Source organism: Ictidomys tridecemlineatus, chromosome 3 (genome assembly GCF_052094955.1).
Source record: "Ictidomys tridecemlineatus isolate mIctTri1 chromosome 3, mIctTri1.hap1, whole genome shotgun sequence".
NCBI classification, from domain to species: domain Eukaryota; kingdom Metazoa; phylum Chordata; class Mammalia; order Rodentia; family Sciuridae; genus Ictidomys; species Ictidomys tridecemlineatus.
This window is the reverse complement of record NC_135479.1, coordinates 74,418,933-74,529,163: the sequence shown is the minus strand read 5'-3', so window position 1 is coordinate 74,529,163 and position 110,231 is coordinate 74,418,933. Positions and strand designations below refer to the sequence as shown.

Genomic DNA, 110,231 nt, shown 5'->3' with positions numbered 1-110,231 from the left:
AGAACCAGAAATTGTGAAAGTTAAGAGTCAGTTGTTGCTGGGAAATGGTGAAAGTCCAGAGCTCATTGTTTTCCTTCTCTCCCTGGGACCCATTGTCTTCCTTTTCTTCCTGGGGGGTTGTTTTTCCGATATCCTTCAGTCATGAGATATCACTTCATAATCATATTAAAAACAAAAAGAGAACTGGGTGTTGTGGTCCAGCCTCAGAAATCTAAGGATGTAATGCCAGATTCGTGGGACCCCAATACACCTCCAGGAACCGAATCCCATGCAATCACACAAGAGTCTTTATTGCAAGCTCGAGCCTGGACTCACAACCATTTCCGACACAGCGGTCCCAGGGAGTGAGTCCTGGTCCTTTGTCCAGTGAGATTTTATAGGTTTGGGGGGGATACTCTTTGAGTCACAACATCACACAGCAAATCAATCCATACTGCGGGAAAGTCAAACAACAACTCTTAAAATTGATTAGCAAATTCACTGGCGGGAACAAGTTGGGTAGGAGTGATTAGTTAGTACAAGAGGGGGATTCCTTTGATCTGATTGGTTTAGGCCACGAGGGGTGTACGTGCTAAACTACATGGTTTCCCAACATGTTATCAACCACCATAAACTACAGGGAAGTCATCTGATATCTCAGGTATTTTCCTTGTCTCATGCTGAATGGAGGTTGCTAGGGGGTTGCTATGGGTCCTCACCTAGCCTAACTGAGTCAGGGACACCTGGCACCACAGATCTCTCCTGTTATTTACAAACAACTCAGCAGGGTAGGTATGTGCTTACTGAATGCTCTGTGGGTTTTTCCAAGGACAAGGGTCACGCCTTGAGGTAGAAGCTGGTTTAGTCACATCAGTTTCTCAAGGAAGCCCTAAGCAACTTCGTAAGACCCTGTCTCATAAAATATAAAACAAGGGCTGAGGATGTGGCTCAGTGCTTAAGCACCTCTGGGTTCGATCCCTGGTACCAAAAAATAAAATAAAATTGCTGGGTGTGGTGGTACATGCCTATAATCCCACAAGCTCCAAGGCAGAGGCAGGAGGATCACAAATTCAAAGCCAGCCTCAGCAACTTAAGGAAGCCCTACACAACTTAGTGAGACCCTGTCTCACAATTTAAAAAAAAAGGGGGGGGGGGCTAAAGATGTGGCCCAGTGGTTAAGCACCTCTCTTTACAATTCCTGGTACCATAAATAAATAAATAAGAGCAAAAACAAAATAGAAAATAAAAAATATTGATGAGGATGTGGAGAAACTGGAATCTTTGTGCACTGCTGGTAGGAATGTAAAATGTTGCAGCCACTATGGAATACAGTTTTAAAAAATTAATTAGGAATATATGACAGCAGAATGCATTTTGATTCATTGTACACATTGCAGTACAACTTTTCATTTCGCTGGTTGTAAACAACGTAGTATCACACCGTATGTACAGTCACATATGTACCTAGGGTAATGATGTCCATCTCATTTCACCATCTTTCCTACTCCCACACCCTGCCTGACCCCTCCCTCTCCTTTGCGCAATCAAAGTTCCTCCATTTTCCCCATGCCTCCCACCCCTGTTATGGATCAGCATCCACTTGGAATACAGTTTTATAGTTTCTCAAAAATCTAAACACACAAGCCTGGTGCTGTGATGCACACCTGTATTCACAGTGGCTTGGGAGGCTGAGACCAGAGGATAGAGAATTCAAAGCCATCCTCAGCAATTGTGAGGCCCTAAGCAACTCAGTGAGCCCCTGTCTCTAAATGAAATACAAAATAGGACTGGGGATGTGGCTCAGTGGTAGAGTGCCCTGAGTTCAATTCCTGGTACCCTGCTCTCCCATAAAAAAGCTGAACATAAAATTATCATATGATCTAGCAATTCCATTTCTAGTTATATACCAAAAAAATTGAAATTAGGGGGCTGGGGTTGTGGCTCAGTGGTACAGTGCTTGCCTACCATGCACCATATAAATAAATAAAATAAAAGTCCATTGACAACGTAAAAAAAAAAAAAAAGAATCATTAGAAAAAAAAAAGAATTGAAATTAGGGATTAAACAGATACTTGTAAAGCAATGTTCATTGCAGCATTATTTACAATAGTCAAAGATATAAACACCCCCAAATGTCCATCAACAGGACAAATGTGGTATGTTATACAATGGAATGTTTTATTCAGCCGTAAAAGTAGTGAATTTCTGATATATACTACAACATGGGTGAAACTTAAAGACATACTAAATTAAATTAGTCATACACAAAAAGACAAAAACTGTATAATTCCATTTATTTGAGGTATCTGGAATAGGGAAATTTGTAGAGACAGAAAGTAGAGTTTACCATGGACGGTGGAGAAAAGAAAATGAGGAATTATTGCTTAATGGTTTCACAGTTTCTGTTTGGGGAAACGAAAAATTTGTAAGTAGTCTGGGGTGATGGTTTCACAACATTGCAAAAGTAATTTATGTGTTATGGTTTGGATGTGAGGTGTCCCCACAAAAGCTTACATGTGAGACAATGCAAGAAAGTTTGGAGTAGAAAGGTTGTGAGAGCCTTAACTCAACCAGTGGATTAATCCCCTGATGGGATTAACTGAATGGTAACTGGAGGAGTTGGGACACTTGGAGCATGGCTTTGGGGTATATATTTGTATCTGGTGAGTGGAGTCTCTCTTTGCTTCTGATCATTATGTGAGTTGCTTCCCTCTGTCACACTCTACAACAATGTTGTAGAGGCCTGAGAAATAGTGTTGGACTTCTATGGACTGAGATCTCTGAAATCGTGAGCCCTCAAATAAACTTTTCCTCTCTACAGTTATTCTGGCTGGGTCCTCTTAGTCACAACAGTGAAAAAACTGACTAAAATAAAATGCCACTGGGCTGGGGATGTGGCTCAAGCGGTAGCGCGCTCGCCTGGCATGCGTGCAGCCCAGGTTCGATCCTCAGCACCACATACAAACAAAGATGTTGTGTCTGACAACAAAAAAAAAATGTTAAAAAATTAAAAAATAAAAATAAAAAAATGCCACTGAATTGTACACTTAAAATTAGTATGATGGTTAATTTTTGTTATATATGTTTTACCACAATAAAAAATTTTTAAATTTCCAAAGGAATGAAAGTCTTATACATGCTAAAATATGAATAAATCTTGAAGCCACTATGATAAGTGAAATAAGCCAGACATAAACCAAGAAATATTGAGCCAGTTATGGTGGTGCATGTTTGTAATTCTAGAGATTGCAAGTTAAAGGCCATTTAGCCAAGCCCTAAGCGATGTATGGAGATCCTGTCTCAAAATAAAAAATAAGGCTGGTGCAGTGTTACACACCTGTCATCCCTGCAGTTCTGGAGGCCAAGACAGGAGGACTGCAAGTTCAAAGCCAGCCTCAGCAAATTAGTGATGCTCTAAGCAACTCAGTGAGATCCTGTCTCTAAGTAAAATTAAAAAATGGGCTGGGGATATGGCTTAGTGGTAAAATTTGTCTCTAAGTAAAATTAAAAAATGGGCTGGGGATATGGCTTAGTGGTTACGCACCCCTGGGTTCAATCCCTGGTACCAAAATCAAACAAATAAATAAATAGATAAATAGGGCTGGGGGTGTAGTTCAGTGGTAAAGCACCCCTGTTTCAATCCTTCAAACTCAAGTACAAAAAAAAAAAGACAAATATTGTATGATTCCACTTACATGAAGTACCCACAATAAGCAGTTAAAAAGATGAAGTAGTAAAGAGGTTATCAGTGGCTGAGGGAAGGAGGAAATGGTGAGTGATTGCTTAATGGGTATTGAGTTTCTGTTTGTGATGATGAAAAACTTCTGGAAATAGATAGTGGTGATTATGCAACACTATAGATGAATTAACGCCACTGAACTATGCACTTAATAATGGTTCAAGTGCTACATTTTTGTATTTATTATATTACATTAAAATAAAATAGAAAATAAAAGAAAAAGAAAAATCTAGGAGATAAACAGATGAATGTGTTACATAAATATTGAGCAAGAAGAGTAAGGTGAGTGCACAGAGCACAGCTTGCAGTACATGGTCACAAGTTTGAGAATCTTTGGGGGGAAACACAGGGGTTCTCAGTGATGAATGGAGAAAGGAAGTCTAGTCAAGAAATGGGTTACAAAATTTAGTTGCAAATTGTGGGGGGAGGGTATTTTGACCTTACCTCATTCCATACATCAGGTAAATTCCAAATAAATAAGCCTCTAAAGTCTTGCCAAATTGCTGCAATGGCCACTTGACCTTTGGCCACTTCTACTTGATCCTTTAGTAATATTTCCTTCTTGGGCCAACCCCTTGAAACACATCCTTTCCTGGGTATCTACAGTATCACACGTCTTGGATATCTCCCTAAGTCACTGACCTTCTTAACTCACCCCTAGGTAGAAGTAGGAGTGAAAAGGGAGAATAGGCCAATATATTTAGAAATTATTTGAGACCTGGCTGTGGTGGCCCATACGCCTGTAATCCCAGCTACTCAGGAAAGGTTACTTGAGACCAAGTAGAAATCAGTGAGACTCCTATCTTGAGAGAGGGTGAGGGGAGGGAAGAAAGAAAAGAATTATTTGGAACAGGATTCTTTGAAGGACTAGGTATGGATTTTGAGAGTGAGTTGGGATGAATCTTATTTTATTTTAATTGAATTTAATCTTTTTTGGTACTGGGGATTGAACCCAGTGGCACTTAACCACTGAGCTACATTCCAAGACCTTAAAATATATATATGAATGACAGAGCCCTGACATTTACTGTGAAAAGGCAGGGAGATGGGGACAAGAACATAGGGATTTTAAGAACCTCTATGGAGTTTCAAAAACAGAGATGCTCAAAAGGAGAAAGGTGGCCGATCACATTAAATGCGACCGGGTGTTTCTCATGGATTTAGCAACATGGAGATTGTTGGTTATTTTGAAGGTGTGGTATTGGAGGAGTGAAGTGGGGAGTTGACTAGATTGGGGGCTCTTTGGGAGAGCATTGCTAGAAGGTAGGTATGGAGCATGGTGGTTGCTGGAGGAGGTTGTGGGGTGGAGGTAGGATGTCTTTTTATTTTGTTTTGTTTTACGGTGCTGGGGATGGAAACCATGGATGCTCAACAACCACTGAGCCACATCCCCAGCCCTTTTTATATGTTATTTAGAGACCTAGTCTCTCTGAGTTGCTTAGGGCCTCATTAAGATGCTGAGGCTGGCTTTGAACTTAAAATCCTCCTGCTTCAGCCTCCTGAGCCACTTGGATTACAAGTTTATGCCACTACACCCAGCTTGGTGGGTGATTTTTTTTTTTAGGAGTAAAATTTTATTTTCACTGTCCAAACATTAGTCAACATACTGGGAAAGCCAGTGGGTGGGCGCGGGGCTGGAGGGACAAAACCCTCACCTTGCCTCTTGTGCACACTGCACATGAACACTTCCATGGGGTGGGCATTCAGTTCCTTCAGAGTCACATTCCCCTTTCCTGTGGTCTGTCCATAAAGCTCAAATATCTTGCAAAGTTTTTCTTCACTGATTGCATTTATTCTGTTAATTTTATTTTGCAAGATAAGAATTGGCACAATAAATAGTTTCATCAGTCATTAAAGTATTAAGCTCAACTTTGGATTCCACGAGGTGAGAATGATCTACATAGTCCACAAGAAAGGCAATCCCATTAATTGCTGGAAGATAATTTTTCTAAACCCGATGAGCTTGCTCATGCCCACCAAGATCAAAAATTGTTAAAGTCATTCCAGGAATTGTCAGCTCCTCCTCCTCCTCCTCCTCCTCCTCCTCCTCCTCCTCTTCTTCTTCTTCTTCTTCTTCTTCTTCTTCTTCTTCTTCTTCTTCTTCATGCCTTTATTTTATTTATTTATTTTTATATGGTGCTGAGGATCAAACCCAGTGTCTCACACATGCTAGGCAAGCACTCTACCACTGAGCTACAACCCCAGTCCAATTGTCAGCTCTTCTGATGTTGGATGTAGTATTGGAACATGTTGGCCCAATTTGTCTTCTTTGAGCATGTGAAGAAGAGTGGTTTTGCTTGCATTTTCCAAACCCAAGAAAACAAGTTTTCCAGATTTTTTTGTAGAGTCCTAGAGAACTAGAGCACACTGCTGAAGCCATTGTAGATCCACTCAAAGATGAAAGACATTATTAATGCTTACTATGGTCTGAGGGCTCCTCCGAAGGTGGCAGGTGGCTGGGACCCTCCCTCAGAACACACAGACCCTGGGAGGGTGTTTTAATGATGGTATTTTCAGAGTTGGCTACAAATTCGGGGGACCTCCAGATTGGGCTGTCTTTTCCTAGGTCCTCTATGATCTGGGTTCAGACTATGGCCCATTCACTGCCAGATTGTCCCAGTCCAATTCCTTCCCTGCTGGGCCAGTTTGAGGTGGCTAAGGGAACAAAGCACCAGGCAACCCGCAGGTGCAGAAAGAACGACCAATCAGGCCTGGACAGACAAGCAGGGATGGTGCTGCATAACCACTTGTCAATCAGCAGGGTCTCCTGACCAATCCTGGAAGAATACAGATCTCAGCAAGTTTCCCTTGACCAACCCCAGGAGAACAAGGGACTCTAAAAACCTGGGTCCCTTTCGTGTCCCAAGACCCCCTTCCTGCCCTAAACCCAATAAAATTCCAATCTGGCTGAGCCTGGGCACAATTCTCCCTGACCCACTCTGTTGGGCTGAAGAGTGTTACTGGGGAGGAAATCTCAATAAAGCTTTGTTCAGCTGCTTTTAATCTGCCTCTTTTTGATCACTATGCCTGACCTTACATGCCCAGCCTTACTTTTGGAGAGGTAAAGATTTTCTAATAAAGTGGCAGAGAAAAATAATTTGCTCTGGATAAGATTCACCTTAAAGCCAATTTACCCCAAAGCCAATCTGAACAAAGAACAATTTGCAATGTTCAATTTTCACGATTAATCTCATGAGATTTTACCTCCTGGAGAAACCGTTGTTCATCCTCTCTGGCCTTGGGTGCTTCATATACTTTTCAGGAGTCTGGTTTTAACCATTTCAGAAATTTCTCCCCATTAGGATCTAGGTAATGGCTTTATTTTCTTATTTCTGGAAAGCTCCCATCATTACTGGGCTATTCTATAAACCAATCACTCAAGATATCCATCTTGATTCTTGAACATCTTCCATTCTAATTTTTTCAATGTGGGCACTTGAGCAAGTTACAAAGCAAATAAACACATTCAAATATTTGTTCTTATGTAAGTCAAGAAACCTGTCTTTTTTTAATTAAAAAAAATTTTTTTTGTACCTGGATTGATCCCAAGGGCACTTACCCAGCCACGGAGCCCCATCCCCGTGCCCCACCCCCTTTATTTGTAGTTTATTTAGAGGCAGGGTCTCACTGAGTCGCTTAGGGCCTCATTAAATTGCTGAGGATGGCTTTGTACTCATGGTCCTCCTGCCTCAGCTTCCTGAGCTGCTGTGATTACAGGTGTGCACCATGATGCTGACTGTCCTTTTAATTTTTGATACAGGGTCTTCTCTAAATTTATCAGAATTTATCAGGCTGGTCTCATATTTGCCGAGTTTACAGGTGTGTGCCAGCACGCCTGAAATACTTCATTCAAGCCCCCACCCGCGCACCGCCCGGGTGCTGGGAATGGAACCCAGTGCCTCAGGCATGCCAGTCAAGCACTCCACCACTGAATTACATTTCCAGCCCTACTTTATTCTTTTTTTTTAAAGGCCCCCCCCCATGCCTTTATTTATTTATTTTTATGTGATGCTGAGGATCGAACCCAGGGCCTCACACATAATAGGCAAACACTCTATTACTGAGCTACAACCCCAGCCCTATTTCATTCTTTTAAAGAGAAAATTGTGATTGTTTCATGGCCACTTCGTAGTTTCAGTATTTGACGCTGGTGCTTTATGCCCTGGACCCAGACACAGGGAACACTATAGCTGCACTCCCGGCCCGCCAGACTTCTGCTCTTGGCATGCAGAGGATTACAGACACCTCCACTTGGTGAGAAATCGTGCACTCTGCCTACGAAGGGTGGACAGACTGGATGGCCTGGATGGCCGCCGCTGCTGCGCAAGCTGACCGACAGCCTGGTGGACTGCCCCGCAGGCACTGTTGGACTCGCACACAAAACCAGCCACTAGCTGTTGTGAATAGCTACTGCTGCCCGCTAGGCGGCCACCGAGCGCCAAGTCTTCCGTACTGCGCCGGCGCCCCAGGCTTCACCCCGCCGCTCTGCGCATGTGTGACGCGACTGCGCACTAACTGGGCTACAAGATGGCGGCGTCCGCAGTTTGCCGTGCAGCGGGCACCGGGGCACAAACTCTTCTGCGCGCTCGCCGCTCGGTGAGGTGGCCGCGATAACGCTGGACTGCAGGGCTCAGGGCTTCGGGACTCAGAAAAGGAGTAGGCCATTAGCAGTGGCGAGTTGAAGTGGGGAGGTCACCAGGTCAGGGCCATGGAAAGGTCATGGCCGACTGCGGGGATGGACTTCTTTCTGCTGCTGGCCCGCGGGTGGGAACAGGGATCTCACAACGCACCCGGGTGCTGGGGAGCAGTTCTCTAACCCAGTCCTCATTCGCCGCCTGTCCCTTCTCGCAGCCGGCAGTGCTGAGGGCGCCTGCCTTACGGGGTGCCGCAACCTTCGCCCAGGCCCTCCAGAGTGTGCCAGAGACACAGGTCAGCCTATTGGACAATGGGCTGCGAGTGGCCTCGGAGCAGACCTCCCAACCTACCTGCACGGTGAGTGGGCAGTTCTGTCGAGGAGCTGGGTACCTCCAGATTGGGCCATCTTTTCTTAGTTCGTGGTGTGACCTTCTTCTCAATGGTCTGGTTTCAGAGTATGGCCCACTCACTGCCAGATTGTCCCAATCCCCGATTCCTGCCCAGCCTTAACTTCATGGGTAGTGTTCGCTTTTAGCCAACAATCCTTAAACACTTGCTGCCTGCCAAGTAGGGGGCCAAATTCCCTTACAGCGTTTTGCTTTGCTAAGAAAAATATGAGAGAAGAAATGGCTTCCTTGCCTTGAAAAAAAATGAAGAAATGAAGAGTGGGATTCAGAGATTTTAGGTGCCTTACAGGGGTCCACATTTCTCAGCCTCGCAGCCAAGATCACAACTTCCAAGCTAGAACAGGAATAAAACTTCAAGAAATGCAGTTGCTGGATTGTGGTTCAGTGGTAGGTGGCTTGCCTAGCATGCATGCATGAGGCCCTGGGTTTGATCCCCAGCACTGTGGAAAATAGAAAGAAAGAATAAAGAAAAATGCACTTGATGATGATAGAGAAATGGGCAGTTTTCCCAAAAAATAAATAAGTAAATAAACACAATCCTCAAAATTGACTCAAGGATAGGGGCTGGAATTGTGGCTCATTGGTAGAGCTCTCGCCTAGCAGTTGGGAGGCCCTGGGTTCGATCCTCAGCACCACATAAAAATAATAAATAAATAAAATAAAGGTATTGTATCCAACTACAACTAAAAAATAATTTTTTTTAAAAAAAAATTGACTCAAGGATAGAAACTTTGACTAGATATATGAGTAGGTGAGAAGATTCCCAAGAAATAATCCTTCCTCTGCGATATACACACCGGCTCCAGGGCCAGATGTTTTTATTGGCAAATTCTTTCACTTTTCCAGGAACAGATAATGTCCTGTCATACAGGTTGTTACTGAACACAGGAAACAGTGGTAGACAACTTTATTGTTATATGGCATCTGACCCAAAGCCTGTCTAGAAAGCTTAGTAAGTCTTTATGTATTGATGAACTCTGCAGTGCCATAGACCGTAAGGAGCACCAGTGTGCTTCTGTGTCAAAAGATACTGTAGAGTAGAAAATGCATCTTCCTTTCTGAGGTATGGATTTGGAATAACATGTTCATCTAAGATAAACATAGATAGGTACATCAATATCTTGTTGGGAATGAGATGTGAAAAACTTAAGTCATCTGTGAACAAATAGTAAATTAAAAGGATAGACCATTGTGACCATGTGGGGGGTGTTTCACAGCATACCAGGAGGCAGTTAAAATTTTAAGATTCTCTCTTTGGGTGTCAGGGAGACACTTGACAGTATTTGGTGACTGATTAAAACCTTGATTTTTTTTCAGCCTGGGGTGTGTAGCTCAGTGGTAGAGCACTTGCCTAGCATGGGTAAGGCCCAAGTTTTATCTCTAGAACTGCAAAATAAATAAGTAAATAAAAAGTTAAGCTGGGGGGCTGGGGATGTGGCTCAAGCGGTAGTGCCCTCGCCTGGCATTCGTGCAGCCCAGGTTGGATCCTCAGCACCGCATACAAACAAAGATGTTGTGTCTGCCGAAAACTGAAAAATAAATATTAAAAAGTTCTCTCTCTCTTAAAAAAAAAAAGTTAAGCTGGGCACAATGGCATACACTTGTGGTCCTAAGTCCGTGGGAGGTTCAAGCAAGAGGGTCACTTGAGCCCAGGAGTCTGAGATCAGCCTGGGCAACATGGTAAGAACCTCCTCCCTATCTTTAAAAAGAAAGAAGAAAGAGCCAAATGTGATGGCACATGCCTGTTATCCTTAGCAACTGAGGCAAGAAGATTGCAAGTCCGAGGCCAGCCTAGAGGCAAAGCGCCCCTTGGGTTCAACTCCCAGAACCAAGAAGACAAAGTCACTAGAAGGTTACTTCCTTAATATGATAAAATATATAGCATCTTCTTCCTTAAAGATGAAAGGATAAAATCATCATCAGGGGCTGGGATTGTGGCTCAGTGGTAGAGCACTTGCCTAGTACATGTGAGGCACTGGGTTGATTCTCAGCACTGCATGTAAGTAAATAAGTAAATAAATAAATAAAATAAAGTCCATTAACAACTAATAAAAATATTATAAAAAAATCAGAACAAAGCAGAATTTTTAGAATACAGAAAATAAGTGTTCTTTGCAAATGATAGACTTCAAGCCTAGATAAAATAGAATCAACTGAAAAGATAGTAAATTTAAAAATTTTATTGTGGCGGTGGGATCAGGTAAATGGGTACAGTTAGATATGTCACTGGGTACCAAGAGCTGTGACACTTGCCTGTAATCCCAGCTACTTGAGAGGCTAAGTCAGAAGGATTGCAAGTTTGGGGCCAGTCTTGGCAACTTAGTGTGGTCCTCTCTTGAATAATAAAAAGGGTTGAGGGTTTAACTTGGTGGTAGAGTACCTCCTTGGCTCAATCCCTAGTATTAAAAAAAAAAAACCATGGAAGGTGCAGTGATGCAGTGTGAGTAGCCATTTGGTTGGTTCTCTGTGCCATGGGCTCTGCTGTAACTCCAAGTACAGGGGTCCTTACTGGGAAAGCTTTCCCTCACCTTGGGATCCATAAGGCCCTATGTGGGGCTTGTGCTGAATTATTCAGGGTACATTGAGTGGTACAAGGACGTTTTGTTTATTTGCTTTGCTGGTGACTTCTTGTGCAGGTGGGAGTATGGATTGATGCTGGCAGTCGTTATGAGACTGAGAAGAACAATGGAGCAGGCTACTTTGTGGAGCATCTAGCTTTCAAGGTGAGGCCTGTGAAGTTTTTTTTATTCCCTGGGCTTAGGGCTGCCTGTTTTGAGGTTGAAGTTCAGAAAAATTAACCTCCTAATTATAGACCTCAGTTGGGGAGTGATTCTGGCTGGTCTTTCTGGAAGAAATCATGTGAGCTTATCGTCTTCTGATTGAGCACTTATGTGTGACTCCCTGTATGAAGTCCCCAGAGCTGAGAAAACCCAAATACCTATAGAAGCCCCAGTTTTCACCAGGCCGGTATGTTCATGCCTGACTTATGGAGCTTTTACACACACACACAGATTCGTATGAATGGCATGTGTTTAAGGGTAGGTCACATCATTTGAACATAGCCATGATCATGGCTATCAGGGGATGTGGAGTATTAATAAAGACAGGTTATTATGGGCTGGGGATGTGGCTCAAGTGGTAGCGCGCTCGCCTGGCATGCGGGCGGCCTGGGTTCGATCCTCAGCACCACATACCAACAAAGATGTTGTGTCCGCCGAGAACTAAAAAATAAATATTAAAAATTCTCTCTCTCTCTCTCTCTCCTCTCTCACACTCTCTTTAAAAAAAATATTTAAAAAGAAAAAAAAAAGACAGGTTATTATGAATGTTGGGCAATACTTGCTTTTTCAGCAACCTTCTATCCTAACCCTGATCATCTCTGTTCTTTTGACCCATGATGCTGTGACCTTGGTCAGCTCAAGGCCTGCAAGGGACCTCCAAGGGACCTTGTTCCTGTCCTTGAGGGGAATGATCTCTCTCCTTTGATTTCAAGATAGGGTAGAATTCTGCCCTTCTGCCTTTACTAGGACTGGCCACACAGGTACACTCCTCATCTAATACATGCCTCAGTTGGACTGCTGGCCCCTCCCTAGGGCTCAGGCCTCTCTTTGTCCCCCTTGGTGCTAGGATAACTAGTTTGTGGCTGTTGAGGAACATAAGCTCCTGGGTAGGCCTTGCCATTCATTGCCATTGGGTGAACCAGACATTGGGTCTGTGATGATGCATTCATGATGAGTTGGGAAGCACATTGACGGCACACATTGAAGGCTCAGTGCATACAGACTCTGGGCCCTACATTCCCACCCCCCAATCTTTGCGGAAGAAGGTACTTGTGGACTACTAGTCCTTTGGGGATTAGCCTGTGAGGGCAGAGTTCCCGGGCTTCTTTTGTGTCTCATGATTGGTGTTCTTGATGTCTGGTTTCAGGGAACAAAGAATCGGCCTAGCAATGCCCTGGAGAAGGAGGTGGAGAGCATGGGGGCCCATCTGAATGCCTATAGCACTCGGGAGCACACGGCTTACTACATCAAGGCACTGTCCAGTGACCTGCCGAAAGGTAATGCTTGGAGGAGAGGGTTTGAAACAGAAGAATATAACTCTAGGGGAACAGAGGAGCCCCAGGAGCCCCTGGACAGGCTGCAGAATTGAATTACCCATGGGTTGTAGCCTTATGGCAGGATGACCAGTAGGGATGGACAGCAGTAGGAGATGCCAGACTTGGGGTTTTGTATTGTCATTGGTCTCCACTGGACACCTGAACATGTCCTTGTGTCCAGTGGTGGAGCTACTGGCTGACATTGTGCAGAACTGCAGCCTGGAAGACTCCCAGATTGAAAAGGAACGAGACGTGATCCTGCGGGAAATGCAGGAGAATGATGCATCCTTGCGGGATGTGGTCTTTGACTACTTGCATGCAACAGCGTTCCAAGGCACACCTTTAGCCCAGTCTGTGGAAGGGCCCAGTGAGAATGTCAGGTGAGAACTGACTGTCTGTGTTGTTTATTTTCCTAATTTTCTGCAATTGGAGACAGTTTCTATATTGCCATATGGTCCCTGTGAACCTATTTAAATGGCTGTGTGGTCTTCACTTCAATCTTGGGCTTTGTTTTAGGGTATGTTTCTATGTATGCCCTTATAATCTAAGGAGGGAACATTTGGCTTGCAGGTGGGAGGTGTTTGAGAGCTCTGACCCTGCCCCTCAAGAGTCACACAGCGTCAGCTCACACCTCAGAGAAGGCTGTGAGACTGTCTTGAGGGCACATTGTGAGGCAGGGCCAGATGAGGGCTCTACTCTGGGCCTTGAAAGGGTGGTTGGTAGAGATGAAGATGTAATAGGGCCTCTTCAGAGAGGCCATGTCTCTTCTCAGTTCCATTTTATATCCAAGTTGCTATGGATTGGTAGAGACTTGATCCATATGGGCTGTATGTTTTACAGGAAATTGTCTCGTGCAGACTTGACTGAGTATCTAAGCAGGCATTACAAGGCCCCTCGCATGGTGCTGGCAGCAGCAGGAGGTGAGTGATGGGCTCCTTGAAGCTCGGGGTAGGTGAAGCCTGGCCTTTGTAGTCAGAACCCCCATCTTCACTCCAAGGGACCTTATTCCTGTCCTTGAGGGGAATGATCTCTCTCCTTTGCTTTCAAGATAGGGCAGAATTCTGCCCTTCTGCCTTTATTAGGACTAGCCACACAGGTACATTCCTCATCTAATACATGCCTCAGTTGGACTACTGGCCCTCCCTAGGGCTCAGGCCTCTCTTTGTCCCCCCTGGTGCTAGGATAACTAGTTCGTGGCTGTTGAGGAACATAAGCTCCTGGGTAGGCCTTGCCATTCATTGCCATTGGGTGAACCAGACATTGGGTATGTGATGATGCATATACATGATGAGTTGGGAAGCACATTGAAGGCACAAAATGTTAGGGGAGTTCAGAGTTAGTTATAGTGGGGACAGGTGAAGCATGAGTCTTTTGCCAGAGGCCTGAAGGATGGTAGGTATTTGTTAGGTGGGGAATGGAGGACCTTGGCAGAGGTGTCATGTTCTAGTAATTTGTTTTAAGATTTGTTCTGCTGAGTGGGGCCAGAGTAGAGCAGGCTAACTAGGGATGAGGTGTGGCACATGCCTGGAGAGAGATAGCAGGAGCTAAGGAGAGACTTAGGTTTTCTAGACTTAAGTTCTGTAGTTGAAAACCTCATACAGATCTGGATGTGGGTAGGGGAGGAGGTTTAAAATGCTTCCTGCTTATGGTCTTGGCAACTGGGTAGGTGAAAAAGACTGATAGGAAGAGCATAACTGAGGGATTTAGAGCCAGGAAACCTGGGACCAAGGGCAGTATGAGCTCCTAACCCAGACTTTTCGAGTGATAGCAGAACTGGGGCAGGCTGTCCACTGCCACAGTGACCACTAGTTAAATCACTGGGGCAGCAGAGGCCTCTTGTGGAACTGAGGAGGTGAGACCTGGAAAGGAGTCCTGAGGGTATAAGTTTGTGATACTCCTTGTAAGTATTCTTAGCTCTCAGGGACACCAAAATTCATCATAGCCCTGCAATAGCACCTCTTTGTGCCTCTCACTTGCCACTGCTTTCATGACCAGCACCCAGATCTGCTTGTAGTAGGGCTTGAGGGACAAGGCAACCTCGTCACCTTATTCCCAGGAGCACCAGTCTTGTTCTTGATACAGGTGAGATGATGCTTCTAGAATGAGAATCGGCAGCATTCCCCACCTTTTTTTTTTTTTTTTTTTTTGTATCAGGGATTGATCCCAGAGGCACTTAAGCATTGAGCCATATCCCCAGCCCTTTTTTATTTTTTATTTTAAAGTAGGATCTTGCTGAGGCTGTAGTCCTCCTGCCTCAGCCTCCCAAGCTGCTGGAATTACAGATGTGTGCCTGGGTCATGGAACTCACGACCCTTCTGCCTCAGCCTTCCAGGCCACTGGGATTACAGGCATGTGCCCCTATATCTGGCCTTTTTTGTTTGTTTGTTTGTTTTAATATATATTTTTAGTTATAGGTGGACACAATACCCTTATTTTATTTTTATGTGGTGCTGAGGATTGAACCTAGTTCCTCAGGCATGCTAGGTAAGTGCTCTACCCAGTCCCATGGCAGCCCATTTTTAAAGTGCTGTTTTTGCTAGGCACGGTGTTACAGTGTCTCAGGAGACTAAGGTAGGAGGATCATGAGTTCAAAGCCAGCCTCAGCTACTTAGAAAGACCCTGTCTCTAAAACAAAATATACAAAAGGACTGGGGATGTAATTAAGCGCTGCTAGGTTCAATTCCAAGTACCTGCCCCCCCCCCAAAAAAAAAATGCTGCTTTTCTCTTTTGCCTGACACCATAGGAACTGTTTGATTCTGAAGTGTCTTGTCTTGCCTGTGAGATAGGGTCATTTGGCAGATGCTCCTCTTCCCTCATCTTATCTCATTGTTGTATTTTCCTTCTGCTGTCTCCCACTGAGACAGGACATAGGGTCTTGCACCTGTCTGTGATTCCCCCTGGCTAGCCAGTAACTCCATTGCCCATGTCCTCAGGAGTGGAGCACCGTCAACTGCTAGACCTCGCCCAGAAGCACTTCAGCAGCGTCTCTGCGACATACCCAGATGACACCGTGCCTACTCTAAGTCCGTGCCGCTTCACTGGAAGTGAGGTGTGCTGCCTGGTGGGCAGGGATGCTGCTGTCAACTGGGGATTTTGAGAGAACCCTCATATGCATGGCTATCTTGTGACCCCATAATGACTCAGAAGTAGGGAAAGGGTCTTGTGCCTGTTGCCTGAGGATGATTTTACACATATGTGCATGCTTCACCCACACCCGCCATCCTTTCTGTTTGTCCTGGAAGTCTGGCTATACTGTTCCTCAGCCCTTGACATGTACTCTTTCAGATTCGCCACCGTGATGATGCCCTGCCCTTGGCCCATGTGGCCATTGCAGTAGAGGGACCCGGTTGGTCCAACCCAGACAATGTGGCCCTCCAAGTGGCCAATGCCATGATTGGCCATTACGACTGCACTTATGGTGGTGGTGTGGTAAGTGTCAGGATTGAGCATAGGACCTTGCCTTCAAAGAAGAGAGTACAGCCGGGTGCATGCCTGTAATCCCAGCAGCTTGGGAGGCTGAGATGGGAGGATCGCAAATTCAAAGCCAGCCTCAGCGAAAAAATCAAGTCACTAAACAACCCAGAGCATGACTTTAAATAAAAAAAAAAAAAAAAAAAAAAAAAAGACCGGGGATGTGGCTCAGTGGTTGAGTGCTCCTGAGTTCAATCCCTGGTACACCACCCCACCCCACCCCCCAAAAAAAGGAAAGAAAAGGGAGTACTAAGCTGTGGGTTTCAGGGTATATGGGCCAGAGATAAGAGGGGGTGCTAACCATTTGTGCCCCTGGCAGCACCTGTCCAGCCCACTGGCTTCAGTTGCTGTGGCCAACAAGCTGTGCCAGAGTTTCCAGACCTTCAATATCTGCTATGCAGAGACTGGGTTGTTGGGTGCACACTTCGTCTGTGACCGTATGAGCATCGATGACATGATATTCTTCCTGCAGGGCCAGTGGTGAGTGGCAGCTGGGAACTACTGGGTGGGATAGAAATCTTGGACCAGAGAGGTGGGAGGTTAAGAGTCAACACACTTGTCACAATGAACACTACCATATACCTGTCCTTTACTCCCTGCTTTAGGATGCGCCTGTGTACCAGTGCCACGGAAAGTGAGGTTACTCGGGGCAAAAACATCCTCAGAAATGCCCTGGTATCTCATCTGGATGGTGAGCCTTTTATCCCTAAAGGAAGGGGTAGAATAGTGCATCCTGGCAGTGACAGCTCATTGTAACCATTATTACAAACCAAGATTGGAAAAGAAAACATTGAAGGTCATGCCATGCTCCACCACCCCAACTGTAGGGGTTTGAAGCTTTAGGTAGACATGGGGGTAGCCCATCACTGTGGAAATAGGTTGTTAGAAAATGGTGGTTGTGGTCTGGAGTCAGAGCAAGGTCTTTGTTAACCTGATGCCAGAGATTTTAGGTGTATATGTGGGTTCAAGATTGGACTGGGTAGGTCTCTAAGCTTTCCCCACCATTAAAGGCACCACTCCTGTGTGTGAGGACATTGGACGCAGCCTCCTGACATATGGCCGCCGCATCCCCCTGGCTGAGTGGGAGAGCCGGATTGCGGTAACATGGGCCCCTGGGAGAGGTTCTGGAGTCTTGGCCTAGCAGAACCCTGAAAGGGGGTGGGATGTTGATGCCTGGCAGCAAACTGTTCCCATAGGCATCTCTATTGTCCTAGGTAGCTGTCACTCATAGGGGTGATGTAGTCAGAAGGAAGGGCAAAGGCACTAATGACTGTAGGGATAGGTGGTGCCCATGGATGTCTACAGTAGGGAAAACCTTGCCACCCTTTTTGGATGAGGGAAATGTTCCACAGTACATGTGGGAGATCTTGGTCAGCTGGAGGAGGCTGACTGAGGTGGTGCCCAGTGCCTATTAGTCAGTTTGTCCTCTGCCTCTCCCTGCAGGAGGTGGATGCCCATGTGGTGCATGAAGTCTGCTCCAAGTATTTCTATGACCAGTGTCCAGCAGTGGCTGGAATGGGTGAGTGGTCTAGAAAGTCTGCTCTTTGTCCTTTTCCTCAGATCCTTGTCCTAGTTGCCCCTTCCACTTCTGCTCCCCTACCTCCAGCCTACATTGAGAGAAGCAATTTGAGGCCCCTGAGAGTAGTGTGGCTGCCAGGGAGTTCTTGCTCAGAAAACCTGTCCCAGCAGCTCCCTGACTCCCTGCCAAGGTGTCTTCATCAATATCCCTTACCCACCAGGTAACGGACACCCTGTTTGTTGGGTGGGGCTCTAAGGGCTTGAGCAAGAAAGGACAGGCTCTGCACCCCTAGGGAATGTTGTCTTCCCTCTCTTCACTGAAAGCCTGTCTTGTGCTTCTCTGGGCAGCAGCTCTGAGCTGGGTATGGCACAGGGCCAGGTGTCCCTGTACAGAACAGGTACCCCACCCTGACGCCTCACCCTATCCCCACAGGCCCAATCGAGCAGCTCCCTGACTACAACCGGATCCGTAGTGGCATGTTCTGGCTGCGCTTCTAGGCAGGATGCCTGTGCAGGCAAGAGGGTAGGATCGGGGCTCATGATCCCCCTCTACAAACATGCCACTCTGGCACCTCAAACCCATGCAATAAAGTCCTCCACCAATAAAGTCCTCTGTTGAGATTTGTGTTGTACTTCCTTTATTGGCATGGAGTCCTTCAGTTCATGGAGGAACAAGCACCTCCCACCAGTTCTACATCCCCTGGATCCTTCTGCCTTCCCTCCCACACAGGCTGATGTGTTCTCAGCCAGGGGTAAGTTGGGGGCTGCAGCATAGAGGCCGGAAGTCTCTGATGCTTGTAAAGAACCCACTCCAGATGTTTCTGCTCAGCATGTGGTATATTAGCCAGCTTGTCTCAAGAGTGGGATGTGGGAGTTCATGGGAATAACCCCAGCCAGTGTCCTAATAGGGGTCCCAGCCTGGAAGCTAGGTGCTTGGGTGGCAAACCCCTCACTGCGGACTCTATACATAGTTGCTTCCTGGCAGTCCCTGGTCTGGTAGGACAGATCAGGAGGCACCGAACTTTCCCTAAGGAAGCCTTCTTTGTGTTTACTCTTGAGTCCTGGAAGAGGATAGCCTGGGGCACGGAATTCTCTTGGTTTCTAACTGCTGCCTGTACAGGCAGAGTAAGAATGCTTTGCCCCGATTTGCCACTGACTCAGGCTCCAAGAATAGCCCTGAGCTCAGTGGGGCCTAAGCCCCCTCCCTCCACTAGATCTGTCTCAGGCAAGTCCTGAGCTGTTAGGCTGTAGATCCCCTCCCCATTTCTTTTTTTTTTTTTTAACTTTTTTTTTTTTTTTTTTTTAGTTGTAGATGGCCATTATTTATTTGTGGTGCTGAGGATCGAACCTAGTATCTCTCACATGCTAGGCAAATACTCTACCACTGAGTCACAATCCCAGCCCCTCTCCCTTTTTTTTTTTTTTTTGTGGGTGTGTGGGTGTGTTGGAGGAGGGAGGGTACTAGGGATTGAACTCAGGGGCACTCAACCACTGAGCCACATCCCCAGCCCTATTTTATATTTTATTTATTTAGGGTCTCACTGAGTTGCTTAGTGCCTCACTTTTGCTGAGGCTGCCTTTGAACTTTTGATGCTCCTGCCTCAGCCTGTGGAGCCGCTGGGATTATAGGCATGCGTCACTGCACCCAGCCTCTCCCCTCTCCCTATTTCTTGAAGCTGTCAGGACCTAGTGGAGCTCTCAGCTACCTTGTCCTTTGTTTACCCCTTTGGGTCCTGGTCCCCACAGCAGGTGGGCAGGTATAGCTCTTTCTGTACCCTTGCCCTGTCTTTCCACATTCAAGTTCCTGGGGAGCCCAAGAGTGAAAAAGGAAGTGAGGGGCTTGAGTCTCCTCTGAGGATGTCTTTGGCTGACAGTCATGAGCAGAGGTCCTGGGACAAGTTTTGTGAGGATAGGGCTATGCTGAAGTCTCCCCAGCATCTTAGCCTGAAAATAGGCAAAACCTTGAATCAGTCTCTGACCCAGTGCCTTTCCCTTACCCCTACTTCATGCCACAAGTTGTCAATTAGGAGACATCTGTCTAATGCCTCCTATGGCCTAGGACTGGGGCATTTAACAAATAATCTTCCTATTATGTGACCAATTGGAGGAAAGCTGTTGGGTGGCACAGAACCTTGATGGACCAAACCCCAGTAGCTTTAAGAGATGTGGCACCCAGACAGGGGGGATCATTGCTAAGTCTGTTGCCCTAAGTTTGAGCTCCTGGAGGAGGCCACTTGATTTCTACACCAATGCCTGTCCTCCAAAGTCCAGGTGGACTGGACATAAGAGCTGGAGCCACTGGGAGTCATCTGGTCTCCTTGCATTCTATTCAGGGCATTTGATATTTCCTTTAGAGGCATGTTGGGGAGGTGCACTGGAGGTTACTATGTGACTTGGTCAAAGCTGAGATTTCATTGGCACAGGGACTTGGCTGGATTTCTGTGCAGTCCTGGTGAACCATGCTGTGGTTGTGGCCATAGGGAGAGATAGGGTAGGTTATGGAGGTACTTGCAGAACAGAATCTCTAGCAGTATGGGAGACCTAGAGAGGAGTGGATTGGAGGGGACAACCTGCTCACCTTTAGCTATGATTCTGGTGAGGAGTTTGGTGGCATCTAAGACAATAGGATCTATATAGCTAGAACCCCAAGAAGAGTCCTTGATTGGAGACATAGTGCCATTTGGCAGAGCTGGTGATTAAACCAAGGAAAGGAGTGTCTAGGGAAGTATAGGATGGAGAAGTTTGAACTCTGGGGGTCTCAGTGCCCTGGAAGAGGTGCAGGTAGGTACTGACCTCCAAGGCTATGTCTTAGGCTACATGTACACATTCCCAGCCTTCTTCCTTCCCAAAAGCCTGTCTCAAATATCTTCTGAGTGTCTCCCTCACAGCAGCCCTTCCTTTCTGGGTGCACTTAGTTCTGGTGAGCTTTGCCTGTATGCCCACTTTCTCTAGCTGGGTCTCCTGTCTTTTCCTAAAGGCTGGATGCATGTGTACATGTATGTCCATATTGTGCATTCCTTCTCTGAGACCCTGCTCTCACCTACCCTTACAGGGGAGGTGATAGTCTTAGGAGCAGGAGCTGCCTCTGATGAGAAGTCGTTTGGTTTTCTGCTATTTTTACTTAGAGCACACCTTCCAAGGTTGGGGTGGGAGTCCTGGAACACAGCTGCGGAGACCTTGACCTTGGAAAAGGGTTTTGGGTCCCCTAAGGTCACTGCACCGTGTTCTAGGATAGTTGGGGATGGGGGATGGTGGTGGCAGACAGTGAAAATGGGCAGATCCAGCCTTCATGGGCAACAGGAAAATAGGCAGTATTGGCTGGTCCTCACTACTCTGAGGTTTGGCCATACCAGAAAGTCCAGAAAGACTCAAGGGGAAACATGTAATAGAAATTCTATCCCCATTCCCTGACTCAGTCCATGGATTGATCTCCATGGGAGGAAGGCTGTAGGGTCAAGCATATTGGAAGGGGCCCAGTAAGTGTAGTAAGTGTAGATATGTAATGGGCTGCCCAGAATTATCTAGGACTGGCAAGAAAACAGGGATCAGGGCCCAACTGGGGGCTGGCTTTTCTTGGGAGTGTCTGCCTTAGTGTTACCCAGCTGAAGAAAGATGCATATGCAAAGACTCACTTCCTCTGAGCCTAAGTGGAGACTGTTTATAGTCACAGTGTTAATTAGAGGAGAGGGATGGGAAATCAGCCTGATTAAGGGGAGAGGAATAAGAGAAGGGTGGTGGTATTTATGAAGGAAGAAGCTATAAGTATATTAAAAGTGACTTCTGGGCCTGGTAGGGCAGTTAGGTGAAGACTAGATTGAAGGAAGGAACTCCAGCAGATCAGAATAAAGACATGTAGGTAGGGGGACCTGGCTTGGGATGAGGACACCAGGAGGTAGATTCCTAAGGGATCAGCTGCCACAGTGGGTGGTCTCACCCTCCACATATGGACTAACCCACTCCCTGAGAATACAGCTGGAATGCATCCACCAAGGACTTACTCAAGTCATAGTAGGGAGTGCAGGGGTACTGGGATGGACGCTTATGCATAAGCATAATACAGGTTCTCCCTCCTCCTGGGTTCTCCCTCCAAAGAGGAGGGATGCATTAGTTATATCCAGCCCAATGGGGCCTTGATCTCCCTCAGGCCCAGTTTCCTTTTGCTGGAGGCTGCTCTGTCAAGGAGGTTGGGGTGGGGCACAGGAGACCCACCAGACAGAACATGACTGATTCACAGGAGTGTCCTTAGTCGGGACCCATGGCCTGCAGGCTTGTCTGGGCACCCCCTAGTTGGGGGTGAGTCATCTTCAGCTGCAGCCCCTGCCCCCCCCCCCGCCCCCACCATCCTGCTGCTACCCTTTGGTCTGCAGGAACCTATTCACATTTCAGCCTCCAGCTGTCGTGACTGGTCACTCTGACCTAAAAGAACAAGCCTTGTAATCCCAGATGGGGTTGAGGAGCTCCCTCATCATCTGTCAAGAAAGGGGGGGGATTCCCAGGACGCAGGATGGGGGCTTTGCTCTTAAGTGCGTCATATTATCTTTCTGGGGAAAGAGGGGTGAGGGCGGTAACCTCTCAGGGAGGTGGGTGAGGGCGGGCCATCTTTGGTCCCCGCCCGCTGCTCCACCCGCGGCTCCACCCGCCGGATCGGGACTTTTCTGCAGAGTGCCCGCTCTACGGAGGCTGCGGCGGCAGCGACGGCGGCTGCAGGAGCAGGCGGTTTCACAGGCAAGATCAGAACTCGGGGTGGGGGAACACTGAGTTGGGACCTAGTAAAGCCAACGGGGCAAGAGACAGAGATGGGAGTATCTCTGATCGTTTCTATCACCCAGGATGAAGCTGCGGCTCCTGTTGGCCGCGCTCTGTGCCGGGATCCTGACCAGGTCGTCCAAAGTGTGGGCTCAGCCCAGGGAAAGAGGTGGGCACAAGCTAGGAAGAATACCTTGTCACCCATGGCTCTACTTGGCCTTCATCACTAATACCTTCCTCCATATCTCCACAATCCCCATGGATTCCTCCTGGGGGCATGCCTCCTAAATCTCTCAGACTCCTCAAATGCTCCACAATCTGGTGCTGGGTTCTTCCAAATTGCCTCTTATCCTGCACAGACCCAAATTCTGGCACCCTAGATGCATGCTGGCTCTTCTGCTTTATGCCACTCCTCACTGGTCCCCTGAGACTGACCTCAGTTCCAGATAGATCCACACCAGTGAGGACAACTCTCTCTCCCAGCACTTTCCAATTCTCTGCAGGAGAGTGTGCTCTGGGTCCCATTGTAGCTCCCTCCAAAGCTCCCAGGCCACACAGAACCAGCCAGTTTGCATAAGTATATGAGGCCTACTCTCCGCAGCCTTGCCCCTCAGTTACAGGGGACCACAGTGCCTGGAGGAAATGGGTGCTCTCCCAGAAAAGATCTTAGTCTTTCCTTTCGGCTCCAGTGACCTGCACTCGCCTTTATGCCGCTGACATCGTGTTTCTACTGGACGGCTCCTCCTCCATTGGCCGAGGCAACTTCCGAGAAGTGCGGGGCTTCCTGGAGGGGCTGGTGCTGCCTTTCTCTGGGGCAGCTGGTACACAGGGTGTTCGTTTTGCTGCAGTTCAGTACAGTGATGACCCACGGTAAGTAGTGGCCCTGAGGAACTGTAGACCTCACTAAGACCCCTTCTACAGACAGGGTACAGAGCCCAGAAACCTGTAGGCCAGGCCCTTCCAGATGGGGGCCTTGGGAAGCCCAGAGAGCCCCTCCCTAGCATCTCCTCTGGAGACAGGAGAGAGATTCACTGGGAAGAGTGCTGATGCCTGAAACACTTCCAGGCTAGTACTCTGCCCAACACAGGAGGCTCTGTTTCCTTATCTGGATAGAGATTTGGAGTCCAAGAGGGGACCCAGGAACTCTCTTCATGTTCTAGCTCTAGTCACTTTCAAGCCTCTCAATTCACTAGAAGGGCTCTCTGACTGGTAGTGTCCACCTTCCCCAAAGTGAATCTTCCACATACAATTTTTTTTTGGGGGGGGGTGTCCCAGGATTGAACTCAGGGCACTCCACCACTAAGCCCCATCCCTAGCCCTATTTTTTTTAATTTTTATTTTTTAGTTGTATGGATACAATATCTTTATTTTGTTTATTTATCCATTTTTTTTTTGTGGTTCTGAGGATCAAACCCAGTGCCCCACATGTATGAGCCAAGCACTCTATTGCTGAGTCACAACCTCAGCCTCCCCAGCCCTATTTTGTATTTCATTTAGAGACAGGGTCTCACTGAGTTTCTTAGTGCCTCACTGTGGCTGAGGCTGGCTTTGATCCTCCTGCCTCAGCCTCCTTAGCTGCTGGGATTACAGGTGTGCACCATTGCACATATAATTAATATAATTATGTAGCCAGACATCCTATCTCCCTAGAACCTCAAGGGCTCCAGGTCTACCCAGATGCCATAAGTGGCACACAAAGTAGCACGTTGGGGGTTTATTAACTTGGAGGCTTTAGTGATGGGGAGCAGGAATCACAGAATAAAGGGCATCCTTAAGAGGCCTCAGCCAAAGGCTTCCTGGAGACTGTGGTTGGAAAAGGTCCTGACTCCTTGCCTGTTGCTCCCTCCCCCTATCAGAACAGAGTTTGGCCTGGATGCACTTGGCTCTGGGGGTGATGTGATTCGTGCCATTCGTGAACTCAGCTACAAGGGGGGCAACACTCGCACAGGGGCTGCACTTCTGCATGTATCTGACCATGTCTTCCTGCCCCAGCTGGCCCGACCTGGCATCCCCAAGGTGATCCCTAACCCCTACCATGGCCTTCCAAGGTGACCCCAAAATAAATGTCTGAAACAGCCCTAATTTGGCCTCTGCACCTGCTCTAGGTCTGCATCCTGATCACAGATGGGAAGTCCCAGGACCTGGTAGACACAGCAGTCCAGAGGCTGAAGGGACAAGGGGTCAAGCTGTTTGCTGTGGGTGAGTACTAAGCTAGGTGACAGGTCAGCTGGGGTGGACATATGGGACATATAGGCAACTGAGTCCTGATTGGGCATCACCTCAGGAATCAAGAATGCTGACCCTGAGGAATTGAAGAGAGTTGCCTCACAACCAACCAATGATTTCTTCTTCTTCGTCAATGACTTCAGCATCTTGAGAACCCTATTGCCCCTCATTTCTCGGAGAGTGTGCACAACTGCTGGTGGTGTGCCTGTGACCTTGCCTTGTGAGTTCCTGTCCACACTGTGTGCCCTAACCTGGGCCACTTACCTAACCCTAGCATGGGAGTGCTGAACCCATCACATGTGCTCAGACCCCTGGTCCTCCTGCCCCATCACCTGATTTCCCTCATTGGCAGCTGTTGACTCAACAACTGGCCCCCGGGACCTGGTGCTGTCTGAGCCAAGCAGTCAATCTCTGAGAGTACAGTGGACAGCAGCTAGTGGCCCTGTGACTGGCTATAAGGTCCAGTACACTCCTCTGACAGGGCTGGGACAACCACTGCCAGGGGAACTGCGGGAGGTAAGGATGTCAGAAGTGATAGGAGGGTGGCTGAGGACTTGACTGGATAAGATGAGGTAACCTCTAATCCTGGGCAGGTGAATGTCCCAGCTGGTGAGACCAGCATGTGGCTGCAGGGTCTCCGGCCACTGACTGAGTACCAAGTGACTGTGGTTGCTCTCTATGCCAATAGTATTGGTGAGGCTGTGAGTGGGACAGCTCAGACTAGTGAGTAATTCTACCAACTTCTGACCCCATTCACCTAAATACCCTCCAGCCCCAGAATCCTTGCCCACTCCTGATTCTATTTACCCCCAGCTTCCCTAGAGGGGCCAGAGCTAACTATCCAGAATACCACAGCCCACAGCCTCCTGGTGGCCTGGCGGAGTGTGCCAGGTGCTACTGGTTACCGTGTGACATGGCGGGTTCTCAGTGGTAAGTGAGAAGTGTGGTATGGGGGAGTTCCTGCACTTCAGACGAGATTATAGAGTCCTGAGTCTGCAGGGCCCATTGACCCCTCTATGTTGCCCCATGCAGGTGGGGAAACACAGCAGCAGGAGCTGGGCCCTGGGCAAGGGTCATTGTTGCTACGTGACCTGGAGCCTGGCATGGACTATGAGGTGACTGTGAGCACCCTACTCGGCCATAGTGTGGGGCCTGCTACTTCCCTGACTGCCCGCACTGGTGAGAAAGCTGAGCACTTTCTTTGGGCTGGGTGGGCAGGCAGGGTAGGGCAAAGAGGCCATTGATGTCCCATGTGCCCTTGTCAGACTCTTCTGTTGAGCAGACCCTGCGTCCTGTTATTCTGGGACCCACATCCATTCTCCTTTCTTGGAACTTGGTGCCTGAGGCCAGTGGCTACCGGTTGGAGTGGCGTCGCGAGAGTGGTCAGTGCAGGGAGAGGGCTGTGCAGGCAGTAGTTAGGGTTGGGCTTCAGCTAACCTGACTCTGTCTTCTTACAGGTTTGGAACCACCCCAGAAAGTGGTGTTGCCCTCTGATGTGACTCACTACCAGTTGGATAGGCTGCAGCCAGGCACTGAATATCGCCTCACACTCTTCACTCTGCTGGAGGGTCGTGAGGTGGCCACTCCTGCAACTGTGGTCCCCACTGGTGAGAACTCTCAGCCTGACTAAGTGACTGGGGAAAGTGTCAGGTACCCAAATCAACTCTCATTGTGCTCTCCAACAGGACCAGAACAGCCTGTGGGCCCTGTGATGGACCTACAAGCAACTGAACTGCCTAGGCAGCGAGTACGAGTGTCCTGGAGCCCTGTCCCCAGTGCCACTGAGTACCGAATCACTCTGCGCAGCACCCAAGGTGAGGGGAAGCAGCCAGAAAATCTCTAAAGTTCCAGCCCTCAGGGTCTGATTGCACCCTTGCCCCATCTCCTTCCACTCCTGGATCTCTACAAGCTTTTCCCTATCTCTTTGTCAATATACCTCCCAAGATGGCAGTGAGCCCAGAGCTGTCACAGGGTCTTGGTCCTGGTTTTGACTTTGGCCCCTGTCTTTAACTCCCAGAACTCTGGCCTCTGCTGCTGGCTCTGTCTCTACTCCTTGCCCCGCATCCCTGTCCATAACTTTCATTCTTCTTCATAGCCACAAGCTCTTATCACTGCCCTTCTCTTATCCTAGCAGGACTACTGTCCACACCAACCTCTCATTTCATGTCCTCATCGAATACTGACCTTTGTCATCCTGCATCAATTTCTTTGTTTTTTTTTTTTTTGAGTTTGCCTTTTTTTAAAATTATGATTTGATATTAGATTTTTAAAAAATTAATTTTTTTTTGTTTTAGGTGGACACAATATCTTTATTTTTATTTTTATGTGGTGCTGAGGATCGAACCCAGTGCCTTGCTCATGCCAGGCCAGCACACTACCACTTGAGCCATACCCCCAGCCCCAATGATATTAGTTTTTAACTTTTACTTTCTAAAACAAAACGTGCATGTTATAGAATAATACCATTTGTAAGTATGATTAGTGCTGATTGCTTACCATGAGAATCTTTTTTGTTTATTTGTTGTTTTTAGAAAAATGTGTATTCTGACACATTATATATACATGGAGTACAACCCATTCCAATTAGGATTTCATTCTTGTGGTTGTACCTCCATCAATTTCTATCAACGGCTTATCAACCTTGATTGCTGTCCACTGACTCCTGTCATCTTACAACCTGTGTTTCTATTTACCCCTGTCATCCAGTGTCCCCATTCAACATTGGCCCCTGTTAATCAGTGTTGCCATTCATCACTGGCTGCTTTTAACCTGTGTCCTCATCTCTCACCTTTTCATCTGTGTCCCATTTTCACTAACTCCTATCCCCCATGAGTCATCTCATCATGTGTCCCTGTTCATCACTGATTGACATTATCTACATTCTTGTCTCTAACTGACCCCTACCCACCAACCCTTCCTTCTCTTTCAGGGGTTGAGAGAACACTGGTTCTTCCTGGGAGTCAGACAGCCTTTGATTTGGATGATGTTCGTGCTGGGCTCAGCTACACTGTGCGGGTGTCTGCTCGAGTGGGTGCACGTGAGGGTAGTGCTAGTGTCCTGACTATTCGCCGAGGTGAGCCCTGTGAGAGGCTTATGAGGAACAGCTGATTGATTGACTCCTGCTCTGATCTTGACCCTGGCCCCTGTCTTTAACTCCTAGAACCAGAAACCCCACTTGCTGTCCCAGGACTACGAGTTGTGTTGTCAGATGCAACGAGAGTAAGAGTGGCCTGGGAACCTGTTCCTGGAGCCAGTGGATTTCGGATTACTTGGAAGACAAGCAGTGGTCAGTGTGGGATGTGTAGGGGTATGATCAGAGTATGGGGAACTAAGGGGATAGACAGAAGTCATGCCAGCATTTCTCTCTGTTCCTAGGTCCAGAGTCTAGTCAGACATTGCCCCCAGACGCTACTGCCACAGACATCCTGGGGCTGCAGCCTGGAACCTCCTACCAGGTGGCTGTGTCTGCACTTCGAGGGAGAGAGGAGGGCCCCCCTGTGACCATCATAGCTCGAACCGGTCAGGGCCTGACCCAGTTCCTTGGATCTCTGCCTCTAGTGTCCATTCAGACTCCTATACCTCTGTGCTCAGATCCCTGCTTCTCCCCAGAACTCCAGTCTCCCCCTTACATTCCTACTGCTTCTTCCTACTGCTTTCCCCTCCAGTCTCCATGGTCTCCTTAAGTCCCCACTTCTTCAGATTCCTCTGCCTCTCCTCTAAATCTCCCACTATCTTTGCCCTGTATTTCTACTACTTATCCCTCAGACCCTCACCACTTTTTCTCCTGGACATAACTCTCAGACTTCCACTTTCTCATTTGACAGACCCCACTCTGTGCCTCCTAAAATCTCTACCAGATTTCCCTCTCTCTGTCAGAGCTTGTTGTCTCTTATATTCCTGTCACCTGCCAGCTCAGATTCCCATTCCTTCCCCATCTGAACCATTCATCATCTCCTTTATCAGGTCCCTGTCTCCTGTTAGACTCTCATAGTCTTCCCTTATTAGATGATTCCTGTTCCCTCCCCCATCAGATTCCCCATTGCCTCTCTTCCCAGACCCAGTGGGCCCAGTGAGGACAGTTCATGTGACTCAAGCTGGCAGCTCATCCATCACCATTGCCTGGACCAGGGTTCCTAGTGCCACAGGATACAGAATTTCCTGGCACTCAGGCCACGGTGGGAGTCAGGAGTTTGGTAGGGTTGTGGGTGGCAGATCTGGATGGAATAGGGGCTGGAGTTTTTCTTGGGGGTCCAGGTTGAGGGTTGGGGGACAGAGTATGGCTAGCCCTGGAACTGCTTCTATCCCTGTTCCCAGGCACAGAGAAATCCCAGTTGGTTTCTGGGGAGGCCACAGTGGCTGAGCTAGATGGGCTGGAGCCAGATACTGAGTATACAATACACGTGAGGGCCCAAGTGACCGGTGTGGATGGGGCCCCTGCCTCTGTTGTTGTGAGGACTGGTGAGTGGACCCTGGCTACCTGCTAGCCACCACACCACATTGGCTATTTTGCCTTACTGTGTAAAGTCTCTACCAGAGACTTTCCTGACTGTTCCAGCTGCCCATTCCACCACTGCTCAATGACAGTCTTGTCCATTCTGAACCACTCATGATGATTAAGTATCCATAACAGTATGGGTGTCCCACACTGCCCACTATGAATCACTGACCTCCTCAGGGTTTCCTACTCTGACCAGTCCACCCTAAACTCACCTAACCTTCAGATTTTCTCTGCATTTACCATGCCTGCACTGCCACCTTGTTCTCTGCTAGATACCCAGTGGCCCTGATCTCTTTCCTTGACTGTGTTCCTAGCTCCTGAACCTGTGGGCAGTGTGTCCAAGTTGCAGATCCTCAATGCTTCCAGTGATGTTCTTCGGGTCACCTGGGTAGGGGTCACTGGAGCCACAGCATACAGACTGGCTTGGGGCCGGAGTGAAGGTTTGGCTCCCTGGTTCACCCTTGTTCTTTATGACTGGGATTGCTCCTCTGGTACAACCCTGACTGCTGGTCTTTGCTTGCATGGCCAGGTGGCCCCATGAGACATCAGATACTCCCAGGAAATACTGACTCTGCAGAGATCAGGGGTCTTGAAGGCGGAGTCAGCTACTCTGTGCGAGTGACCGCACTTATTGGTGACCGAGAGGGCGCACCTGTCTCCATTGTCGTCACCACACGTAGGCGGATCTTGGGCGGGAGCGAGCCTTGAAATGGGGTTTGGATTGTCTGTGGGGTGGGGCTGGTGCTTGGATTTGGAAATGGGACCAAGTATTGGTAATGAGCCAGTAGGGGCAGAATCTGAGAAAAGAGGAAGGGTGAAGCCTGAGACAGGTAGAGGGGCTGGTTGGGACAGGTGAGTGTGTGGGATTGACATTGGGGTCAGTCGGTGCAGAGCTTCCCTGAGTCCCACGTTTTCTCTCAAGCACCTGAGGCTCCAACAGCCTTAGAGACACTTCGCGTAGTGCAGCGCAGTGAGCACTCACTGAGACTCCGCTGGGAACAGGTGCCTGGGGCACATGGATTCCGTCTTCGCTGGCAACCTGAGGGTGAGAGGTGCCCCAATAGGTTAGGGACCTAACCAAGTGGGGGCAAGGCTGTGGGCAGAGCCAGTGAGATTGACAAGGTCAATGGGAGCAGGGTCTGCAGGATCTGAGATAGGGGTGGGATTAATCAGTGAGGTGGGTGGGATAAAGGAGGCCCTAGAGGATCAGTTGGGGAGGGTCAGAAAAGTAGGCAGCTATAGGGAGAATAAGGAAGATCAATAGGGAGGGTGAACCCTGAGTCAGTCAGTGAGGTTGGTGGGGGTTAGTGAGGAGTGGAATTCACTAATACTGGTAGGTAGCATCTTCCCACATGCTCCTGGTCCCACCCTCATTTCTGCCCCAGGTGGCCAGGAACACTCTAGGGTTTTGGGACCTGAACTCAGCAGCTACCTTCTGGACGGGCTGAAGCCAGGGACACTGTACCACGTGTGGCTGAGTGTCCTAGGGCCAGCTGGAGAAGGACCCCCCAGGGAGGTGACTGCACACACTGGTGAGCCTAGAGGTCCCACTCTACTTTGGTGTGCTCGGGTCGGGGCTCGTCCCCTGCCTCACACTAATGACCCATCCTGATTTCCTGCACCCCAGATTCTGAGTGACTTCTGTTGTCCTCCCACACACTTGACCCTAGAGTAATCACAGCATGACCTCCCATGACACTTCTCTAAGATAACCTGCTCCAGGATCTCAGAACTCTCTCCTTTGGGTTCTCAGGACACCTTGATCTTTGATTTCTCCTTCAGAGTCACCTCGTGTTCCAAGTACTGAACTAAATGTGGTGGAAACCTCGATCGACTCAGTAACTCTGGCCTGGACCCCAGTGTCTGGGGCATCCAGGTACATCCTATCCTGGCAGCCACTCAGAAGCACTGGCCAGGGTGAGTGTGAGGCCAAGGTTGGGGTGGGCTGGCAGTTGGAGCTCCATAGAGGGCCTCCTTCTTAATGAAGTTTTGTCCTTTGCAGAAGTACCAGGGACCCCACAGACACTTCCAGGCATCTCGAGCTCCCAGCGGGTGACAGGACTAGAGCCTGGCATCTCCTATATATTCTCCCTGACACCTGTCCGCGGGGATGTGCTGGGTCCTGAGGCCTCTGTTACACAGAAGCCAGGTATAGAAGGCACAGTAGGAGAGGCCTAAGAAGGATTGCTAGATGGGCCCATCAGTAACTTGACCCCTTCCTGCAGTGTGTTCCCATGGCCCAGTGGATGTGGTGTTCCTGTTACATGCTACTAGAGACAATGCTCACCGTGCAGAGGCTGCTAGGCAGGTCCTGGAGCAGTTGGTGTTGGCACTTGGGCCTCTTGGGCCACAGGCTACCCAGGTTTGACCCTAAAGGCAGTCAGACCATATGTCCCCCCACCTCTCTGCTCATCCCAGGCTCCACACTAGTCACCATCTCTCTACCCCACCACAGGTCCAGTCTTTCTCCCAGGCTCCAGATCTCACCTGCTGTTTGGCTCCCTATTCTATTATCATTACTGACCTCCTAATAAGAAATTTAAATTTAGTCATCCCCCCCTCTGTTTCTCTAGGCTCTATTTGTTCCCATCACTGCTTTGTCATCCCTCCCAGGCTCTGTATCTCCCTCTACCCCAGGTTGGCCTGCTATCCTACAGTCACCGGCCCTCCCTACTATTCCCACTGAATAGTTCCCATGACCTTGACATCATATTGCAGAAGATCCGTGACATCCCCTACATGGACCCAAGTGGGAACAACTTGGGTGAGGACTGCAGTGAGCATGGACTCCTTGGGATTCCCTATTAGGAGCTTGGTTTCCCACCTCCCAATTCTACCATGTCTTTCCTCCCAGGCACAGCTGTGGTCACAGCTCACAGACATCTGTTGGCACCAGATGCTCCTGGGCGCCGACAACAAGTACCTGGGGTTATGGTTCTGTTAGTGGATGAGCCATTGAGAGGTGACATATTCAGTCCTATCCGCGAGGCCCAGTCTGCTGGTGAGGAATTGGGCTGATGGGAATGGGATCTGGGAACAGGGATGGCCCCAGAGGGGACATCATGCAGGCTACTGGACCCCTCTTTAGGGCTCAAGGTGATGATGTTGGGCTTGGCTGGAGCTGACCCAGAACAGCTACGTCGCTTGGTGCCAGGCGTGGACCCTGTGCAGAACTTCTTTGCTGTGGATGATGGTCCAAGTCTGAACCGGGCAGTCAGTGATCTGGCAATAGCCCTGTGTCAAGCAGCCTCAGCCACTCAGGTTTGGAAGAGGCCTCTGGGGGTGCTAGGTGGTATAGAAGAGGGGACCTGGGGCTCTTGAAAGGATCAAATGGACTTAAAGAGATCTTGTGTTCATAGCCACGGCCAGAGCCTTGCTCCATTTATTGTCCAAAGGTAAGTGTCCAGGCGTGAGTGAGTGGGTAAAGGCCACATCTGAGGCTAGTCATGCTGATTCTCGCTGATATGTCTTTTCCCAGGGCCAGAAAGGGGAACCTGGAATGATGGTGAGTAGCCTTGTGGGAGTATACAATGGGTTGGGCATCAGTGGAGCAAGGAGAACTGACAGCATGGAACTCACTGATCACTCTTCCTAGGGCCTGAAAGGGCAAGCTGGGCCTCCTGGCCCCTCCGGTCTCCCGGTGAGTGCCTCCCCACACCTGTCCCTGTCCTGACTGGCTTACTACCTATCTCCTTACCTACTCTCCCCTCTCAGGGCAGGACTGGTGCTCCTGGCCCCCAAGGCCCTCCTGGAAGTACTGTTGGAAAGGGTGAAAGGGTGAGTGAGAAGACCATGGGGTGTCCCCCAGGTTGCTCTTCCTAGTGTTCTCAGGGGTTTTAGAAGGAACAAAGAGGAAGTAGAATTAGGAGCGCAGAGTATTCCTAGAAGCCTAAGTGGAGATTATAAACTACATCAAAGACTTGGTGGAAACTCTGAAGTGGAGGGGTCAGAGAGGCCATGAGATCCTCTCGGGAGGCTCCAGGTAGCAGTTATGGGTCCCAGATGCAGGGAATACTTTCTGCCTTATCATGCTGTTCAGTTCAGAGGGGCCATTCTCTGTCCTTTGGCTCCACCCCTGACAATACTTGGAGGACTATGGGGTGGGAATCCCTGGTTGATGGACTGGGGCTCCTTCAGCAAAGCAGGGCATTGGAGAGGGGGTCCTTTCCTCTTCTGATCTCTTTGCCTCCTTAGGGCTTCCCTGGTGCAGATGGGCCTCCAGGCAACCCTGGTCGCCCTGGGACTCCTGGAACTCCTGGAACCCCTGGCTTGAAGGTGAGAAAACTTTGCCCTTTCAGGCCTTGGTAGGACAAATGCTTGAGTGAGTGGGTGGTTCTCACTGTTTTGACTCTTGCCTCCATTTACAGGGCTCCCCAGGGTGGCCTGGCCCTCGTGGGGAACCGGTAAGTGCCTTCCCTTCTTTGCTTTCCCAGGGTTCTTTCTACAGGATGGGGAGGCTGGGCTGGGGTGTTGTTGGCCCATGGGGCCACCCTGAGATTTACCTGAGCCTAAAGCACCACTGTCTGCTCTGTTTTGTCCTTAGGGAGAGCGAGGACCTCGAGGCCCGAAGGGGGAGCCGGTAGGTGAAGGGGGAATGAGGGTCAAGTTGTCCTAGGGAAGAAGAGGTTGCTGCAGGCAATCTTGGGCCAGGCCTGAGGTGTGGTAAGGAATAGCTGGGGTACCTTTAGAATTTTCTTCCACCTTGAACCTTCACTACCCTGCCTACTGCTCTCTGTCCCTGTAGGGAGAGCCTGGGCAAGTCACTGGAGTAGAGGGACTAGGGCTTCCTGGAAAGAAAGGGGACCCTGGACCTTCGGTAAGTCCCAGGGATTATGTGGGAGGGAGCAGGTGATCTGCAGTGTGGAACTAATGTGTAGAAGAGAATAAGATTTGTGGGGTTTGCACCTTATACTTTGTCTCTTCATTAGGGCCCTCCTGGACCTCGTGGCCCTTTGGGAGATCCAGGACCTCGTGGTCCCCCTGGCTTTCCTGGAACAGCTGTGAAGGTAATAGCATGACCCCCATGTGATTCAAAGACCCGATGACTCCACTGAAACCTACAACACCTACTGATTGTTCTGACCTTTTGACCCCCACCCATGTCATGACTCCTCAGTTCCCATGTGATCCTTATAATCTACTCACTATGACTCTTGTCTATCTGGTGTCTTGGGGAAGGAGGTATGGTACAGATTCATGGGGTCATAATCTGTTTTCCAGGGTGACAAAGGTGATCGTGGGGAACGGGTAAGTTAGGTATAAGACATGCAGGTGGCGGCTTGGAGACGGATTCCTCTGGCCATCCCCTGACTTGCTGTTCTCTCCCAGGGTCCCCCTGGACCAGGTACTGGTAGCACGGCATCTGGAGAACCTGGACTGCCGGTGAGGGAACCTTGATGCTCTACTGGGGAACCTGCTCAGGGATTTGGGTAGAAACTGGGGGCTCTGCTGGGCCTGGGATTTGTTCCTAGATTCATATGTTTATGCATTCCTCCTAGGGTCTTCCTGGAAACCCTGGACCCCAAGGCCCAGTTGGTCCCCCTGGAAAGAAAGGAGAAAAGGTAGGAAACTTGTCTCTTGGTATCTTAGTTCAAAGGCAAGAGGCTGGGTGTGGGGTCAGGGCTTCCCTGTGTCTTCCTAACATGTGTTTCTCTGACAGGGTGACTGTGAGGATGGAGCCCCAGGCCTCCCAGGACAACCTGGGACCCCGGGTGAGCCGGTGAGTTAGGGATTGGGAATTCTGAATGTGGTAGGTATGACCCCACCTTCAACCATTAACTCCTACTCTTTCCTTTTGCCCAAACTTTAATCTTTGAATTGCCAATTTCATCCTTTCCAGGGCTTGCAGGGACCTCCTGGAGTCACTGGCCCCAAAGTGAGTACTAGTACTAGTACTCTTCAGGAGTGAAGAGTGATACTCTGGTGTTAGGGGAGGCTGGAAGACCAGAAGATAGGGGTTCTGTCCAGGTTGGAGGATGTGGTTTCAGAGAAGGGGGGATAGTTGGAGTTTACAACACCTTGTTTGGTTTTACCAGTCAAGGCCCCTCTCCCATCCTCTCTCTTCCCAGGGTGACAGGGGACTGACAGGGATCCAGGGTGAGACTGGAGAAAAAGTAAGTGCAGTCTGGGACTCTTGGGCTAATGAGGATCTGGGGTCAGACTTAGCTCTGATACCTCTTCTATTCCATCAGGGTGAATGGGGACTTCCTGGCCCAGTGGGACCCCAGGTAAGCCCACTGACTTCAGTGCCAGTGCCAACTTACCTATGAACTCTGTGCCCCCTCCTGATTCTGACTTCTTTCCCTTGATGTCTGCTAATCCTGTTATCCACCCATCTTTACCTGATTCTTGTTTGTTTGTTTTGTTTTTTGGTGCTGGGGAGTGAACCCAGGGCCTTGTGCATGCAAGGCAAGCACTCTACCAACTGAGCTATATCCCCAGCCCCTTTACCCAATTCTTAATCCCCACTAATGCAGACTCTAGTCCTCAACCCCAGGGACCTGGGTTTTAACCTTCTGACCTTACTGTACTGACCTTGACTTTCATGACCTGGTCTCTGCCCTCCAGCCAAGTTTGACTCCTGCTACCTAAATCTCAGTTCTCCACAACTCCTCTTTAGTTCTGACCCCCAGTCTCGACCCACTGTTTATTCATGATCCCCTTTCTCCCCACCCCACTACCTGGAGCAGCAATTCTATTCCTCTTCCCCAGGGACTGCCTGGGATTGCTGGACGTCCTGGAGCTGAGGGTCCTGAAGTGAGTCTATGACTGCTGGGATGAGGAGTGGGACTTTTGTGTGGTCTTCCTCTCCTACTTTCCACTTGAGTTCATATTTTCTTCACATACAGGGGCCACCAGGACCCACTGGCCGCCGTGGAGAGAAGGTGAGTTGTGGGCTGGGTGTTGTACCTCCTGGCATCAGAATGTGGCAGGTGGGACACTGGAAACTTGGGTTCTTAGGTAGATCTCTAACCTGTCCCTGCCCCTATACTCTCTTCTCAGGGAGAGCCTGGTCGCCCTGGGGACCCTGCAGTAGTGGTGAGTGTGGGAAGGATGGGGTTCTGAGCCCAGCACATCCCTGGAGCAGTGACCTATAAACAATACTATGTGACTCTATAACCCTGGATTCCTGGGCAGGCTCAGAAGTCTGTGACTTTTTTTATGCTATAACCTGCTTCCAGACTCCTTATTGTGATCCTCTGAACCTTTAACCACCATACTTGTCACAAACTTTGTGTTATCACATTTTGTATAACCCCCCTGCTCTCAGTGGTGACCCTGAGACCTCTGGGCAAAGGCTGCTCTATGATTTCCAGTTATATATAACCCATTCCAATCAAGATTTTGATCCTTTGAACTGCAGGTGGGGTCAAGTAATATTTATACTATTTGTTTTTAGGGACCTGCTGGTGCGGGAGCCAAAGGAGAAAAGGTACATCTGGTGAGGGGAGGGGAAGTTGTTACAAGGTTGATATCAAGGTCATAGGACTCTGGGACCAACACTGATGGTCTTTGTTACTTTCAGGGAGATATGGGGCCTACTGGACCCAAAGGAGCTGCTGGAGTAAAAGGGGAACAGGTGAGAGAAGGGAAAGTATTTAGGGGTGGGTCAGGTGAAGAGTATACCTACTGACTTCTGATCTTTCCACCCACAGGGTCCACCGGGGTTGGTTCTTCCTGGAGACCCTGGCCCCAAGGGAGATCGTGGAGACCGGGTGAATAAATGTGGGGATGGGGGTGTGTGACAAAGGGAGAAGAGGTGGTACCTGAGAACACTAAGTTCTGTCCCCCTTTCCACATCCTCAGGGTCCCATTGGTCTCACTGGAAGAGCAGGACCTCCAGTGAGTATCTATGACCTTGGGTACCCTCAAGGTTTCTGGGGTCACTTCTTTAAAGGCTGCCTGCTGCATGCATTCTTCATCACCTCACTCTTGTCTCCCTATAGGGTGACTCAGGTCCTCCTGGAGAGAAGGGAGACTCTGGGCGGCCTGGCCCTCCTGGACCTATTGGCCTCCGAGGACGAGATGTAAGAGGCTGGAGTTGGGGGAGCCATGGAAGATACGGGGAAAAGGAATTTGCCAGCATCACTAGGGGTCTTGGATTGGGGCTGACTTTCATGTCTCACAGGGTGAAGTTGGAGAGAAAGGTGATGAAGGTCCCCCGGTAAGATTTCTCCCTACTGTGTTTTCTGATCCTTTCCCAAGGCCTGGGGACTCTGTCAGGTCATCCAACCTATTCCCTGCCTTCTGTCCAGTTGGTGCCCAGGCACTCTTTTCCCCAATTCCACCTCCACTTTTCTCTCTGTCACCAGGGTGAACCAGGTTTGCCTGGAAAAGCTGGTGAGCGTGGCCTTCGGGTAAGTCTTAGCAGGGAGAAGTAGGAGGGCTAATGGGAGAATCGATGGCATGAAGGTGATAGGGAGCACTGAGGGTGATGGAGGGTGATAAGAGACCCTTTAAGGAGAATGTGGCAATGGAAAGTGGTGGGAAAACCTGGGGCAGTATAGGGACTCATGGGGGAAGCTGCAAAATATTATGAAGGTTTGTCTCAGACCAGCTGTTTTTCTCAGGGGGCACCTGGACCCCGAGGTCCTGTGGGTGAGAAGGGAGACCAAGGAGATCCTGGAGAGGATGGACGAAACGTGAGTCTCAGCCTTTGACACCTTACCCTGACCTCAACCTTAACCCATCAACCATCCAGTCTCCAGCACCTGATTCTGCTGCTCCAACATTGCAATGTTAACCCTTATGATCTTTACTTTCTGTGACCCCTTATCATAATCCCCCAGTGGCCACCAGAACTCCATGAGTCCTCAAGGTTCCTCCAAATTACTACCTTCCCCAAGTGACCCTGACATTCTGGCTCTCTGCAGGGCAGCCCTGGACCATCTGGACCCAAGGGTGACCGTGGGGAGCCGGTGAGTTGTGCTGGCCCTGGGCTCAGGTGGGATAAAAATTTCCCTGGTGCCATTGCCAATTTATCAGTCAGAATCTGTGCCAGGAGCCTGGAGGTCGCTGATGACCTTCTGGGAGTTAGTACTGGGGTATTTCTTCAAGGAATTTGGGTGCAGAGTTGAACCTGGGGCAAACCTGAACCATGCCCTGGGACCTCAGGGCTCTTGTTCACTATGATCATTTCCTTTTCCAGGGTCCCCCAGGACCTTCTGGAAGGCCGGTAGGCACTGAGCTGGGTTTGTTTTTTTGTTATCTCCTGCACCTGCCCCTGTTGACTTCATACTGTGTCTTGTTACCTTTTCTATTTCCTCTATGGCCCCCCCCCACTTCCATTGACCCTCAATCCCTACTAACCCCATCGTCCCTCTCTAACTCCTGTTTCCCCTCATTGAAGCATTCTTCTCACTGTCCACAGGTGGATATAGAACTTGGAGCCAGAGAGAAGGTACTGGGGGTCTGTGGGGTAGAGTGAAGCTATGAGTCTATAAAGGATCTCAGTACCCCACATGATATCTTTTATCTTTGTAATTCAAGGACTAGTTCCTTAGCAAGCTTGTCTCTGCCACAGGGAGAGCCTGGGGACCGTGGACAGGAGGGTCCTCGAGGACCGAAGGGTGATCCTGGGCCACCTGGAGCTCCTGGGGAGAGGGTGAGTGTGGTTGGTCCTTTGGTGGGGGCTGCCCTGGGAAAGCATGCTCTGATTCTTTTTCCCTCTCTCCGCAGGGCATTGATGGGCCTCGGGGGCCCCAGGGTCCACAGGTGAGTGCTGAATTTTGCCCCTCAGCCTCAAACTCATCTTGTCTTTACATCTTTTTAAAATTTTCTTTGTAGTTGTAGGTGGACAGCATGCCTTTATTTTGTTTATTTATTTGTTAATGCAGTGCTAAGGATCAAACCTAGTGCTTCACACATGCTAGGAAAAAACTCTTCCACTGAGCTTCAGTCCCAGCCCTTGTCCTTACCTCTTTCTTTAAAAAATATTTTTAGTTGTAGATGGACACAATGCCTTTTTTCTATTTATTTGTTTTTAAGTGGTGCTGAGGATCGAATCCCATTCCTCACAAATGCTAGGCAAGTGCTCTGCCACTGAGCCAACCCCGACCCTTGCCCTTACTTCTTATATGACCTTGTTCCCTCTAGGGGGACCCAGGTGTCCGAGGCCCAACAGGAGAAAAGGTGAGAGAGTGTAGTTTTGGGGAGGTGTGCCTGACTCCAAGATCCATATCAGTTTTGGATGCTTCTTACCACTCTCTTTTCCTCAGGGTGACCGGGGCCCCTCTGGACTGGATGGCCGGAATGGGCTGGATGGGAAACCAGGAGCTCCTGGTCCCCCTGGGCTGCATGTGAGTCATGGTAGTCACGGCTGGTCATCCCCTTCCTGTATCTCCTCATAAGAGGGCCCAAAACCTGTGTCTCATCTGGCTGGTCTTGGCCTTGAAGTTTGAGGATGGGTATGCTACTAACATGCAGGCTTTGAGTTCATAGAAATTGGTGCCCTGTTGGTGGACAGGGCCCCTGACCCCATGATCCTGACTTTGAGTCTTTCCCCAGGGTGCTGCAGGAAAAGCTGGGGACCCAGGGAGAGACGTAAGTGAGGGGAGATTCTGGGGTGGAGGGTGGCTCAGGGGTCCAGCATGAACCACAGCCAGGTCCATCATAATCATAGCATCAGTAAGAGTGAAGGTAGTTGGTTCTTCCTTCTCCTTGGGAGGGGTCTGAGTCCCTGGCCTGAAGGTTTTAATAGAGTCCCCCTTTCTGATCTTCTTTGGCTTGAGGATCTTTTTTTTTTTTTTTAATTTTTTATTTTTTTTATTGGTTGTTCACAACATTACAAAGCTCTTGACATATTGCCTTGAGGATCTTAATAGGTCCTCTAGCTTTGGGGGATTATTTTCTTGGGAGTCTCAGCAGCAGGAGTGCCCTTAACCCATAGGATCCCAAAGGGACCTCCCAATCCTTGGCGTTTCTACACTGGAGTAGGATTTTAGTGCATCCTTCAGTCCATGGGGGTGTGTCTCTAGGGATATCTGAGACCCTCTCAAACCTAACCAAGATTTTTTTTAGGGACTTCCTGGCCTCCGAGGAGACCAAGGCCCACCTGGTCCCCCAGGACCCCCTGGAGCACTGGTAAGTCCAGGCCTTCATGCTGTCCTTTTGCCTGCTTCCTATCCTCTCCTGAGCCCTGACATCTGATAGATGATCTCTTTCCACAGGGAAAGCCAGGCGAGGATGGCAAACCTGGCCTGAATGGGAAAAATGTGAGTGTGTCCAGGACAGCCAGGGCAAAACCTGCTAAGGAACCCCAGCACATGCACATAGCCCAAATATGCAGACAACTTCATGAATCATATGTGCTAACACATGTAGACACCTACCAACCCCTGAAAACCTAGCCAAGGTGTGAAGACATATCCTGTAACACAATTCTAAGTGCACATATGGCAACTTCATAGATGAATGTATCAACTTGGGTCCCAAGGTAACCCACAGCCATGGGCATAGACAAAGAACCAGACACAAATTGACAGGTATAGACATGCTGGCATGAAGCCTTATTCAGTGACATATAGAGACATATTCATATATAGACACTTTCACTTGGACTCAGATATATGTTAAGAAGTGGACTTAGGACTACATGTGGACTTACATTGAGACCTAGTAAAACACATACCCTTGACTCTGTCATCTGACATATTTGCTGATACATACATTTATATCCATAGTCATTCACATACATTTGGTCATACACATTGAAATACAAGATTGTAAATAGATGCCAAGACACATGGTTCTCAAGGCACTGGGCACCCAGTTCTACATGTATAAGCCCATGCCCAAGTGCAGACATGGGCCAAGATGTGCAGACAGAGTGAGTCACAAAATTACTTCTGTGACACAGAGACTCATGGATACACCTGTTAAGATATACATGGATGCATACACTACTAGGTCACATGGATTATCACCAAACCAGATGCATAGTGGAGTGTCATCTTAAAAGCCAGAAAAGTGTGTGTGTTGGTATGGTGAGGGCCTGATCAGGTTGGGGGACATGAAAGTGAGCAGGCCCATGCAGGTCACCCTTAGTCTTGCAGTGGCTTACTCAGTTGGGTCCAGGCCACACTTCAAGACAAAAACAGCCATGGAAGTAGAGGCACAGACAGTCATAGTCATCTGAAATCTGCCGAGACAGTGTGTTGTCTCCAGATACTGGTGATTGTTTGAGCTAATATGAGTCCTCTGCCCACAGGGAGAACCTGGGGACCCTGGAGAAGATGGGAGGAAGGTAAAGCCCCTCCCCTGGGGTCTCCTGTGGCTTTGGATTGGGCCATGTCTGAAAAACCCCTGTCTTCCTTAGGGAGAGAAGGGAGATTCAGGCTCCCCAGGGAGAGAAGTAAGTGCTGGAATTTTCTGTAACCTCTGATCTTACATCTTGACTCTGTGAGATATGACTCCATTCTTTCCTGGGACCTCAGTGTTCTGATGCTGACTGCATCCTTCACAGGGTCATGAGGGCCCCAAGGGTGAACGTGGAGCTCCTGGTATCCCTGGGCTCCAGGGCCCTCCAGGTCTTCCAGGGCAGGTGGGCCCTCCTGGCCAGGTGAGTGTTCAGAGTAGTTCTGGAACTTGGGAGAAACAGAGGCCATTATGTTTCTTGAGATACCTCCCAGGATGCCATGATCCTTTGTGATCCTTTTGTATTCTGTCATATCTTAGGGTTTTCCTGGTGTCCCAGGAAGTGTCGGCCTCAAGGTGAGTGTGTAAGTTGGGTAGTAGGTATGGTGAGGGTCTGATCAGGTTGGGGGACATTTTCCTCACCTAATCATTCTTTGTTTTCAGGGTGACCGTGGGGAGACTGGATCCAAAGGGGAACAGGTGAGGCCCCACCTTTTTCATTTGCCTAAGTAGCTGTAGACCCACATATTCACACATGCCTCATAAGCTGGATCCTAGCAGCCTGTTTCTTGATCCCTCCAGGGCCTGCCTGGAGAGCGTGGCCTGAGAGGAGAACCTGGGAGTGTCCCGGTGAGCTGACCTTGGGACCTGGCCCTTAACACTCATTTGCATGCCCATAATGACAACCTTTCCATCTTCTTCCCCTTGCTATGAGGCTCCACAGGTTCTCTGTGCTTTGTCCCCTGCCCCATTGGGACTTTTATAATTTATACTCAAGGGAACTTGGGCAATGGGGACATGCCAGAGAGGGGCCCCAAATGGGTCTCAATAGGACTGAAAATATGCTTGGCAAGAGGCCAGGACAAGAGGGCATTGGAGGCTCTTTGTGGGGGCAGTATGAAGCAGGAGGCAGGAGCTTCTTTTCTGTGTGTAGTCCCTCACCAACCTTATGTTCCTAGAATGTGGAGCGATTTCTGGAAACTATTGGCATCAAGGTAAGCTGTTTAGGGGCTGGGGTGGAAACAGGTGGGGGTCTCATGCTGCAAGTAGTGCCCACAAGGCCCAAGGGGTAGGTGGTGGCAGTTATGGGCCCTGCTCCTCTCAACCCTTAGACATCTGCCTTGCGGGAGATTGTGGAGTCTTGGGATGAGAGTTCTGGTGGCTTCCTGCCTATGACTGAACGGCGCCGTGGCCCTAAAGGGGACCCAGGCGAGCGGGGTCCCCCAGGCAAGGAGGTAAGTGGTGGCTTAGTATGTATGCCCTGTGGGAAGCATAGTTGTACACCCACCAGCATTCATCTTCTGCTCCTCCAGGGCTCCATTGGTTTTCCTGGAGAACGAGGGCTAAAGGGAGATCGTGGAGACCCTGGCCCTCAGGGGCCACCTGGCCTGGCCCTTGGGGAGAGAGGCCCCCCTGGACCTCCTGGCCTTGCCGGGGAGCCTGGAAAACCTGGAATTCCTGGGCTCCCAGGTCGGGCTGGGGGTGAGGGGGAGGCAGGAAGGCCAGGAGAGAGGGTGAGCCTGGGGACTGTCAGGGAGGGCCAGGGGTGTGGGGTTGAGGGGGGTGTTAGATTCTCATGGACATAACCCTCAACCTGCTGTTTGCACTTCAGGGAGAACGGGGAGAGAAAGGAGAACGTGGAGAGCAGGTAAGCCAGATGGGGCCCTGTGAGGTGGAGCTTCCTGGAGCATGTGCTGGCAAAACCTCCCCATTTTCTTCTTTTCTGCAGGGCAGAGATGGCCTCCCTGGCCTCCCTGGACCCCCTGGTCCTCCTGGTCCCAAGGTGATTACCTCATCCCTGCCCAAGGCCTGTGACTGCTGTGACTGGTGACCAGGAAGCCACCCTTAGCTTGGGCCCCAGAAATCCATGTGGTGTCTCTGACTTTAAAACCTTCTGTGATCCTGTGACCCATCATGACACTTCTATGTCTTTCTCTCCCCTATGACCTTGTGCTTGTAGGTGACTATAGATGATCCAAGTCTCGTACTCACCAGAGAACAAGGGCCCCCTGGACTGAAGGGTGCCAAGGTCAGTGTGGGATCAGCCTGGGGACCCCCACTTGCAAAGTCTATAAGAACTGACTTGACTTCACATCCCCACAGGGAGAGCCAGGCAGCGATGGTGACCGAGGCCCCAAAGGAGACAGGGTGAGGTCTTCTATCACACTGTATTTCCCCCTCCTTTATGTGGCATACTACGGGTGGGATTGTGTATGTACATGGGCATGGCAGGGACTGGGGGTTCAGGACATGATATTATGCTTGCAGGGTGTGCCAGGCATCAAGGGAGATCGGGGAGAACCTGGTCAGAGAGGTCATGATGGCAACCCAGTAAGTCCTTGCCCCATGGACCACTTGTATGAAAGAATGTGGCTCTTACATGTTTTGTCCTATATTCAAAGTTGGAGTCAGCATTACCTGGACTATTTGGCTCCTGCTTCTGGCTGCATAGGGCGTGATGGATTGGGGGAGAAGCTGAGGTCAGGGCACAAGAACAGTGTAGCCTTAGACCTTTTCTCTTTAGGGTCTACCAGGAGAGCGTGGTGTAGCTGGGCCTGAAGGAAAGCTGGTGAGTGGTGGCAAGAGCAGCTTGCACAGACTCTGGTATTCTGCTGTGTGTGTGTGTGTGTGTGTGTGTGTGTGTGTACATGCACATGCGCACATGTACACACAGGACCATGTGTGCTATCCGAAGGGCAGTTTGTGGATACACAGTGATCTGTCTCTGGGAGGGTGGGGGCATGGAAATGGGCCCCTAAGTAAAGATCCCCAGGGGGTGGGAATGGCCCAAGTGAGGCCTTGATTGAGGCTCATTATCTTCTTCTCCATGCAGGGTTTGCAGGGTCCGAGGGGGGCCCCTGGCCCAGCAGTGAGTACTGAATTCTTTACTTTTCCTGCCCCATCCTGTGCCCAACCCCATGAACAGTTCTGCCTAGTTTCCCTGGTGGGGTGGGGCTGGCTTTCTTCATCTGACTGTTTCTAACAGGGTGGCCATGGAGACCCTGGACCGCCTGGTGTCCCAGTGAGTGATGGGGGAGCACTAAATGGTGGGAGTATGGGAGGGATAGGACAGGCATCAGTCTGCTGTTGAACCACACCTTGTTTATGGGAATCCCTGAACCCAGGCAAACAATGTTAATCCCTGTTCCCTGCCTTGACACTTTTCTCTAGGGTCTTGCTGGCCCTGCTGGACCCCAAGGACCTTCTGGACTGAAGGTGAGTATAGGTATGTGGGAGTATGTGGATGGTGGAGGAGGGGGATCCTTCAAGCCTTGTATACACCAGAATAAGCTCTGCTAGCTTCTGGGGTATCATTCCTGGTGATTATGCTAAGCACCAGGAGTTCCTCTGTGGGCTCTGTTCATATGCTTTTTGGGTCTTTTGCAGGGAGAGCCTGGAGAGACAGGACCCCCAGGACGGGTGAGTGACCCAGCTCATAGGGTAAGGTCACAGGGAAATGGGTGGAACTGGCACTTCCTTGAACTTTTTCTTCCTCTAGGGATTGCCTGGACCTACTGGAGCTGTGGGACTTCCTGGCCCCCCTGGCCCTTCAGGCCTTGTGGTGAGTGATCTGTGGCTCTTTAAGGGATATTGTGTTCCTACATACTGGGTTCTATGTTCTCCCATGTCTCCCTTTGTCCTTTGCCCTGTGTCATCCATCCCCATATTTGTTTCCCCTCAGGGTCCTCAGGGGTCACCAGGTTTGCCTGGACAAGTGGTAAGTCATAGAGGTAAGAGTCTGATTTCAGGGGTCAGGGGTCAACCATCTGGCCCCTAAATAAGTTCCTCCCTCTCAGGGGGAGACAGGGAAGCCAGGACCCCCAGGTCGTGATGGTGCCAGTGGAAAGGATGGAGACAGAGGAAGCCCTGGTGTACCAGTATGTGTTCTGGGGGTTGCTCATAGCAGGCTTATCATAGGCCCTGTGCCCAGCTGTGTGCTTGGATATGAGGAGTGGGGCAGTAGGAACAGAATGGTGGAGAGGCTCTGAGTTACCCATACTGTTCTGTTCCAGGGATCGCCAGGTCTGCCTGGCCCTGTTGGACCTAAAGGAGAACCTGGACCCATGGGGACCCCTGGACAGGTGACCTTTGACCCTGACCTCTACCTATTGCACCAACTCCTCTGCTTCACCCCAAGCCTCAGTTTCCACATTCCATTCATGATGGCAGGGTAGGGTTGGGGAGGATGCGTGGCTAGGCAACTCACTGGGTATTTCCCACAGGTGGTAGTTGGACCCCCTGGAGCAAAGGGAGAGAAGGTGAGTGTACTAGGGACCTGGAAGGGAGGACCAAGAGGGGATGCCAAGGAACCCCACTGACACCTCTTCTTCGTCAGGGTGCCCCGGGAGGCCTTGCTGGAGACCTGGTGGGTGAACCGGTAAGTGTGGCACCTCTGATAGCAAGGGGTCTTTGACCCATAGTTTACCCACCCTCATGACCCTCAACTTATATAATGTGCCCCACATTTGACATCTTGCTTGTGCCTCTTTCCTTGAGTCTCATCTATCTGTAACTAATGCCTGAGTTGCTTTCTTATTCTTGTGTCTACAGGGGGCCAAAGGTGATCGAGGACTGCCAGGGCCAAGGGGTGAGAAGGTGAGTAGACCTGGTCTTAGGGTCTGAATGTTGGGCAGGGAGGCATAAGGCTGAGTGGCCCTAGACCTCACCACCACTTCTGTGCAGGGTGAAGCCGGCCGTGCAGGAGAACCTGGAGACCCTGGGGAAGATGTGAGTCTGGGGTCTGGGGTCTGGTAGATCCAAGCTTGGCTTGAGTATGACTGTGGACATGTGGGATCATTCTTAGGCCAGTGCATATATCTGAATCCCTGGATCTGGCTTGAGGGGCTTGATAACTTCAGGAGCCTGCTTCTTGGGGCACCTTGGGGTCACACACACCTAGCTTCCATACTCAAACTTCTGAATTTGTGAGGCTGTCCCAGCTTGGCTTTAGTGTGCTTATTCTTTGTCTTTTATTCCTTACCATGTCTGAGCCTACATGTGTGTGCTCCTATCTGATCTAAGTCTCAGGACATAGCTGAGTTCTTGCCAGCCTTTCCTTGGACCTGTGTTTATAATCCTGTCTCCCACCCCCATCTGTCTGAGTACACATTTGTGGTCACATCTAAGCTTCCTGGGAGTAGACACAGTAGAGTTCCTGTCTGAGTTCCACATCTGTGTTCCTTTATGTCTGCACTCGTGTGTGAGCTCCATGTGCCTTTGGTCATGCCTGAACTCCCACGTATCTGTGGTCACATCTGAACTTCAGTTTATGTACTCATGAACCCATGGCAATGTCTAGACTTCTGTAAGCCAAGCCTTAGTTATAATCCTGAGTTTCCGTGGGTTCATGATCATATCTGAGCTCTCCTGGGAATGTTTTTGGCCCATGTCTAAGTTTGGTTTGTATATTCCTACCCTTTCAAGTGCTGTTTACTTTTTTTTTTCAGGGTCAAAAAGGGGCTCCAGGACTTAAAGGAAACAAGGTATATTTACCCAGAAGGGTCCCTGCTGGGGGTCATGATCCTGAGACCCCATAATCCTGATATGACCTCTCTTTCCCTCAAAGGGTGACCCAGGAATTGGGGTCCAAGGGCTTCCTGGGCCAACTGGTCCCCCAGGTATGAAGGTAAGTCAGTATCCAATCACAGTGGCAGGGACAGTGGGCAAGGTGGCCTCTGGAGGTGGGAGAAAGAAGGAATTCTAGGACTAGTCCCAGAAAGGCGTCCCATATAACCCCTTCTCCATTTTGCTCTCTCTCCTTCAGGGAGACCTGGGCCCTCCTGGTAATCCTGGTGCTCCTGGTGTTGTTGGGTTTCCTGGTCAGACTGGCCCTCGAGGAGAGATGGGCCAGCCAGGCCCCAGTGGAGAGCGGGTGAGTGGCTGGGAACACATGGGGGCTTGATGACTTATTTTTAAAAAATTCTAATTAATTATACATGACAGTGGAATGCATTTGACACATTGTACACAAATGGAGCATAACTTCTCATTCTTCTGGCTGCAATGGTGCTGAGTCACATCAAAAGTATAATCATACATGTATATAGGGTAATAATGTCTGTCTCATTCTACTGTTTTTTCCATCCCTACCACCCCACCCCTCCCTTTACTCCCCTCTGCACAATCCAAAGTTCTTTCATTCTATCCTTCCCCTCCCTGTCACCATGGATCAACATCTGCTTATCAGAAAAAATATTTGGCCTTTGGTTTTTTGAGATTGGCTTATTTCACTTAGCATGATATTCTCTACTTCCATCCATTTACATGCAAATGCCATAATTTCAATTATTCTTTAAGGCTTAGTAATATTTTATTGTGTATATGTATCACATTTTCTTTATCCATTCATCTGTGGAAGGCATCTAGGTTGATTTTATAGGTCAGCTTTGTGAATTGAGCTGCTATAAACATTGATGTCGCTGCATCACTGTAGTATGCTGCTTTTAAGTCCTTTGGTTATAAACCTAGGGATTGATACCTGGGTCATATAGTGGTTCCATTCCATGACTTGATGACTTCAAGACTTCTAAATATAGTGGTGGGTAAGGAGAAGGGAAACCAAACCCTGTCTTAGGGGCTCCTCACTTGAGAAGAAGAGAAAGAAGGTTCTTAAGTTACTTTCTGCCTTTCTTGCCCCGTTTTCCTGTAGGGTCTGGCAGGCCTCCCAGGAAGAGAAGGTCCCCCAGGCCCCTTGGGACCACCTGGACCACCAGGGTCAGCGGTGAGTAGAAGTGCCCCAATGCCCCATGAGTCTGTCCACATGAGAACTTATAATGGGGATAGACCACACTGCAGGGCTGGGTATGTGTGGGCTTTAAGGACCATAGGACCTTTACCTTATTCTGACCCACAGGGAGTGCCTGGAGCCTCTGGACTGAAAGGAGACAAGGTAGGTGGAATGCTACCTTGGCTTTAGTGTGCTTATTCTTTGTCCCTCTCTCTTTGCCTGTCCCCAAGCTGTCTCCTCACTAGTCCCCTCAAAGCCTCATAGCTTATAGTCATCTTCTTTTTCCTGTGCTCTAGTCACCTCCAACCTCCAACCTCCACTAATCTCCCATGGCCCTCTGTCCCCCACTGAGTCCCCTCACTTATTCAGGATATTCTGTTGATCTTTAGGGAGACCCTGGAGCAGGGCTTCCTGGGCCCCGAGGCGAGCGTGGCGAGCCAGGTATCCGGGTATGTATGTCTTCTCATAGCTAGGCCCACTGCCAGAGAGGCAGACAATGACTCCTTCATGACCACTCTTGCCTTGAATTTCCAACCCCTGAGTCAATTAACTTAATGTCACCATCCAGGGTGAAGATGGCCACCCTGGTCAGGAGGGACCCCGAGGACTCATGGTGGGTTCCTTTGGGGAAAATGCCAGGAGTATGACTTCAGTACCCTGACTGTCCCCTATATGCCCTTGGGATACTCTCTGCAGTCCACCGCAGCCTTCTAATTCTCCATGTCTGCTCTAGCTCTCTGTTTCCTTCATCCCCCGCTCTGTCCCTCTCTCTTTGCCTGTCCCTGAGCTGTCTCCTCACTAGTCCCCTCAAATCCTCATAGCTTATGGTCATCTTCCTTCATGTAGGGGCCCCCAGGCATCCGGGGGGACAGAGGAGAGAAGGTAAGAATGTGGGTAAAATGCCCCTGTGGTGAGTGGGGTGGGGCATATAATTCAGGACTAAAGGGTCCTCAGCTTGAATGAGATTCACATTCTTTTACCCAATAGGGTGATGCTGGAACTGCAGGGCTAAAGGGTGACAAGGTGAGTGTGGGCATGGGGGATGGGAAGAGCAAGAGATTGGGGTGCTCTTGACTCTGTTAACTACTCTCTGCCTTCTCAGGGTGACTCAGCTGTGATTGTGGGGCCTCCAGGGCCACGGGGTGCCAAGGGGGACATGGTGAGTGAGTCTTGTTCATGTGCAGATTGGGTCTTCCTTAGTGTGACAGAGAATCCTGTGGCGATAAAAAGCTCAAAGGTCTCAAGCTGTGACCCTCATTTCTAATTTCTGACCCAGGGTGAACGAGGGCCTCAGGGCATAGATGGTGACAAAGGACCTCGGGGAGACAATGGAAACCCTGGTGACAAGGTACAGGGAAGAGGGTGGGTATACTATATGGAGCCCTGAAGGGTATGGGGATTCCATAGTGAGTCTGTGAGTGTAGGAGGGGTCTTTCTGGAGATTAGGGGCAGGGCTTCTGTAGGTTGTAGTGACTTGAGAGAATAGTGATAGAGGGAGGGCTTTAGGGCCTTAACGTAAGAAGTTGGGTAGACTGTGGCTCTATGAAGTTCCTAAAAGCGGGCTCCTTGGGTATTAGGGTAGTTCAGATGGGATTAAGGGCCTAGCGTAAGAGGGAAAGGCAGGAGTCTGGGGTCCCAGAGCAATAAATGAGTTGTTGAATCCTGGGTAGAAGGGAGGGAGCCACTGGGGTCAGTGGGAGCGACATTGAGGAACCTTGCCCTAACTTGGAGGCACCAGTCATCCTCCAGCCTGGTATGGTCCTGACTGTTCCTCTCCTGGTCCCTCCCACAGGGCACCAAGGGGGAGCCTGGTGACAAGGGCTCCACTGGGTCAATGGGAGCTCGAGGACTCATAGGACCTAAGGTAAACTTTGCACTAGAGTCAAACACACATTACGCACACCTGTCCCTGGGTGTCTCCTAAAGTGTTGTAGGGACCCTCATTCCCTCGCTGTTGGCCACATGAGTGTTAACACAAGATTTCTGGCCTCAGGGGTGCCAAGTAGCTGCAACAGATAGGCCAGCGTGAAGAATGGTCACATTGAAGGTTTCTCTCATAATGTTTTCTGTAGGGTGAGCCTGGTGTTGCAGGGATCCCTGGTGACCCGGTAAGTGCTTCCACTCCCACAGAGACCTCCTGTGGGAACTCCATCTCCATGGTGGTCCCACTCATGTAGCTTTTGACCTTATGGTGACCAATGTCTCAAGATGTCTTCCTGTTGCCCAGGGGACCCGCCTCCATAGTAATCCCCTATGATGGTTTTGCCTGCCCAAAGTGACTCTTCCCCATGCCAAACTTTTCCCTTCCCATGCTGCTGGTCTCCACGGTGATTGTCACCTTATGGTGTTCCCTGCTGCAACTCTTCATTAATTTCCTTTGACCTCATGTCTACACCTTACCCCCACCCCAGGGAGCCCCAGGAAAGGATGGAGCACCTGGTTTCCGAGGAGACAAAGGAGATACTGGCTTCATGGGTCCCAGGGGCATCAAGGTGGGAAGGGGATCAGGTTTTTTGTTTTGTTCTGTTTTTCTTGTCAGGAAGGCTGGATACTGGAGGGTGAGGAAGCTGGGGTCAGATGTTAGGGTATCCAGGGATGAATGTTGGGTGTTAGGTCAGATGTTGGAATGTCTAAAGTCTGATGGGGGAGTTAGTTTTAGGGTGAAGAGCTCATATGGTGAAGTACCTGGAAGTTTCTTTCTCACCTGCTTTTTGCCCTTAGGGTGAACGGGGGATGAAGGGAGCCTGTGGCCTTGATGGAGAGAAAGGAGACAAGGTACAGAGGTAAAAGTAAGTGTGGGGACCATGATATCTGGTACCCAAGACTGACCCCAAACCTGATGCCTGTAGGGAGAAGCTGGTCTTCCTGGCCGTCCAGGGCTGGTAGGACGAAAAGGAGAGATGGTGAGTATGAGGAACACCCAGAATGAGGAGGACCAGGTGGGCCAGGTGGGATACAGCTGGGCCAGGGTCTAAGCTCTGTTTTCTTTTCTCCAGGGGGAGCCTGGTGTGCCAGGCCAGTCTGGGGCTCCTGGCAAAGAGGGCCTGATTGGTCCCAAGGTACAGGATCTCTTGAGTGGTCATGATGGGGAGTCAGGATGGGGCAAGGAAAGCTATAATAGGGTGATGAGGGTTTAAGGTCAAGGAAGGTTGTAGAGGGTTCAGGTGTTGGGGGATGATGTGGGACTAGTCGTGAGATTTCAGGATGGGCAAGGATCACAGTGGAGAGTTAAGATGAAAAGGTGAAACATGGAGCAGAGGTTCATGTATATTAGGGTGGTGGGTTATAGAGGGCTTGGTGTCATAGGGATCACAGCTGGTAGTCACAGTTGCTCAGATCATGGAAGGTTGTAAGCATTGAGCCTGGGGACTCATGGGGGTTTGGGGAGGTTCAGGATCTGAGGGAGGTCAAGGCAAAGTGTCTCTTATGTTTCTTCTGTTCCCAGGGTGACCGAGGCTTTGATGGACAGTTAGGACCCAAGGGTGACCAGGGTGAGAAAGGAGAGCGGGTAAGTCAAGGTCAAGATCATGGTAAACTGAGGAGAGCATGCTCTTTGGGAGTGAGTTCATCTTTCAAGATTTTTATTACTGACCCTATCCCATCTCTCTTCAGGGATCCCCAGGAATTGTGGGCTTTCCAGGTCCTAGGGGCAATGATGGTGCTAGTGGTCCCCCAGGGCCACCTGGTGGTGTTGGTCCCAAAGGCCCTGAAGGACTTCAGGGTCAGAAAGTAAGAGTTCTTTACTGAATTCTCTGACTCCTAAGCTCTGAACCTCCCTACCCTTTTGTTTTTGGTATGGGGGAGTGGTGCTAGGGATTGAATCCAGGGCTTCACATATGTTAGGCAAGTACCCTGCCACTGAGCTACATTTTTAACCCTCCCTACCTTTCCTACCTCTCTGACTTCTGACTTTGCAACCCATTCCCCAGTCTCCTTGCCCCAACATCTGAAGCTGTGATCCCAAATTTGCCTGTTTTCTGACCCTTACCAACTCTGGTCTTGCTCACTTGATCCTTGTGTCTGGCAGGGTGAGCGAGGTCCCCCTGGAGAGAGTGTGGTGGGGGCCCCTGGGGCTCCTGGGACCCCTGGTGAGAGAGGAGAGCAGGTAAGTGGGATTTCTAGGCTCAAGGTAAAAGATTGGGGTGACTCTGATGTCCCTGAACCTGAGGTCACAGCCTATTCTTATCTGTTGCACATAGGGGCGGCCAGGGCCCATTGGTCCCCGTGGAGAGAAGGGAGAAGCTGCATTGACAGTAAGTGTGGGTCTATGTAGGCTAGGGCTCTGTCTCCACACCTAACACCCTGAGCCCCTGGACCCTAGGCTCCTGACTCTTTTTGACCCCTGCATTATGTGCCTGATGTCACTTCTGTGATTCATGGGTTCTTCATGGTCCTTGTGGTCTTGTCTCCAGGAGGATGACATTCGGGGCTTTGTGCGTCAGGAGATGAGTCAGCATTGTGGTGAGTGAGCCTAGCCTGGAGTCTCTGGTACCCTGTCCCACTCTGTCCCAGAACACCTAGATAGGGGCTGATAGGTCCCCAATACTTACAGCAGGCAAGTGTCAAAGAGATGAATTGAGATGGATAGATATTCAGAAGGGCACACATACTGTAGGACAGGATGCTGACAGAAATTCTCTCAATGATGAGAGATGCACAGCAGATGTAGGTAGCCACAAAGTTGAGGATTTCAGAGTCGCCATGTGTGGAGGGAATAGAGGAGGGAGCAGAGCTGGTCCCACTGGCTCTGACACAAGTCAGGCAGCGATGAATTTGGGAACATCAGAGTGAAGCTCTGCTCTTCTTCTCTTTCTCTTTGTAATTTTTTTTTTAATATTTATTTTTTTAGTTATAGTTGGACACAATACCTTTATTTCACTTATTTATTTTTATGTGGTGCTGAGGATCGAACCCAGGGTCTCGCATGTGTGAGGCGAGCGCTCTACCATGGAGCCACAATCCCAGCTCTGTAATTTTTTGATTAATTCTTTTTTTGAGAGAGAGAGAATTTTAATATTTATTATTTAGTATTTGGCGGACACAACATCTTTGTTTGTATGTGGTGCAGAGGATCGAACCCGGGCCGCACGCATGCCAGGCGAGTGCGCTACCGCTTGAGCCACATCCTCAGCCCCTTGATTAATTCTTTTGTTTGTACTTTTTCCTCTTTTTTTTTTTTGCAACTGCATTTATTGTCAATGCCTACCTGTTTCTGTCTCCCTCTATTCTTGCCCTTTGTTGACCTTTTCCCAATTTCTCATTCCTGTCTACTTCTCCTCTATCTTTCTTCCTCTTTCTCCCTCTTTTCACTCTCTCTCTTTGCCTCCTTCTCTCTGTCCTTCTACCTATCATTCTCTCTATTGGTCCTTCTATCACTGTCTCTCCTGCTGTTTCTCTGTATATCTCAATCTCCCTCTGTGTGTGTGTATATGTGTGTGTGTTTGTGTGTGTCTTCCCATCTTTCTTTTGTCTCTTTCTCCCTTCATCATTGTCTCTTTCTGCCCTTTTCAGCCTGCCAGGGACAGTTTATTGCATCTGGATCACGTGAGTAGTTTTCTGTGCCTAGAACTTTCTTCACCCTAGGTCCTGCCCTGTCTATCACCTGGGGAGTGGCTGGTATGGCTGCTCATGATGACCCCACGTGTCATCACTTGTTCTTTGCTCCAGGACCCCTCCCTAGTTATGCTGCAGACACAGCTGGCACCCAGATGCACAGGCAAGTGCCTGTACTCCGTGTCTCCCATGTAGAAGAGGAAGGTGAGAATGACTGGACCTTGGGGCATGTATGGATGGGACATGGACATGTATCTAGGTGCTCATGCATGCAGAGCACATGCCATGCACATAGGGTCCACATGCAGGGCGTATGCATGGATACTGTTATGCGCACAGGGGGAGATTAGTGCTGCCCACACTACCCCAGGGCCAGCAGCTTCTCCCTCATGGTATATCCTACTGTGCTGTAGACCAAGTGCCCCCTGAAGATGACGAGTTCTCAGAGTACTCTGAGTATTCTGTGGAGGAATACCAGGACCTTGAGGTTCCTTGGGATGGTGATGGTGAGAATGAGGGATGTGCCTAGAGGGGTTCAGGTAAGGGCAGGTGGAGCCATTCCCTGCTGGCCTCTCACTGATCCCCATTGAACCCAGACCCCTGCTCCCTGCCTCTGGATGAGGGATCCTGTACTGCCTTCACCCTGCGCTGGTACCATCGGGCTGTGCCAGGCAGGACAAAGGCCTGTCACCCCTTTGTCTATGGTGGCTGTGGAGGGAATGCCAACCGTTTTGGAACTCGTGAAGCCTGTGAACGCCGCTGCCTGCCTCACGTGATCCAGAGCCAGAAAACAGGTAGAGGCTTAGCCCCACCTCAGCAGGGAACTGGGCCCTGAGGGTCAAGGTCATGAATGAGAAGCTCCCTCAGACTGGGGGACCTGGGATGGACCCCCAGATGAAAGAACTGAATACAGAACCTCAACTGTAGAATTCCCATTATGGTCCCTCTCCATGTTCCCTTCTTTAAAGACCTGAGTATGGGTTCTTCTCTGAGTCAGGGCCCCACCTACTGCTAGGCTTCTGGTCCCCACACCACTCCCTATCCCGCCAGAAGATGTTTTGCCATGTTTCTCTGTGGTCTGCATACTGTGTAAGGAGGTCAGGGGCTGAAGACAGTCTCTAACCTGCCACACCCAGGTGCTGCCCAGAGTTGATGAGCTGCTGTTTAGTGTCCCCTGGAAGAATCTGGATCTCAACAGGTCCTGCTGTCCCTCCCCTTGGTGCTAGAGACCTCTGTGCACATGAGCGTGTGTGTGTGCATGTCCATTATTTCAGTGACTTGGTCCTGTGGGTCTAGCCTTTGTCCCTATGGACAAACCCCCATTGTGGCTCCTGCCTCCCTGGTGGATGATTCACCATGGGGGGTGGCTATGGGCAGTGAGCGGATGTGACTTGCGTCTGACCCACCCCTTGACCCAAGCCTGTGATGCCATGGTGCTGATTCTGGGGGGCATTAAAGCTGCTGTTTTAAAATGTCCTTGTTATGACTTCTTGGGGGTGATGTTGTGGGGGGCATATTTTCCCTTGGGGGAGTCAGTATTGCATGAATACAAAGTCCTGCTGCACTGCCATGGTCATTTTCCTGTGACCCTCAGAAAGAAGCAGATAAAGATGTGTCCTTACTGCTTGCTAGGAGGGGATGAGTCATAGGTGGGGGCTGCCTCATGCCGGGAAACACCCACCTCCCACCACAGTGGGCTAGTGGAGATAAATGGGCCCAGAAGTGGAGCAGAGGGTCAGAACATAGGATAGCATCGACTGATCCCAGCCCCAGCAGCCATAGACATCGCAACTTACCCCAGAGGAAGCTGTCAGTGGTAGGACTGGTGTTGGGTGGGGAGAGGTCTTGGGTGTTGAGTGGTCCTTGGGTTTAAGTTCATGGAGATATCTGGACCTGGGAGGGTCTGAGGTCTCCAGCTGCTTCTCTGCCTCAAGGATTCCCATTCCTACTACTTCTTCTTAAATCAGCTGTCTGTTTTTCTGACTCTGAATTTGTTTCCATCATGCTGTCTCTGGATGGTTTCTGTCTCTGTCTTTTCTTCCAGTCTCCTATTTTGCTCTGCCTTCATCTCATTCATCTCCCTTTCCTTCTCCTTTCCCCCCTCTTTTGTATTTTTGATTTCTCTCATTCCTCTTTTCAATCTTTCTGTCTGGGGGCCCCCCTTCTCTGTTTAGCTCTGTCTTGATTTACTCTAGCTTTCTTCTCATCCCTTCATCTTTGTCTCTGACTGACTTTCTCTCTGTTTCTGGCCTGGCCTCCCTGTCTCTTTGTCTCTTCCTCTCTCTCTCTCTGCTCTTGCCATCTGTCTCTGTCTGTTAACAATATTGACAGAGCCCCTTCCCTGAGCCTGTTTTCTCCTCACAGCCTGACCACATGATGACCAGGTGGGCTCCGCTGGTGCTGATGGTCCTGATGTTGGGCAGAGTCATGGTTGTTTCAGTGACTCCTATCCCAGCCTTCCAGATTCTTCCTCAGAACTATTCCCAGACCACTCCTTTCTCTGTGTCCTTGAAGAGCCCCTCAGCTACTGCCACAAGTCCCTCAGCTGCCTGGAGCTACTCAAGCCCTGTACCCCGCCTTGGACCACGTATCGCCCTCTCACTGGATGTCCCCATTGGCCTCCTACAGATTTTACTGGAGCAGGCCCGGGCCAGGGCTTCCAGGGAGCAGGCTGCAACCAATGCTCGCATCCTGGCTCACGTTGGCCGCCGCTAAGCCTGAGAGACAGGGTTAAAATGATGAGGTTGGTCTGGATGGAAAAACATAGAGGATGGCAGCAGAGCTGGATCATACTACATCTGGGCAGAGTGCACTTGAACACCACTGTAATAGGCCACTGCCAAATAGTGTCTTATCCCATCTGAGTATACCACAGTCAGGGGCTCTGGACACCTTGGACATTGTTATATTGATGTCTTGCCATGCCTGTGTACTCTACAGACTTACAGTATGTTTGGAAAGTTTGAACAGTACCATACAAGGTCACTGCCAAGTACAATATTGCCATGTCTTGGTGCTCCACAGTCACAGGTCATCTGGACATTATTACATGGGGTAACCATCATGTTATATTCAGAAGCCTCAAAACAAGAGACAAACACTGCATCTGAGATCAGTCCATCTAAGGCCTACAGGTTTTTTTCCCCTCCTAGGCCACCACACATGGAAGTGCTGGCTGAAGTTTACATACATGTGTTCTGCTTCATGAGGCAGCTTCTATCCCAGATAGATACGACTGTACACAGAAAGTCTTACCATTGTGTCTTACCTTCTGGGTGTCTGTGCACGTGTGGCTGAGTCTCTATGTGCTGCCTTTTACAAACAAAGCTCTGACAGCTGAGAATGTGAGCAAGATGTGTGTGTGGGGGGCGTGTAAGGGAACAGGGAGGAGTGGGTACTTGTCCCTCAAAGCTGCATGAAGCACACGTACCACATAACTGGGCATTGTCTTTCACATACCCAGTTTTGATTCTTGGAAACAAAGACTCGGGAGAGGCGGCTTAGTCTGCCAAGTTCCAATCTAACTCTATCCAGTCCTTACTGAATTATCCTGAGCAAAGGTGTTCTGTAAAGCAGAGTGATGCCACCAAGCTTCTTGGGAGCACTGAGTGACATAGTGTACATGCAGGTTGTGGCTGCAAGAGGCACTCAATAAACATCAAGTGATTGAAGGATGAGATGGACAAGAATCACATAGTCATGTGCACCCATGCAGTGACGCAGGAGGGTTGAGTCACACCTAGCTTTTCTGTCCTTTTGTCCACCCTCCTCCATCACCCTCTTTTAACTGATTTGGTCCCTTAGTTTGGAAGTAGGTTTTGCCTATTTCACATCTTCTACTTCATTACTGACCTAGAGCTAGGACTGACTTCCTGGGTGCGAGGACAGGCCTGCCTGAGGATGGGGCAGGCACTCCAGGCAGGGTAGACAACTCCACCGAAAGACAAGGGCAGCTCTTGGAAAGTAAAGGCAGCTCTGACTGTAAAGAGGCAACACTGGCCAGCTAGAGTGTGGCTGAGGGCCTGGATGAGGCCCCCAGTGTCAACTTCACAGTACTAAGCAGCCCTGGCGGGCGGGCCCAGGGCCGCTGGAGAGGCGGGGCTGCTGTACTCTGAGCCTGTCAGAGGGCGGGGTTGCCCTACTCTTCCCAAGCCGCAGGGGGCGGTGGCCCTGGTCAGTTCGGAGGCAGGATGGACAGAGGCACGTTAGGAGGCAGATCTCTGACCGACCCGGGGCTGGGGAGCAGCGGGCAGGGTAGGCACGGGGCAGTGTGGGGAGTGTGGGGGGAATGGGAAAAGACCTGGGCACAGTGAGGGTGGTACTGGAGGGGATATGAGAATGTTGGGATTTTCCCCCGGGTTTAGGGGTGCTCTAAGGAGGCATCAGTCTGTCACTGGCCTGGAGTCAGGGAAACACTGTTGCCTTGCAGGGGAGAGGGGGCTGGGCCAAGGGGGAGCTATAAATAGTGTCTTCCTTTAGTGGGGGGGGGAGGGACAGCCAGCTGGAGCTGCCTAAGGCCCTCCCACTTTGCCCCTTGCTGGCCTCAAAGGGGTCATATTCTTCTACCTCTCTTTTAAGGGGTCATCTAATTTGGGGATGACTAGAGGCTCATTGGGGAAGTTTTTCATATGATGTGGCTTTAGCTATTAAACCAACATTTCTAGGGCACCTACCATGTGCTTGAGCTGGTCCTGAGCTTTTGAAAGCACCTACTGTGTATTCTGTTTTGCTCATGTCTCTCTGGGCCCTTTCTCTGTGCCCTGACTTGTCTCAAATTACTTTGAGCATCTACTGTGTGCCCTGTGCTGGAGTGGAATCAGGAAGTAAAGATCAGAGTTCATAAGCTGCTTCTTACATGGTTTTATACCCCCAAGTCAGACCCTCACACTCTGTGTGCTCTGGGCTACTGGGGACAGTCCCTTCTGGAAATGGCTAGAAGAGGCCAGGATTCCTAAGGATCTCCACCCCCCGACCCCCCCAGCAATGGCAGCATTAGGAGGGGGAATAAAGAGGAAGGGAGGCAGCAGAGAGCAGCAGGCCCTGCTACAACTTGCCTGTCCCTATATACATGCCTGGGTACAGGGCTTGTTGGTACGTGTGCTTCTGCATGTGCATATGCAAGCTTGTGTGCACTGGCGTGTGAGTCTGTATGGCATGCATTGAGCCTGCCTCCCATCCTTATGCTGCGAACGGTGGCATATTGGTTCCACCAGAATTCAGCAACAGAAAAAACAGACTGGAAAGAGTATGAGCCTTGAGAACTATGGGTTGAAGACTTTAGCCACACCCCACGGCTTCTGGCCTGTGACACTGGGAGGGGGTTCGGTGGTCAGTGCAGAGGGGGCACCCTGGGAGCCAACTGGAATCAAGTCAGTTATGTTTGTGGTGGGGAGAGACAGAGCCAGACATGTTCACCTACGAGTACACAGTGATATCCCAGCAGGAAAGCTGGCACACTTTGGGATGCCCTGAGGAAGGAAAAGTCATGAGGACCAGTTATTTTATGGGGTACCTACTGATCCTGGGAGATGCAGAGAGCCAGGAGAGAATTTCAATGAAGTGAACAACCAAGAGCCTGGGTGTGGAGGTTCAGCAATAGTGTAAAGGTGTGGGAGGTGAGGTTTTGAAGGCTGGGAATTGAGCTAAGTTCTTCCTGCATTGTGGACTGGCTCTTGGACAGACCCTCAATTTTCTACCTAAGAAATAAGGCCAAGGGAGTGGAGATGGTGATTACCTTCAGAGTAGATGTAGACCTTGACTTTGGGAAGGGCCCTAGACCCCGACATTGACCTCCCAGATGAGTATATGGACATGGGAGGATGTGTCTGGGTCAGCCCAAGGTCAGCTGGGGAAGTGTGGGAGGTTACAGAGCTAAGGTGTTTCCTATGAATCAGGCTCATACTGTCTGGATGTAGAAATAGTCCTAGTTGCTTTGTCTTTCCTGGCTGTTTCCACTCCCTGCTCTCTACAAACATCCAGGAAGGCTACAGAAGAAGACAGTAGGCAGGCCTCAGGAGGTGCTGGGTGTTAGAGGAGACAGTCTCTACAATGAGTGTTGGACAGAGTGTGGGTGTGTGGCAATGATGTTTTGTTAGCCAGGATTGCCCCAAGATGGCCTTCGCAGTGGCCAGGCGAAAGACAGGAGAGTTGGCTGTGTCAAGAACAGAATGAGTGGCTTTGGGGAACTAGGAAGCAGGTGGATGATCACAAGGGCCCTGGAGGGGAATGGGTGGTGGAAAATGCAGCTGGAGAATGAGGAAGGAGGAAATGGTTGACCCTGCTTCAGGCAGGGCATTTCCCAGAGTAGGCAGCTAGAGCTGGTTTCAGGCAAGGTCCAGGTAGGCTTCCAGCATTTAGACCTTCTGAACCTTCATTTCCTTAAGTAGGCAAGATGTTTGTTATCAGTCATCTCAAGTCATGGAAGGAGGTGCAGCCTGAACTGACAATGAAGTCAGCTTTTTCTGCGTGCCCAGATCTTCTGGCTGGGTACACACTGGGTAGAGAACTTCAGTTTGCAGGGACCCTGCTAGGGATGTGATGGTGGACATCACTAGAGGGCAGTGTGATCCAGGTTCAAGCCATATTTGTGAGGGCTGGGGCAGAAAGTGTCCCAAATTTGGACAGGCAGGGTTGGCAATCATAGGAGGCAGAAGCCTGAAGGGGCTGGGCGGGTGCCAAACACATGAGAGTCCAGAAGGTTTCCCGAATTTCTGGATCTCTTCCTTGCCGCCTGTGCGTTTGCAAAGACAGGCAGGAGATAAATAATATACTGAATCAGAACACTAATTTGTTTTGGAACAGATTTCTCAGAATGATTTGACACATCACATTTAATCTACACCACAATCTCTTAAGACTAATGACCAGCGCACCCATTTTCCTGATGAAGAGGAAGAAGCTATTTAAATTATTTTAAAAATGCATAAACTTACGATGAAAATTTAATTGGTAAAAATGAAATCCTGGCAAGAGAATTAAGATGTGGCCAGGGTTTAGTGAATCCTCAAATAACTCAGTCACAAGATCCTGCGCATTTGCTCTAGGAGGGCAGGAGTTTAGTTTGTGCTCCCCAATAGCCAAAACCAAGAGAGAAACTCCATCGATCCTGAGATCTGTCATGTGTCTGTGCATAGGATAAAGGAGCTCTTCCTGCGGCGAGGAGCAGGTTGGTTTTATGGACCGGGGAGAATCTCAAGGCTCGAGCCAAACTAGGTGGTTCAGCGCAGGACCAGGAGGGCGGGGCAATTAATGGCAGGGACAGCGGACCAGGAGTTGGAGTCCCGCGGGAGCCGCCAGGCTTGTTCAGATTAACCCGGCCCTTCAGATCACGCAAGCCTCGCTGTACTGCGCGCAAACACTTCCCTCCTAGGGGACTGGAGGTCAAGCTCAGCAGGAAGCGGAAGCCCTGCTTGCCGTGGAGGCGGGGCTTAAATTCTCTGAGAGGGGTCAGGGAGACCCACAGAAATCAGCAGAGCGTGATAGGCTCGCGCATCCGGGGCGGGGCCTGCATAATCCGGGCATTGGGCCTGGTGGAAATTGAGCATGCGTATTCTCGATCCTGACCGAAAGGACGGGGCGTGCTTGGTCCAAAAAAAAAAGGACTGTTGGAAAGGTGGGCATGCGTAGTCGGAGCCTGGTCCTTCTGTTAGGGTGGAGCTTATTCATTTAGGGGCGGGACCCGAGGGAAGACTGAAAAGCGTTGTCGCGGCTCGAAGAGGGGCGGGGCCTGGGGGGCGGGACCTCGGGTGGCCGGAGGTGGCTTGGCTGTTGGGTCCTCAGCGGCGCAGTCCGACTAGTCTCGGCCCGGGGATGGCGTCCCCACGGGAACTGACCCAGAACCCACTGAAGAAGATCTGGATGCCGTACAGCAATGGGAGACCTGCTCTGCACGCCTGCCAACGTGGTGGTGAGGGGAGGGAGGTGCACCGGGATGGGTGGATAGAGGGCTTGGGTGGGAGTCTCTCGTGGGAGTCCCTCGTGGAGAGGGAACAGGGGACTGGTGGGGAACCGGCAAAGGCTATTATAACTGGTGGGAGGAGTCGGGGTTTGTGGGGGAGTTGGGGACGGTTGCAGAGGCGTGACAGTGGTGGGCTGAAGTGTGGTGGAGCAGGGGGTGGGTACAGGTGTGTGGGGCTATTTCTGCTTGATAGGGTAGGTCTGGCCACCCTATCGGGGAAGGCATTGGCTCCTTTGCTCCTCATTCTGTACCCAGGGTCTTCCGCTAAGGGAATACTCCGTGGAGAACTGAGCTGTGTGGCACTAGGAGAATCACTTGGCCTCTCTGAGTCCGAATTTTCAAAGGCCTAAGTATGGGCTAGTCCTCCAGAAGGAGGATGGGTGCTCCTTGGCCTTAATACCACGTTTTGGGAGGAGCTTTAGGGAATTACAAATGTGGTCAGGATAGAGGCAATAAGATCACTATGCCATATGGACCCATCTTTGTGTCCATGGGGATGTAAGCATCTACATGTTTTATAGGTGAATAGTAAAACGCAAGGGAGGAACATCTAGAAAATAAGCTGAAATTTGTGGAATTGCTAAGGGACACCTCTCCTGGAGTCCTGGATATGCAGCTTTTTGTTACCAAGGAAAAGAAAGATTTGTTTTAGGAGTAACTGAAATATTGTAACAGATTAGCAACTTGGCAAGGATCTCAGAGAACATCTAGTTCAACTGGTGGTGCGGATGTGGAAATGGATATTGGGAGATTGTCTGATGTGCCATGGTCTCCCTGAACTCCTGACCTCTGCTTATGTGTGATAAGGCAGGGAGGGGGATCCTCTGTGCTGGTGCTGCCAGGCTAGACTATGGCCATAGCTTTGACAATAATATGAGCCCTCCAGGAGAGGTTTGTGTGTATTTCTGATCATACTGTGAGTCCTGGTAAGGGTGGCTGTGGTTTATTAGCTGATCAAGTTCTGATGAGGCCTTGGCCATTCAGGATTCACATTTTGAGTCATAAGAGGCTATGGCCTCAGCCTGGCCAGCCCTACTTAGACTCTTCTGGAAGTGTGGTGGCTGAAGCTCCTCTCTCTTCTAACCAGCCTGTTAGGGCTGTGATGCTGACTAGGGGGCAGCTGCTATTATTTAATAAAGGGAAAGGAGTAAAAACCTTGATTTTGGAAGTGGGAATATTCAAGCTATTTACTGGCTGAGCTGTGTGGCCTTGAGCATGTAGCTGACCTTCCAGACTTTGGGATCCTTATCTATGCGAAGTGATAGTCATCATCTTTGATCCATGAAATGGCTGATTGACTGAGGAGTGTCTTTGCTGCCAGCACCTTCACTCACAGTTGGAAATTCTTCCCCTGCTTGATGAAATTCAGAGCCACTCCTGAGGGCCCAGAGGCTCTTACATTCCCCATCATTGGCCTCTTAGCTCTGACCCAGAGGAGCTCTAGGGTGGGGCAGGCAGGGCTAGGGATAAAGAGGGTCCCAGGGATCACAGCAGGAAGAGCAATTTTTCTGATGACTTTTCTCATCCAAAAATGACAAGATTCTTACTGTTTGAGGATAGGACCAGTGTGTGCAGAGGACCATAGGAGGAGAGAGGACTTTTTGTCTTTCTGAATGGGACCACCATGCACCGTGTGTGTGTGTGTGTGTGTGTGTGTGTGTGTGTGTGTGTGTATAATATATATATATTACACACACATATATATATATGTGTATAATATACATATAGTATATGTGTGTGTGTATATATATGTATGTGTGTGTGTGTATATATATATATATATATATACTCTGTCTTCCCTAATTTGGCCTAAGGAGGTAGGAGCAGGTATAGTTTCGAAATCTGTTCTAGACAATCGTGGCTCCCCTTTCAGTAGAAATGCTTCTTGTCCTAGGCTTCTTATCTCTTAGAGCTCCTAGGACCTTCAGCAGATTTGCAGGAAAGGCACCAGTGAGGGAAGCTGCATATGTTCAGTGTTATAGGAAGTGTGTTTTGTTGTTCTGTTTGCTCAGTATCGGGGTCCTTGTGGGCTCAGAGTTGCAGTTCTGTCTGCACACCCCAGCTCCTTTAGTCCGTGTGCTGTCTGTGTTCAAGAACTGTAGTGTGTTTCCTTTTTATCGTGACTGCAATTTCTCCACTGCTGGAATTTCCCCAGCATTTTGCTGTTGTAAGCAGAGCTGCTATGAATATACTTGAACTTTGGTTTTCTTTGGGTCATTTCTTGTTACTTATCTTGAGGAGCAGAGGTGATAGCTAATTTATTGCCTTGTTTTGTACCCTGGCTTGATTTGCTGGCCTGACTGCCCACCTTGCAAATTGATGGGAGAGGGGAAGGTGGATACTGTCACCAAATGATGTGGGAGGAAGTTAATGCCATGAGAAGAGGCCAGGGTCATCTCTGGGAAGACAGAAGATGTGAAGGGGTAGGGGATATAGAAACACAATCCTGAGGTCATGGGATCTATCCTCAAGAAGCAGTGGAAAGAGGTGGCCTTATCTTGGATCCCTTCTGATTAGTGCCTGATGGTCTACCCTTGAGAACTGTGGCTAGCCTGGCCAAGAATTGTGCAAACAGCACAGGGCCTCAGTCATCTGCTAGCCTGAGGATTCAGGACCTTGCCTAACTTGTATTTCTCTCATTTAGGCCAAAGCTGAGGTTTTTCTGCATGTTTCTTCACTTTTGTTCACTGTTGGTCTGTGGTCTGTAGGGTTCCTTCCTTCCTTTCCCTGGGGTTTGCAGATTGGGTCACATGGCCTTTTGCACAAAGGCCATGCACAGGAGTGATGAAAAATCCACTGGCAAGCAGGGACCTTTACTTCTCTGTGGGTCCTTCCAGGGACCAGTTTGTTGCCTTCACATCCCAAGTCCCAAGTGCAGTTAGTGCCAAAGTACATCTGAAACTTAGGCTGGTGTGCTGCTGGGATGAGGTAGATAGCACAGCTTCCTGGAAGTGGTTTGGTTTGTACATGAGTTTAGTGCTGGACTTTGCTGAGGAATTTTCATCCCATTTCATGGTGGGGACACCAAGGCTCAGAGTTGCTGGTGTCAGAATCAAGATAGGAATCTCTGCCTGTCCAATTCCTGATTTCCAAGCTAAGCTAAGAGCCCCCCATGAAGGGGGCCTGGCAGTCTATCTAAGGAGGGTTACTTGTGAAGGCAATTGCAGAACCAAGTGGGCAGACGACGGGCAGTGACAGTTTCCTATATCTGTTCATCAGGCTATCTGCTATGGTTTTACTGGCTCAGGTCCTAAGGATGATGAAAGAGAAGCTCTCTGAGGCTTCTGAGGTGAAATTAAATTTGATCTCATTAAGAGCTGAGTTGGATCATATGAGGCTGGCCGTTCTGTGGCCTTGGTGACTGTTCTAGCCAACTAAGGCTCAGAGGAGTGGCCCTTCCCTACCTCTAGCCTTGGCAACTTCTCAGGTTGGCACACTGACCTGTTGGCACATGATATCGTGGTGGACAGACTATCAGAAGGACTGTCCTTGTGGATATTGGTCTGGGCTTTTATTTTTAGCCACTGGTGGCCCATCCCTGGTAGACTTCTAGATGCCTCCCTTTTCCTGCCCATATTTCTTAAACACCAACATGGTACCAGGCCTCAAGACCCTGAATGGCTCAGACACTGCAGGCCTGCTTCTGCTCCAAGTGATCAGTTTAGAGAGGGTGATGGTGCACCAGGTGATCATGAAAGTACCACAGAGACAAGCTTGTTGAGAAAGCAGCTTTTAGTCTAGGCTTTGATGAAAAGAAATTCACCATAGGGCTGGGATTGTGGCTCAGTGGTAGAGCCCTCGCCTAGCATGTGTGAGGCCCTGGGTTCCATCCTCAGCACCACATAAAAATAAATAAATAAAATAAAGATATATTTAAAAAAAAAAAAAAGAAAAGAAAAAGAAATTCACCACAGGGAGGGCAAAACTGTGAGGCTTGTTGAGAGCCACAGTTTAGTAGGAATGACACCTGGCATTTTGCTAGAGGGAATGGTTGAAAGGTGACCCTGCTCCAGGAATAGGGCGGCTCTGGGATTAGGGTGGATCCTGCTGTGAATAGGGTGGCTCTGGGATTAGGGCGGATCCTGCTGCCTTGGGTGCCAGATACTTTGGAGTTCCCTTTGAGTTCTCCCAGGGTTCCGGGGAGAATGGGCTCGGAGAATTGGCGAGGGAGTGTATTCCCAAGAAGTGTGTGTAGAGTGCCGGTGAGAGTTCGGGAATAAAGAGTTGCTGTTTGAACCTACAAGGCTGTGTGGCGGCTCGGTTATTTTGTGCCCAGACAGTCTGCAGCAGAGGCTGTATATGCTGACAGCACTGAATGATTGCTGGGATGGGGGGAACATGAGAATATTAAGGTATGGATTCCTGAATGAGAGAGGCAGGCACTGAATACCCCTTGGGTCTTCCATGCATAATGTCTGGTTGAGCTTTATATTTGCTGGTGCACATCAGAATGATAGCTGGTAAAATCCCTGTTGTGTCCACCAGAGCCAAGACAGTCCTGAGGAATAGGGATCTGCCAGCTTGAGACTGAGTGTGGGGTCTTCAGGGAGCTGTCTGATGCCAGGAGGCCTGGAAGGTACAGCTGATGCCAGTCCTGTGCCCTGAAGCTGAGAGACCACAGTCAGAGAAGGAGGGGTCCTGGCTGTGTCTGACACTGTGTGCTGCTTTCCTTCCAGTTTGCATGACCAACTGCCCAACGCTCATTGTCATGGTGGGCCTGCCTGCCAGGGGCAAGACCTACATTTCTAAGAAGCTGACCAGATACCTGAACTGGATTGGTGTGCCTACTCGGGGTAAGCCTTCTAGAGGACACTGGGGGATATGTCGGGGAGGGGAAGAAGAAAGAGAAGGCCAGATGGTGGGGAAGGATCCTGGTCAGGAGTTGGTAGGTTTACTGTTCTGTGAAAGCTGAGCCTTTCCTTCCTCTCAGAATTCAACGTTGGCCAGTATCGTCGGGACATGGTCAAGACATACAAATCTTTTGAGTTTTTTCTCCCGGACAATGAAGAGGGCCTGAAAATCAGGAAGTAAGTATGTTGGGTGTGGGGAAGCACTGTTGTTGAGAAGGCCAACAAATTATCACCTACTTGCTGAGAAGTTCTTGTATCTTCTAGAGCCGAGCAGCTGGTGAATGCCTGAGCTGTTCCTGAGCCCTAGCCTTGTTCTGCCTCAATGGCTGTGTTAAAGCCATTCTCTGGACCTCTGAGGATGTGGTGGGTTGGGATATGATGGATCTAGAAACAAGAGGAAATGGTATATAGTCTCTTGGTGGCTGGCCCATTCCTACCCTGGTGTAAGGATCCTTGGTAAGGGCATCTTGTAAGACTACAGAAGCAGCTTCAGGGAAGGGAGAGATAGGTTAGAAGTGGCTATGCTGAAGGACTATCACCCCAGGCCTTGCTGGTGGTGAGAGGAACCCTAGATGGCCTCAGGGATAGAGCAGGATGGGGTCTTTCCTCTCTTGCCCCAGAATAAGCACCTTCTGTATATTTAAAGCATGTTTGCCATGTGCTTGGCATGTTCTTGGCATCTGTGGATCATGCTTGGCTTTGTTTTGAAGTGGCCTGTATGCTTCCGGGTACGTAGTTCCCACTCCTACTCTTCTTAATGAGATAGAAATGTGCATATGATAACCTCATCCCCATTCAGACTTGAACTAAACACTTTATCCAAGGAACTGAGCATGACTGCTGGTCTGAGGAGCTATGCTGTGCTCTTCTGGCAGGTGTTATCAGGGTGATCAAGGAGCCCCTTGTCAAGCAAGGTTTAGTGGTACACACCCATAACCCAATGACTCATGAATCTGAGCCAAGAGGATAGCAAGTTTGAGGCAAGACCCTGACTCAAAAATTAAAAAAAAAAAAAAAGACTGGGAATCTGGGCATGTAGCTTGTTGGTAGAGCACGCTGGATTCATTCTAATCCCCAGTACTATTAAAAGAAGAAGAAACGCCTGAAGCCCCTGTCAGCCTAGGATGACAGAGACTTGCTTTGGGTTTTGGGCTCAGCCATCATGGTAGGGCAGTGAGCAGACGTTGCTCAGCTCTAGTGACTTCTCCAAATCAAACAACCTCAAGGTAGAAGTTATGAGGTTGCCCCCACAAACTGGCAAAGTGACACCATGGTCTGGACACTAGGCTGTTTATGCCTTCTATGGCCACCAGGGGGCAAGATCTCCCTATTGTGGGACTTGGAACTTCAAGCCACTTTGTTCCTGCTTTATTAGGGCTGGGCCAGGCTGATTCACCAAAAAGAGGGGTCTGATGTTCAGGTTTTTGTGGCCAACTTGCAGGTAAAACACAAGGCAGACCCTCTGATCCTGAAGATCAAACAAATGGGAACTTTACTCTTAGGCTGAAAAAATGAAAGTATAGATTAAAAAAAAGTAATTTGTCTATCTCTAGTCTTTAAAGGAGAAATGGATAAAATAGGAAAGATATTTCCACATGCCAATCCATATTGCAGCAATGAATAAAAGGGCTAAAATGTTCTGAAAATAGTGAAGTTAATAATCCATTGATAATTTGTAAGGGTTATAAATTCCTGAGAGTCTATGGACCTGGGACAGAGATGGTGACATCCTCTTTCAGAAGGTGTGGTTTTGGAAGTTCTCTCCTCCAGAACAGGAAATTGAACATTAAGCTTGATATTGCACTGGGAAAGTCATAATGTCTCTCTTCCCCCACCACCAGCCCCTGCATGTACACAAGAAAATGTCTTTTTAAAAAGTACTTATTTTGATAATCAGGGGAAAATGCATGACAGCTAGAAATCATGAATAAGTCAAAGTGGCAGCATGGATTTATGCGCAATGACATGATGAGGGCAAAGTACAGAAATAGTATTTAAAAAAATTTCTACTAACTGGGCATGGTGGTGCATGTTTGTAATCCCAGTGACTTAGGAGACTGAGGCAGGAGGATTCTAAATTTGAAACCAGCCTCTGCAACTTAGCGAGTCCCTAAGAAACTTAGTGAGACCCCGTCTCAAAATAAAATGAAAAAGGGTTGAAGTGGTACACATGTGTAATCAGCTACTTGGGAGGCTGAGGCAAGAGGATCACTGTTCAAGACTAGTCTAGGCAACATAGTGAGATTCCTGTCTCAGGAAAAAAAAAAATCCAAATGTTCAGGAACGCATAGGCTTCACCTTACAGGAACAAAATTAGTGAAACACTAAAAATTATTGCCAGGAAAAGAAGTGAAGCCTTGAAAAGTGAAGGAATCCTAGAGCTATCCCCCCTCCTATCTTGGATAGGGTAAGTTTCTGCATTCTCTTAGCTTGGGTAAGCTGCTGGGATGACCCTGTGTTTTTTCTCCTAAAGGCAGTGTGCCTTGGCAGCCCTCTGTGATGTCCGAAGATTCCTCAGTGAGGAGGGGGGTCATGTGGCGGTGAGTATGAAACCCTGGTCACAGCTGGGAGTGAGACATGGGACCATATACATGTGTATCATCTACTCCTTTTCACATAGGCATCTGGAAGGGGAGGTGGGGTGCATGTGCCCTGGATGCCTCTGGGTGCCAGCCTGAGGAAGAAGTTTGGGGTGGCTGTGAAGGATGAAGTTAGAGGAAACTCCTGGCCCAAGAGTTTTCCTCAGGGATTGTAACTGCATTTAACCCAAGAGGACTTCCCTTGGGAAGTCAGGGCTATCATTAAATTTTTGACACAAGTGATTTCTCCAGGTATGGGAAGTCCTGCCTAGCATTTACTGCCTTTTCCAGGAACCAGCTGAGTCCCAGGAAGGAAATTCTACCTACGTGGGGGCCCTTGCAGTAAGATGGAAGGGTGGGGCAAGTCTGAGCTAGGGTGTCAGCTGGGAAAGGCTCTAGCTCAGCCCTCTACTTCCAAACATGGGAGCTGTTCTTTCCCTTCTGCTTTCTACTTGGAGTTATTCCTCCTGGAGCTCTTTGTCCCCTGGCTTCAATATGGATAAAGTGCCTGTGGCACAGCTGTCACCCTGAGAGTTCTCTTCTCTCCTGGGTTGAATCCCCTTCTTCTCATGTCTTCCTCACCTTTGTTTACTGAGTTGCTTTGTTGAAGCACATCTTCCAGGAGCTTCCTAAGAAAGGTACTTGAGGAACTGGGTGTGGTGGTGCATGCCTGTAATCCCAGTGGCTTGGGAAGGGCTTGGAGGCTGAGGCAAGAGGATCATGAGTTTAAAGCCAGCCTCAGCAACTTAGCAAGGCCCTAAGTAACTCATTGAGACCATGTCTCTAAATAAAATATAAAACAGGACTGGGGATCTGGCTCATGGTTAAGCACCCCTGGATTTATTCCCCAGTACCAAAATATAAATAAATAAAAAATAAAGAAAAGTAATTGAGAAGAAAAATGTATGAAGGTTTGCATATCAGAAATGTCTTCTCCTACTCCTTATTTCTCTTCTCTCCCCTCCCTTCCTTCTCTTTCTTCATCCTCACATTTCATGGTTGGGTAGAGAAGTTTAGGTTACAAAAACTTTTTACAACCTTGTTTTAAAACTTCTAGAGAGACCACACAGAAATCTTATGTTGTTGATTTCTTGATCTTTGTATAAGGTTCATCTATTGAAATGATCTGGGGACTTTTTATGCTCCTTTCCCTTTTGGAGAACTTTAGGTCTTCAAGGCAAGGGACCTTATGTTAGGTCTTCTCTCCTTAACCCTGTTGTCTTTTAGGGGGCCCTTGCCATATCTTCCATATCAGGGAAATTGTTATACATTATTTCTTTGATAAACCTGTGCTATTTTCTAGCAACTCATTTCTCAATTCTCCCATTTCTGAGCTGCTTTTTCTAGATTCCTGATGGCTACATGCTAAGCTTGATCCCTAATTTTGTTTCCCCACCTCATTTTCTCTTTTTTGTTTTGAGGCAGACTTCCTCAACATTATAAGTGGTTGAATATTTTTAAAATTTCAGAGATGGTCTGGGAATGTATCTCATTGTTATAGAACTAGCCTAGTATATGCAAGGCCCAAAAAAAAAGGAAAGAAAATCAGTGATTATACTTTTCTTTTTCTCTGAGTGGTCCAGTTTTTTTTTTTTTTGAGGCGGGTGGAGGGTACAGGGATTGAACTCAGGGGCATTCAACCACATCCCCATATCCCTTTTTTTTGTATGTTATTTAAGCAGGGTCTCACTGAGTTGCTTAGGGCCTCACTAAATTGCTGAGGCTGGCTTTGAACTCATGATCCTCTTGCCTCAGCCTCCCAAGCTGCTGGGATTACAGTCCTGCACTACCACATCTGGCAAGTGGTTCAGTTTTAGAAGTTTGCTCTTGTTTTGTCGTTACTATATCCTTCTGTATCTCTTTGGGATTTTATAAGATTTCTTTTTCTTTCTTTCTTTTTTTTTTTCCTTTTTGGTTTTTAGAGACAGGTTCTCACTGAGTTGCTTAGCGCCTTTGCAGTTGCTGAGGCTGGCTTTGAACTCGCAATTTTCCTGTCTCAGCCTCCCAAGCCACTGGCATTACAGGCGTGCGCCTCCATGCCCAGCTTTTTTTTCTTTTTAATGTTTTCTTCTGTTCTATGTCCTGTTTTCATTTTCAAGTACTTTTTTTGTTTTATTTCCTTTGATTTTCTCTTTTTCTTTCCTTCTTTTTTTTTTCAGTACTGGGTATTGAACCAAGGGACATTCAACCATTGAGCTACATCCTCAGTCCTTTAAAAATTTTCTTTTGAGACAGGGTCTCACTAAATTACTGAGATTAGCCTTAAACTTTCCATCTTCTTGCCTCAGCCTCCCAAGTTGTTGGAATTATAGGCAGGTACTTGGCTAGTCTTTGTTTTTCTTTTCTTTCTTTTATTAGAGCTTTAGAGTTATATGTAGTAGTTGTTCATCCTGACAAACTCATACATGCATGGAAATTATTTCAGTTCATGATCCTCCCCCTTTTCCCTTCCATCCTCCCTCCCCTTTTCCATTTTTCTTCCTCTACTCTGCTAGACTTCCATATTATGTTAATTTATTTTTGATTGGTTCTTTACATTATCCTATTCTTCCCTCCCCCTTGCTTTTATTTTATTTTAACTTCCACATATGAGAGAAAATATTTGATTTTTGAGTTTCTGAGTTTGGCTAATTTCACTTAGCATGATATTCTCCATTTTCATTCATTTACTGGCAAATACTATTATTTCATTCTTTTTTATGGCTGAATAGAACTCCATTACTGCAGTGTGTGTGTGTGTGTGTACATATGTATATATATTAAGAAATTGTGACATGTGTATATTGCATATATATCGTGATATATGTATATGAAATATGAATGCTCAACAAATTTTGAAAAAATGTTCAACATCTCTAGCGTGTATATATATATCACAATTTATTAATCCATTCATATATTGACAAACATCTGTGTTGATTCCATAATGTAGCTATTGTGAATTGTGCTGCTATAAACATTGATGTAGCTGTATTGCTGTCATATACTGATTTTAGATTTTTTGGGAAGATACTAAGGAGTGGGTTAGCTGGTCATATGGTGGTTCCATTCCTAGTTTTTTTTGTTTTGTTTTTTGATACTGGGACACTTGAACACTGAGCCACATCCCCAGCCCTATTTTTTTAGAGACAGGGTCTCACTGAGTTGCTTAGCACCTCACTTTTGCTGAGGCTGGCTTAGAATTTGCAATCCTGCTACCTTACCTTGAGAGCCACTGAGATTATAGGCATGCACCACCTGCCCATCCCATCCCTAGTTTTTTGAAAAATCTTCATATTGCTTTCCAGAGTGTTTGTACTAGTCTATAGTTCCACCAGCAATGTACATGTATACCTTTTCCCTTACAACCTCACCAGCATTTATTATTGTTTGTATTCTTGATCATAGCCATTCTGATTGGAATGAGATGAAATCTTAGTGTAGTTTTGTTTTTCTTGTTAGAAGTTTTGCTTGAATGTCCACCGAGCCATGGTTGGATGCCCCTTTTAAAAAGTGATGGTGCATTTCCCACCAATCTAATATATGCCATTTATACTATATCTTTCCTTATAGAGATGAGTCTGTTTCTGAATTCTGTTTACTGTTGCACTAACATGTTTTCATACCCATACACCAATGTACATTGTCTAAACACAGTGTGCAAATAAGTTTTATACTAGAACTAGTTTTCTCAGCTTAATTGTTCTTCATTAATATATTGGCTATTGTTCCTCTTTGATTTGCAACTTAAATTTTAGAATAAGTTTTTCAAGCTACACAAAAAACCTTTTAGGCTTTTTACTGGAATTGTATTAAATCTCTTGATCAATTTGGGGATAAATTTTAATGATATCAAATCTTTCTGTCCTTGAAAATGACATGGCTCTTCATTTTAAAATATCTTTCAATAAAGTTTTATGATTTTCTCCATTAAAAAGGGGAAAAAAAAGTGACAGTGCAAAAGCTGATTGAATGTTTTAATGGCTACATTGTACCCAGGGGTGCTTGGATAGGTCCAGGTACTTCATAAGGAGCCCAGTGGGTCAAGTGTCTGGCTGGGTAGGGCAGGGAGCAGGCCTGAGGTTTCAACTACTCTTTGTTGGATCTCCAGTCAGTCTTCCCATTTCTTCTCCACCCTCATCCCTTTTTTTTTTTTTTTTTTTTTAAAGAGAGAGTGAGAGAGGAGAGACAGAGAGAGAGAGAGAGAGAGAGAATTTTTAATGTTTATTTTTTAGTTCTCGGCGGACACAACATCTTTGTTGTTATGTGGTGCTGAGGATCGAACCCGGGCCGCACGCATGCCAGGCGAGCGCGCTACCGCTTGAGCCACATCCCCAGCCCCACCCTCATCTCTTTTTTTCAGAGAAGCCCATGCCTCATTCTAGGGCAAGTGGATATGCTCTGGCTTGTGTTTGTTTTTCTGCATTTCTCTGAGTCCGTCACCAGGTGTCTATCTCCTATCCTCTTGTTCTCTTTATCCTATTGGAATCTGAGTATGGAGTGGAAATAACGTAGATTCAGTTCACCTATATTTATATATTCATCTGTTTTTCATTAACAAAATATATGAGACAGACTAATTTCATTTTATAAAGAGGTTTACTTAGCTTACTGTTTTAAAGGCTTAAAATGTAATATCAGACAACTCATTGGTTTAGTCTCCGTAGGGGCCTAATGGCATCAAGGTGGGAGCCCATATGGGAGGAAGAGATCACATTGGGATACAGGAAGCCAGAGACCTGGGTGGGCCAGATTTGCTGTTTTTATAACAATCCTCTCTGGAGAACTATCATAACATGAACCTTGGGGGATCAACAACAGCACCATGTTTAACTAGTTTTACTGGAGTTCCTGTTGGTTACATATGAACTAAGTGACTGCTATATGCATTACTGAATCATTTCTCTGTGAAAGTCTGCAGGTGACTGGCCAGGCCAGTCATCTAGGCAGCAACTGGTCCTAGTGAGAAATCCAGTTCTCAGAGATGGTCTCATTGCAGCCCCCTGGTGAACTATTTTCCCCAGGGCAAAGGGTGAGTTAACTCCAGTTTGGTCCTAGGTTTTTGATGCAACCAATACCACCCGAGAGCGGAGAGCAACTATATTTAATTTTGGGGAACAGAATGGCTACAAGGTGAGACGTTTTCACCTCCCCTCCTTGGTTGGGTCATCTGGGGTACCTTTCAGAGTCTCCTGATGCACATAGGGCTTTGGGCTACCATGGTTCCTGAGTATAATTTGGGATGAGAGGTCCTATTTTTTTTTTCTTTCTCTCTTCCTGGGGTTTTCTTTCCAGGGGGAAAGGAGATTGTAATGGGGAGAGTCCAAGGCCATACTTCTTTAGCTCTGTGATCCCTGACCCTGATTCTTCCCCCTTGAAAGAAAGGCCTCAGGGCCTGGCTGCTAGTTCACATTGCCCTGGGTGGGGTGGAGAATTCTATGGAAGAAGGCCCAGAGCCTTAAAGATGTTTTTCCTCCTACCAACCCTGGTGCTTCTGGTTTTTGCTGCAGACATTTTTTGTTGAGTCCATCTGTGTAGATCCTGAGGTCATAGCTGCCAACATCGTGGTGAGTGGTGAATTGGGGGCAATAATGAAACAAAAAGTAGCATGTGAGAGTGAGGCCCTTCTTCAGATTTGGGTTGGTTCTGGGCTGACTTTCATTTGATCTTCTTGAACATTTTGGGGGCGGAGAAGTAGTGTAGCTTCCAAAGCTGGGTCACATGAATCTGGACCCCTGAGGACCACTCATATGGAAAGCTGTGTGGCTCCTGGGCATGCATTCTTGCTCTTTCCTCCTACCTTCATTCTTGTTCTTTCCTCCTTCTCCCTCCACTCCTCCCTCCATAATCCCCTGGACAGTGGGAGAAGAGCTTTGGCTAGGAGTGGGGATGGGGGTTTTGTTTTCCTGAGGAATGACCATGTGGGCTTGGGGAGATAGGACAGGTTGGGAAAGGCTTATAGGCCTTCCTGGACCAACAAGGTAAGGGACTTCAATCTCAGGGCACTTATGTGTGAACTCAGAGCAGGGAGCTGCTTGTCTCTTCCTTACGGGAAAATTCCCCTAACTTCTAGCCACAGACCCCAGCCCTGGCCTGGCCTCTGGCCCAAACTTCCCTATCCCCCTGCCCAGCAGTCTCCTTTATCATCTCTGACTGGCCTTCAATCCTGATATGCCCTTACTCTGTACTTGGCTTCTGCAGCAAGTTAAACTGGGCAGTCCTGACTATGTCAACCGTGACAGCGATGAGGCCACAGAGGATTTCATGAGGCGCATTGAGTGCTATGAGAACTCCTACGAGTCACTGGATGAGGACCTGGACAGGTGAGTGAGGAGAATGCTGTGTCCTCTAGCTACAGTGGGTGAGTGGTAGGGAGTCCTACTTGGTAGCCACCTTGTAGCTCCCCATGGTGGTAGCTGAAGACCATACCAAAAGGCAGAGATGGTCTGACCTTTTTTGTTTCTTTTCTTGGGGCAGAAATTGTTGGCCATAGGTGACTTGTAGAACACCTGGTAGCTCTTCTGGATCTCTGCGAGTCAGGATTTCCTATTATTCTACCATAAAACCAAATCTAATTTTTGTGCAGAGAGTCTTCTTACAAGGCATTTGTAAACATTATATACTGTTCTTTCAATGTGCAATCTATTTTGGGGAAAGGAGGGAGACTCAGACCCTGCCTGTGAACAGTGGGCAGCAATCAGTGCTTGTTAGCTCCACTTGCCTTCCTCTGGAATGGAAGAGCAAGCAGGACTATTGAGTGGCAAGGGGTCTTTAGGTCCATAAGGGGCATGCAATGGAGGATCTTATAGCTGGGATCAACAAGCATTTTCTGTCAAGGGTCAGATAGTGAATATTTTATTTAGGCTTTGGAATGTCTAGTCTCTGTTCCAGTGACTCAGCTCTGCCATTGTAGTACAAAAGAAACAGTATGCAAATAAGCAGGTGTGTTCCAGTAAAAGTTTATAAAAACAGCCTATGGCTGCATTTGAATTGCTGACTATAGTATGCCAACTCCAGTTTCAAACACATAAACGGACAGTGGTTAAATAAATAACAGCGTAGCCCTTGGTAAAATATTACATAGTAACTGTCAATCATAATTATGGAGAGGCATGGCAGAATATATGTTGTGTAACATTAAGTGGAAGGCTGAAATATAGATGTGTGCCTAGGTCCTATATAATCATATAAGAATATATAATGCATATGAACTAAGGAACATAAGCAACTATTAGAGGGATAGTTTCTGGAGATGTTTATAGAACAGTCAGTTCTGGACAGGCCCTGGCCTGAGACATCTCTCTTTTGTCTACTAGGCTCTAAAAACCAGCCCAGATCCAAATAGAGCTAACGGCACTTTGGGCCTCTCTGTAGCTTTCGTTTTGCCTCAGGTTTCCCCAGCACATGTTTTGCCTCATTGTCCTATGATGCAACTATACTATAGGGGCTCCTCTAGAGCAGCTCCTATTAGATTTTTTGGGAAACATTGCTGTTTTTGTTGGTAATGTTAGAGTAATAACCCTAAACTGAGGCCCCATGGACTAAACAGAATTCAAATGTGAATATCCAGAGGTCTCTTAGGTGGATCACAGCCTGTCCTTACCCCTGCCAGCATAAGTGTGTTCTCCAAGCTTTAGGGTCATATAGGTCTAAAGCAGAGAAAGTAACTGAGCTGGGTTTATCAGCTGCTACCACCAAGACCATCCTTCTGTGTTTCTTGTCTTGTCCACCAGCTGTCTGATGTAGGGTGTGGCAGCTGCTTGGCATATATAAATGACCTGGACTGGGTTCTTGGGGGAGGGGTTTTCTGGAGGAAGCAAAGCTGACCAGGAAGCATGGGGAGCTTTTGCATTTGCCAGCTACTCCCAGGTCAACCCTTGGGAAAATTGTCTCTTGTTTCAACTTACAGACGGTGTATTGAGAGCTCAGAGGTAGGCAAGAAGGGACCTGGGGGACACATGAGCAGCAATAAAAGTCATGATGTGGTATGACTGGCCACTGCTTTGGATGTCACCTTTGTAAGCATGATTAGTGTTGAGCACTTCTCACTGGACTTGACTGTGTGTCATATGTGGTGTGTTGCTCCTGCCTCACCCTTATTACTTGCACACCAGCTAATGGTCCTGAGTGTTGTGATCTCATCTTGTTGGTTGAAGATGTAAGGCCTTACAACTGGGTCCTGTGGCTGGCCAGTGTGCCTTCTAAGGTCCCTGACCACACTCACAGGCCTCTCTCTACCTTCTCTCTGGAAAGGGATCTGTCCTATATCAAGATCATGGACGTGGGGCAGAGCTACGTGGTGAACCGTGTAGCTGACCACATCCAGAGCCGAATCGTATATTACCTCATGAACATCCATGTGACTCCCCGTTCCATCTACCTCTGCCGGCATGGGGAGAGTGAGCTCAACCTCAAGGGCCGGATCGGTGGGGACCCAGGACTATCCCCCCGGGGCAGGGAGGTCAGTGTGTATGTACCTGCCCATTGGTACCTCTGGGTGGCTGGATATCTGTATATGTGTGTGTACTATGATTGGGCTTCTGTGCAATTGAGGTACATGACCTTCATCCAGTCTAGAATATTTCTATCCTGTAGGGAAGGTCATCAGTTACCTAGCAAATGCCTAGAACTCTGGTCTCCATGTGAGCTGTCATTAGCTGAGCCCTTTTTCTGGCAGAGTTCTACAACCCTTGGAGTGACATGAGCCCCAGCAGTGCTGAAGGGTTGGGGGGCTGATAGCTGTGCCATAGTCTAGAGGGATATTGAGGCCTCAGCAGGAAGATCATGTGGCCTAGGGCATATGGACTGGGGTGGGAGGATCAACAAATCATGGCTGAAACTGCTTTCAGGGCCTGGGGAGAGTGCCCTAGAATATTGCTTGTAAGTCTATGTCATTGGGAGTTCATGTTTTTTACTAAACCTATGTTCTCTGAGGCTGAGCATGATCCCATGGACCCTATGGCTATAGGATCCTTTTAGGGCAACCCAGGACCTACAGGTCTGAATTTGCCTGTGATATGTTTCAGTTTGCAAAGAGTCTGGCCCAGTTCATCAGTGACCAGAACATCAAGGATCTGAAGGTCTGGACGAGCCAGATGAAGAGGACGATCCAGACAGCTGAGGCACTGGGTGTACCTTATGAGCAGTGGAAGGTTCTCAATGAGATTGATGCGGTAATTACTATCCCTTCCTTGCCCTGCCTGTTTCCAGAGCACAGTGCTAAGTGTCAGGGAAAACTTTCTCCTTAATTTACTTCATTGTTTTTTTGACTCCCCCTTCTCTTTTACATTTAAACTAGATTAATCAATTCATTTTTTTAAATGTTTATTTTTTAGTTAAAGGTGGACACAATATCTTTATTTTTATGTGGTTCTAAGGATTGAATCCAGTGCCCCATGCGTACTAGGCGAGCACTCTACCTCTGAGCCACAACCCCAGATTTATTTTGATGTTCTGATAAAAGCTTTAAATCTGTTCTTTCCCCAGTTAATTCATTTGCCTATAGCCATTTAAAATTTTTTTTGAAGTACAGAAGAAACAGTATACATCTACAACAGAAATTGTAGATGGACAGAATACCATCCTTTTATTTGTTTATTTTATTTTATTTTTTATAATTTTTTTTTTTGGGCTGGGGATGTGGCTCAAGCGGTAGCACGCTCACTTGGCACGTGTGCGGCCCGGGTTCGATTCTCAGCACCACATACAAACAAAGATGTTGAGTCTGCCGATAAATAATAAATATTAAAATTCTCTCTCTCTCTCACTCTCTCTTTAAAAAAAAAAATAAAAAATAAATAAATAAATTTTTTTTTAAGAGAGAGAGAGAGAGACAGAGAATTTTTTTTTAATATTTATTTTTTAGTTCTCTGCGGATACAACATCTTTGTTGGTATGTGGTGCTGAGGATTGAACCCGGGCCGCACGCATGCCAGGCGAGCGCGCTACCGCTTGAGCCACATCCCCAGCCCTTATTTGTTTATTTTTATGTAGTGCTAAGGATAGAACCCATTGCCCCACACATGCTAGGCAAGTGCTCTGCCACTGAGCTACAGCCCAGTCCTACCTATAGCCATTTATCTATACTTTTTTTGTCAATTTATTTTAGTTAATTTTATATAACGTTCTTACATATATGTATCTTTATATCACATTATTTTAATTATGGTAGTTCTGCTGTATTTTTTGGCTATTTGGAAGCTTATGTGAGATCTTTTTTTTTTTCTTTTATATTGTCTACCTTTTCCTTTTTCTTTTCTTTTTTCTTTCTGTACTAAGAATTCTGTGGAGGCTACTCAATTTTGAAGTCACTCCTACTATTGGAGTGTAGTCTTTAAGGTTCTCACTGAAAACCCTAGGGGTCCCAGGCCTTTTTTGTTGTTGTTGTCTCTTTGGCCCAAGACTGCTGACAGCCCTACTAAGCTTCTGCTTAGTTCTTATTTTCTGCTTGGCTTCTTACCTTTCAGCTTCCACTTTCAGATTGGCAAAATCTAAAAGAAAAAGTGATACGTATCACATATCAACTTCACCTCTTCAGACCTCCCTTTGCTCTAAGATCTTGACCTCTCAAGTCCTCTCTATCTTGGTAACTCTATGATGATATCAAACAGATTTAAAAATTTTTTTCTCTCTGGTTTTTCTAGTTGCTCTTGTTTCTAGTTGGTTGAAACAAGCTAGTTTTCCATTGCCTGAAACAGAAGTCTCTAACAGGATCAGATTTGAATCTTAGAAAGATCACCTCAACTCATGTTGAGAATGTTTTTGTTGGAGTAAAGTGTGAGACGAGCTGGGGAAGGAGACTAGTTGGAGCACTTGCAGTGGATTGGTAAGGTGTTTACATCTAAAACTTGGGTGATGACAGTGATAGAGGGAGGAATGGATGGATTTGAGGGATCCTTATTCATCCTTCAAACTTATGTGAGCCCACCCTGTGCCAAGGAACAATGGCCAGGTTCTGAGGACCAGGACCAGAGAGGGAAGTGGTAGAACTTGTGTGGATAAAGGGAGAAAAGTATCCAGGATGACTGTAGGTTTCTAGTCACTGGGATGAGTTCTGGAGCAAGGAAGATGATGAACTCACACTAGAGCAAGCTGTCTTTTTCTTTACCACATGGTAGATGCTCAGTAAATATGCATTGAATGAGAGAAAGGAATTCCTGGGAAATATTAAAAAACAGATACCTAAGAGACAGTTTGATCTCTTAAGAGATAAGAGAGAGTTGAGCTTGTTCATCTCCATATAGGCATGATACTTGAGATTGTGAAATGGATAAGAGGGTAGAAGGAGGAGAAGCAGGACCCAGGACAAAGTCCTGGGAAACCTCAACATGTAAGGGTTAAGGAGAAGCCTTTAGATAGCCATCTAATGAAGTGGAAGGGAAACCAAGCTGATGGGATCCTTTGGAAATCAAGGCAGAAAGAAGGACACAGTATCAGGGAGGGCTGATACTTGGGAATGAGGCACTGAGGTCAGGCTCCAAATTAACCACTTGTATGTCAACAGTGTCACCAGGCTTCTTGATATGAGCTTGGTGGGGCTGGAGCCTGGTGGGAATGGGTGGGAAGTGAATGGGCAGCAAGGAGGCTCAGAGGTGAATACCTGGCCAGGTATAAGCTGACAAGGTATGGCTGGTAGAAAGGGAGAGAGTAGAGGCTCAAGGCACCCTGAGAGGTTCCAGGGGCCCAGATTCCTGAGTAACAGGAGGGGAGGAGGGGAACGTGGGCACAGAAAATTTGATATCTTTTTCCTTAGAGTCTAGCTCTGTCTGGTTATTCCCAGTCCACCCAAAACTCATAGCCAGATTTTTTTACTCTTGTAAGTTTCCAGTTGATTTTTGTGGATTTTCTTGAGGAGCTATTATCTGAAATAAGGATAATCCAGATTTTTCCTTCCTAATTTAGGTATCTTGTGTTTCTGTTTCATATTATTACATTGGCAAAAGTAAATGATGAGCAGTGTATATGTTCTTTTTGGTGCTTAATTTTTTTTTTTTAGAGAGAATTTTTAATATTTATTTTTTAGTTTTCGGCGGACACAACATCTTTGTTTGTATGTGGTGCTGAGGATCGAACCCGGGCCGCACGTATGCCAGGCGAGCGTGCCACCACTTGAGCCACATCCCCAGCCCTTTCATGCTTAATTTAATGGACCTGTACTTTGGGCTTCCATCCTTTTGAAAGGTGATAGATGACTGAGATGATTCTGTCCTGATTTATTTTAAAATTTTATTATAGGGAATTTCAGTTATACATAAAGATCAAGAGAATATTATGATGAAGAATACCAACTTCAACATGTTCAACATATGTGTTTAATCTCCATCCCCTCAAATCCAGGCAGAATGTTTCAATTCAGTATATATCTCTAGAAATAAATTAAGGACTTTTTTCTCATTACTGTAACTGTATCGTCATTATGAAACCTCAAAAAAATTCCTCTGATTGTCTTATAAAATTTTTTATAGTTGTTTTGTTTAAATTAGAACTTAAATCAGAAATCTTGTCATTTGTAGCAATATGGATGAGCCTAGAGGATGTCATGAAAAATGAAATAGTCCAGCCACAGAAAGGCAAAGGTCACATGATCTCATTCATATATGGAATATTTTTTTTAATATCTTTATTTTGTTTTTATGTGGTGCTGAGAATCAAACCCAGTGCCTCACGCATGCTAGGCGAGCACACTACCACTTGAGCCACATCCCCAGCCCAATATGTGTAATCTTAAAAAATGTATCTTATAGAATAAGAATAGAGGATCCAGGCTGGAAAGTGGGTGGGAGAGAAAAAGTGTGAATCATGGGTACTGAAACACATTAGGTAGAAATAAGTTCTGTTCCACAAAACAATAGGATGATAGTAGTTAACAACTGTATATTTCAAAATAGCTAGAGAGGATTTTGAATGTTCCTAACACAAAGGAATGATAAATATTAGAGGTGATGGATATGCTAATTACTCTGATTTTATCATTATACACTATATATATATGTGATGAAATATCACACTAGTCTCCATAAATAAGTACATGATTATGTGTCAATTAAAATTTTTTTTCAAAAAGAACTTAAGTCAACATATTGAATGTACACTGTGTCCTTTTTTTTTTTTTTTTTTTTTTTGGTACTGGGGACTGAACCCAGGGGTGCTTTACCACTAATCCACATTCCCCAGCCTCCTTTATATTTTATTTAGAAACATGATCTTACTGAGTTGCTTAGAACCTCACTAGGTTGCTGAGGCTGGCCTTGAACTCATGATCCTTCTGCCTCAGCCTCTCGAGTTGCTGAGTTTACAGGCATGTACCATCATACTCCATTTAAAATTCACTTATTGAGTTAATATTTTTCCTCATTGGACCTATTGATAATGAAACATTATTTTCTAGTATCAAATCATTGTATTCTTAGAGTAAACCTTAATTGATTGTGATAAGTTATTCTTGAACTTGATTTAATGTAGGTTTGTTTCTTGGGATCATATCTGGGACCTCACACATGAGACAAACACTCTTCCACTGACCTACCTCTCCAGCCTTTTTATTATCATTATTATTATTATTATTATATATTTTTAAATTTGTTCTACTTAGTTGTACATAACAGTAGATCCATCCCTTTTTTATAAATTTTATTTTGAGACTGGGTCTCACTTAGTTGCTCAGGTTAGCCTAGAAACTGTGATCCTTCTGCCTCAACTTGGGATTATAGGCATGTACCATTATGCCTGGCTTAGGCTAGGCCTTTGTACTTTGAGATAATTGTTTGATGATAATTAAAATTTATTCATTAATCCATTCTTTAAAAACATATTCTTGAATCATCTTACCTCCAGAACTGTTTGAAACATATGACAGAGTTGAAAGACTTATGGGAATTCCTGTATATCCACTGTATTATTTTTCAGTTGCTACATAACAAATATCAAAAACAGTATTTTCAAACAATATACATCTATTATTTCACAGTTGCTGTAGGTCAGAAGCCTGACAAAGCGTGGCTGAGTTCTTTGCTAAAGTTTTTACCAGGCTACACAAGGTGTTGGCTATGGTGTCTATCTCATTTGAGGCTCAGGATCTCCTCCAAGTTTACATTGACTGTGAGAATTTATCTCCACTGCTGAAATTGTAAGGTCCTGTTTTTTTCCTAGCTGTCAGTAAGGGTGTTCTAAGCTATTAGAGGCCATGTACAATTCTTGCCATATGGACCTCTCACAGCTTGGCAGCTTATTTCTTCAAAGTCAGTAAGAGATAATCAATCTCTCTCTTTCTGTCCTCCTCCCTCCTTCCACCTCCTCTCTTTCTCTAAATGAAATGTTAAATCTGCTAAAATTAAATCTTATAATATAACCATGGGATTGACAGCCTATTATATTTGCAATAGTCTGTTGATTAGAATAAGTTCACAGATTCTGCCTGTACTCAGGGGAAGGGGATTATGTAAGAGCTTGGCTTATGGAAGTCAAGAACTCCAATCCTGCCAGATTCTACTGTCAGCCTTTTACTGTATCTGCTTTATCACTTTCTATTTATTTCTCCCTCTGAGTCATATCACCATTCCCTTCAAAATAATCTCATTGTTTAGGAATGGGGAAGCAAGTGTAGGTTTAGTTGAAGTAAGATTAGCTGTGTATTGTTAATATTTGTGGCTAAGAAGTGGGTGCATGGGTTCATTATACTATTGTCTCTACTTTTCTGTGTAGCTGAAAATTTCTATTAAAATTTTTATATGTACAAAAAAAAATTTTTATATGTACAACTCTTTAATTTCAGCTTCTTTATAGCATTCAAATTTTTCTGTCTTTAGTTTTTCTTTACCCCTCATCATAAAGTAATAGTTGAATGCTAAATAATCTATAATTATGCTGTGCCAAGTGGCACATGCCTATAATCCCCGTGGCTCAGGAGGCTGAGGCAGGAAAATCATGAGTTCAAAGCCAGCCTGAACAATTTAGCAAGGCACTAAGCAATTTAACGAGACCTTGTCTCTAAATACAGTATAAAAAAGAGCTGGGGATGTGGCTCAGTGGTTAAGTACCCCTGAATTCAATTCCCAGTACCAAAACAAACCCAAAACCAATACAAAACAAAAACCTATAATTATGATTTTGTTTTTCTCACATTTCTGTTTTGCTTTATATAGTTTATTTTTTTACCTATTTTGATATTTTTGTGAAGTAATTTAAATCTCTTACCTATGAATTTGTGAGATATGAAAGAAAATAGATGGCCACTTTAATTAGTCTAATTTTATGAGAGTTTATAAAGGGACTCTTTACAAAGATATGGGTAGGGGATGTGGAAACCACAGGCCTGTTACATTGTGTTGACCTCCTAAATACAGGGACCATTGCTCCCCTTGGACAAAGGAGAGAAGAGAAAGTAAGAGGATACTGAACCTGAGGCAGAGAGCAGAGAGGGAAGGCAGTATAATGGGATGGTCCTTGATGAGGACCGAGATTGCTAAAAGCAACCTCTGTAATTACAGAATGAGCCTGGGAATGAACATCTGAACTTCACTCACTTCCTTCCCTGTAACCTCCTTTCAGGGTTCCTCATGGTCTTATAATGGTCAGCTTCCTGGGCTGAAAATAGTGGAAAAGGGGAAAGGGAGGCACAAATGGGATGAAACAGCACAGTATCTCTTTAAAGGTGTTGTTCCATTTTCTTCTGGGTTGCATTGGTTTGAAAAGGTTTGTGTCATTCTACTCTGTTCTGTACTTAATGTAACTTCTTTTTCTCTGACTGCTTTTTTTTTTTTTGTACTGGGGCTTAACTCAGAGGTGTTTTACAAAATTTTGAGACAGGGTCGCACTAAGTTGGTGAGGCTGGCTTCAAATTTGCAAACCTCTTGTCTCAGCTTCCCTAGTCACTGGGATTGCAGGTGTGCACTGCTGCACCCAGCTTAACAGCTTTTTTTTTTTTTTTTTTTTTTTTTTTTTTGAGTACTGGGGTTTGAACTCAGGGGTACTTGACCACTGAGCCACATCCCTAGTTCTATTTTGTATTTTATTTAGAGACAGGGTCTCACTGAGTTGTTTAGCACTTTGCTTATACTGAAGCTGGCTTTGAACTCATGGTTGTCCTACCTCAGCATCCTGAGCTGCTGGGATTACAGGCATGTACCACCATGCTGGCTATTTTATGTTGTGCTGAGGATTGAACCCAGTACTTCACACATTCCAGGCAAGCACTCTACCACTGAGCCACAACCACAACCCTTATCTGCTTTTTTATATTCTCTCTGTATCATTGATTTTCAGCATTTGATTATGATGTGCTCTGATATGGGATTCTTTATGTTTATCCTATTTGGGCTTCATTGAGATTTGTTATTTGTGGGTTTCTTGTGGATTTTGTGCCTGATTTTGCTGAGGGTGCTCCACATGTCTTCTTATTGATGATGGTTTGAAAGTTTGAAAATTTCAGCTATCATTCCTTCAAATATTTTCTTTTGGGGGGTACCAGGGATTGAACTGAGGGTCATTTGCCCACTAAACTGCAACCCTAGCCCTATTTTGAATTTTATTTAGAAACAGGGTCTCACTGAGTTATTTAGAGCCTTGGTTTTGCTGAGGCTGGCTTTGAACTCTCCATTCTCCTGTCTCAGCCTCCTGGCCACTGGGATTACAGGTGTGCACCACTGTGCCTGGTTCAAATATGTTTTCTGCCATCCCCTTTTCCCACCCTGGATTCCAACCATCTTTACCCCCCAGACCACTTGGTATTATCCCATAGATCACTGAACTTCAGTTTGATCTGTTTTTGACTTCTGTTCTTTTTTTTTTTCCTTTCAGTCTTTTCTTTTTCCTGAATTTTATTTTGGATAGTTTCTTTCTATTGCTGTGTTTTTAAGTTCACTTATTTTTACTTCTGCTTTTATATTTCCCCATTTTGGTTAAGAAAATCAGCTGGCTGTATTATTTTGATAGGAGGGACTCATGAGCTCTTGGTCGGAGTTGTTTGCTCTTAACCTTTGTAGACTTCTGGCTGCTCAAGATGGTAGCTGACTCTGCAGATGGTGGCCATAGGTCAGGGTGGCTCTTGTTCTTGTGGATTTTGTGCCTGATTCTGCTGAGGGTACTCCACATGTCTTCTTATTGATGATGGTCCCCAAGAGGAGATAACTGGCTTTCACTGGCAACTCCTCAATCATCAGAAACATCCCAAGCCCTAACAATTTTATTTTAATTTGTAATTTTTTTTCAATATTAAAGATTGGATACAAGGCACTCTACCACTGAGCTACATTCCTCATCCCTTTAAATTTTTATTTTGAGATAGGAACTCACTAAGTTTACACAGATGGACCTTGAACTTGGAGTTCTCCTGCCTCTGCCTCCTGAATAGTTGGGATTACAGGCATGCCCTACTGCACCTGGCCTATTTTAACCATTTTTTGAGTGTATGTTTCAATGGGATTAAATACATTTACACTGTTGCATAACAATCACTGTTGTCCATTTCCAGAACTCTTCTCATCTTGTAAAACAGAAACTCTGTACCCACTACATTATAACTCTTCATTATTCACTTCCCATTAGCCCTTGGCAACCACTTTATATCTTTAAAACTATGATTACTTTAAGCACCTTATTTTTATATATATATATATATATATATATATTTAGTTTTCGGCGGACACAACATCTTTATATGTCGTGCTGAGGATTGAACCCGGGCCACGCGCATGCCAGGCGAGCGTGCTACCGCTTGAGCCACATCCCCAGCCCCGCTTTATTGTATTTATTTATTTTTTTATGGTGCTGAGTATTGAACCCAGTGCCTCATGCATGCTAGGCAAGGGCTGTACTACTGAGCTATAATCTTGGCCTATAAAAGCTTTTATATTGAAGGAGGTTCTAAAACCATTTACATTTATTATTATTATTATTATTATTATTATTAGTTTGGACAGTGCTAGGGAATCAAACCCAGGGCCTCACATGTGCTATGCAAATGCTGTACCACTGTATATGCCCAAACCTCATTTATTATTATTAGATGTAGTAGTATTGTTTGATCTTGTTTCAGTACTTGGTTTTCTCTTTATTCCAATTTTTCTTTGAATACATTATCTTTTCTGTTTTTTAGAAGGTAGGCAGTATACTTATTCCAGTAGTACCTTAAAGCTTTCAAAGACATTCCTAAGTAGGATGTACATAAATAGAGGAATAAGCTGGGCATAGTGGCACTCACTTGTAATTCCAGCTTCTTGGAAGCAGGAAGATCATAAGTTTAATGTCAGCCAGGGCAACTTAGCAAGACCCTATCTCAAAATAAAAAATTCAAAAAAGTAGGGGATGTTGCTTAGTGATAGAGCATTTGCCTAGAATGTGTGAGGCCCTAGGTTTGATCTCCAGCATTGAAAAGATAGATAGATGGCCTGGGGGTGTGGTTCAAGCGGTAGCACGCTCACCTGGCATGTGTTTGGCCCGGGTTCGATCTTCAGCACCACATACAAACAAAGATGTTGTGTCCACCGAAAACTAAAAAATAAATATTAAAAAAAAAAGAAAAGATAGATAGATAAATGGGGGAATGAATTAGGTAAAATACACTTATCAAAGTTAGTAACAGGAAAATCGTTCTTGATTTGTTGTTGGGAAAGAGGAGGGTTTATTACTTCTATTTCCTTTCATTAACATAATTGGGCAGAGTACAGCACCATGGTTTTGTTTTTTCTGTTTTTTTTTCTCTTCTTCAGAATTGTTGATCTGTTTTAAAAAAATTAGCAATTTTTATAACCTATTTCATAGCTCTTTTAAGTCATCTTGTGGCCAGTGACAGTCGAGGAGGCCTGTAGCCACCGTTTTCTTTCTCATACAAATGGTGGCTTTCTGAGGCAGGTTATAGGCCATTCATTCTTGCCTCGAAGTACACAGATGTGGCTCAAGCCTTTGATTTTTGTCTAGAAAACTGAGGCTTCCCAGGGTTTTTCCTTTAAGGTTAATCTGATTGTTTTCCTAGATGCTATAGGTGTTCTTGCAAAACTTGCAAGTTTTGAAACTGTTACAATTATTATGATCTATAAATCATTTTCCATGTTTATCTTTGTTCTTTTCCTCTGTACTGATAAACATTCTTGAGCTGGTCTTTTCAACATTGTAATATTTTTCTTAGTCATTCTACAATTATAGCCTTAAATTCCTTTTTTTTTTTTTTTGGAGTGCTGAGACTATAACCCAGGGCCTCTTACATGCTAACATTGAGCTACATCCTCAACCTATATTTCTTTAAGGGGGGGGGAAACAGATTTATTGAGATATAATTCACATACCATGGTTTGCACATTCATCATGAACAGTTTAGTAATTGTATGTTCACAGAGTTACACAACTATCACCACAATTTTAGAACATTTCATCACCTCAGAAAGAAATCATGTGTGTACTCATCATCAGCCACTACCCATTTCCTCCCAACCCCTCCTTCAACCTCAGTCTATGACTAATCTATTTTATGTCTCTATAGATTTGTTTATTCTGGATATTTCATATAAACGGAATCATATAATATATGGTCTTGATAATATTTGAATTATAGCTTCTTTTACTTAGTATGATGTTTTTGAAGTTCATCCATGTTGTAGCATGTATCAGTTCTTCATTTTTTTTTATGGCTGAATAATTTCCATTTATTATTATACCATATATTTTTATCTGTCCATTCATCTGTTGCTGAGCATTTGGCTTGTGTCCATTTTGAGGCTCTTACAAATAATAATAATATGAGCATTCATATATGTTTTAGTGTGGACACGTGTTTTCATTCTCTCCATCACATACCTTGGAGTAGGATTGCTGGGTCATATGGTAACTCCGTGTTTAATCTTTTGAGAAGCAACCAGACTGTCTTCCAATATGGCTGCACAATTCTGCATTCCCACCAGCAGAGCATGAGAGTTCTTATTTCTTTATGTCCTTTCCAACACTTGTTATTATCTGACTTTTTGATGACAGCCACCTGATACTAGATTATGCTTCAGCCAAGTCCTCTGCCACTTTATAACAAAGATTATCTTTTCTTTAGAGTCCAGTAATATGTACCTCATTTCCTTCTAAAATCTGATGGAAGAACCTTTAACATTCACATTCCTATCAGCCTGTTCATGATGATATATGTACTCCTTTAGGCAACAGAAGCTTTCTGTACCATTTTCTTCCATCTGAGCTTCCATATTTTTACCATAGAGTCTTCAAGTCATCTAAGCTTTTTGTTTTCATGCACCTCAGAATTCTTCCAACCTCTACCTACTACCCAATTCTAAAACCACTTCCACATTTTTAGTTATTTTTTATAGCATTTCACTTCTGGTACCAAAATATATGTTAGCTTCACGGGGCTGCAGTAACAAAGTACCATAAGATGGGTAGCTTCAAACAACTGAGATTTATTTTTTCATACTTCTGGAGCCTAGAAGTGTGAAATCAAGGTGTCAGCAAGACCCTGCTCCTTTGGAAGTCTCTAGTACAGAATATTTCTTCTGTTCCTAGTTTCTCATTGTTGCCAGAAATCCTTGGTAATCTTTGTCTTGCAGCAGTTATCACTCCAGTCCCTACTTCAATCATGACATGGTCTTTTTCCCAGTGTGTGTCTGTGTCTTCATGTGATCTTCTTAAAAGAATACCAGTCACTGGATTTGGGGCTTAGTTTGATCCAATATGCCCTTATCTTAACTTAATTATGTCTTCAAAGACCCTATTCCCAAAGAAGGTGGCATTCACACCTACAAGGGTTTAGGACTTGAACATACCTTTTGAGGAGATACAGTTCAACCCACAACAGGTAGTTTGTTTTTTTAACATTTTTTTCATCTAAGCAACCTAATCTCTGGGGGATTGGTTTCAGAATGCTAGTCAATACCCAAAATCCGTGTATACTTAAATCCATTATATAACATTTCTACATAATCTACACCTATCATCTCTAAGCCAAGCATGGTAGTAGACAGCTCTAATTCCTGGTACTTGAGGAGGATAAGGCAGGAGGATTGCTTGAGGCCATGAGTTCAAGATTAGCCTGGGTAGCATTTGAGACCCTGTCTCAAATAAGTAAATGAATAAATAAAATTTAAAAGTCACTAAATAATCTTACCTATTTATAATACCTAATACAATGTTATGTAAATAGTTATTATACATTGTATTCTTTAGGAAAAAAGTCTATTTGTTCAGTATATACATATCTTTTTTTCCAAATATTTTTGATCCTCTATTGAATCCATGGATACAATATCTATATATATAGTTGTTCATAATATTCTCTTATTTTGTATTTCCATAGGTTGGTAGTAATAGCTTCTCTTTCATTTCCAACTTTGCTAACTCAAGCTTTCTTTTCTTTTTTCTTGATCAGTCTAGCTAAATCGAGTTCATAAATTTTGAATTTTGTTGATCTTTTCCAAAAATTAATTTTGATTTTGTTGCTTGATTGTTTTTTCTGTTCTCTATTTTGTTACTTTCTGCACTGATGTTTTTCTTTTTTTGTACCAGGGATTGAACCCAGGGGTGCTGAACTACTGAACCACATCCCCAGCCCATTATATTTTTTATTTTGAGACAGGGTATTACTAAGTTGCCCAGGCTGGTATGTAACTTGCGTTGATCCTGCCTTAGCCTCCTGGGTCACTGGGATTATAGGTGTGTGCCATACCCAGCTCTATCTTTTGTTTTCTTTCTTTCTTTTCTTTTCTTTTTTTCTTTCTTTCTTTTTTTTTTTTTTGTGTATGATGTTGGGAATGGAACTCAGGGTCTCATGTGCTAGTCAAGTGCTCTACCACTGAGCTATAGCCCTAGCTCTTCTTTTCTTTTTCTTTCTTTTTTAGTTATAGATGAACACAATACCTTTATTATATTTGTTTGTTTTTTTATGTAGTGCTAAGGATTGAATCCAGTGCCTCACATGTGCTAGGAAAGCATTTTATCACTGAGCCACAACACCAGTCCCTATCATCCCCCCACCCCCATACCAGGAATTGAACTCAGGGGCACTTGCCCACTGAGCCACATCTCCAGCCCTATTTTGTATTTTATTTAGAGACAAGGTCTCATTGAGTTGTTTAGTGCCTCGCTGTTGCTGAGGCTGGCTTTGAACTCGTGATCCTACAAGCCACTGGGATTATAGGTGTGTGCCACCATGCCTGGCTCTATCTTTTCTTATAGACTCTCTTTTTTGTGATTGTGTGGTGCTGGGGATTGAACCCATGGCTTGGTGCATGCGAGGCAAGTACTCTACAAACTGAGCTATATCCCCAGCCCTGCCCCAGTCTTTTGTAGAAAAAAGATGAACAAAATCAGAGACATGCAGCTTATTGATAGGATGCTTTATTGTTTTTTTTTTTTTTCTCTCTCTCTCTCTGGATCTGTCTTTTTTAATGGTTTTTGGCTTGGGCCTCAGGAAAATCAATGGTCAATTTAGACATTCCTAGACTGCTGAATGAAGGAATGGAGTTAGGGAGAGTTTGTCATTCTTCACAGGGTCCTGGGAAAGTGGTCCACAATGCTGCTGGTAATGTGACTCAGTATGGGTGGACCAGGCTAAGGAAGAGATGGTTTAATTCACTCTGGGCCTCTCTGTGTCCTTGAATTACACTTAATTATTTTCAATCATTTTCTGCAGGTTGGGTACTTTTGTATTGTTGTTTTGTGGGTTTTTTGTTTGTTTGTTTGCTTTGTTTTATTTGTATAAGGTAGTCTATGTTCTCCTAAGTATTTTCAATCAGCTTTCCTCTCTGCTGGTTGGATACTTTTTGTTTGGTGTTTTGTTTTGTTTTTTAATCTATGTTGGGTGTGCGTGTTCTGAATGACACAAGTGAAAATTGCTTTATAATTTGTACAACACTCTATACTAAGATTTTATATTTTCACAGCACAGAAAAAAGATGCACATTTAACATTTGTGTTTAATTTTATGGCATAAACTGAATGGATGGGCAAAGATTGTTCTGGTAGCTTCATACAAACAGGGGGCTGCCTCAGGCTGTGTTCTGAGAGGACACACTTCCCAGATAGTCTAAGTTCTAGGCTGGGAGAGTTCTATTGGCCTAGGAAATGCCCTGTGAATGGTCTTCTCTGCCTGTAATCCCCCAACCACTGCAAGACTGGTCTTCCAGGCCTAGATTGGGAGATGTGATGCCTGTGGTGTCTTCCTAGGGTGTCTGTGAGGAGATGACATATGAGGAAATTCAGTATCATTATCCACTGGAATTTGCCCTGCGGGACCAAGACAAGTACCGCTACCGGTACCCCAAGGGTGAGGTAGGTGGGATTTGGGTCTTATTCCAACTACCTAATGCCTATCTGGGAATACTGCCTGTGACGGAGGACCTGTGGTATGTGTTTCATCTCTATCACTTCCTAGCTCTATGGTCCAGGCCTCTGCCCCCTCCTTGGTTGGTGGGTGGACAGTGTTACATAGAGTAGGCATCCAACCCTGGGAGCTGTTGAATCCCTGCTCTTTGTCCCTGTTTTCCTCATTTCCAGGGTGGAGGCACAACAGAGCCTGGCTCTGTGTGGTTTGGCTTCGTTTATGGTCTCCTTACATTCCTAGCTCCTTTGCCAGGAAGTTATTAGCCCTTCCTAGGGTGCTCAAATAGCCAAGTAGTAGGGACACATGCCAGGCCTGAGACTTAGGTCTTAGCCCATTCATGTCTCAATGCTGGGCCTTTGCTTTCCCTATGGATGCTTCCCATCATTACAGGGTGATCCTGTCCTCTCTATAGCTCTAGGCACCACCCCAGCCTTGGTTCCAGACCCAGAGGCACCTTCCTCAAATAGATTGAGACCACTATAAGTGATCTGCACTTGTCACCTTCCCTCCAATAGAGTCCCTGGTCAGTCTAGGCCCCAGGTCAGAAACTGGGGGGTCACTTTTCACTCATGCAGCTCTTCTCCCTTCCAGGAAGTGGCCTGAGGTAGAAGTTAAATAAAAATACCCCTCCCATAGACACACAGTCCACATGCTTGTACACACAAAGACACACCTTCACCTAGTTGCCAGACTCACAGACTGCTATACTGCCCTCTGGAATAGGAATAGTGTAGCTCTAGGTAACATGGTCATGTTCCTCACATCATGCTGTGAGACAGAATTCAGATTTAGAACCAATCATAGGAATAAAGAGAAACAAAGCAGCTGACTGCTCAAATTTGGGAATGTAGGGAGAAAATTAGTTACCAAAAGAATTGATCCAAGTTCTGCCTAGAACTACTAGGGGCCAGCATAAATCAGTGTATTGGTATTGCTTCCGAGTCAAAGCATGGGGCAAATTCAACCATGGATACTTTATTTTAAAGGGCTACTCATTATATTCAGAGAAATAAAACTCCCTCAAGGCTTAAGCCCAATTCTCCAAACATAATGAGTGTTGATTAGGGGACCAGCAAGGATCCAAATTACATATTACCACAGAGGTAGGGGAAGGCAGAGGGCAGACTGTGAGGGTTATTCCTAGAAACCTCATGTGTTTCTGACAGTTACTCTCCAGGAAATTCTGGGGCCTTTGTTCCCCTTCCCTACCACTCTTGTCTGCTGTGAGCTGAAAGCAGGTTGTATCTTGCATCTTTTCCATCAGCCACAGTTGATAGAAGGTGAATTTCCATAGGGTTCAGTGTATGTCCCCATGAGTGGGTGTGAGGTGGTCCTTTGGGATGGGAGCTTGAGGCCTAGCCCTCTCAGTCCTACCTAGTCATGGCCCTGGGAAGAGGAGGTGGCTCCTTTCCCACATTGCCCACTCCTACTTGCTTCCTTCTCAAGCCAGACATCTCACTGGCAGTCTTCTAGGGGCATCTATCAACTCTATCCCCTCAGAAGCCAGGCTGGAAGAGGGTTAGCCACAAATTTCTGAATGGTGAGCAGCTCTAGGAATGGGAAGGTAGCCCATTGCCCAGGATGCTTCTGTTTCTACCTACCCTGGAATCCAGGCCTGAGAGACAGCCTTCCTGTTTGCCCTTATAGTCCTATGAGGACCTGGTCCAGCGTCTAGAACCAGTCATTATGGAATTGGAGAGGCAAGAGAATGTGCTAGTCATCTGCCACCAGGCTGTGATGCGGTGTCTTCTGGCCTACTTCCTTGACAAGGCAGCAGGTTAGGGGTTTTGCCTCTGGGGAGGTGGTGTGTGTGTGTGTGTGTGTGTTTGTGTGTGTGTGTGTGAAAAAGAAGGACTGTCACCTGGGCATGTTATCCATTCCCTTCTTTGTCCACAGAACAGCTTCCCTACCTCAAGTGTCCACTGCACACAGTCCTGAAGCTGACTCCTGTGGCTTATGGTAAGGGAGTGTCCCACAGTTGATCTTAGCTCTCTCTAGCATCTTGTGATTTTTGGCAAATCACTTGAAAATTCCATTAGGGGCCCATTCCTCCAGTCCCTGTACCACTACCATTCCCAATTTGCTTTTTAAGTTTGTTATTTAAAAGTTTATGTTGAAATGGGACTCTGTCACACATATCTATAATCCCAGGAATTTGAGAGGCTAAGGTGGAAGGATCATAAGTTTGAGCCCTCCCCCAAAAAAGAGGGGAAAAAAAAGGCTGAGGATGTTGCTAAGTGTAAGAGCCCTTGCCTAGCATGTGCAAGGCCCTGAATTCAATCTCTAGTACTGGAGCGGGGGGGGGGGGGGGATGTTTATGTGACCTCAGGAAGCGTCTCCAATGATCCTTCCTTAACCATTACCCACCTGCATGAGGGCCTTTTCTACTGGTGTTTCGAAAACTGCCCAAATACCCATGACCCCCAGGACCTGGATCTTAAAATGTTCTGGGTACAGGGCAGTTTATATCTCATTCCTGCCTCTCACTACACTAACAGAGAGCTCAGGCAACTTTCTGGTTTGGGTGTTAACTCCTCTGATACAGGTTCTCATTTGAGGATGAAGCTGTATGGGCAGCTAATTTCATTCCAATGTGTGATAACCTCCCCCTTGCACTGAGCACCCAGCACAAATTGATTTGAGGGTTAGGGTTATCAGTGGTTTGAGGACCCCCCACAAATAAGTGACCCCATGTTGAGCTTAAGCCTGTTACTGCTCTGCTCTTGGTCCCTGCGTAGGCAGCTTGGGGCCTCTGGGTGGAGCTGTCTGGGCAGTCATACATGGATAAGCACAAGACTGACAAGATACCATCTCTTTCCTAATCTTTCCTGACTGGCTCCTTAGGGCTACCTGAGGTGGAAGTACTAGTACTAGAGTAAAGCTGAGATAGCTGCTCCATTCCACAATCCATAACCTCCTCCTGAGATAAGATTTTGTCCTCTGTCTCCAGCAGTCTTTCCAGGGAGGGGGAACTAAATTTTCCTCTTTTCTGACAGGTTGTAAAGTGGAATCCATATTCCTAAATGTGGCAGCTGTGAACACACACCGGGACAGGCCTCAGGTAGTATTGGGGTCACTGCTGGGATGGCAGGCATGTTGCCCAGAGGTGTTGAGACTCTAAATCTTTAAGGCCAGCTTGAGTGCCTGCCAGAAGGAGCTCAAATCTTTTACCAAGGCTGTTTTCTGCCCAGATAGTTCTCCTGTCCTTGGGTGGGGCTGTGTCTTGGTTAGCTGCTCTAGGGGTAGGGGAATCCCTGGGGCTGGGCCACCATGTCAGTAAGCACCTGAATTTGGGTATGGTTGACTGCCAGTTCTTGAGAAGTCACACAGCTCCCAGTAGCCCCACCATAGAAGTCTGAGACAAAGAGGAGCAAGTGGAGATTTTTCTATCTTCTACCAGCCCAGGCCTTGTGTGAGCATCATTTCTGACTAAAGTGCCTTTGAACATAAGAACAGTATCATGTTTTGTTGGGGAAGATGCTGAGGAGCCTAGCGGTAGGCAGAACACTGCCTCCAGAAGGACAGCTCACTACCTCTGTTCCCCAAGGGCCTTGTTCATGGTGGTGAAGCTCCTCTAAGTGCTTCCCAGAACCAGTTTCAGTGACTATGTGGGGGTCTTTTCATAGTAGCCAAGGAGAGGACCCCTCCCTTCCCTTCAGGAGTCCACTGCACCAAGAAGACTTCTGTGGCCTTAGTCATATCTATTGCCATTCATGGTAGCACATACATGGACTAGGGTCTTTGCTGAGGTGCCCCTGCTCACCTTTAACTCCTTAGTCTTGAATGCTGCAGAGATAGTAATGTGTCCTATTCCTTCCCAATGTTGCTTTCCACAACCAGCACCAGTCACCATGCAGGCCTCTTTTCTCTTTGCTCTGGGAATCTTTGTCTTGGCCAAGTTTTTTGAACCAGGCTGTCTAGCACCCACAGGTCACAGGGGAAAGCATTCTTTTTTTTTTTTTTTTATTTGTTTTAATTAGTCGCACATGACAGAATGTACTTATATACTTTGATATAAGTGGATGGGAAATTCTCATTTTTCTGAGTGTACATATTGTAGAATCACATTGGTTATACATAAAGTAATGTCTGTTTCGTTCTACTATCTTTCTTATCCCCACATCCCCTGCCAGGGGAAAGCGTATTCTACCAGGCATCCTTTTCACTGAGGAAAGCTCAGGTGGTGTTGGGCCCCTAGCACTGATAGGGTAATGGTGAGTGAGGTCCCTGGATCTGGCAGCCTTTGGGGCTAACCCTGCCAGCCCATGGCCATGCTCTGGCTGATAGTCACTCTGACAGTCTCAGGATGCATACTTCTGAAAAAGAGTTACTATTGTTGGCCATAGGTTTCCAGACAGTTCCCTTTCAGGGAGATAGGATCCTATAGTTTCCTGGCTCATCTTTGGGGTTGGGATATGGTGGGAATGGGGGCCCTCAGGAAACCTACCTCAAGGTTAGAAATATACCTGCCCCTACAATTCCAGTGGCTGGTCTGTGAGCCCATGGTATAGGCCAAGGGAGCTATGTCTCTTTCCCTGTGGATCTGGGCATCACATTGCACAAGGCTGCAACTCAAATCATTGGTGACCTGCTCCTTCAGGTGATAGTTCTCACGACCCATAGGTGGGAGGAGGGGCACAAGAATAGGGCTTATGTAGGACAGCCTCGTAGAACTGAGGGGAGTCTGAGGACCCCTGTTCTCAGGCTTGAGAAATCCTGAGCTCAGCAGGCCAAAGATGGGTTCTATAGTTTAGTAGGGGCCATCTATAGTCGAAAGCTTCAGGGGACTGTGCTCCAGCCCTGAAGGAGCAGACCAGGCTGTAGACTAGGAGATGTTCATGGACTTCTGGGGCCATGTCTAACACCTATGCTCTGACAGAGCCAGGAGGGAGGCACCCCCTAGGAGCTTAACTCCCTCCCTGTCCCCACTAATGAGGACTCAGGCTCCAAGCCAAGGGTTCCTCTATAGTGACCCAACCCTGAGACAGGAGTTAACCTTGCTTTGTCTAACCTGTAGGTCCTTGTAACTGAAAGCCTTGCTTTGACCTTGCAATGAGCTGAGTGACATTCCTCACCCAACCTTTGCCCTATTGTCTGAGCACCCATTGTGTGTCAGGAAGCTTGTGACTACATTCTTAGGGAAGCTAAGGGTCTAGAGTCCTGTGGCTGGGTCTCCTGAGGTGAGAATGTATACCTGTCCCATCTGGCCACATGAAGGAAAGCAGGCAGTAGGTTTCCTATCTATCCTGCTGCAGGATGAATGTTCTGTGTTTTTATTGTGCAGAATGTAGACATCTCTCGGCCTCCAGAGGAAGCCCTTGTCACAGTCCCGGCTCACCAGTGACCATTTCGCATCCACTGCAACCCCTGGGCAGGCATTGATCTCTGCAGAAGATCTGTGTATGTGACAAGTCACCATGCAGAAATACTCTCAAAGCAATGTATGACTGGCAGCACCCAGAGTCCCTGCCCAGCTCACCTGCCTCCTTGTTGATAGTCTGTGACAGGGTGGGCGTGGCTGCTAACCTGCTGCTAAGAATCACTGGACTAGACTGTGCCACGTCGGTGGGCTGAGGCTGCCCAGCAGCTGGTCCCTTGTTGCAGCTTTCAGGTGGTTACTCTCCAAAGGCCAGATGGCTTTGTGAAGTGTATATCCCTAAATGTGAAGCAGAAAGTCTCATTGAGATGTTGTCACTGTGGCCCAATTGTCTGGGGCTGACCAAGTGACACCCTGTAGGATCTTTACTACCTGCTTTGTGGCCTCTTGCTGAGCCAGTGGCCAGGTCTTCATGGGTCCCTGAGCATCTGCAGCCTCAGGTGAGCGGGAGGGCCTTCCCCATCCTTCCCATCCAGGAATTGAAAAGACACTGACCAGGTCCTTGGGTCCATATCACTCATATTTGTGGACACTCCTGAAAGCAACACACTGTTTTAGCATCTTGTGATGCTGTAGAAACATGTCGGACGAAGAGTATTTGTGACCACCCCTTCCCAACTGTGCATACACTGGAATATGGGCAAGCTGGTGGCCAAAGCCACCCCTTCCCACAGGTCATAGTGCAACCATGTAAAGAATGGGTAGTTGTACAAGTTACCTTTCTGGTGCATACACCGAAGTGCTCAAGGGGAGGGCTGAATCTCCCCTTCCCTGGCTATGTCCACTGGTAGCCAGGGACAAGGTTGCCTCTTGCCTGTTGCAGCTTCTGTCCACACAGGAATGTATATTGGTGGCAGAAACATGCATTTGCCATAAATCGTTCAGAAAAACTTGTGATCCTATAAAATCTGTCCTGATGTTTGTTGACCTCTACTTGTGAGATTGAGGAAGGGAGAGGACAGAGGTAGCCCCTGGCCAAGAGAGAATTTCTCCAATTGCATCACAACTTTGATTCATGTGCATATGAGCCTGGTGAAAATAGCTTTACAAAGTCTGACCTCTGTCATGGCCCTGAGTTCTTCTGGGTCCAGGCAGTGGTTTCTGGATCCTTTTTATAGCTGGCCAACAGCCCAGTCAGTCAGGTTGTGGGTCAGGACTGGAAAGTGTCTGGAAGGACTAGTAGACAGATGCCACACGTGGGCATTGGTGAAGCCATGCTCCTGGATTCCCAAGCCCATTTTGTATCTGGAATCTTTCCATGCCTGTACCTGGCTAGAGCAGCCTATCTTTTCCAGCCCCCTTAACTTTGCAGCCTGTCAGTACCACCTGTCCCTGAGAGGAGCCACTGTCCCTGTCCCTGGCCAGTGGTCTCTCATCCTTGTGTGCTGTAGCATCTTTGAAGAAATACAGGTAGAGAGATTTCTGGGACAGGGCTAGGACAGGATCCTTCTGGAATCATTACCTATTGGACCACCAAACCCCAACCTGAAGCCAGAGGTCCAAACCACTGCCTTTGAAACATGGAGACTGAAGCCTTTGCTTCTGTGTCCCTTGAAGTTTTGGTGACTTTTGACACCTCCTGAAAACACTTATTAGCTATAGCAGATCCCTTTGGCCAGTGGCTGTGCATTTACATTTCAATGTCACCTGAGGCAAGACCACTGAAGCCTTGGTTCTCCCCGTACAGAGAAGAGGCAGGAGCTGCTGGACATGGATGTATTTCAAGGACTAGGGATAGGGCAGAAGGAAGTCTGGGGTCAGGGCATGTGCAAGGATGAGCCCTCTCCCTCAACATTGTCCTGGAGAAACCTCTGCATAGGCAGCCACAAGCCTGGTGGCTGCCAGGTAGCTGGGATGGTTGATGTGTCCAAGTTGCAAATGTTTTCCTGCTTTCCTGAGAATGGATGGTATTGAATCTCAGCTACAAATCACACTGTGTCCAGCATTCATTGCAATAAATACTTTTTAAAACATGATAATTTAAGATTGTATTTTGTAGCCAGTTCTCTGCTTTTGGGGTATTCTCTCTGACAGTTCTGTACATGCCCCATCTTTTTCAATCTGAGTGGGGACCCTTGGTTCAACTCCCACTCCCTGGGGACACCCCTCACTGGAGAGGAATTATGTTGCCTTGGACTGAGCCCTGAGCTACACTCATGGACATGCTGGAGGCCCTCCTTAAAGGGTACCTACCTGGCTCCCTTCAGGGGCCCCTGGGTTCATGAACTGATTTTATCTGGAAAGTTGATGAGGGATCCTCTTTATTGCAGTCAGGATTCTGTTAGCTGAGCCACAGGTTCTGTCATGTAAGTAGAACTCTGCTGGCTTTTCATCTAGTTTTGTTCTGGGGGCCTGATGATTAGTTTCCTACTGTGAAAGATCCCGGCAATTCTGACCTTTCCAATTACCTACATGTCCTACATGTCATGGTCTCTGCACCTCTTTCTTTTGGCAGCTCAACACTGCTTAACCATTGTTACTTAGCATTCTGTTATCTAAATTGAAATCTAGGAGCCTCTCCCCCTGCTTTTTTGGGAATACTGGGGATTGAACTGAGGGACACTCGACCACTGAGCCACATCCCCAGCCCTATTTAGTATTTTATTTAGAGACAGGGTCTCACCGAGTTTGCTTTTGCTGAGGCTGGCTTTGAACTGGCCATCCCCCTGTCTCAATCTCCTGAGCTGCTGGGATTACAGGCCTGCGCCACCATGCCATCCCGCCTGCCCCCTTTTGTGTGTGTATGGTACCAGAGATTGAACCCAGGTGTACCGTATCACTGAGCTACATCTCTAGTCCCATTTATAGTCACGTAAGGTCTCATGAAATTGCCCAGGCTTCTTGAACTTTCTGTTGTTTCAGTCATTCAGTTTATTGCACTTTGCTATAGTAGTCTAACAAGTTTTCAAAGATGCTCGCCTCAGCAATGAATTTTCCATGTCCTCTGTGAAGAGAGTATTTTCTGGGCCTTTTCTAGGAATTCAGGAAAAAGGTGAGTTGTCCATGATAAAATTTCAGTCTCAACATTTATTTTGAATGAATGACTAGATCTTAAGCACTACATGTACTAGGAAGCTCTGGGCATCTGCTATGGTTTGGATATGGCTTGGCTGTGTCCCCAAGCATTCATGTGATGAAAGCTTGGTCTTCAATGTGTCAATGCTGGGAGGCAGAGGACTTTTAAGAGGTAGACTTCAAACACAGGCCTGGAATTCAAGAGAGTGGGGAGGCTGAGGCAGGAAGATTGTAAATTTGAGCAAACCTTGGCAATTTAGTGAGACCCTGTTTCAAAATTTAAAAAAGGGCACTGAGCACAGTGGTACATGCGTATAATTCCAGTGACTCAGGAAGCTGAGGCAGGAGGATTGCAAATTCGAACCAGTATTAGCAATTTAGGGAGGCCCTAAGCAACTTGGCAAGACTCTTGTCTCAAAATAAAAAAGGGATGAGATATGGCTCAGTGGTTAAGTACCCCTAGGTTCAATCCCAAGTACCCCACCCCCTACCACCAAATAAATAAATAAATAAATTTCTGAGCTAAATAAACCTGTTTTATAGCTGAGTGATATGGAGTGCATGCTTAGTATGTGTCAGGCCCTGGGTTTAACCCACAGCACCAAAAAAAAAATGAACCTCTGTTTTTAAGCCTTAGGTATTTTGTTAGAGCAATGGAAAATGGACTTATACAGTATCTCACTGCATTTAGTGAGATCCAGCTTTCATTCAGCTAACCAAACAGGTATGTAGAACAATCCCCAACAACTTGAGCTAGCACAGTGAACCCCAAGTTTCTGTTAAGTGTACCCATATTGATAAATGTAGCTCAATCTAAACTTGTTCTTTTTGGTCTAGGACATCCATGTCACACATTTCTTCATATTTTGGCCAATATAAAGTAACAATGTGTTATAATTCTTTTGATGTATAAGCTATCCCTCTGGGTTTGGCTCATGTAATAGAGTCTCCCAGACATGCTGAGATCCATCTCTAGTTTAAGGCATAAGGGACACTAAGAAATTGGGAGGAAGGAACATAAAAATCGTTGACTCCCTTTTGCAAAGCCACATTCCCTCATATCTTTCTAGGATACCTTACTTCAGTGGGCAAGGAAAGTACCAAAAAAACTGGGGGTTAGTGGTGATCTGAATTTTTTGTGTATCTTCATTACACTTAATTAATTAATTCAGCACATTTATTAAGTGCCTACCAAGTGCTAAGCAGTGGGAATACAGGAGTAAGCACAATGGGTAAATTCCCTGCTGTCTCCAGATAGATGACATTCTAGTGGGGAGAGACACAGTAAACAAATAAGCAAAAGATGTAGCATATTAGAGGGTACCAAAGCCTTGGATTAGGTTATGGAGCATTGCACAGCCACTAGTTAGTTCAAGGACATAGAAGAGGCAGGGGTGGCTTGGGAAGAACAAAGAAAAGAAGGAAGACTAAGTCTGAGAAGTTATGGAGAGCAGATTATGTTGAACCCTAGATAAAGGAGGACCAGTTCTTTTTGGTCTTGGACTTCAATCTCAGGGTCTTGGAAAGAGTGACTTGATAAACATTTGAAAATGATCTTTCCTCTGGCTGCTACTGAGTTGAGAATATACTTTTTTTTTTTTAATACTGGGGATTGAACTCAGCGGAACTCAACCACTGAGCCACATCTCCAACCCTATTTTGTATTTTATTTAGAGACAGGGTCTTACTGAGTTGCTTAGCACCTTGCTTTTGCTGAATCTGTCTTTGAACTTATGATCCTCTGCCTCAGCCTCCTGAGCTGCTGGGGAGAATACATTTTAATGGGGCGAGGACACTTGGGTGGAACCTGCTGCAATAATTCAGATGAAAGACAATGATGCTTCTGGTGGAGCTACTGAGAAGTGGTCAGATTCTGCATCTATTTTTTTTTTAGTTTTATTTTTTGGTGCTGGGATTGAACTCAGGGTCTTATGTATACTAGCATACCAAGCATGAGCTTTACCACTGAGCTGTGCCTCCAGCATCACCCACCCCCATATGTACACACTTTTTTTTTTTTTTTTTTTGGTACTAGCAATTGAACCCAGGGGCATTTAACTACTGAGCTATATCCCCAGTCCTTTTTATTTTTTAATTTGAGACAGGGTCTCACCAAATTGCTGATGGTCTTGCTAAATTTCTGAGACTGGCCTCAAACTTGGGTCCTCCTGTCTCAGCACCTGGAGTTGCTGGAATTGTAGGCATGTGCTACCATACCCAGCTTCTATATATATACTTCAGTATATATGTGTGGGAATTGAACCCAAGGCGAGCACTCTATCACCGAGCCGTTGTGCTACACTCATAGTCTTTTTGCATGTATTTTGAAGGTAGAACCAAGATTGCTGACAGTTTGGAGGAAGCCATATGAGAAACATATGCCAAGGGGTGGAAGTACCACCTGTGTACATGGAAGTCAGTAGTTCAGCCAAAGGTGGTTTAGATGAAATGCCAGTTGGATATCCAAGTGATGTTGACAGGATGATTGCAGCTTCAAGTCTGGTGTTAAAAAGCCTGGGGCTTCAGGTAAGAAATGGCCTCATAGTGTGTGTAGGTCATATTTGCCTAGCAAGTGAGAGGTCCTGGGTTCAAACCTCAGCACCAAAAAAAAAAAAAAAAAAAAAAAGGAAAAGAAAAAGAAAAGAAAATTTAGGCTGTAAATTAAATCAGCATTTTATTTTATTTTTTAAAGACAAAGTGAGAGGGGCTGGGGATGTGGCTCAGCGGTAGCACGCTCACCTGGCATGCGTGCGGCCCGGGTTCGATCCTCAGCACCACATACAAACAAAGATGTTGTGTCCGCCGAGAACTAAAAAATAAATATTAAAATTTAAAAAAAAAAAAGACAAAGTGAGAGAGGAGGGGGAGAGAGAGAGAAAATTTTTTTTTTAATATTTATTTTTTAGCTCTCGGCGGACACAACATCTTTGTTGGTATGTGGTGCTGAGGATCGAACCCGGGCCGCATGCATGCCAGGCGAGCGCGTTACGGCTTGAGCCACATCCCCAGCCCTTTAATCAGCATTTTAATCTGGAAACCATAGAATCAGTCCTGGGATTAAGTTATAATAATTAGTGCCTTGACATAGAAGCAACCGCTTAACACCACAATCCTGGATTTCTTAGCTCATCATGCTAGTCTTTTTTTTTTAAATCTTTAATACCTTAATTTTATTTATTTCTATGTGGTGCTAAGGATCAAATCCAGTGCCTCACACATGCTGGGTGAGCACTCTACCACGGTGCTACAATCCCAGACCCTCTTCATGCTATTCTAAGGCCTTGTTATAGTTTAGATATTAGATGTCCCCCCAAAGCTCATGTGTGAGATAATGCATGAAAGTTTAGAGGTGAAATGATTGGGTTATAAGAAAGAATCTTAACCTAATCAGTTCATTAATCCAGTGATAAGGATTAAATAGGTGGTAACTGTAGGTAGGTTGGGTGTGGCTGGAGGAAGTAGGTCAATGGGGGTGTGCCCTCAGGTTTATATTTTGTGCATGGGAAGGGGAGTTCTCTGCTTCCTGGCCCCATGTCTTCAACTGCTTTCCTCTGCCACCCACTTTCACCATGATGTCCTGTCTCACCTCAAGCTCCAAGCAATGGAGCCGGCCTTCTATGGACTGAGAACTCTGAAACTATGAGTCCTCAAATAAACTTTTCCTACTCTAATTGTTCTTGTGAGGTCTTTTGGTCATAGCAGCAAAAAAAGCTGACTAAAACACTTGTCTTCAATATGTTCAGGCCTCCTATGGTGTCGTTTTTTCAATATCAATGTGTGCAAGGAGAAGGTAGCTCACCAACAGCCAATTCTGTTTCTGACAGCAACTTGAGCATCCAATCATTTAATTCAATTCTTATATTAACTCTTGGAGTTAGCACAAACCCCACAGGTTAAGGGCTTAGTCCCTCAAGTCTGCCCACCCACTTATAGTACCAGTCAGAAGTCCAGGGGGGCCATACTTCTTAGTGACTGGCTATAAATCTAGAGTTCCAACAACCCACTCCAGAATGTTAGAAATACCAGAGTGCTGCAAGGACTCAAACTCGTGCTTGGAAGTGGCTTGGCAAGGCAAACTTTACTTCTACAAAAGGATATGTTACTAAACAGTGTGACAAGCAAGCTCACTTGGGTATGCAGTCTGCCTGTTTTATTCTTTTTAGTTCTATATGACAGTAGAGTTATCTACTATTTGACTTATCACATATACATTCTTTTTTTCTTTTTGTACCAGGGATTGAACTCGGGAGTTCTTAACCATTGAGCCATATCCCCAGACCTTTTTTAATATTTTATTTAGGGACAGAGTCTCACTGAGTTGCTTAGGGCCTTGCTAAATTGATGAAGCTGGCTTTGAACTCAGCCCCCCTGAGTTGCTGGATTACAGCCATGTGCCACCATGCCTGGCTAAATCTGTCTGTTTTTAATCCCTAAATCTGCACTGTCCCTTTCTCTGATAGGAGAGGCTCACGGTTACAATCTACACGATTGGCTAATTTTAAAATTGGAAAGGGAAAAGAAGGACTATAGTTAAAATGGCTATGATTGGATATAGGTTGGGAAGCTCAAAATGGTTATGATTGGATCTTACATCCAAATAAAAGCCAAATACTATATTCTGAAAATGGACCATTGGACTTTCTATTTCTCACAACAGATTTTATGATTCATTAGAATGATTCATAGAACTCAGGAAAGCACTTTACTTCTATTTTATTAATTCATTGTGAAGAACATAAAAAAGTACAACTCGGTAATAACCTGAGGTTTTTTTTTTTTTGTTGTTGTTGTTATTCTTTTGTTTTCTTTCTTTTATTTTCTGGAGATTGAACCCAGGACTTCGGGCAAAGCATGAGCTCTACCACTGAGCTACACCTCCACCCAGGAACAGCCAGTTAAACAAAAAATATGAAAGACTAGCTATCCTTTTGGACTGAGCTTTTTGTTCTAGGCCCCAGTAGACTAGACCAAAATGGAGTCGCTTATGTAATGTGCCACATAATCATACTGAAATGTATGTTTGTTTTTCCAGTGCTGAGGATCAAACCCAAAATCTCATGAATGCTAGCTAACTCTCTACCACTGAGCTATGTATACTTCAGCCCCAAACTGAAACTATAAGGAAGCAGACAAATCCTAAAGTAGACCATTCTTTTCTTGAAAACAGGGGGTTTCAGTGCACCTGAGTGGGCATATTAAAGAAGTCCACCCAAGGACTGGGGGTATAACAGTGGTAGAGCACTTGCCTGGCATATCTGAGGCCCTGGGTTGATTGCCCACACTGCCAAAAAAAAAAAAAATTAACAAAATGCTTTTAACTCTTACAATAGTAAACTGATATTTATCAGTCATCTTTTATCTTTTGTTGTGTTTCTTTGTTCCCATTTTACAAATCCCACCATTCTGCCATTGCCCAGTGGGAGCTCTCATTCTATTTTATAGGATGGAAAGCTAATTAGATCTATAACTAAGTTCATTATAATTTTGTCTTTTGACAAGCCAAATGGAAGACATGCATAAGGGGAGAGGGCATAGAGCTTCCATGCCCTCTCTAAGCACACTTTCTTCCCAGAACATAAGTGGGTCTGCCACTCCACAAACCTCACTGTTAGAGTTGTTTTGGGAGGTGTCATTACAATGGCATGGTTGATTCATTGATTGGCTATGGCAAATTGAACTCTAGTTCTAGCCTCTTCTCTTCCTGGAGTTTGAAACTGAAATTCCAGCCCTCTGGAACCCATGCTGATTTGGTTTTTCCGGTCACTAGCCTGCAATCTAATCAGTGTGCCCCCCTCTCTTCCCCTTTATTCATTAGCAAAGGAAAAACAGTAAATGTCAAAGGCTGTATGTAGGAGCCTGAAGCTGGGAACTAATGTTAGGTAGGAGTTCAGGGAAACCAACATGGCAGAGGCAGGGTACAAGAAAAATGCCACTGGAAGACAAGACAGGGAGATGAGTCATCGTGTCCTTGTTTACCATGACTACTCCTGCCCATAATAACTCTTGCCACAGGATTGGAATTCTAAAATAACCAATGGGGGTACAGTAGGCAGTATTCTAATTAGGTTTTCTAAAGTAACCAATGGGGGAAAATTGTTCTAGTCAGGTGTTATAAGGTAACCAGTGGGCCCAACTGGAGTAAGTTCTTCAATGTGGTCCATTCAGGGAAGAGATTGCCTCACAGTCCAGCATATAAAAACAGACCTCGGGACCTTGACCCTCTCTTGCTTGGCTCACTTTGCTCTACCTTATGGAGTGCCACTTCCACCTTCATCTTCAATAAATCTGTACTTTGCCTGTTACTTCTGTGTGTCTTGCTCAATTCTTTGTTCAGGACATCAAGGACATGGACCCCAACTGGACATCCCAGTGATTAAACTAAGACCAGATATTTTTTCATTATATACACCAGTAGTGGTGGCTTTACTAGCCCCATTTTCTCTGCTTACATGTGTTGCCAGAGCCTGACTCTCTAACCTGGCTGCATTTCCACCATCTTTAGCTCCCACCTGGCAGATTATCAGTCTGGACACCCCCATTTCCCTGGCACCTACTACCATTCTTGGTTAGAACTTTTTATCAGCTGGAGGAAACTACCTCTGCCCAATAGACTCATGAAAAGGAATTTGTATATCTCTGAAAGTCACCAAGGGGATCAGAGAGCAAGGTTCTGAGGCCATACAGCATTATCTCCAGCCCAAATCACAGTTCTGGATTAGCCTGGTGAGCATGTCACTGCTGTCACCACCAGGGGCATGCAGGGACCTTTGTAACTAAGCCTTCACTATAGGCCCAGAGTTGTGTGCTGCTGCCATGACTGCTGTCGTTCCCCCTTGTAGCAAGGGCTCCTTTAATTGGGGATTTAAAGGAGGACCCAGTCATTGTCCTGACTGACTCCATTTTTCTCCTCTAACCTCTTCTTAGTCTCTAAGTCATTTCTCCTCAGTGTATCTCAGGTTCCAAGAACAATAAGTTTTGCAGGCAGATCACTTCATGATGGGAACTCAATTGCTGCCTCAAGCAATAATGATTTCATGGGTGCCATCAGGACCTTGCAAAACTGGACCTGCTTGAAGATCAACTAGACCACAGTTTGACCAAGACTGCTTGACTACTCCTGCCCCCTGCCCTTGTTCTTCTCCTATATAATCCTGGAGCTAGTGTCAGTATCCTGAAGATTGAGTTTAGGATGCTAGTCCTCCTGTTCCTTCCAAGATGGCCATACCGAATAAATTCTTGCTTCAACCATCTTTTTCTCTCTGATCAGACTCTCAAGGCAGCTGATGGTCTGTTGGGACTCCAGAGTCAGGCCTCTTAACATGGATTCTGATAACACTACTAAAGCAGAATCTATTGTCTTACTGTTGGTCACCAGCATCCCCATCAGACTACAGGGAGAGTATGTCTGATTGACTGGGATTAGGGCAAAAGCTCTTGCCTTGGGCAAAGGAAGCTGGGAGAGTGAATGTTTGGCATGTCCATTGTCTGAAGTGGAAGAAAGGGGCCCAGGTACTTGGTAAGAGGAATTTCAAGGACCCTTTAGTGCTCTGCTTTAGCAGGAATCATTCCTGGCCCTGAGGATCAGTCTTGGGTCCAGATATGGATAGGTGGCATCCATATCTGGTTACTCCCACCTTATAAGACACTGAGCTTTCTGAACATAATTGGGAGTTGTTTTGACCTGCTAGCCCCAAGAGAATTCCCATTTACAAACTGCAACCTAGGTCCCAGCATGAAACGGTTGTGTGTGAAAACACCCATGAGCTACATGAGGGGTCTTTACTTGGTACCGAGCCATGAAGACTTAGGTTTTTCCTTGGGAACCCTCCCAGCTTCCCTGTGTGTATCAGACCATTCAAGGGGTGAGATGTCTGTCTTCCCTGTACTAGTGAGACAACTCTCATAGCTCTAGAGTTGGGCATAACCCATTGGGAACTGGTCAGCCCACCCCCTACCTTATTTGGCAAAAAGACATTCCATCAAAAACCTTTGATGTTCCCTCCATATAAATAAAGCAAGCATGGGCTCCAGCTCTCTCTCTCTCCAGTGTGGAAGCTCGATCCCTAAGATTGAAGACCCGTCCTGCCCCTGCTTTTCAAAATTACTTCCCATGTACTATGGTTTTTTTTTTTTCCACTGTTTTCTTCTTTTAGTTTTTATTCTGCAGCTAGCCTACTCCACGAAGAGGGACCCCAATTCCACCGCCTGCGCGGGGGACAGTTGTTCTTATCAAGCTGGGTATTTGAGGAGAGTTTACTAAAACTGCTGTTTCCAGAGCTGCAAATCGGTTGGGGAACCACCTATGCCTGGTGAAACACTTGGGTCTGGCATTGAGGAGGGCCCTCTCCATTCTTAGGCCTGTAGGGGCAAGGCAGGAAGAGTAACTGAAATATGGTAGGACCCCCTCCCCATGTTCAACCTTCCATGTCTACCTTGTACCTCCAGTTTTGACTCCTATAATTTTGGGGGGTGGAGATCAGGGTCTGGGGATAAGGGTTAGTGGGGGTATGTGACAACCCACAAGAGACGGAGCAAAGAATAGCCCTCCCTATAAATGCACTCTCCTTCTATCCTTCCACCTCTTGCTGTTACCTTAGATAACTTCTACCTTCACTACCTTCTATTGACTTAGCCCAATAAGAACCAGGGACAGGGCAAGGCATGGTGGCTCACGCCTGTAATCTCAGCAAACTCTGGAGGCTGAGACAGGAGAATTACAAGTTCAAAGCCAGCCTCAGAAAATTAGCAAGGCCCTAAGCAACTCAGCAAGACTCTGTCTCAAAATAAAAAGGACTGATGTGCCTGAGGTTTAGCTCAGCACCACATAAAAATAAAATAAAGGTGTCCATCAAAAATAAAAATATTTTTTAAAAAGGGTTGGGGATATGGTTCAGTGGTTAAGTACTCTTGGGATGATCAATCTCCAGTACCCAAACAAACAAACCAGGGACTGGACACCTGTTGGGATGAAAGGGGTACTGGGAAGAGGCCTCATAAGAAAGGCTGTTTATGGGGTACAGACCTCACTGCACTGGTTCCTGGTTGCCCCCAGTCCTTCCACCTTGTTACTATGGCTGGCATTTTTATGCTAAGCTGGTCTAGCTGGTCTGGGTTCTCACATTATGTGTCCTTGCATAGATTTGTGTCTCTGCAATCTTTGACAACCCACATTTGGCACAACATGTTTGATTTCTGCCTTGGTGGGGCCACTTTCCC

The 110,231-nt window shown here is 46.8% G+C and overlaps 4 protein-coding genes and 1 pseudogene across 14 annotated transcripts; 4 read left to right on the top strand and 1 right to left on the bottom strand.

The window, feature by feature from the left end:
* Positions 1-5,278: 5,278 nt before the first annotated feature.
* LOC144375681 (small COPII coat GTPase SAR1A-like) lies at positions 5,279-6,468 on the bottom strand (annotated as a pseudogene).
* A 1,691-nt stretch (positions 6,469-8,159) lies between these two features.
* Uqcrc1 (ubiquinol-cytochrome c reductase core protein 1) lies at positions 8,160-18,467 on the top strand. 2 transcript variants are annotated; one of them, XM_005326880.4, is made up of 13 exons: positions 8,160-8,314; positions 8,570-8,710; positions 11,397-11,483; positions 12,688-12,817; positions 13,038-13,236; positions 13,697-13,776; positions 15,791-15,906; positions 16,143-16,286; positions 16,648-16,808; positions 16,934-17,019; positions 17,339-17,427; positions 17,772-17,847; positions 18,280-18,467. In XM_005326880.4, exons 1-13 carry the CDS (start codon positions 8,246-8,248, stop codon positions 18,342-18,344), a joined length of 1,443 nt encoding a protein of 480 aa, XP_005326937.1. In that variant the 5' UTR covers positions 8,160-8,245; the 3' UTR covers positions 18,345-18,467. The 2 variants fall into 2 exon arrangements, with proteins under 2 accessions (XP_005326937.1, XP_077899279.1); XM_078043153.1 differs by having other exon boundaries at positions 17,935-18,365.
* A 3,960-nt stretch (positions 18,468-22,427) lies between these two features.
* Positions 22,428-55,426, top strand: Col7a1 (collagen type VII alpha 1 chain). 4 transcript variants are annotated; one of them, XM_021727426.3, is made up of 119 exons: positions 22,430-22,571; positions 22,676-22,761; positions 23,282-23,462; positions 24,449-24,608; positions 24,698-24,791; positions 24,877-25,038; positions 25,171-25,334; positions 25,412-25,541; positions 25,632-25,748; positions 25,851-25,997; positions 26,084-26,200; positions 26,276-26,425; positions 26,504-26,632; positions 27,748-27,891; positions 27,979-28,104; positions 28,194-28,337; positions 28,874-28,993; positions 29,133-29,276; positions 29,631-29,756; positions 29,846-29,992; positions 30,239-30,361; positions 30,702-30,848; positions 31,099-31,233; positions 31,319-31,465; positions 31,542-31,678; positions 31,954-32,080; positions 32,171-32,317; positions 32,405-32,577; positions 32,676-32,711; positions 32,795-32,821; positions 32,912-32,956; positions 33,031-33,093; positions 33,511-33,591; positions 33,684-33,719; positions 33,860-33,895; positions 34,061-34,132; positions 34,245-34,322; positions 34,537-34,563; positions 34,645-34,698; positions 34,815-34,877; positions 34,976-35,035; positions 35,156-35,191; positions 35,385-35,429; positions 35,508-35,543; positions 36,028-36,072; positions 36,165-36,200; positions 36,319-36,354; positions 36,716-36,748; positions 36,842-36,895; positions 36,972-37,031; positions 37,123-37,158; positions 37,263-37,343; positions 37,445-37,480; positions 37,629-37,673; positions 37,887-37,958; positions 38,190-38,234; positions 38,465-38,491; positions 38,687-38,716; positions 38,840-38,920; positions 38,995-39,030; positions 39,412-39,447; positions 39,534-39,614; positions 39,823-39,858; positions 40,336-40,398; positions 40,485-40,529; positions 41,525-41,560; positions 41,633-41,668; positions 41,780-41,875; positions 41,992-42,027; positions 42,115-42,150; positions 42,253-42,300; positions 42,630-42,665; positions 42,783-42,905; positions 42,984-43,184; positions 43,283-43,318; positions 43,400-43,453; positions 43,631-43,699; positions 43,774-43,818; positions 43,939-44,001; positions 44,195-44,239; positions 44,504-44,539; positions 44,657-44,692; positions 44,842-44,886; positions 45,058-45,090; positions 45,170-45,232; positions 45,353-45,388; positions 45,468-45,548; positions 45,684-45,752; positions 45,894-45,929; positions 46,007-46,048; positions 46,222-46,266; positions 46,354-46,398; positions 47,118-47,153; positions 47,237-47,296; positions 47,435-47,542; positions 48,320-48,391; positions 48,524-48,559; positions 48,787-48,846; positions 48,966-49,010; positions 49,244-49,279; positions 49,385-49,420; positions 49,500-49,556; positions 49,674-49,745; positions 50,190-50,261; positions 50,470-50,505; positions 50,809-50,889; positions 51,119-51,172; positions 51,247-51,300; positions 51,394-51,456; positions 51,843-51,905; positions 52,010-52,126; positions 52,425-52,502; positions 52,597-52,650; positions 52,810-52,858; positions 53,909-53,941; positions 54,065-54,154; positions 54,364-54,456; positions 54,547-54,744; positions 55,087-55,426. In XM_021727426.3, the coding sequence occupies exons 2-119, from the start codon at positions 22,677-22,679 to the stop codon at positions 55,101-55,103; spliced, it is 8,829 nt and encodes a 2,942-aa protein (XP_021583101.2). In that variant the 5' UTR covers positions 22,430-22,571; position 22,676; the 3' UTR covers positions 55,104-55,426. The 4 variants fall into 4 exon arrangements, 2 of the variants coding, with proteins under 2 accessions (XP_021583101.2, XP_077899278.1); XR_013436477.1 differs by lacking the exon at positions 55,087-55,426 and having other exon boundaries at positions 22,429-22,571; positions 54,065-54,113; positions 54,547-54,686; XM_078043152.1 differs by lacking the exon at positions 54,364-54,456.
* A 426-nt stretch (positions 55,427-55,852) lies between these two features.
* On the top strand, positions 55,853-57,590 carry Ucn2 (urocortin 2). Its single transcript, XM_040269664.2, has one exon. It carries the CDS (start codon positions 56,324-56,326, stop codon positions 56,663-56,665), a length of 342 nt encoding a protein of 113 aa, XP_040125598.1. The 5' UTR covers positions 55,853-56,323; the 3' UTR covers positions 56,666-57,590.
* Positions 57,591-58,118: 528 nt separating this feature from the next.
* Pfkfb4 (6-phosphofructo-2-kinase/fructose-2,6-biphosphatase 4) lies at positions 58,119-99,979 on the top strand. Of its 7 annotated transcripts, XM_040269663.2 has the most exons (15): positions 61,707-61,856; positions 66,393-66,483; positions 66,584-66,700; positions 66,838-66,934; positions 69,231-69,297; positions 74,374-74,448; positions 74,826-74,882; positions 75,517-75,638; positions 77,569-77,776; positions 78,342-78,488; positions 92,467-92,571; positions 94,271-94,400; positions 94,520-94,582; positions 95,620-95,684; positions 97,908-99,979. In XM_040269663.2, the coding sequence occupies exons 2-15, from the start codon at positions 66,465-66,467 to the stop codon at positions 97,965-97,967; spliced, it is 1,332 nt and encodes a 443-aa protein (XP_040125597.1). In that variant the 5' UTR covers positions 61,707-61,856; positions 66,393-66,464; the 3' UTR covers positions 97,968-99,979. The 7 variants fall into 7 exon arrangements, with proteins under 7 accessions (XP_021583099.1, XP_013214875.1, XP_005326930.1 ...); XM_021727424.3 differs by lacking the exons at positions 61,707-61,856; positions 66,393-66,483 and adding an exon at positions 58,119-58,204; XM_013359421.4 differs by lacking the exon at positions 66,393-66,483 and having other exon boundaries at positions 61,665-61,853.
* The last annotated feature ends 10,252 nt before the right edge of the window (positions 99,980-110,231 follow it).

Excerpts from the sequence above, each read along its gene's own strand:
- Ucn2 (XM_040269664.2), top strand. The coding sequence starts at position 56,324 with ATGATGACCAGGTGGGCTCCGCTGGTGCTGATGGTCCTGATGTTGGGC.
- Pfkfb4 (XM_005326873.5), top strand. The coding sequence starts at position 61,760 with ATGGCGTCCCCACGGGAACTGACCCAGAACCCACTGAAGAAGATCTGG. Across the intron at positions 74,449-74,825 it reads GGGAACAGAATGGCTACAAG|ACATTTTTTGTTGAGTCCAT; the intron begins GTGAGACGTTTT and ends TTTTTGCTGCAG. Across the intron at positions 94,401-94,519 it reads CTTCCTTGACAAGGCAGCAG|AACAGCTTCCCTACCTCAAG; the intron begins GTTAGGGGTTTT and ends CTTTGTCCACAG.
- Col7a1 (XM_021727426.3), top strand. The coding sequence starts at position 22,677 with ATGAAGCTGCGGCTCCTGTTGGCCGCGCTCTGTGCCGGGATCCTGACC. Across the intron at positions 33,896-34,060 it reads GAGGCCCGAAGGGGGAGCCG|GGAGAGCCTGGGCAAGTCAC; the intron begins GTAGGTGAAGGG and ends CTGTCCCTGTAG. Across the intron at positions 48,847-48,965 it reads GTGGCGAGCCAGGTATCCGG|GGTGAAGATGGCCACCCTGG; the intron begins GTATGTATGTCT and ends GTCACCATCCAG.
- Uqcrc1 (XM_078043153.1), top strand. The coding sequence starts at position 8,246 with ATGGCGGCGTCCGCAGTTTGCCGTGCAGCGGGCACCGGGGCACAAACT. Across the intron at positions 8,711-11,396 it reads CCTCCCAACCTACCTGCACG|GTGGGAGTATGGATTGATGC; the intron begins GTGAGTGGGCAG and ends CTTCTTGTGCAG. Across the intron at positions 17,020-17,338 it reads CCTGGTATCTCATCTGGATG|GCACCACTCCTGTGTGTGAG; the intron begins GTGAGCCTTTTA and ends CCACCATTAAAG.